This window comes from Barbus barbus, assembly GCF_936440315.1.
Source record: "Barbus barbus genome assembly, chromosome: 23".
Lineage (NCBI taxonomy): Eukaryota > Metazoa > Chordata > Actinopteri > Cypriniformes > Cyprinidae > Barbus > Barbus barbus.
The window spans coordinates 19,946,241-20,064,004 of NC_136751.1; the positions used below are offsets into that span (position 1 = coordinate 19,946,241).

Sequence of the window (117,764 nt, forward strand, 5' to 3'; positions counted from 1 at the left end):
ATGTTTTCATAGACCAAACTGCAACACTTTGTATTATGCAATATGCAAGAATAGATCCTGGCTCACTCTATGTTTCCACATAGGGTGTCCTCCTTGGCTTGAAAAAGGTAAATGTGACCTATACCAGCACCATGGACAGCACAAACGGCAATTTAAAAAAAGGAGAAACAACAGACCGAGTCAGAGGGAGGGATAAACACAGTAAGGTACAGAGGTCATTCTAGGGACAAAATAGCTCTCTCTTAGCTCAATACCAACAGTTAAACAGTTCAATTACAAAATGTGCCTTTTGTGCTCACCTAACAATTAGAGAAGGACAATTACAATCCCTCCACTGAACACAGTCATTCATCACCCACCTTCTGCCGGATCTCTCTTCCCCAGTGGACCACAAGTCACTGGGGCACAATGACCATCGCTGGCCATTGCAACCCCACAGAGCTGACGCTGCTCCTAGAAGCTGCTCTCATGCCATCCAACTGATGCTTTCTGCAAATGTGTGCAACTGCAGTACTTGTCTGTGGTGGTGAAAATGTATTCAAATTAATACAGCACATCCAAGAATATATTGCTGTTAACAGTTAAGTCTAGTCTGTCTTTACCGGTAATGGATACAATATATACATATACCAGTATCATATGGGTTAAAGCATGGACACACGTGACTTGAATTTTTTTTTTTTTTTTTTTTAACATTTTGAACCAAACACTTCTGATTCAATGCTTGAAATTAGTAGATAAAATAAAATATGCACACAAATTCTTCACAAATGTAAAATGGCTAAATCTTAATCATTTTTATGAACTGTAACGAAAGAGAAGCAAGTACACAGCGTACCTTGAAATACTGTTATTAAGTATTCAAAATAGTGTTGTTGTTGTAAATGTTAACTAAAACTATTAAAAATAATTTTCAGTAATTCAAATGAAACTGAAAAAAAGTTCAGAGATGTAAAATAATACTGATTAACATTTGTGGTGACCACATAATGCACAGACTTTTGTGTTATTTTGTAATTTGATCACTTCACTATCATTCTAATATTTGGTGGGGGAAAAAAAATCATCAAAAATGTAGACGTGTCCAAAATTTTGACTGGTAATGTAATATATTATAATGTCACACACATGTGGCCAGACACATGCAACTTAAGAGAATGAATGTGAGTGAGAAGCAGTAAATAAAGGTGCTCCAGCAGTAAGCAAGCATCACGGTTCAGAGATGTTCAGATAAGCACTGGTCGGGTGTTAGGTGGGCCAGCTTGGGTCTATGGGCAAGCCTCACTGCTCTATTCAGAGGGCAACATGGGCCCATCAGTTTGTCAGCAGACGGGCCTCACTCAGTGTACTCTTACAAGGGCCCAGAGTGCATCGGGTTACCTGCCGATTAAAAGAGAGGAGCTAATGATTAAATTATAAAGCTGGCTCATTCGGACTCTCAGATCAAATGTCTGATAGAGTACAAAGAGTGATATACAGAGGGGAGAAACACTACACAGACACTTACAGAATCCATGATGATCATTTAACATTTAACAAGCACTGGAGAGTGGAACACACCAGACAGGACATCATGTCTCACTGAAACTATATTCCTCTTTAAAAAAAACTTAATACATCAGTAAAGTCCCAGCTTGTTACGGTTGGTGGTTGTAGTAAGGGCGCCCACAAACGACAAATAACGAAAGGTATATTTATTAGCTTCAACACACGAATAACCATTACAAACTTAAGATCCGACAAACACAGAGGGAGAACTGAGGACTTATAAAGGGAGTGGAACAAACGAGGAAACAAGGTAATTAATAGAACACAGGTGATGACGATAATTAATTAACAGAACTAGGACACAAACTAAAGCAGGAAGAACCAAATAAGGAAGAAACAGAACAAAACCAAAACTGACATATTACAGTATCTCCCCCCCCCCGGAAGGTGCGTCCCGCACCGTAACAGTAACATCGGGGAGGGGGGGCGGGCGTCCTGGAGGCTGGAGCAGGACCAGGACAGGATAGGGAAGCCTCCAGGACGGATCAGGAGCCTTGGGAGACCATGGCAGGACTGGAGACTCGGGAGTCCATGGTGGATCCGGAGCCTTGGGAGGCCATGGCAGGACTGGAGATTCGGGAGGCCACGGCGGATCCGGGGCCTTGGGAGGCCATGGCAGGACTGGAGATTCGGGAGGCCATGGCGGATCTGGAGTCTTGGGAGGCCATGGCAGGACTGGAGATTCGGGAGGCCATGGCGGATCTGGAGCCTTGGGAGGCCATGGCAGGACTGGAGATTCGGGAGACCATGGCGGATCAGGAGCCTTGGGAGACCATGGCGGATCAGGAGCCTTGGGAGGCCATGGCGGGACTGGAGACCCGGGAGGCCATGGCGGATCAGGAGACACGGGAGGCCATGGCGGATCAGGAGACACGGGAGGCCATGGCGGATCAGGAGACACGGGAGGCCATGGTGGATCAGGAGACACGAGAGGCCATGGCGGATCGGGGTCCTTGGGCGGCCTTGGCGGATCGGGGTCCTTGGGCGACCATGGCGGATGAGGGTCCTCGGGCGACCATGGTGGATCTGGATCCTCGGGCGGCCTTGGCGGGTCGGGGTCCTCGGGCGGCCTTGGCGGGTCGGGGTCCTCGGGCGGCCTTGGCGGGTCGGGGTCCTCGGGCGGCCTTGGCGGATCGGGGTGCTCCGTGGCCTTGGCCCTTGGCCTGGCCACACAGACTGAGACTATATGGCCCCCCCCCAAAATTTCTTTGGGAAAGCTCCCCTCTGGGGGCCACATTGGAGGAGAGGGTTCTTGAGGGCGCTCTGGAGGAACGGACTCTTGGGGGCGCTCTGGAGGAGCGGGCACTAGAGGGCGCTCTGGAGGAGCGGGCACTTGAGGGCGCTCTGGAGGAGCGGGCACTTGAGGGCGCTCTGGAGGAGCGGGCACTGGGGGGCGCACGGGAGGCGCGGAGCTGGATAGAACCAGCGGAGACGAAGGAGCGCTGGACGGGACCAGCGTAGATGCAGGAGGGCGCTCTTGCAGCGCGGACTCCTGAGGGCGCTCCTGCAGCGCAGACACTTGAGGGCGCTCTTGCAGCGCAGACACTTGAGGGCGCTCTTGCAGCGCAGACACTTGAGGGCGCACGGGAGGCGCGAAGCTGGATAGAACCAGCGGAGACGAAGGAGAGCTGGACGGGACCAGCGGAGACGCAGGAGGGCGCTCTTGCAGCGCGGACACTTGAGGGCGCTCTTGCAGCGCGGACACTTGAGGGCGCTCTTGTAGCGCGGACATTAGAGGGCGCACGGGAGGCGTGGGGCTGGACGGGACCAGCGGGAACTCAGGTGGGCTGGACGGGACCAGCGGGAACTCAGGTGGGCTGGACGGGACCAGCGGGAACTCAGGTGGGCTGGACGGGACCAGCGGGAACTCAGGTGGGCTGGACGGGACCAGCGGGAACTCAGGTGGGCTGGACGGGACCAGCGGGAACTCAGGACGGCTGGACGGGACCAGCGGGAACTCAGGACGGCTGGACGGGACCAGCGGGAACTCAGGACGGCTGGACGGGACCAGCGGGAACTCAGGACGGCTGGACGGGACCAGCGGGAACTCAGGTGGGCACTTGCGAGGTGCCGGAATTGGTGGGCTCAGACGAGGAGCAGGCACAGGATGGCACTGGCGAGGAGCAGGCACTGGATGGCACTGGCGAGGAGCAGGCACTGGATGGCACTGGCGAGGATCAGGCACTGGATGGCACTGGCGAGGATCAGGCACTGGAGGGAATGTCATGCCCTCAAACTCAATTAAAATCCCCACTGGTACCTGAACTTCTTCCCTCGGCGGCTCGGGGTGATCCGTCATAGGCGGCGGAATCCTTCTGGTCGTGGACGGCGCAACGTTCATCGCCCCTTGCGGCGGAATCCTCCTCGCCGCGGGCGGAACATTCCTCGCCGTCTCAGGCGGAGCGAATTTCACTTGGGCGGTGGGCAAGGGCGTGCGGCGAATGGCGACCCGTTCTCCCCAAAACGGGTGGCCTGGGTAAGCCGCGACAGGCAGCCCGACATCCCACGCAGCACGGGCAGGGGCGAGCCGCGAACGGCGGCGTGAACCCCCGCTAACGACGGGCACAAGCTCCAGCATCCTGAGCGTTGATCTCGTCTTTCAGTATGCGGTCGGATCTTCTGTTACGGTTGGTGGTTGTAGTAAGGGCGCCCACAAACGACAAATAACGAAAGGTATATTTATTAGCTTCAACACACGAATAACCATTACAAACTTAAGATCCGACAAACACAGAGGGAGAACTGAGGACTTATAAAGGGAGTGGAACAAACGAGGAAACAAGGTAATTAATAGAACACAGGTGATGACGATAATTAATTAACAGAACTAGGACACAAACTAAAGCAGGAAGAACCAAATAAGGAAGAAACAGAACAAAACCAAAACTGACATATTACACAGCTCTCTTGCTGTATTCAAAGATGGGATTTTTCCAGACAACTGTGCTTAAAAGAAACATTCGAACAAAAATGAAAATTCAGTCCTCATTTCTGTCTACTCTTTCCATAACATCAAAGTGAATCAAAACTGTAGCTGTCCAATTATGAATAAAAAAGCACTATAAAAGTGTCATGAAAGTGGCGCATATGGCTTGTGCATTAAATTACCAATCTTCTGAAGCCATATGATACATTTGCATGAGGAACAGACTGATACCTAAATGGTTATTCAGTTAAAATCGCCCCCTCCAGCGAACTGGTAACCACTCTGATTGCTTTGAGAGAGATGAACTCAAGAAGAAGATCAGGCAAATTTGTAAACAAATCATTCAGACTGGTTTTGTGAAAGGATTTATTGAAAAGATCAGATTTAAAACAAGGATTCATTCACAAATAAGACATCTCTAATTCTTTCACAGACTAAATCGCACCAAAAAGAGTTCAGGGATTAATTTAAAATTCAGTCTATTTCTCACACAAACCTAATAACTTAAATTCTTCACAAAAACATAGATGAATTAAACCTTAATAATATCTTAAATGGTGCATATAAGGACAAAGAAGCAAAAAAAGATTCAAAAATTATCCAGCATACTTTGGAATAAGGTTTATAAAGTTAATGCCAAAAGTGTTTTGATTAGAGAAGTTTTGAGAAGGTCCTACAGTAAAACAACAACAGAAGATTCATTTTTGGGTGAACTATGAGTTTAAAAGTGGTTATGCATAAGACCCCCGTCAGATCTTTTCACCTTAATCTATTGAGCAGATGGCAGGGTGACTATCAGTGGTGAAAGCTGTCAGTGTGAGGTTAGGTTTACCTCCACCTCCACTGGACTTGGATCTTCTTGGATCTTTTGAACTTCTAGTCAAGGGCCTTTTAGCACTGATGGGTTACACTTCCTATGAGCCACTATCAATACCTGTTAAGCAACACTTTCATTTCTTAATTAAATGAGGAGATATTAATTTTGAAGTGTAAGGAGCCTTATGGTGTCTGACAGTTTATAGTGATTACCCTCTTCCGCTAGCACAAAGGTAATTAGACTTCTGTCAGCACAAGATGTTTTTCCTGAGCAAAACCAATACAGCCTTTGAGCAACTGTCCCGTTAACGCTTCCGTATTTCCACAATGGCCTGCTGACACTTTCTCACAGTTATTTTGCTGGTATATATCTCTTTTGTGTATTTTCACCGTTTTTTCCACCATCATATGGCATGTGAGAGCACTTTACTTTCTGTATCGACTGAGTTATTCAAAGGAATGTATAATAACTAGGAGTCAAAGGACACGAATAAGATTTTTATAAATGTTTTTCATCCCACTTTCCTGGTTAAATAGAACCATCTTATGAAATCTGAAGAAAATGCCTCATACCGCCGTGTATACCTGGTAACCTTGGGGAATGAATGGACATGTGCAATGCAGATTTGACTGACAGCTCCTACCTACCCAGGCTCGCCTGACCTCTGCAACTGCGCTCCACTATCCTAGTCTTCCTGTATCTTATTTACAATCTAGTCTGGCCTGTAATGAAAGCTTGACCATGCACTATTCATGGTCCACTCTAAAAGACCCTTTACTGCACTCTGAACGGCTCAGAGAAAGAGAGAGAGAGGCAGATCAGCTCACCATCAGGGTATGATACCATTTGGCCTCGGGTATCAAATCGGCCACCGCGCTCGGTTCAGAGCACGGCCCTGAATATTCGGTTGGGCTTTGCTTATATAAAGTATTCAGCATGAGGTACTTTTACGGAGCTCTACAAAGACAATAAGCACAGAGGAACATCCACAGTTTCAATTACAGCAAGGCCATAATGCTGGCTAAGTCTAAACGCTTCTTTCCTTTTACCTTTTCACAGCTTCTCTTGGGCTTTAATTACAGAGTAAGAAAGTGATTAAACAGCCACATCACCAACAAAAGAAGTGTCAGGCTTCAAAATATCTTTGTCTCGAGCAGGTGATGCACAAATACTAAGTGTGCGAGTATGTCAAAATAAAAGAAAACATTCATGCTTGTTATGGTCTTGTAATGATATGGCCAGGAAAAATGCAGGTTTAAAGCCCCATAGACTGGTGGGTTGAATTATATTCCAAAAAGGCAATATAGGGCCATATCCCAGATGCCCTATTCTGATACAAATAACTGCATGCAAGCACTGCCCTCAGAGTGCTTTGTGTTTTACATCGCAGGCAGTGTTGAGCACAAGCACTGGGGTACAAAAACAAATTATAGCCCAGTCAAATGGCAACAGAGGTGAGCTCAGCTAGCGTCAGAGAAAATACAGTACAGCTGGCTCCATGTCAAGGTCTGACCTACTCCGGTATGCCACTCTCTGGAGGAATGTATGAATACAGAAACAAATTCACGCACAGGGACAAAAAACTGTTACAATCTCATAATATTAAAATACTGTTATTATACATGTGTTATTATACACATATACTAATATTATAGAGGTAGTCCACTCAGAAATTACAATTCAGTCATCGTTTACTCAACCGCATGACGTTCCAAACCTGCATGCATTTCTTTAATCTGCAGAACACTGAAGAAACATCAAAATGTTGGCAATCAAACAGTTTTGGATCCCATTGACTTCCGTTGTATTTTTCCCCCATACAGTGGAAGTCAAAGGGAACCAAAGGTGTCTGATTGCCAACAATCTTCAAAATATCTTCCTTTATGTTCAACAGAAGAAAGAAAGACAGTTTTGAAACAACATGAGGGTGAGTAAATCATGACAGAATTTTCATTTTTGGCAGACTATCCCTTTAAAATGAATATATATGTAATATATAATAATGGAAGGAATGTATATGTGTGTGTATATATGCGTGTATATATATATATAAAAATGTATAGCAAAAAAAGTATGAATCAAAATCCTTTTTTTTGGCAGCAATCAATATGCCACAAATGCTATCCATCGAGATGAATTTGTATTAAATCTGGAATATCCCTTTAATAAATTTTAGTACCAGTATATTCATATAAAATTGCATCATTATGCAAAAGACAAGATGGCGCCGCTGATTTGCTGGACATTGTAGTTGGCGGAGCCGTAGCTCTGGTCAAACGTTACAGGAGGCGCAGGCGGGGGAAGAGAGCCGGTGCGCTCGTGAAGCTTCATCAGTGCGTATTTCGAATGGCGTTGCCTAGCATCCATCTGGCGAATCTCCACTCTCTACCCAACAAAACAGACGAACTCCTTCTGCTCTCCCAGACAAATAAGGATTTTTCTAACTCTGCTGCTCTGTGTTTCACGGAAACCTGGCTAAATGGCGACATACCAGACAGTGTACTACATCTGCCTAATTACCAGCTGATCAGAGCAGATCACGACGCAGAATCAACGGGGAAATCGCGCGGCAGCAGGACGTGCTTTTACATTAATGAGAGGTGGTGTACAGATGTAACTGTGTTAAAGAAGATGTGCCGTTTAGTTCTAGAAACGCTCTTCATTAACTGCAAGCCGTTCTACTCGCCGCGGGAGTTCTGCTCGTTCCTTCTCGTGAGTGTCTACATTCCACCGCAAGCACACGTGAGCACAGCTTTACAGAAACTCGCTAATCTGATCACAGAGAGTGAGCAACAACACCCGGACTCTGCTTTAATCATTCTCTGGGACTTTCATAAAGCAAATCTCTCCCGTGAACTGCCAAAATACAGACATTACATCACATGTCCCACCAGAGACAGTAATATATTGGATCACTGTTACACAACAATAAAGGACGCATGTCACTCGGTTCCACAAGCAGCTTTACGACTCTCTGATCACTGTTTGGTTAATCTTATTCCAACCTCCAGGCAGAAACTTAAATCTGCAAAGCCTGTATTAAGATCTGTTAAAAGATGGACTAATGAAACAGAGCGGGATCTACAAGCCTGTTTCTCTCTTACTGATTGGACTGTTTTTGAAGCCGCTGCCATCAATCTGGACGAGCTCACAGATACTGTAACATCTTATATCAGTTTCTGTGAGGATATGTGCATTCCTAACAGGACTCATCTAATCTACAACAATGACAAACCATGGTTCACTGCAAAACTCAGACAGCTCCGTCAGGCCAAAGAAGATGCTTACAGAAAGGGGGATAAAGTCTTGTACAAACAGGCCAAATACACACTGGAAAAGGAGATCAGAGTGGCAAAGAGGAATTATTCTGACAAGCTAAGAAACAAATTCTCTTCCAGTGATTCTGCTTCAGTGTGGAAAGGAATGAAGGATATCACCAGTTACAAGTCACCATCCCCCAGCACTCTGGAGAATCAACAACTAGCAGACGACTTGAACGAGTTTTATTGTCGTTTTGAAAAATCACCCGACACCCGCCCTGAACACCTCTCCACACAACCATTAACACCTCCAGCAACCCTCCTCTCCCCCACACCTACAATTAAAATCAGCGAAGATGATGTGTGCCAGGTCTTCAGGAAGAACAAAAGAAGGAAAGCACCAGGCCCAGACTGAAGAGCTTAACACGCTCAAAACTGTGGAGATGATTGTGGACTTCAGGAGAGACTCCCCTGCTCTCCCCACACTCACCATTATGAATAGCACTGTGACTGCAGTGGAGTCATTCAGATTCCTGGGCACCACCATCTCCCAGGACCTGAAGTGGGATATTCACATAGACTCCATTGTCAGAAAGGGCCAGAAGAGGTTATACTTTCTTCGTTATACTTTCAACCTGCCACAGTAGCTGCTGAAACAGTTCTACTCCGCCATCATTGAATCCATTCTCTGCACTTCAATAACTGTCTGGTTCAGCTCAGCTACCAAATCTGACCTCAGAAGACTACGGAGAGTAGTCCGGACTGCTGAGCGAATCATTGGTACAACCCTCCCCACTCTCCAAGAGCTGTACTTATCCAGAGTGAGCAAAAGGGCTGGTAAAATCACTCTGGACCCCTCACATCCAGCACACTCCCTCTTTGAACTGTTACCGTCTGGTCGACGTTACAGAGCTCTGAGAACCAGAACGATCAGACACAGGAACAGTTTCTTCCCTCAGGCAATCCATCTCATGAACACTCAACAACAAACGTGGCACACACAACTATAATACATTATCCATTTACCACACTCACTTATTTTATTTTTATTTCTCATTTCTAATTTGCACATACTTGACCTGTACATACATAGTTGTCTATATTATATATTGTGTTTTTGCTGCTTTGTACATTGCCTATTTGGATATTTGTATATTATTCTTTTATTATCTGTGTCCTGTCTTGTTGCTGTCTTTCTGTTGCACTGTGGAGCTTCTTTCACTACAACAAACTCCTTGTATGTGTAAACATACTTGGCCAATAAAGCTCATTCTGAATCTGATTCTGATCATATGTTTTCATGAACAAAAACATAAAATTGCATGAATCACTGCTTGGAAAGCAAGTAGGCATTGCAGCTTTAAATGAGACACGGTTATTTCTCACTGCCATAAAGGGATAGAGCTGTGCTGTATGGATTTTCTGTAGAGTTCAATTGAGTGAGAAGTTGTTTGGCTTGCAGTATTGACTTTTCCTGAACGCAGGCTAGTCAGGTGCTTCTGCTCATCTCCAATTATACTGTCATAAAAAGACCACAGTGCAATAGTGAGCTATGGTTGCAGGTCTATGACATAAGCAGCAAGCAGAAATCCCTCAAGGTTAATTTTTCATTAATAGACAACCGGTCCGTCATGTCTTAAGATTGCTCTGATATTGTTCACGGTAAGGAGGGTAATCAATAATTTTAATCGGAATAAAGCGCTTGAGATTGTCGAGATTCAGATGACAGGGACAAACATGACACAAAGTTATTAGGCTGGCAACACTCTAGCATTTTGATAATAGAGAAGGATGATCTGACCAAACTAAATCTGTGCATGTCAGGAAATGTGCTCATCCCTCAAGCTAAAAATCAATATTAGAAATGCACTCATGCTTTGAAATCAAAAACAGAATATGATAAGCATTTCACTTTTAGTCTGCATGGATAAAGTTGCAAATCTACTGTACGTACTGAAAAAGATATCTAATGCATGCAGGCATAAATAAAACAATTATAAAATTTTGGATGTGCATGCATGACATTTGCCATTATGTATGCAATATACAGTCTATAAAAGAGAAAGACTGTAATTATACTGCATATTCAAAAACCATACAGCATTAAGAAATCAACTATAAAAATTGCCAATTCGTTATCTGTTCTAAATGCTGGATGCAGGCATGAAGGTCACTTTATAGAAACTGCTCAGGCACCAAGGGAAGGAAGGAAATATAATGTAATTATAAGTCTTTTTGCTACGATTAACTTTTAGACAGAACCAAAGCCTTTGTGGAGTTGGAAAAGCAATTTCATCTAGCTCTTGCAGACCACATACTGCAAAGAAAATCTCTCTTACACACAGCTAAGTGAAAAATAAGAGAGTGTGACATAGTACATGACCACCGACCACCAATAACAAACACAATACGCCACCATGCTCCCGTCCCTCCCCTACGTGTGTCACACATCAAATAAGAGTAACTATCAAATAACATATCGATAAATCTCTTCAAGGTGTGAGGTGGATGCTATTTACTTTCCCATCGATAGCCGATTTTACCAGAGGATAATCATTTTTTTCTCCCAGTGGCCTGCCCTGATATTAAGTCGATATCTGCTGTCAGAGTTCATTTTGGCAACAGAGGCAGGACAGATTGTGGATCGGGAGAATAGTGACGAGCCTTATGCCGTTTTACGTAATTTATCTGATGTGTGGGTTTGATAACACCATAATAAAATAGAAAACATGCTGTCGATCAGCCTTACTGTATTAATAAAAACAGTAATGATATATAAATGGACCTAAATGCAAAAACTCGGCCCTGTCCGGCTCATGTGTATGTGTGAGACAATTCACATCACCAATCAGTCAAGACAAAGATCTCCCTCTCAGCAGCATGAAAGGGGAAGTGAAAAGTGCTAGAGAGAAAAATCAATAAGGCACCACTCATTGAGGAGGCCACATGTGTGTCACTGTCAATAGGAGTTAATAGGCCTGGGCCCATCTCAGCAGACTGGACCGGCTCAGGCTTACTGCGTCCCCCCTCCATCACCTCATAGTGACAACTTAATACATACTGATAGACTGACTGCTTAATGCCACACCAGCCTTAGCATCTAATAAACAGGCTTGTTTAATAGGCCAGCATTAAGAGAGAAGGAACAAAAGATGTTGCATTTTAGATTAAGGGCAACCTTCTGAAAGTGCAAAAGGTGTAAACAAAAGGGTACTTTGATATAGGTGCTTCTGCGATAGGCGCATATATGGGAACAAAATTCTGATCGGAGCATATTTACCTTATAGCTAAGAGTAGGTTGACGTCCAAAGCAACACAGAGCAAGTAGATCTCTGAGCTGCCATTATGAAATCTAAATTTAATGACGTTTGTCCAAACAGAAGATAAATGGTAAAAAATTAGCTTGTTAATTGGGGTCTGCAGGTCACATTGTTTGGTCCAGTTACACATTCTCCCCCTCATTAACACCCATTAAGACCTCATTTAAGGGGATCTAATTTTTTAATTGATTCTGGTTTAATTAATTTGTAATTAAAGAGGACCTCAGGAGAAGTTCTGCAAATTTTATGGCCCTTTGAAAAATTACATGTAGGGAGAGTGAGAGTCCCTGAGTTATAATATGAATGCTAAATTATGCCCTGATGGAAAACACAAAATAGGAGGGGAGTGGAGCAGAAAATAACATCAAATATCTATAAGGATCATCATTTTAAAAATTATTATAAACCTAAAATACAGGGTAACATGTAATATGCATTAAACAATGAACAAAACATTTGCAGAATTTATTCATCTTGATTCATTTTGAACATTTGAATCATTTTAAGATGTATAAATTAACATTGTTATTATGAACATAAATTAACAATTCATTTACAAATTAACATTTAAGGAATAGCTCACCCAAAAATCTAAATTTGCTGAAAATGTACTCACCCTCAGGCCGTCCAGGATGTAGATAAATTTGAGAAAATGTAGCATTCCATCACTTGCTCACCAATGGATCCTCTACAGTGAATAGGTGCCGTCAAAGACAGTCCAAACAGCTGATAAAAACATCACAATAACTTTGTGAAGCGAAAAGCTGCATATAATTTGTAATAAACAAATTCATCATTCAGATATTTTAACTTCAAAACATTGCTTCTAGCTAAAATAAGTGTCCTCTACCCATAACATTACTTTCTATAGTGAAGAAAAAAAAGAAGTAATCTTGTCTGAATCAGGAGAGAAATATGCACAGATCAAGCACAGAAACAGTCCAAAACAGTTCTAAACAAATATGTTGGTGGTATATTTGATATGTTGGTGTTATTACAGATTATGGTATTTGGCCAAATTTGTTTCTTACAAACATGCAGCTTTTCACTTCAAAATATGTTAATTGATGGACTGGAGTCACATGGAATACTTGTGGATTATTGTGATGTTTTTAACAGCTGTTTGGACTCTCATTCTGACGGCACCCATTCTCTGCAGAGGATCCGCTAGTGAGTAAGCAATGTAATGCTAAATTTCTCCAAAATTGTTATGAAGAAACAAACTCATCTACATCTTGGATGGCCTAATGGTGAGTAAATATTTAGCAAATTATCATTTTCGGGAGAACTATTCCTTTAATCTAGATTAACAAATGCCGAGAAAGATTGCTGTTCATTATTACTTATCGATACTAATCGCATTAACTAAACGTGAACAAATGGAACTTTATTGTAAAGTATTACCAGTATATGCAGTTAATCAAGAATTACCTTGCGAGAGCCATCAAAGAGTCTAGTACTGTTTGCACACTTCACTTCAACTGAAGCACGACACAGCAATTCCTGCAGAAGACAAATCCAACAACAGAAACAGAAAAAGACAACATCATAACGTTAACTACGATCAATTATCCTGTGATACCATGCAAAAGAACATCCCTTACCCTTCAATTTGAGTACAGAGTGAAAAAAAAATCACCAACCAAAAAGCAAGTGTGAACAACACGAGCCAAACATCTGTTGCACTCTCCTTGCTTCAGGTCAGACACATAAAGAGGAAAGGAGATCTATACATTTTTAATGGAACATAGAAATGTATAAATAGAGAATGGTAAGTGTGAAGTCCTGGATCCAATTGACATTTCAATAAGTAGAACACAGCGTTACCGATCCATTCCCAACTTTCCTGAAACAATTATTGAGATGGTACCTTCAGGCCATGTGCGCTCGGCCTCCCTGGAGCCCCAGTGGCTGAAACAGTAATTGACTAAATTGTAGAACACATTGGGGCCATTTACTGTACAAATGTGCTGAAAATGAATCGTTTAAAAAGAAATGAGGGTGACTCTCAAATTAGCAGGGAAAATGATTGAGATGTGGCTCAGGGAATTAGGAAACATGATTTAGAGGTCTGCTAGAGCCTGTGTGTTTGTGTGTGTGTGTGTGTGAGAGAGAGAGAGAGCGAGTGTGTGTGAGTGAGAGAGAGAGAGAGAGAGAGAGAGAGAGAGAGAGAGAGAGAGAGAGAGTATGTGTGTGTGTGTGTGTGCACGAGAGAGTGTGTGTGTGTGTGTGTGTGTGTGTGTGTGTGTGAGTGAGTGGAGAGAGAAAGAGAGAGAGTGTGTGTGCACGAGAGAGAGAGTGTGTGTGTGTGTGTGTGTGTGTGTGTGTGTGTGTGTGTGAGAGAGAGTGTGAGAGAGTGGAGAGAGAAAGAGAGAGAGTGTTAGAGTGGGCCGTTTTATACACCACACGGGTCTGACTCGTATTTAAACACTGTAGCCATGCGCGCACGCACGCGCGCACACACACACACACACACACACACACACCTAACCTGTGCTTAAGCAATACACCATCATGATAATCATCTAGTGAGCGCACTGTCAGCTTAGACATGACTGATGCATTATTCAGAAATTTATTCCAAAAGCCTAATCAACTGCTGTCAATGTTGCATTTGACCCCCTCTCACAATACTGAATTTTCCTGCCTAAAACAATAATGCATTTGACCTCAGTCATAACTGCCAATCCCATGACACCTTGTCACTTCTTGCTAATTTGTGCATAATTTCCGCCTGCTATGGAGAGACTGCTACCTAAAAACGTTTTACCACCAGCCGAGATTTCACCTACTCATTTTAAAAAAGCTTAAAACCGGCAACGACAACAAAGGGCAGAGTCACAGATCAAAGGACACAGCCCAAGATTGGTTTCAATGTCAACTGCTGCGAGGTGTTACAAAGTGATCTTAGCTACACATTACACAGTGTACCCATTTCCTAAGAACAATTCCAATAAATTACACCGTGTGGTAAAGGCGCTGACAGATTTGATTGATTGTCCTGCAGCCACTGTTGATTTTTGCTTCTTGTGTCTTTTTTCAGCTCCCAGCGTTCTTTATTTCTTAATCATCCCTCACAGTTCTCTGCCAATTAACTGTAGATTTGTGCTCCTTGGTGGCCTGTAGATCTATGTGTAATGATGTGTTTATGATGAGCACTCTGGCATTTCGGACTGCTAGCCAGATGAAACTACACTGTCTCATTATGGTTATCCCTAGGTGGTAAACATAACTGCACATTAATACATGTCTAGATGCACAAATACATACATAGCTTTACATGTATATCTAATACATACATGCAGAGCAGGGCCTGATCTTAAAGAGACAGTGTTGGGGAAACTACTTAGAGTTAGAGTTATTTAAGGGGCTTTGTATACATGCTATACAAGGATAAAATGCACAATTTAGAGCCAAATTTTATAAATTAGAGATGTATTTTCCTTAATTATGGTGAAAGTCCAAACTTAAACAGGTAAATGTTTACTATAACAAAACATTCCAATTTACACAACATCACAAACATAGTAGAACAGGGACTCGAATCAGTGAATCATCAGTTCATTTACATGTACAGGCTAAACTAGTGATTCTCCTCTTGGGGGGTCTCATTAAATTATATTAAAATTAGATTTAATTATTTAATTAAAACCTCATTCAAATACTTACACCAAAAAAAAAAAAACTATTTAAACTGAAATCATCCCCCTCCCCCACCTTAAAACCTACTATTTTTATCAAATCTTATAGAATCACAAAACAATCCATGTTTAATTCAGTACAACATCATTCCCAGTTACTGTTAATAAAAACAAATTGAAACCATGCAGCATTGTCATAATTACAGCAGCAATACTAGAAGACTTTTTAGCCAATATGAGAGGCTTTTGAATATTGTGTTGTACAATGGGGGACACCTTCGGGTCAAAAAAGGTTGAGAACCACTGGTCTAAACAAATCAGAATTTTCATTGTTACAAACAAGAGAGGACCATCCAAACAAATCAATTTATATATAAGCAACAATCCAATGACATAATTCAAAATTCAGAGCCAAATTTGATCATTTAGAGATGCATTTTCTCAGTGTGCATATCAGTATCCATCTTGAACAGATACATTTATGCTAAACACAACAAAACATCCCAGTTTTCATAACTGAGTTGAAAACATAAGTACATGGACTTGACGCAGTAAATATTTTTTAAATAATTCATTTATTGAAGCATCTAAATTAACTGATTCAGTAAAATGAATTATATTTTCTATCAATACACAGAGAGAGGAAAAAGGACCATTTAGGGGCATTTGATTATTCCTTCAGCTCTGACATTAAAAACAGATATGTCCTACTTTGAAAATTATTGCTACTTTTATTGCTTACTGCCCAACACTAGTACCTAACGTGTCACTCCACAGCGTTCAAAATGTTGACCAATTTAAGTATCAGTGATGGAGCTGCTCCTGGCTATTTACAGCAATGTTCACGTAATCTTTCTTTAATGGAAAATTTGCTGCTTATCGATCTACACTTTGCAATGCCTGCCAGCCACACTCCAATTATGACAGCTGTCAAAAGCATTCACAGGCTCTCCATACACCTGATGTGAAGTCACGGCACTCTGTTGACTTACTACCAATAGTCTGATCAGTTTATTTTGATGCGATACTACCATACTAGTACATATTGGCTTTACCAGAAATCCATCTGGAGTAAAAATTTGTGAAGAAAAAAATGTGTGTTTGTATGTTTCTGCGTTAACTCCAGGCCAGAGCTGTGGTTCGCTGGCCGTGGCTATTAGGTTCTGTGATTTGCTATTCTGATCGCGCTCTCTTTACAGCCCATTTCCTCTCCACACAATAACATAAAAGACCATTTTTGTTCAATATCAAAGACTCCAACCGAATAATCACAAGGGTGAAACTGTAACTATTTTACAGGTACCTCTGGGATATCTCCACACAACAGGGGTGTCAAAATCAGCGCAGAGAAAAGTTTCTGCAGGGCAAAGCCTGTTTTGGCATTTGTTCCAACATCTGCCTATAATTACTTAATTATCCCAATCAGTTACTAGCTCTGACATTAACATTTCACCAAATGCTAAATAATAGCCGAAAGTTGCCCTGTTCTATGCTGCCACGGTGTTAAAACGGATCATGAAAAATGCATAGATGATAATGTACATGGATACTTAACTAATTGAGCCAATTAAGGTGGGAGAATTGGTTTGAATGAGAGCAGGGGAGACAGTGCCCTGAAGGAACCCGCTCTGACACCTCTGATATACTGCTGTGACTTTCACTATTCAGTCATTCAAGCCCCGGGTCATATTTCGGCAGACAAAAGAACTTGCCCTCAGTCTAATGGCTTGGTTAAAATCAACATAAAAGCAAGCAGCATGTCTTTAAATACAACAGAGAACCTCTTCAGGCCACACGCATGCTTTAAGGGCGGAAGATATATAAATGGTGTAAAAGCAGAGAGCCAATTTCACTGAAAAGCTTTCTACAGCACTAATGGGGTATATTGTGAAATGTATGTGATGAAATGATATAACGATGGATAGAATGATGGACAGATGGACAGACAGATGACGGACGGAAGGACAAACAGACGGACAGACAGACAGATAGATAGACCTATGGACAGATAGATGATAGACAGACAGACCTATGGACAGATAGATGATAGACAGACAGATAAACAGATGACAGAAAAATAGACAGATGTTAGAAAGACGGATGGACAGATAGATAGACAAATAGATGATGGACAGACAGACAGACAGACAGACAGATGATAGATAGAAAAAACGGACAGACAGATAGACAGACCAATGGGCAGACAGACAGACAGATGATAGATAGAAAGACGGACAGAAAGACAGACAGACCAATAGAGGGAGAGATAGACGAGAAACAGACAGACAGACGGACGGACAAACAGACCTATGAACAGATAGATAGACAAACAGATGATGCAAGACAGACAGACAGACAGATGACAAAAAAATAGACAGATGATAGAAAGATGGACAGATAGATAGACAAATAGATGACGGATAGAAAGACAGACAGACAGACAGATGATAGATAGAAAGATGGACAGACAGATAGACAGACAGACCAATGGACAGATAGATGCCGAATAGACAGACAGACAGACTAACCAGTGGGCAGATATAGATAGACAGACAGATGACAGAAAGAAAGACTGAGAGAAATACAGATAGACGGACAGACAGATAGACGACAAACAGAAAAATGGACAGATAGACAGACACACACACACACACACACACACACACACACACACACACACACACACACAGACAGACAGACAGACAGACAGACAGACACACACAGACAGACAGACAGACAGACAGACAGATAGATAGATAGATAGAGAACAATAAAAAAAGAACAATAAAGTGAGAATGATAGGTAGATATATAGATTATTAAAAAAGACAATCCATTAGATGTGAAATAAAGAATCTACATCACTATTCTAAGGTCATCCTGTAGAAACACAAAAAAGAACAGGCAATACTCATGCTGAATATGCCAGAACATGGATCTGCAAAGGGCCTTGATGCAGAAACACAAAGTCATTGGAGACCTGAGAAGAGATGAACGATTTGGTTGGGTTGAGAACAACACCCTCTAAAAATCCAAATCTGTGAAATCACCAGACCCCCCCTCAAAAAAAAGACATATTGGAGCCCTACGGTTGTGATTTCCTTCTTGCTATAGATGCATAAATAAACATAGAAATAAATACACAGAGGACACAGGCTGTGAGTGGCTGGCCAAGTGGGGCAGCTGTTATTAAAAGGGCTATTTATCACTGTCACCCTGCTCAGGTTTCATCCCTATCTGCCCGCCAGCATTGTCACTAGGCCGCACAGGAACAATGAGGCTCATCCAAGCAGACCCAGCCCCACTGTTTGCACCCACTCACATAAAAATATACATAGACTCTCTTTCCTGTACATTCACATGCCAACATCAGGCTTCAACTCAAAATGTAGGCTTGCATGAAAGGACACATAGCTTGTGCGTTGATATGAAATGAACATATGCAATCTATAGCATAAACTAAACTAAACTCACTGAAAAGCCCCTGCAAACCCATTTCAGACCCCCTCCCTCACACAACAGCACCTTTTATTTTACGCTCCGGTGACTTATCGATTATAGCAACAATTACCCACTAATCTCTGCAGGTTGTGTTAAGTGAATTCCCCCTTTGTTGGACAATAACTAAACAGGGCTGTTGTATAAACCTCGTTGCCTGAGGGTTCAGGTCTGCACGCTTCCAATCACATCATTAAATTTACATATAGGTAATAAATTAGCAGCCGCAAGACTTCACCCATCAATTACTTTATCCCTGAAGAGAGACCATGATGGACACACACTTGGCTTTCCAGGTCAAGCATTTACCCCGGTTTAAGTCCTCACAGACCCTAGTAAGCCACACCATTGATTTAAAATTACAGGGTGGTTGCAACTTTCCCTTTTTTTTTTTTTTTTTTTTTTTTGAGAAATGTGAAACCAGAGGCCTCGTATTCATCGAAACTGAGGGTGCCCATACTGCATTTGATTCATTCATTTCCGTGCAACATAAGGGCATCTGCATCTTAACTGAAAACTGTCAGAGTCATTTTTCAGATCTTTATGATGGGGATTATCAATAAATAGTTCCATTTTGCAAAAAACAAGCATCTTAAGGTCTCTGTCCAAGTTCTATTGTCCTGTATAGTCACAGACTGAATCGCCTTCATTCATGAAGCTGCTGGACTGTGCAAAGCTTAATCAAGTGCTTGCTTAACCAACTCAATCCTCCTTAATTCCTATTAATTTAGCATAATAGCAATCCTCTCATCTGGAATTAGCAACAGCCCAGCAGAAACCCTCCAGTCTCTGTGGAGCAGCAAACAGTCCAGCCAGCACATTCACATCCAATTCGATATGTATGTACATACAAGTGTGTAGATGAAAATGGTTAAAATTCATAACCCTTGCATAAGACCCCCATCAAGTCTGCTTTACACCTGTATTACATTTTCCTCTTCAATCAGCAGCTTTTGGGTCGAGCGTACGACTCGCACTTCCCATGAGAAGCAGAAAGCCATTACAGAGAGCCAGGGCTCATTTGCAGAAAAATTGGAGATCTAACATCACATTTGAGAAAAAAAAGAGAATGAGTATCAAAGTGGATAACAGGAATGATTTATTTCACTTTCTTTCCTCCATGTTTTTTTCCCTTTGTAAAGGATTGCTCTTTGCTGCTTGCTCTCTGAAAAAGTGTATTTAAAGTGGATGGCTATTTCATTGAATGCAACTATAAGATCTGCGATGGCTAGACACGATTTCTGCTGTAACTACAAGAATGCATGCATATGGATGTATAAAACACAGAGCCACATATACACATTTCTAAGAGGAATAAAAATCTTGACCTTTGGTAGATGCCGTTAACCTCCAGCTGGAAAGAACGTGCCCTTGGAACAGCAGATGTGTGAACTTTGGCGACCCTTAGAGACGGTCCATACACATTCAAGAGGTGAATCAGCGTTAACCCTCATGTTGTGTTCCAGCCATTTTGACCTGGAGAGGATTTGTTCTTTTCCGAACATGCCAGTTAATGACTTTGCTCACACAGGGTATAACAACTTAACAAAACTATTTTGGTCATTTCCCCCACCTTGTTACACTTGTGGTGTTCCTAGTCAAAAATGAGCAGCTTACAAAAATTGCATATAAATTTCTTTTTACACTATATTATTACCAAATACTGGATTCAATCTTTTTATCAACTTGCTTTCTTTCAATTAGCAAAGGTTTTGTTTTTGATTGTAGGCCTCACTGATCTGAGATTATGCACCTCAGTTTTTAAGTGAACACTGATTTTGAGTGAAAATTATCCACAAATAATTTTTTCCCACTCAAAAACTGAAGTGCAATAAGTTCAGATCAATGAGCCCTATGACCAATCAGTTAGAAAACCTGTTAAGCTGGCAAAAAGACTGAACCCCAAGATTTGTGGATAATATAGTGTAATCAGAGATTTACAAGCAATTATTTAAAAGGCCAGTTAAAACACACCAAGGAATTTCAGCACCACATAAGGGTGAAAAAAAATGAGAAAAGAAAGTGAAAGCTGGATTAAACCACAGAAACAAGCTTTACATCATTCATACTTGTTTTAAATATAAATATAAACAAGTCGTACCACCTCAGGTTCCTTAGACTAGCGTAAAATCCTTCAATTAAAAAACATAACAGAATATGAATGCAGAAGCAAAAACAAAGCATTAGTTCAGAATATTGTAATAATGCTTTTCTGAAGAACAGATATAATGTAGCCTGTGGCAACAAGGGCATCGCTGCACACTAGCAGGGGGTAAAAGACAAACTTGGGGCGGGGGGAAGGGGCTGTCTGGGTTTTAATGACCCAAAACTTTAAATACTGCATAATATATAATAAAATGGAGAGTTCATTTAACTCACAATAATTCATGGAGACACCATTAGTATCCATTATTCTTAATGTCAACACTGTAAACAGTAAATATGAGCGAGGCATTTTCCAAGCTCCAAGGGAGAAGCACAAGTGAAGTTGTAATCAGCTCGAAGGAGAACCAAAAACAATGCATTAAGCTAAATGTTCGAAAATATCAAAACAGAAAACATGAATTCAGACAACGCGTTAGAGATACATTTGCACGGATGTGTCAGTCAGATGATGAGCCATTAACATAAAGCACGTATTAACACGCATTCATAAATAACATCTGCGCTGTGCACTTCAAATGAACAACTTTTTTAATGAACTTCTGCATTAATTAATGTTGCATTTATTTAAACACCAACTAAAGAGCGCTTCAGAGACGGCCTTGAGGAATTGTTCTGCGTGAATCGTAAATCGCTTGCCTGAATCCAGACTTGAAAGGGTCAGTGCCTCGCATGACTGACAGTCACTGGAACCACCTGCAGCCTGTAGCTGTAGAAATACTGATTGGCACAGTGGGCATGCTGCCTTTCAGCTGGCCTTTTCAAAATAAAAAATGCAGAGAGGAAAAAAAAAAATGAGAAAGGAAAATAAAATAGAAATATAGAGCCACTTGTCATCCCTTCCAATCTGCTTAGTAATGAGAAGGCTTTCCCCTCTGGGTAAAAAGATCTGCTTTAATAGATTTTTAATGGCTTTTCCCTTCTCTATAAAAACCACTCTCAGCACCCAATAGCATGTGGAAAAAAACATCAAGTAATTCCAGCCTCAGTGGTGTGAGGTCAGCAATTATAATACACAGAAATCACTAAGGCTTTAACAATTGCACTAAATCCATTTTCATTTTTCTGTCTGATAATGCTATGCTAACATGATACAATAAGGGAAATCTCTATTAAAACATACTTACTATCACAGGGCATTACGGAAGACCAGGAATGGTTGTAGCATGGGGTCAGTTGTAACAACAACACTTGGAAAGTACAGCGATGAAATCACCATCATATATGACTTCCTTCCTCCTAAGCTGGCAGCTGAACAGAAAACATAAAGGATTAACAATTTAGAGGTATAACATTTCTGACTTGATCAGGTTAATGCAGGCAAAATAACAAGGGCATCATATGAATCAGATTCTCATTTAATATGTAACAGTTACTCAAAACTATCACCTAAACGTTAAAAACAAGCACACACACTTAACTAGAAATATTATGGCAGAGGAAACAGAGAGGTCTGTAACACTAACGGCAATTTACTTCAAATTATCTCACAAAAACTTGGACAGCGTCTAAGCCAAAATCTGACAATTGTGAAAGTGACTAAAGCTGTCTTTACACAACAGAGTTAAGGCTGCTATGTGCCTGCTCAAAGACTAAATTCTGCCTTCCCAGACCCACCTTGGCCTGTAGTATCAAAGTATACAGTCGTAGTTGCTGTGTAAATGCATTTACAAATGCAAAAGCCACCTCTTATTATATTTTCCCTTAATACTTTTTGAAATGGAATGCTTAAAATGGAATAGGGTGGGGGAGGGAAGACTTCATGCATGTAATAAAATAAGCACATGTAGCAATTTCAACTGCGCAAGTTACAACTCAGGTTGTGACAAAAGCACTCTTTATACTTGACATTAATTTACACAGTTTAGGGATAAGTTCAAGATTTCCAAACTTCAATTCATGGCAGATAAATGTGGACAACTCTTGAAGTTTGAAATTAAATGGTGTAACCAACTAGGCCTACAGTCATTAAAAAAAAAAAAAAAAAAATGTGTTATATAACAATTCTCAACTTCACCTACTACTACTTGTAGACTGGATCCAACAAGAATGGTATTTGTGAAACTGAAGATAATCCAAACCAAGCAACTGACAATAATGTATGTAAAGAAATTATATTTTGTATATTTACCTACAGGAAAGTCACATGATAGTTTCATTAGAAAGTAAATTACACTCTTAATAGTGATCCTATTCTTTAAAAGAAAATCTCTTTCCACACTAAAATGAATTTAATCAGAATTTAGGACTGCAGCCAATGCTGTAATATCACGAGACACAAATGCAATTAATATACTGGCAGATTTGTGACATTCTTGAAGATGTCCTCATGAACGTGATTCAGTGAGCTATAATTGCTTACCTTGGTTTGTCACCATCATTTAATGACTTCTGACAAAAAAAGTTCAATTCCAAACCTATTTGTCTCAGCACCTCTGTTGACATGAAGATCATGGCGTACCTGGAACAGATGACACAAACTGTAATGCAGCTGACATCCCCCTGCTGATAGAGCAGCCTGCGAGGAAGAGGAGCCCGTAGTTGGTCTGAGAACTCAATGATAACCTTCACAGAATTAGCTGCAGGGGTTATTCATACAATAATTGTTTCTGCCAAACCCATACATCTCCAAGTCAACCAAAAATAATGTGATTTTTCTTGCTAAATAATAGACAATGCACCATGTAGCTCTGAATCCCCCCCCCCCCCCCCCATATCACGATCAAATCCAGCTTTCACATTTTCATTAGTTACCGAAGATGTAAATAGTGTTTGTATTTAAAGATTTAAACTTGGTCTCCTTTATTTGAATGTAATTGAACTTGTTAATACAAGTGCTTAATCCTTTGTTGATTAGTACCTTATATTCAAGAGAGGGTAATTTAGACCTCCAATTACAAACACAAATCTTGATTGCACGGCCCTTAAAACAAGGCACTGATCTCTTAACGTGGCACCGTTAAATTTTCTGTTACTTTACAGTAGCCAATTTGCTGCTCCGTTATCCTAGACCGTTGACCGAGGTGAGGTGTAAGTGATAAGCACCCGCTCAGACTAATGTCATCTCCTGTGGCTTGGCACCACACTTGTGGGCCTGAACAAAAACAGGAACACCGCGACATGGGCTTGAGTTTCTCAGAGCTCACGTCAGCCTGTCAAAGCCACAAATGCCTGGCCTGTCACCACGCTGTGATACTCTACTCCTCCTCCAGGTCTGCTACAGTATCAGTGATGAGGAAAAGGTCAAAGAGTCAATGAGGGATTCAGACATGCTTCCTTGAGCATTCCCCACGCAGCATTTCAGCACTCATGCTAACTCACATGAAGAGGAAAAGCTGGCCGTTCAGGCTAATAGTGCTGATCAGATTTCGCTGGCTGTCTAAATGATTTCCATTAAGGCCAATTAGCCACCTCACTGATGATGTAATATAGGGACTGAATATATATTGGGAATAAGGAGGCAGGTATGTATTACACTCAGTGATAATGGTAGACAGTAATCAGACAGTATAATTTCGTCATGAAGATTATTGGTAATTCATTGTAGGCTATACAGGGTTCTGAAGGTTTTTGAAGGTTAACTTCAGACTTTTAAGACACTTTTAAGACCAAGTAAAAACGTAAGTAATAAATTAAGGGGAACACATCAAAATATTCTGTAAATATAAATGTAAATATAGTTGTATTAGCAAGACTTCAAACATTTAACAAATTTCCAATACTTTTTACTTTATTTAACTAGTATATGGAAATATTTTTACTGTACCTTCTGATCAACTTCCTCTGTATTTTTGTCTTGTTTTCCATTGCAAATGTTTAAAGATTTCTAAATCATGATACACCGAGAAGCAAAATGACATGACAAGTCTCATTTTCTAAGAAAATGGTCAAAATAATGTGTCTATGATTAAAACAAGAACAAAAATCCACCAAAGGGGTCAGAAAAATACACCTAAAACAAGAATATAGATTTCCTTGAATTAAGTATAAACTCATTAAGTATAAACTTCATTTTGCATCTCAAGTATGATTTAAGAATGTTTAGGTATTTGCACTGGAAAATGACAACAACAAAAAACACTGAGAAAGATATTCATTTTCATGCAGTGCATTCACCATTTAATGCCATGACTATGAATTTAAGACCCTCTGCTCCGATTTAAGATCTTTTCAAAGACTTTGTCACGACCCACTGAAACCCTGTTATAACACTGAAATTGCCATAATTCATACTAGATTTAGTCATTACACAATGGGTCAGTCAAATCAAAATCCCTTGGAATTATGGTTTGCAAGACAAAGGCCAAGAAAGAGGTCCATTGATTTGCATGTAATACATGAAATTATTACTTTGGTACAGCTACCTAAGAGAGAAGGCGGCAAGGCCAGAGAATTGAGGCCTCTGATAAATGTGCTCAGCAGAAAGCTTTGAGAAGTCTAGAGAATCAATATGGTAGTTTGTCAAAGCCGATCTCAGAGGTAATGTGACGAAGGATCCTGCAGAAGAGAGCCAGAGTCAGCAAAGTACATTATCAGAAATCAAAGCATCTGAGAATGACAGGGGGAGGGGGTTAGGGTGGGTCCTGAACGAAGGCCACACTTCCTCTATTGTAATTAAAAACCATTTTATCAGACCTGTCCTCCAAACAATCCCTCTTGCTTCCTATTGACAATATGCCAGGCAGGGCGTGAGCTCTAATTTGACTTTAAATAAATGAGCTGAAGGTATTTAAAATTCTGCATTAGCTTTAGGGAAGAAAACAAGTGGGAAAACAAGGAGTTTCAGAGCTTGTAAACTTCAAAGAACACATCAGAGGCATCACAATAATGCCTAATTATCACGATAATGGCATAATAATTTGCATACCATGTGTGACAAAACCATTTAATCAAAAAAAAAAAAAAAAAGTCTTGTCAAAAAAGTGGAACTGTCAAATTTCAATAAACTTGCCTATTTATACCAAATGGATGAGTGACACAATAGCCAATTTGATAAAAAAAATAAAAGACATAATAAAATCCATACCTTTACATTGAAAATATTACATTTTCTTGAACATTCTGATGAAAATTTTAATCAGCAGTTTTAATCTTTTAGCATTTATCAATGTATACAGCTTCACTAATTTCCCATTTTTTGTCAAATACTATTGTTAAATAAATATTATATTTAGGTTTTCTTATTATTTTTTTATTAACTTGTAGTTATCAATCTGATATTAATACTAATAATACTAATTAATAAATACAAATGTGTAATACTGAAAAGAAAACCCCAAAGTTTAAAATTAATAATTTAATTTTTTGTGCAAAAGTGCATTTGTGTATTTCAAGTCGCACTTGGCCATTCATACAAGTTTTCAGACAGTCTGTGACAAACATTTTCTTGTGAAACTCAAGTCCTTCTTTTCAAATACTCGTTGTATCTCTGATATTAAAACTGAGCACCCTCCACCTCCTTGTATGCAAAGTAAACAGTAACAGGTCCTGCAGAGGTCTGAACTATCTCTGTCACTCCAACCACCATCCATGAACCCAAGCCATATGCCAAGCATGGGATACCTTAAAGAAAGAGAGAGAGAAAAAAACACAAATGTATTAGTGTGCTGTCAGAAACATAAAATAAAACGTGTAACTAACACTTTAACTTACCTAGATTGATGACTTTCAATACACCAAAAAACGTATTTTCAAACTCCAGATTCTGTGGAGCTGCTTTGGTGCAGTGGTATTTGATAAAAGGGAAAGCGCCGGTCCTAAGGATGTGGTAGTTCGCTCCCTGCACCTGCCAGTTGAAGTTTGACAGACCGAACTGGTCGTTGACGACATCCCGGTAGCGCACGCAGAATGAAGTCCAGGGCGGCAGCGCGCGCTGAGTGAGGTGACACGTTAGTACTTCAGAGGCGGCAGGACGAGGCGCTTTATTCCCAAAGCTGCTGGGGAACAGCGCCACTTTCAGAAAGCCACCGTGGATTCTGCGTAGAATCGCTGTCATAGCTGAGTAAACCCTAAAGTGGTCTAATATCAAAAAGACGTTTAAGCGCAGCTGTTGTACAAGTCGGTTCGGTTGTCACTGAAGGTTATACAACTTACCGGTACGGCTTTCATACTAGTTTGACAAACATTTATATTACTACTCCACTGCTTTTAAGAAAATACGAGTAATGAGCTAGTTTTTTTGTTGTTGTTTTTTTTTCAGAAATATAAAAGGCGTTCAACCTTCACTGGTCCGGTTAATATCTTCTCCGGGAAGAAACAACCGAGTGCTTTTTTGTTCCTATTTGCCCTCCGTAGTATCTTCATATCTGCACACATAGACTTCCATTCATAAATGGAATCACATATAAAAGACAATACATTAATAGAACAAAAATTGGATATATTAAATATCCATTGTATTTAACACACACACACAAAATATTGGATTTATTAGGAAAAATGTAATAATTGTGATTATTTTATATGTTGGTCAATTACATATCTACGGAAGTGTATTGCATTCACTTGAGGAAAAAAAAATCTACTCTGTTTTTCTGAATTAACGAGTTAATTATCTCAGAATTACGAGATAATTTTTAAAGAAAAAAAAGTTTTTTCTCTGTTTTTCTGAATTAATGACTTAATTATCTCAGAATTACGAGATAATTTTTCATGAAAAAAGTTTTTTCTCTGTTTTTCTGAATTAATGACTTAATTATCTCAGAATTACGAGATAATTAAGTCATTAATTCAGAAAAACAGAGCAAAAACTTTTTTTAATGAAAAATTATCTTGTAATTCTGAGATAATTAAGTCATTAATTCAGAAAAACAGAGCAAAAACTTTTTTTTCATTAAAAATTCTCGTAATTCTGAGATAATTAACTCGTTAATTCAGAAAAACAGAGCAAAAACTTTTTTTTTCATTAAAAATTCTCGTAATTCTGAGATAATTAACTCGTTAATTCAGAAAAGCAGAGCAAAAACTTTTTTTAATGAAAAATTATCTCGTAATTCTGAGATAATTAACTCGTTAATTCAGAAAAACAGAGTAGATTTTTTTTCCTCAAGTGAATGCAATACGCTTCCGTACATATCAACTCTACTTAAGTTTGTTTATTGATCAGCTAATCACAGCCATATATAACTGGTTACAGTTAGATTTAATAACTCAATTTCAGATATTAGTCTTTTAATATTTAAAAGGCTTTTTGATTTAATAAAAAAACTCCTGAATCCACAAAAACTTTATAATTTATTGAAGGTTTTCTTGAAATAACTTACAACAGATCCAATTATTAACTAGATGTTGCTACTGTTTAGAATCGAGTGCATTGTAATGTACATTATAAATATCTAATAACAACTATCAAAATGTATTTTTTTGAGTGATTATAATGTATGCATTATATAGTTTACCGATTAAGCAACATTCCTCTCGTATCTCTAGCTATTAAGAGCTAAATGTCACAAATGGCACATGTAACTTAAATGTAATTATCCTGTTCGCATTGTTAATCTTTCTAGATATAAATATTGTACGATATTTTAGACCACTATAACAATGTGATCTAAAAAATCATGGAGAAATCCACTCCTGCAGATTTATAAATGTGTGTATCTCCTTTTAATGTTACTGTATGTTAGCCACTTTACAGCTATAACTAAGTTCTATAGAAATGTTTGGTAACAGCAATTATAACTGAATGTGTAAATGCTATTGTATGATACTCTATAAGCATGCCGATTAATTTAGGGTTGATCTGTGAGGTTTATGAGATGATAACTGTTCGCTTTCGGCTGCAGTAATCTCCTTTTCTTCTTGAGATGTGGTTTGGTTTTGTATGGTCATGCCCAGGACTTCCTCGATGTCCTTGATAAGGCCCTTATAAAAGCAAACAATAGCAGACATTCAGACTACAGATCCTAACCTCTTACCACTGAACAGTGAAATAGAATTCCTCTATAAAATTAAGTAACACTGTGTTGAATGCAGCTATTCAGGAAGTGTCCATGAATCTACAGTTCACTCACAGTATCCAACATTGTCTACAGAGTTCAACATTTGAATGACTTCAGCTGCAGATAATATAGACAGAGATAAAGCCTTTAGGAAGTTAAGTTAAAGCCTTGTGTATTGTATAAAATGTTATTATGACGCACAATTGACATTTTCTCAAAACATGTGCTCAAGTATGATGAGTTCTCATCTGATTTTGACCAAAAGCTCAAATTCATTACTCTTCACCCCAAGAGGTCCCAGAAAAACCTTGGTATAATGTCGATAATAATAAACTAACAATAATTAATTTAGAATAGCATATTTAGAAAAGATTGCGATAAACAGTTCTGTGCAAACTGGAAGTTAACGTTTCTTTTTCGCTGAACCTGTATGGCCCAGTCTATTCATCATTTGCCAAAGGTAATATGCTGCCAGTTGTTGTCCCAAGTTTCAGTTTGACTTAAAATATGAGATTATTAAATTAAATAACCTTGAACACTGTGAAGGATGAAGTTTATTATTACTAACATTACACTAAAGTTTTGCAGAGCCTTTTGGAGAAAGTGTTGGAGTAGTGGACTTGATACAACTTCTCTACCAAGTGATTGATTCTTACTGCTGCATTGTGGATATATTTTTGTTAATTATTTGATGGTCACAGTTCATTTTTTGTCTTTGTAATGTGACCCTGAGTGTTTGAAAAGAATATTATAATATGTAATCTGGTGAAACCATCAAGAATCATTATGATTAATGTCCTACACTCTCAGACAAAAACATTCACTGGGATATTAATATAAGCACTTTTAAGGTGCTTTTGTACCTTATGGTATCGGATCAGTGACAGCTTTGTACCTTTTTATAATTAAATTGTAATTTATACTGTAGATACATGATCTGAACGTGAAACATCTGAATGGTATTTTTTTCTGTGAAGAACATACTATTAGCACGTCTTTTAAGAGTAGGTTAAGAAAAATCGCCATCCGCATACCTTAAAATTGTTTGTTCCTTGCATATTTGGAGCTGATATTTCCTGATGAATGATTGACAGGTTGCGAGCAAAGGTCAGCAAAGCTCCCTGGAGATCCTCCGAGATTGTTCTGTTAACGACACACAGAAACAAACGAGCTTACTAATGATCCCCCAGAACCATCATCAGAGAAAAACAAAAAAACAATCACCTTGTTTGGCTGTGGGGCTGTAAGGAGCTTAATGAGAACTCTCAGCCTTAAAGAGTGTGCTATTCTTCAGGGAGAAATGAGGAAAGAAAGCAGGGCTTCAATGGGATAGGTATAGGATTTATGTGATGAATGCCTTTAATTCGCCTTGGCAGTATTTTGTGCGCTGCCACATTTCGGGTTGAGGTATTCACTACATAATGTTTAATCTGCTCTTGGGAGTGTGCTCAAGGTCTAGATATATCTCTAATGGTAATGGGGACAGAGGAAGGGAAAACAGAGCCAGAGAAATATAAGGGTAATGCGTCTGCCTGCTTCTTGTGGGAACTCACAGCATGCCAAGGCTTCTTCGATCTCTGCTGTCATGGAGGGCGAACACAGTGCCTTGCCTTGCCTGAAACACATATAAAATATATTGAAACACATGCTCTGTAATCAAAGAACTCCAGTTGTATTATTAGAAAACAAGCAAAGGTTTTACCTTGACATCATAACCTATGCCCTGTGCTTTGCACATCAGAAAAAATGTGCTATAATATACCAAAGAAAGATTGGTGTGAAGAAGTCGGGTGCACATCACTGCAAAGCGATTAGTCACTGGGGTTTTCTGAGGAGAGAACACACACACACAGAGAGTTAAGCAACAAACTGCATGTGATTCTGTTACTAAAAATTTGACCAGTACATCTAAATGATAAATTGACCTCTCGGGGACAGCAATAACAGCCACGCTAAAAACAAATAGAAGGGTTTCAAAAGCCTACACTGAGAAATATTAGGCATTAGTCTCATAGTAATATAGGGCACTGGGGAGAAAGAGTCCTGCGTTATTAGGTTATACCGCTGCAGAAAACAGAAAGGTTTCCTCTAAAACCCAATGACGCACACAGACACGGCAGATAAAAGATGTGTCTAAAAGAACGCCACAGGAGCGGATTAGTAAACAGTGGCAGGACTCGTAGAGGGCATGAGGCATATTCTCAGTGACAGATATGAAGCGGAAGGTAAAGCCCTTGCGCGGTGTGTGGGGCATGAGTAATTCTCTTCTATGGAACTGTTTTCAGCTGTCAGACACACTATCCTCAAACAACAATAAAAAGTTTTTCCTGCAGGGTTTTAATTGTGTTTGTAATATTCTGGGCCTGAATGATGGCCAAAGCTGGAGCCATTAAGACAGGCAGGCGGGAGCCGGGCGATACAAGCACATACAAACTAAATGAATGTTTGATAAAATAATACAAGTCGCAGATTAACAAGCGTAAACTCCGGTTTGCCGTTAATAAAGGAAGTCTATTGTTTAGGGGCTGGCATCAGGTTGATGAGGTGCTCAGGCATGCATACACATGCATAATGAATATGGTATGCATTATTTATGGGCTGATTATTTAGACTCATCTATCAAAATGATAATGAATTCAGCTTCTTCTAAACACCAATCAGGTCGGAAGCGTAATTACAGCGTTTAGTTGTATTTAACCAAAATAAAACAACAAAGCTTAGCTAGATCAATCTTTATGGATGCCGTGAATTATCGGGATAATATTCAGCAGTGGACTTTTATTGCTCTCTGGTCCGGTCTCAGGGAACACATTCGGGATAATGACATTCTTGTTCTTTAAAGAGCTAAAAGAACCCCAAACAGTTTAGAGCGTAACCTTTAAAGTGACGTTTTTCACCCAAAATGTAAAGTTCTGTCATCATTTACTCACCCTCAGGACCTGTATGACTTTATTCTACTGTGGAACACAAAGAAGATAAGCATACCCATGCTGCTCTTTTCCATGCATTGAAAGTGAATGGTGACCACGAATGACTTTCATGAATTTCATGGTACTTTTTGACATCCCATGGTCCCCACCCACTTTATTGCATTGGCTTTATTAATACTTGTATTAAGCAAGAATGCATTAAATTGATTAAAATTGTCAGTAAATACTTTTATATTGTTACAATAAAATTCTATTTTAAATAAATACAGGTCTTTTGACATTTCTATTGCTCAAAGAATCCGGAAAAAATGTCAGTTTCCACAAAAATGTTAAGCAGCACAACTGTTAATAAGACTGATAATCAGAATGATTTTTGAAGGACTATGTGACACTGATCCACTATTATAATAGAAAACAGTCATTTTAAATTGTAATATTTCAAAATATTATCGTTTTACTGTATTTTAGATCAAATAAATGCAGCCTTGGTGAACATAAGAATTTTCTTTCAAAAATATTTTTAAAATCTTACCTATCCCAAACCTAGGTAGGTTTAGAATGTCATGAGGGTGAGTCAATGACAGAATTTACATTTTTGATTTACTTATCTCTTTTAAGGCTGTTACTGAACTATTAAAAAAAAAAAAGTCTTGAATATGTTTTAATGTAAGAGAAAGTGGATATTTTAATTGAATTTACAGATTCTTACAGCTTTAGTCTTTACTCTAGCATTGCGTACGGATGTCTTCACGTCTCTGACTGGAGGAGGAACCTCCAATTTACTGGTGCGGCAGTCCAGCGTCCCCCTCGTCATCATGAGCATCAGCTGTGTCATGGCCAACTGGTTACTGTAGCCCAGGTCAAGATCAATAGCCCATACCTAAATACAAACCAGTGCACACAGACATAAGTCAACAAATACAACCCATAAATCAAAATAACTATTCACTTATTTTTAGCCAACAAGTAGACAATGGCAGAATTTTTTTAACAAACAGTCAGATGGACATTTCAAAACTGTATTTGCAGAAAAAAACAGAGCTCAACAGACATTGTGTGTGTATGAGAGAGAGAAAGAGAGAGAGAGAGAGAGAGAGAGAGAGAGAGAGAGTAGCATACTGTGTCTAAAGCCCAACTGGAGACTCTCTTCACATCTGTATGGTTAATGGCATCATTATAAGGATATTAAGGGGTCAGGCCCAGTCGTGGCCTCATGCTTAAACAGGGCTAATTTTCCCTGATAATAATCTAATAGCTATGCCCTCTCTTCAAAAAGTGGCAAATAAATCACCAGTGAAGGAGTTGTTAATAACTAAGTGGCAGTTGGCTGACTCTCCTGTCGTCCCTATTTGTCAACCTAAACGCTGCTGCCAGCGAATGCAAATGGTGGCCCCGCTGCTGAAAACACTTTATGATCACAGTATCATGCTCAATGTTCACATGCTGAAATACAGTGAACCGAATCATTTCTTTACACTGGCTTAATTTCAGCTCCAAACACCAATTAATTTCAGTATATAAAAACTATTAAAAAGAAAGAGAATAAAGGATTGTTTATGTAATTTGCTTGTTTTATTCCGTCCTTTTATCCAGAAAATATATTCCTCTGTTGTAACTAATATAAAAGATGATGTTGTGTCCTCCAGATTAATCTTTCCAAAATTACTTAGTTTAAGGAATAGTTCACCCAAAAATGAAAATTTGCAGAAAATGTACTCACCCTCAGACCATCCTAAATGTAGATGTGTTTGTTTCTTCATCGGAAAAGATTTGAATAAATTTAGCAGTGAATGGGTGGCGGAATGAGAGAATCAGAATGAGACTACAGTCCATTAATTAACATCTTGTGAAGTAAAAAGCTTCAGTCCATCAGTAAGGTGTCCATAATCCATGGCCATAATAATGCTTCCTCCAGTGAAAAGGTCCATCCTCTGTTGTCCTCTCACGTCAACATATTTGTTTAAAACTGTTTTGGACTGTTTTTGTATGTAAACATTGCTCGACCCATATTTCTCTCCTGATTCAGACAAACAACTTTTTTACTGAAGGAAGCAATATTATGGAATGAGAACTCATTTTTAGCTGGAAGCAACAGTTTAAGGTTAAACACAAATTTCATTTTACAATATGTTAATTGATGGACTGGAATTGTGTGGATCACTTGTGGATTATTGTTTTGTTTTTATCAGCTGTTTGGTCTCTCATTCTGATGGCAACCATTACCTGCGAAAGATCCATTGGTGAACAAACTCATCTAGATTTTGGATGGCCTGAAGGCAAGTACATTTTCAACAAATTTCCATTGTTGGGTGAACTATTCCTTTCATTCAAAATTTGACTTTCCAAAAAAACAATTTTAAAGTTCTTTGAAAAACTAAGCAATCAAAAAAGAAATTCCTTTTAGAAATAAGTAAAGCAATGACCTTTGAAAACAGGACTCCAGGCTTACAGGAAGACCTCAATATAGAGAGCCGAATTCACCCAGCAGTGCCTCCCAATCATAGTTAATACCTGTGTTTGTGGGATAGGTGGGACCATTTAGCCAGTCTGTAGAATCTGGCAAGCCTGCTTCATTGTCAACCTTAACAAAGGCGCTTGATATATACGCCCAGATTGTACCTGTCTTTTATAGCCCCTTCACTTTCATTAAAAACTGCAATCTTGCAGCTGAGCCTCCCTTCGCACACAATGTGAAGCAAGCCTGCAAGGGCAAACACATGCGACCCACCTCTCCCCCACACATACAACAAATACAGACTGCTTTTAGCAACAGGTTTGAATGTAAATTGATGTTTAAATAGAGACAGGTTAGCACTAGTCTGGCAGATCTGTCTGCCTCTGTGCCAGGAGAGATGGGACAGTAATGTTTGGATTTATCCGTCTGAATTCCTTTTGTCGCTTTTAATTGTGTGTGCAGTTTATTCTCTGTAAGACACGCTGAATAAAACTCATCCCGCGCCTCTGTGAATCTACAATATAGACAATCCTGGTGCTATTCAATAAGAATAATGTATGAATTACTTTCATTTGGAGTAAAAGCTATTCTATCAGGAGACTGTATGAGATTCAAGTGCGAAATGTTCTGTTTCTGTGGAAGAGTACATTCCACCTCAGTGCGTAATTTATCTAAAAAAGCTGCCGTTCTCTGACTTCCAAAGTCAATCATCTATTTTAAAATCACAGCATGCCAACTGAGTCAATGATTAAAACAGCAGCATGTGACATTCATTTGAAAATATATCTGTTCTATAGCATTTCACCATTTCAGAATGATAAATAGCATAATGTGCATATGGAGCTGTAAAAATCAACTGCTGACACAATGGGGGCTTAAGACTTTCTGTGTTAAGTAAATATCATAAGCTATTTTTCAGAGCCGTAACGTCTCATAAATTTCAAGAACATACACACATGATTACAACACAAACAAAAGCTTTAGCTTACACCAAAAGGTCAGTCCATCCCTGCAAAGGGCCCTGAAACATTAAGAACAACTGAGAGGAGGTCTTCTGTATGCAATAGTGACAGATGTAGTGAATACAATGCAAGTGTGATCTGCCACCCTCTAGTGGCAGTGGGAATCGCTAAAAGAACAGTGTGACCAGACACATTTCCATCTTAGGCCTGCCAGCAGGGACCATTGATAAAAATCACAGTACTCTAATTAATTATGCATCATGTTGCCTAGTTATATAATCACTTCTTTGCTCACTTATCATCTGCACTATGTACAACATTTCCACAGGGGATATTCACATTCCATGACTTAATAAACAGAAATAAATTTAGAAACACAAGTTTTGAAAAATCACTAAATCAATATCTAACACAGCGAGGTCAGTGAGGTCAAATCCGTACCATTTTTTCTACATTAGACTCAAATTTGTTTTAATGCATCCCCTCCTTTTTCCCCTGCAGAGATTTTTCAGTTGTCATGTCCTTTGGCAGAGATGTAAAGTGAATGGTCTGAAATGCAAGGAATGCTAGTTAACCTCCTACTGTTAGGGGTGGCTCTGCACTGTAAAAAATGTTCATATAGGTAACCTTAAAATGAGCTTCATGAGGTCTAAATTAACAACTAGATTAACTGTTACTACATTATCTTATGCTGTCAAAAAGATTAGAAATAAAACGGTCTTTAGATAACTGCACGAGCACATAGTCTCTAAAATTTACTCAGTGTAGTGTCTTAACGCAGTTTTTACAGAAATTGAAAAAATAATGAGAAAATCTCACAAATAACCGAGCTAAAAAGAACATCAATAGTAATGTGCGAGCAAAAGCATTACAGTGTTCAATCTGTCTTGACAGTGACCAAGAACCCCAACGTCTGAGGAAAAGACACTCCAGCCTGACCTCCTGTCTGACACCACTACATAGCAGGGGTGTTGTAAGGTCAGGGGGCAAGGCCTTAAAAGGGGAATTAGTTTATTGACACAATAAGACCTGACAGTTTATTAGATAGCCTTTTGGCACATTAGCTCCTGGTCATTCTCTCATCTGTACAGCTCTTAAGGGGAACCTATAGGAGTGTCCTATAATATCTCAATAAGAGCCCCGAACCAGTAGATTGAACTCTCACACTATCTATATTCTAAGGTGAGAACAGTGTTACGGGCTCTGACAGAACAGTGCCACATGTCAGATCCCATCTCACTCTCAACAGCTTCTTAATATGGCAGGTTCTGTTTCCATAGAGCTGTAAAACACACCACTGACATTTAAGGGTCAATTTGTTTCAGAGATAGCTTGTTTGATAAAAGATAGAAGAGCTGAGTGCTTCCATTGTTCCAATAGGTTGTGCATGGATTCGATTCCCAGAAAACACTGCTGATAAAACCGTATACCTTGCAGTATAAATTACTAAGGAAAAAAAAAAAAAAAAGTGTCTGACAAATGCGTAAATGTTACCATTATATTCTGTTCTTAAAAGCATTATCTATTCTAGCCCAATGTACTGCCTAATGTCATACCTATAAATGTACTGGAATGTATTGCATAATGTCATACCCAAAAATTTAGCTTATATGTTATCTATATTCATTTTCAAATGTACATTAATAAGTGACTACTATATGCTGCGTCATATCTTTAAAGCAAAACATTATTAAAAATAAATAAAGCATATGAAAATAAAATACATATAAAATGTATAATATATAATATTGCATTTGCCTTATCTGAAACACAGTAAGACAGTATTGTGAAATATTATTACAATTTAAAATAATTGTTTTTAATATATTTTAAAATGTTATTTGTTCCTCTGGTGACAATTCTGAATTTTCAGCAGCAATTACTCAGCGTCACAAGATCCTTAAACTGATTAAAATGTTTGTAGAAACCATGATACCTTTTTTCAGGATTCTTCGATGAATACAAATTCAAACAAACATTAGTTGAAATAACATTTTTTGTAACAATGTAATAGGCTTCACTGGTACTGATCAATTTAATGCATCTGACTACAAGTATTCTTACTCTAAATCTTACTGACCCCAAACATTTGAATGGTAGTGTAAAAATAAAGTGTTTTTATGTAAGTGTTTTAAAGACCAGGTACTGAACTGGCTATTATTTTTCCTAACCTGTTGCTCCAGGTTGCTGGGATCTAGAAAGGTGACTAGATCTAGGGCGATGTGGCCCATGATGGAGCGCTGCTGACAGGCCTGACCCACACGAGTGCAAATGGAGTGCAGGACGTCAGGGCAGATGGAGGTCTGAGGAATGGTGCAGCCCACCACTTCCAACCCACTGGGCCCACGCAGTTGATCTCCACAGGACAGCATGCAAACATCTCCTCCCGGCTCCACCAGAAGATCCACCGTCAGACACGTCACACTATCCGAAGGCGGGAAGGCTTCTATGACTCCACCTTTGGAAGGAGATTGATACAAAGAAAAAGAGTACCAAGGAAGATCTGAGAAGTAATTGGTTAGAGGTACTTTGCAAAATTGGTTAAAGCTACCTTCCCTGAGGAAGTGTTCTAGGAAACAGGTCCATGTTGCATAGCAGGATGTGTTGGCCAGATGTGCGTAGGAAGCCAGAAGATGAGGAACCTCCTCTAAGACCTTGATCATCACTGACTCCTGCATCAAAAATGACAGATAAAAGCAAAGTCAGGCATAATGAAAATCCTCTAAGATCCACAGAGCGACCTAAATAAAACTAATATCTTGACTTTTATGCTATAAAGCAATTTCTAAAGTGTCTGGGCCTGATTTAAAAAAAAACATATAGCACTACATAGTGTCGATACCCTTGATGAAGCAGTAACTACTGAAGTGTGTCTTAATTTGACATGGGGGTGGTGGTTGGTGTTGATTGACAGCCCATTGCCACGGCATCACAGTAGTCTAATAGCTTTAACTGAAGGCAATAGTAACTGCACCTGTCCCCAATAACAACTGACAAATGCTGGCAGATAAATACCCATGCTATCCAATCGATCAGCAGATCAATCAGGGTCTGTTTCTGATCAATACAGCCCTTGTTTCTGTAACTAGAAAACACCATAATGGCCTTGACACTTAATTATGTTGTTAATTGCAATGTTTGACTTTCTGTGAGTGCCTCTTAAAACCTGTTGGTTAGTAAGAGAAAAAATTTCAGCTTAAGGACCTCTCAAAGCAGAGAAGAATGGACAGAGCATTTACGGATTGCAAGTGCATAGTTTGTGTTTTACAACTGTAATGAGATGTATAGAAAACAGTTTCTAACTAAGCAGAACATAAAAGGGGAAAGAATCTTTTTGGTGGGAAACTATTTAATAAAAGGCCCTTTTTTATTTAAGCACATTTAACAAGTCAATAGGTTTTACAACCTTGAGAAGTACAGGTTACGCTCTAGAAGCTGTAAGGACGAATCAGTTTTTTACCTCCATAAAGTCTTTATCCTTTTCAAGTACATTTATAATGTTCAAACAAAACTGACATCACCGAGGAAGTTGTCTCAAAACGGGGAGATACAATGCTGTTGATATTCAAGTCATGAAACAGTCATCATCATATTCAAGTACCAGAAGAGCCAGGGTCAATCGCTGCGCAGTGATTTCACCCCCGACACAAACCATAAAGCACACAATGGTGCGGCAAAAAGTGTAAGGAAACGGCCTTCGTTCCCCGCGAAAGAACAGGCGCGCTCTGAGAATTTGCCAATGCACTTCACACGAACAGCGGGGAGGGAAGGAAAGCGAGAGGGAATAATTTTTGCCATTCTTTATTTGGACTTAAACTGCGAGCTGTACTGTGAGAGAGGATTCGGGCCTTGCTTGGCTTCCACATAAAGATGAGCTATTTGAAAATAGATAAATAAAATAGACGTCTCCTGTGTGCTTTGATTGCTGTTTGATCTCTACATTAGGAAGAGCGACACTGCAGTCACGAGCATAGTCAACAGCATACCTCCTAAGAGGGATATGGGGCTTTAAAGATTTCTTTAAAGGGATAGTTCACCCTAAAACAAATATCCTGCCATCTTCAAGCCTTTGGAACACAATAGTGTAGATATTTTGCAAAATGTTTTTTTCATGCAACAAAAGACCCCATTACATTTCTTTTTTATGGACAATAACAGGTATAAACCTTCTTTAAAATATATATTGTTATGTGTGGTGTTTGTAAGCCCTCTGATATACTGCTCCTATACATCAGATATTAGATATACCAAAAATCCTAAACAAATATGAAATGTTTTGAATAGATATTGTAATTTTGAATGAATATGGAGCTTTCCTTAAAGGTATAGTTCACCTGAAAGCAAACAGTCTGCCATCCTCATCTTTTTGTTCAAAAGTAAAAGCAAAAGTAGATATTTAGAAAAAGTCTCAGTGTTGTTGTTATTCTTTGTCCATACAATAAAAGTCAGGTCCAGAGTTGTTTTGGATACCATTAGCTTTTATTATATGGACAGAAACAGTCTTCAAAAGAAACAGTCTTTGTATTTACATTTTTGTGTGCGAGTGTAAGCCTTATATCTTTATAATATACCTTTCTTTCTGGGGACGTCGTGGCCTAATGGTTAGAGATTCGGACTCGTAATCCAAAGGTTGCGGGTTCGAGTCTCGGGCCGGCGGGGATTGTAGGTGGGGGGAGTGAATGTACAGCGCTCTCTCCACCCTCAATACCACGACTGAGGTGCCCTTGAGCAAGGCACCGAACCCCCAACTGCTCCCCGGGCGCCGCAGCATAAATGGCTGTCCACTGCTCCGGGTGTGTGTTCACGGTGTGTGTGTGTGTTCACTGCTGTGTGTGTGCGCACGTTGGATGGGTTAAATGCAGAGCACGAATTCCGAGTATGGGTCACCATATTTGGCAGTATGTCACTTCACTTCTTATACATCAGATATTAGGCATACCAACAAATCCTGCACAAATATAAAGTGGTGATATCAGGTAAATCGACATTTTGAATGGGTCTGAAAATAAAGCCTGGTTATAATATGGACATATTTGCGGATTACTTCCCAAATGCAACATTAACCAAAGAGGAATACAGAAAGTGTCGTTACATTCAAAATCTAATAAAATAAACGTGGTACAAAACGTAATCCCACATGCATTGAATAAAATAAGTAGCAGACAATCTGTCTATCTGTTGATGCTATTAGTATAATGCTCCCTCGTGTCTAATGACCCGTGTGCTGGCAGAACGTGCATGTTTGTAATGTGTAAAGTGTAGCGTGTACGAGTCCAACCAGCCGTTGAATAGAGTGAGATCCGCATGTCTTTAACCCATCTTCTCTGAATAACTGTGAGGCTTGCCCCAGGGTGAAACACCCCTCGGGGTGTGGGCCTCCCAAACACATTGAAAAAAAAAAATCACACCGTCTCTTTTTACACTGCCTCTAGGTCTGTTTTCACACTTATCTCTGTAGCTGTTCCTTTGTAGGACCACATGGGTTCTGGTATTCTTCTTACTGCATTAGAAGAGGCTCTTTATACAATCAATAATTAACAATGTGCACATAGTAAATAGGGTAAATAGAGAGGGAGCTCAACATAGGCCTGGGCATGACAGGGGGAAATTCAAGGATGCATTACAGTGAAAGACAGCTCCCTAGAGAGGCAAAACAGCATTTAAACTTCTATGACTTATAACTAAAGCCAAACGTAAAACTTAAGTGAAGCCTCTGAGCACTGATAATTGCAGTCTGATAATTACAAAATCATTATAATATTTTTTCTCAAAAGGATAGTGGCCTACAAATGCACGTTTTAAAAATTTAATTGCAAACAGACGTCATACATACTAATGTTTTGTACTTAGAGAACAAAAGGCAATATTTACCATTTATTACCCACTGCAATTAAAACATTAGACTGATATATGTGTTCTAGAATATTTCCGCATTTGTTGTTGAATTTATTAGCTTATAGTAATAAAGATAAAGCGCAATGAACATAACATCAAGCAGATAAATAAAATGAATGACATGCAAATATGCCACCACAAACAGAACCGCAATGAGGGGCGCTGCAGAATAACAAAATTACCACTAAAAGAGTGAATACAGATCTGTAGAAAATGAATGACACGCTGAAATAACCTCTTTGCTCTCCATTCTGTTAGCAGAGCTTTCCATTGATTAAAAAGAGGTAGAATAAAGGCCCGTACTGGCTTCCATATGGCCCAGAAGCCCTAAGGGTACAGGCGAGCTCATCAGGCCCCAGCTCCCTTTCCTCTCACTGGGACCCCAGCTGGTGAAGAGCCCCCCATTTAAAGCTCCTTCACCGCCATCAACCATAATGGAGCTTGGCTGGGCCTCAACCGCTTACCTCTGTAATTAACAGCACCAATGCCACCACAATTACAGCCCCAGATTCCACTCTCGGCCAGAATTAGGGACTGAGCTAATAGCTTGGAGGTAGGACACGCGGCCTCCTCTTGCCTCCGGGATATAAGGCTACAATAAGAGCCTGGAATAAAAAAAACGAGGTCTGATTTTGCAGACAGTCGTGTATGATGATAACCCTGTAATTAGCTTACACAAAGCTCACGGTGTAATGGCAAAACACGGTATTCAAATCAAGGGCCAAATTTTAAGCATATGATGCAGGAGAGGGTTATGAACACGATTACAGGCGGAGAAAACTGATGTGTTTTTAAAGCACACAACAGAGTGTTGAATACATCACATTTGAATTAGAATACATAAATATGCTACAATTCAAATGACTCATTATTAATTTCTCATGAATTTGAGTCATAAGCACTCTCTAGAGTCTAGACAAATCACAATGATGGCATCAAAGTTTGGCCTTGGTCAGTAATGACAGGCTTGTCATTGAGACAAGGGTGCATTTTGTACAGAATGTGAATATAAAAACCAGGCAAAGCGGAAATTCTAATGAACAGGGCTTGTGACTGAAGTGTAGCTGCATTTGCAAAATAAAAGAAATGGCACATTTCATTTCGCATTTAAAAACAAGCCACTTGATACTTCTGAATTGCTACTGTTGCACAACAGGCACTCACTAATGCAGACTGTGCATTTGGATGGTGTAAGTGTACCAAGAACAAATCAGAACAATTGTTTTTTATTTGTTTTAAAAGAAAAATCTTTGTCATGTCCCCTGCCTTACCAAAAGCTTTGGTTTTTACAAAATGTTTAGTAATATCACCATTGTAATGTTTTATTAAACATTATGGTATTTTAGAACTTAAATAGTTCCACTTAAATTCAATTTAATGTAAAAAAGATGTATGCATATAAATTATCCTGATTCTTATTAAAGTTAATATAACTAAATAGTTAAACAAAATTAAAATAAAAATATAATAATTTTTTTTTTTAAATATAATAAAAACTTTAAACTTCAATAAAATTAACAATATGAATAAAAATAATTCAAATGTGTCTTTTCTCCAATAAAATAATACATACATACATAAATGAAAATAACTGAAGGTTATTTAAAGATAATTAATTTAAATCTAAAACAGCCCTACCTTTACTTGAGACTGTGATGTTCTCCACTGTTCAGGCCCATAGCGGCTAAACTCTTGCTGTGCCCATGGGCGGCATTTTAGGTGGCATGCGTCACAAAAGGCTGTTCCCCGTCCATCCACTTCACTATCTATCTTGAAGAGCCATCGCTGGACTTCCATGTGTTCTGTCATCAGCCGGGCCAGACCTTCATGAAGCTGGAAGACAGACATATGAATCCCATCTTTTTCTACATCATCAAATGTAAGTTTCACATGATGTGTTTAAACAGATGTCTGGCACACAGACCTGCTGCAGGGTGTATATATCCCACTTTCCTGGAGGCATGTCGACCCCTGCGCTACTGAAGATCCTTCTTCCCCCAGATTTAGTGCTGTATAGCTGGGTTACCGCAGGCTCTGTGCACAAAAGTGGAACTTCGAGCTCATCTGCCACAGCCAGGTCATCAATATAGGTGACACCGCCAATCATGTAGGCCTGTTTCCCCTGGATCAAATTCTTGATGCGCTGTAGCGTTCGAGGACTGTACTTCAGGAGCGAAGCTAGACACATATTCCGGTTCTGAAAGAGGAATATAATACACTGCGAGTTAATGGTCAATTTGAAGAGCACAAAAGCTGCAGAATTGATCCTGTTGTTATGTTGCATAACATAATATGCTCTAATAAAGAAAATACATAACAGAAATACATTTTTATTATGTATATCCCCCCCCCCCCCAAAGGTGAAATCTCAGCGGTCTTTGTGTACATAAATAACTGTCCTTTCCACTCCAGCTCTAAGGTCTTACCCCTCCCTTTGTCTATGGGTGTAATTTATGAACGTGTGCAAACACATTGGGCCCATTATATGCAGCCGGAGGGGTCATGACCTCTCCTGTACTCCAACACGTTAAATTGATAAAGGAGAGTCAGGGGAGGGTCGTACACCTCTGCAGCCTCTTGTCTTTACTATGTGCTTAGTGATGGGCTCTGTGGGGAAAGCACTAATTACTCCACATCTGTATGTTTGATCCAAGCAGAATTGTCCCGTCTGTCATTGGCACGCCACGCTGGCAGCAACGGCTAACAGAGATTTATCCTGCTGACACGTCTGGCAGAGTTTACACACAGAGAGGAATCGACAGGGAAGAGGCAGCGCGTGCCGCTTGTACGCTATGCGGCAATAAATAACAGAGGCGCGTTGCTTGCATGTGCAGTCAATTAGGCCTACAATAATAGAAGAAACAAATCTGCATATAGTGTAAAAAAAAACTCTTCCTTCTTTGCAAAATATATATTTTCAAGAATAGTTTACATTTGTGTTAACAATTTTTCTATTAACCACTTGAATTGGGGTTTTAAGGTAACTGTTTATTTTAATGTATTAATTTAACATCTGTTTCAGGTTTATAAATCTAACAATGAGTAGAAAAAGATACTCTAGTAAATATTACAAATAAGCATCATAAATAATAAGTAAATATTACACATTTTTTAAAAAGTAAATATTTTTATAAATGATTTAGATTTTTATCAGTTATTTATATTAAAGCCAATTATTTAATTCTGCATACATTTTGCATTTATAATAGCATGAGTAATATTTGTCTGATCAATAATAAGGCTTTACACATAAAAATATATAGTATTAGTATAATAAATATATACTGTAGCAATATTAGAATCATTATAGTTTGGTCCCTGATATCAAAAAGTGTATATGTGACCCTGGACCACAAAACCAGTCATAAGGGTCAATTTTGTATTCATCGTCTGAAAGCTGAATAAATAAGCTGTATGGTTTGTTAGGATAGGACAATATTTGGTCGAGATACAACTATTTGAAAATCTGGAATCTGAGGCTGCAAAAAAATCGAAATATTGAGAAAATCACCTTTAAAGTTGTCCAAATGAAGTTCTTAGAAATGCATAGTACTAATCAAAGATTTATGATATATATATATATATATATATATATATATATATATATATATATATATATATATATATATACGATTGGAAATTTACAAAATATCTTCATGGAACATGATCTTTACTTAATGTCCTAATGATTTTTGGCATAAAAGAAAAATCAATAATTTTGACCCACGCAGTGTATTTTTAGCTATTGCTACAAATATACCCATGCTACTTATGACTGGTTTTGTGGTCCAGGGTCACATATACTGACAATGTTTATGTTTAGTTTTGAACACTATCAAAACAATATTTATCTTCTTTGCATTTCTCCTCTTCCCTAGCTTGCTTCCTAATCTAACTGTCTAATAAACTTAGCATTGTATATTACGAATATTGTTGCTCTGTGACATTTGCTTTTGTTCCTCTTTTGTAAGTGGTTATGGATTTCTGCTAAATGAGTAAATGTAAAAGTACAGATCCTTGCACTGAAACCGAATCAATTATGGCAGGTCTGCACAGAGTGGTAAATACATAGGTCACCTCTGTCGCCCTCTACAGGTGAGAAATAAATCAAATTCTTCTATGAAAATTGTTAACAAATTCATGTGCACCACTATATTTCAGAAATCACTTTGAGGGGAGACAAAAGGTATCGACATCTACTATAGGTGTGTGTGAATGTGGTGCACCATACAGAAAAATACTCCAGTGCTTCTGGCATGAGGATAGTGAAGCGTTTGGCACAGTGGGACTCAGGCGCAGAAGCGTCACCCAGCTCAATGGCTGTCTGCAGGCCCAGCAGGCGAGTGTAGTACTGGAGAACATCCTCACCCAGGCGCACCGGAGACACATAGATGACCTCGACGTTCTCATCTATATGTAACACAAATATTACTATGTTTGCTTTCATGTGTCTGCTGTCAATCCAATTTGATCATGTCATGGTTCACACCCTCACCTCTGATATCACACAGTCGGCCCATCTGGGTATTCTGGAGAACATCAAATCCCCTGAGACTGAGCCGCTGATGTTGGGAATATCCTATTGAACAAATCAAGATGATTTGAAATGAGATTGAAATATTTTAACAATCAATTCAAGACTTTATTCAAAGTCAGGAAACCTCAAAAAGACTGCTATAAACTAATCTCTATAATGAAATGATTAAATGCATGCAAACTAACAGAGCGAGGCAATAAAAACAATAGGGTTCAACTTCTTAATTGTCTGAGCTCACACAGGCCTCTCCTCAGCCACCCCCAGTGCAAAAATCACACTCCATCTGCTGGTGTTTACAATTCACACTCATCATCATCCCCAATAGCCAGCGCAGGTCTCAATGACAAGTTTTCGGGAAATCAATTTTCTGCAGGTGCACCCAAATACATGTTATTTTTTCCCTTTAAAATATTATGTGACCAGAAGCCATCATAACAGATGGAAAGGAATTACCTAATGATGGGACGTGGATGATCGTCCTTTTGGTGGAGGTGATGTGTTTCCAGTTGGCTGCCAGACTCTGTGAATCACAGACAGCAGAGAATAAAAGAGAGTAAAAGTGATCGGTGACAGACAGCACCCAGCAGCACATGGATTTATCATGTTGTCGGCCCACCGATGGCAGCAAAGGGAGGAAATTATGCTTGTCTTTCTCCCTGGGTCTCATGGAGACAAACCAAGCATAAATCACATTAATTAAATCAGCTAAGTGCATACTTAGAAACATCTTCCCTCTATTAATTCAATTAGCAGGCTACATGAAGCTTTCTGCCAGGGGAAGATTAAGGCTTAATTAAAAGGATGTGAGTGTTTAAAGGGTGGAAACATACACAAGCTTGTGTCTGCTCTCACAGTGAGTGACGGTGAGGATAAATGAACATGTGGGCACTAATTAAGAGACATGCTAGTTTCATAAAGATGTTACAGGAATGACAGCACAGATGAAACATCTGTTCTGACAAATAGAAACTTAATCTAAACGTGAGCCTGTGCTGTCACAATCACTCTTTGTATGAGCACCTCTGCATTGAAAGTTCAATTCTTTCCTGGGCTATATTGATAAATATATGCACTATATAGGTGTGGTTTCACAGTTTTTTGTTAAACAGACTGATTTTATACAACATCTCATGAGCGGAACAACTGTACTTTCTAATGCAACGGATTCATAATCTGCCATTCAAAAGATATGACCAAAGTTACTGTAGTAAAGACCTGGTCATTCCAAAAGAAATCATAATTATAAAGTTTTAAAAAAATCAATCTAAATAACAAGGAGGCAGCATGGTTGTGTGGTTTTATATAACATTTCAAATTAATATACAGTAACAATTTAGACACAATATTGGCAGTTACTTTGTCTGTTTTTGCCACACCAGTCATAATAGTTTCAAGACATCAGTTGAATGAATGATTCAAATACTTATTCATAAAGACAGTTTCAAATTAATCGGCATTTTTGAAAGAATCAATCTTTGACTCACAAATATTAGCAGTGTTTCATTCCTGAGTGAATATTTGTTTTAAAAATAATTTTAAAACAACATAGTGCCTTTGAATCCCAACTTGAGGACCTTTCCCAATCCCACCCACCTCTCGCTCTCTCCCACTTCGCTTCCTGTCTACTCTACACTATCCTATCTTAATAAAGGTAAAATGCCAAAAAAAAAACGAATCTGTTGAGTGAAGGATTCACTAATAAAGACAATTGTTTCTTTCCTGAATGAACACAAATTGGTTGAAAAAATAATTTAATGACTCACTAATGAAGACCGAATATGCCTACTTCCCTACTACATAGTAGATGAAAAGCAGTGTGTGAAAAGAGTAGTATATCCAAAATGACTATATAAATGTAGACAAATAGTACCAAAATAACCTATTTTTCCACCAAGGCTCTGAAGTGATCCAGTGAACACTTTACTATCCTCAAGGCCATGGGAGAGGAGTTGTGAATGGCAAAGAAATGACTCAACATAACAGATGTGGTATAAGTTATGCACACATTCTTACTATATAGAACGTATTTTTCACGTCACGAAGTTTGTTCCTCATCAGTTATAGTATCTAATGTATAGACTGACAGTCTGGAATGCACACAATGAAAGTTAAAATAATGAAAAGTTAAACTTTTAACAGTCAATGCTCTTGGAACGCTGCTCAACAAATAAGATTCAAGGACCAGAACTAACTGTTATATAAATGTGTATTTTATTCACCTCTGCCCTGATGCGGTAGTTTTCCAGTTGGCGGATACGTGAGGCCTGTAGACTCTTCTTCAAATGGCCCAGTTTGGCACGTTTCAGCAGAGACATGGCAATAACTTGTGCCGCCCATTTGGGCCTGAGTTGGAGCAGGTAGGCGGTACGGGCAGAGTAACGCCTCCAGCAGGTCTGGATGCACACAGCCGCTACCTGATGCCCCTCAATGCCTTTGTAGCACTGGCCAGGCTGACACATCAGGTCCCATACCTCATCTCTGTTCTCCAGCACCGAGAGCAGCTTCTCCACATGGGCGCGCCGGCCCCTACCGTCTCTCCAGTCGAGTTTACCGCTCTGCGCACACGTTGCCAGACGCTCCCCACACACCCGCGCCAGTGGCACCACAAAGTCCAATAGCATCCGCTGCAGCTGGTCCAAAGGCTCTACCATTGCACCCCAGTAGAGACAGTATTGCTTTTTAAACCTACAGTAGTCAGGATCTTCTGGGTCAATCTGACCCTCAGCTATGGTGAAAGGATATTTGCTGACAGCAGCTGGCACTGGAATGCTCTAAGAAGAGAGAAATACATATTATAATAAAGGCAAAAGGCTGTTGCAATCATTTATTTTTATGTTATTATGCTGTTTATTTTTCTATTGTGTGTTCCACAAAAGATAAGAGCTCATACAGGTTTGCAATGACATGAGTAGATGATGCCCGAATTTTCATTTTTCGGTAACTATCCCCTTAAAAAAAAAAGTGTCATACCCTCCATTTTTTCCTTGTAAACCGTTTTAGTAATATAAATAAACAAACAATAAAGTTTACTTAAAGCGAATAAGAAGTATAAAAGCTTTTATTTTTTTGCAATAAGTCATAAATACAAAAGACCACTATTTCAAATCATTACCTGTATCTGCCCTAAAGCTATTCCTGACACATTTTACATTACATCAGGGGTAAAAGTTCACTTTACACAGAAAAAGAAAATTGATTATCAGTCAATTCTAAAACTCTCGTGACCAGATTATTACTAACAGAAAACAGACTGTCCAAATCATCCAAAATGTTACCTCAGCAAGCAGAACACACTATATATCCTTATACATAACTTTATGTATGTCAGTATAAATAAATAATACCTGCAGGTTAAGTGGAGTGAGTCGGGCAATCCCATGATTCAGCACTCGATTGTCAGTGCTTGCAGAAGCAGCTGAAGGAGGGGGAGTGTGTATGGTCCTGGATGCTGGACTCTCGGTTCCAGATCTTCCAAGAGCCATTTCATCTCTGCTCACATCCATCTCCAGGTCTGAAGCCCTTTCTGACTCATCTATAATCATATAAGAAGTACGTACCACAGTCAAAGACTGTACAATATACCAATATAAGAAAACAATATATGTAATATTTGTCTAATTATTTGATTGACATTTTCTATCAGAAGTGCACCATTTTAGACTACATTAATGATTATTTATGATATATTTTAAAAAGTACTAAATACAGGTTATGCCTGACACTTAAAAAATCATAGACAGCATAAAATTATCTGCTGAAAATGAAGAGTTAATTGAACAAAAAAGCAATACTTGAGGCTTCTTTCCATATTAATTCAGTTTATTCCCTCTACATATGTAGATTGTTGGGATTCAATTCACAGCAAAAAGCTGAATTTTTGGATACATACAAATTGACTTTCTAACTTAAAATGTAGGCCGCAAGTGTGTAATGACATTGTGGAAATAGACTGACCTGTCTTACTTTGGCCCCTGTCCTCTCTCTGGAGCACATGGACAGCTTTGGGCTGTACTGGGGTTTGCACTGAAGAGAGGTTAGCTGCTGAGGGTAGCAGCCCTGAAATACAAAAAACAAAAAATGTCTTATTACAATCTGCAGAGAGGATCTGTCACAAAATTACAACATATTAGTCATGAACACAAAAAGAGGGCACAAACAAACAAATGAATCTATGCAAACATATGCATTTACAGTACACTACAGTTTAAAAAGTTCGGGTTCAGCAATTTTGGGGGGGGGGGGGGGGGTGAATGAATACTTTTTCAGCAAAATAACATTAAGTGAAAGTAAACACATTCATAAGGTTACAAAATATTTCTGTTGTGGTTCCTTTCAGTTCATCAAAGAATCATAAAGAAAACGTGTCACAATTTCCACAAAAATATTAAGCAGCATAACTGTTTTATCACTGAAAATATTAAGAAATATCTCGAGCACCAAATCAGAATATTCAAATGATTTCTGAAGGATCATGTGACACTGAAGACTGGATTAATGACTGCTGAAAATTGCCATTACAGGAATTAATAATTAAAATGTATTAAAATAGAAGACAGCTATTTTACATTTTAATAATATTTCACAATGCTACTGTTTTTACTGTATTTTTTATTTTAAAAAATTCAGCCTTGGTGTACACAAGAGTGTCAAAAACATTCAACAATCTTATAGACTCAAAACTCTTGAACAGTAATGTATATAACGCATAAAGAAATACTGTATCAGCTGTAAAAAAAAAAAAAAAAAAAAAAAAAAAAAAAAAAAAGAGGCTAATACCTGCATTCATGTCTCTACATTCGGGTGGTGGTTTGGGGTGTAGGTGTTTAGGCAGACCTTCACGTGCTGCAGCGAAACTCGAAGTGGGGCCAGTGACAAATCTTTGAGTCCCAACCTAGTAAAACCATGGCAAACAAATGTTGTTTTCATTACATAAATGCACACTATACTCTTTCTAACCACTATGGTTCAACTAGCCGGAATATAGTTGTTTTGAAGAGCTGCTTCACCCAGAATTAAAATGTTGTCATTTAATTCACAGTACTTCACTTCATACTTTTAATTCATAATTTTAGATTCACATTGACTGTAGTATTGAAATTTCATTTGAGTATTTTAAATATGTGCATATTCAAGTTTGACGTGAAAGAGCACGGTCACCATCTGCTTTCATCAACAAGGAAAATGTTATTTTCATTTTTGGGAGAACTATCCCTTTAAGCTTGACCTTAGTAATGGGCCATTCTTAAAAAGGCAATAAAACATTGTCCAAACATGGAGGAATTACTGAGCCCCGAATGATAGCTCTGTGGTCAAAGGTCAGAGGTATTGAAAGTGACAGAACAAAGGGTATTAACCTACTGCCCCGTCTCACTGGGCCAAAAAGACCTGCCTGCAGGCTCTAAAGCCACCATTTACCCTATACTAGAAGAAGAGAGAGAGGGAATATACTTCGCTCAATAACTTGCTCACGGAGAATGCTATTAGCTTCGGGTCACTGATCAGATTTTTCCCTCCAAACAAAACTTTGTTGTAAAAGGCTGGGAGACGTCTATCCATTAATCAGGCTGGTGGCAGCTTGTAGATGTCAAGAAATATGGTTTCTCTTTCTCTCGGTTCCGTTGGCTCTAGCGAATCACAAGTGCATGCACATTTGCAAGAGAGAGCGCAGTGATGTTGTGTGATTACAACCAACAGATTTTCCGCATTCATTAAAACAAAGCTGGAGCTAAAATACAGGCAGTTAATGACATTGTAAACTGGCCAATAAGCCCCCTTCCCTGAAGCAATCAATCACATGCTGGCAATGCTTTCTGGATACTTTGAGCATGGCTCGGTTTATTTGTCTCGCACCTTCTCTCAAGTGAACAGCTGCTTGAAATCTTCTAGAATTAAATTCCATCAGAGCAATGCCTAAAATGCTCATACCACCTCATTATCATATAATAGTTCATAAATTGAATCAAAGTCGTGCTCCACATTCCACAATAAAAAGGATGTATTGCAATAATTAGGACTTTTATGGTAGTCATATAGCAACTAATATAATTCATCATTAATTTTTACAATCATTTTGATAAAAACAAGCACCAAAAAGCCCAATAAAAACATGTTATCTACAGAAAATTTATAGCCGATTAAAAGCAAGATGGCTACATCACAAGCTAAACTTTTTTGGTGCAGATAAACGCAACGAGCAGGATGTGCATTAATCATAGCAAACAAAACAGCATCAAAGAACGAGGTCGGTCATTTCCTCAGTGCATATAAACATATAATGGAGAGCACACTGCAAATTTCTCAAGTTGTGGGCACATGCCAGACAGAGCCCTTCTGTACTCTCCTCATCCTGCTGTTCCGGATTCTCCCCCTGATGTTCTCTGGCCTGTCTGTTGTCACACCACTGAGCTCCCTGACAAACCAAGAGCATTGGCCAGGTGTTTGGAGAGGTCTGGAGGCTCGCAGCTGTTTAAGTGGTACGTTGGGACAAAGAAAAAAACAGTGGGAGCTCCTTCGGAGACTCAGCAGAGAACTAGCCGACAGCACAGAGGTATTGACGCAGCAGGCAGAGTGCCAGCGAGTGCCAGTTGGATAAGCCACGGCTGTCTTATTGGCATGCGGAAACAGGTACCAGTGCCTGTCCTGAGACAGCTGTAAAGCAGCAGCCCATGCAACTGCAATCAGGCGGTGGCCGTCCTCCGAAGAATGCTGATGTGCCGCAATCTGCGTCTGTCTGCTTTCGGCAGCCAAGTCTCATACCTTCTTCTCAACAACATGACAGCCTCCTCACGAGTGACAGGCAGAGGATGCAGGAGATAGAGGAAGAACCGCAGCGGAAAGCAGAAGGGGGAGAAACAGAGCACCCAAACCAATGGTGACCTTTAGAAAGATTAATTTGTTTACCAACAGACAGATTTAGCTGTCACTGCCAAACCAGGTGACCTTCAAATCCGCATCTCCTGTTTGAAAGCAAAGTGACTGGAGTCATCTATTATTACACGCCAGTCACGTCATTTCTTTTCATGAGGTTCATGTGACAGACGCTGGCTTTAAGGCAACAGTCAGAGCTGGCCACCATATAATCAACACTATCAATAGGCCTTAATCATAAATGCTGCTGGATTCTAATGCAGCCACACATGTAAAATAAAAAACAAGTACAATATAGTATTAGAGGGACAATTCACGCACACAAAAAATACAATTCTGTCATTATTTACTCACACTCATGTCGTTCCAAACCTGTGTGACTTTATTTCTTCTGTGGAACAGAAGAAGATATTTTGAAGATATTTTGAGAAATGTCTCATACTATCGTTTGGTAAACAACATTCTTCAAAATATTTTCTTTGTGTTCTGCAGAAGAAATAAAATCATACAAGTTTGGATGGAATAACATGAGGGTGAGTATATGATGACAAAATAATAATAGAAAGAAATAAAATAAGATCTTTCAGCAACTCACACTGACCCCAGTTCTCTTGTGCAGGTGAGGAAGCTGAATCCCATAATTTTGTTGCACAATCTCCTTGTTCTTTGGGTGGAAAGGGTTATTTAGCAGACGCATGATAAATGCTGACTTGTGCTGTTGGGGAGACAGAGCCATAGATTATAGAACAGGGCTGTCCAAACTCGGTCCTGGAGGGCCGGTGTCCTGCAGAGTTTAGCTCCAACCCTAATTAAACACACCTGAAGCAGCTAATCAAGCTCTTACTAGGCATACTAGAAACTTCCATACAGGTGTGTTGAGGCAAGTTGGAGCTAAACTCTGCAGGACACCGGCCCTCCAGGACTGAGTTTGGACAGCCCTGTTATAGAATAAAGACTTTTCTTGTCTTAACAAATGTTATAAGTGTAAATAAGGAAACCTTTTCCCCTGGTGATGGACCGGGAATCTGGCATCTCAGATGATGTGCATTTGGTATTGTCTCATATGGTGGCTGCCTACAAAAATATTATAAAAATATGTTAGTGGTAATGTGATGTTGTTTTTTGTTTTTCATTTCAATGTTAAGTTTTGAAATTTTCTTGTATGCATTTGTCATTTTTGTTTAATTTATTTATTTTTAAAATGTGTATATGTAGTATTTATTATGTTTTAGCCTTTAGTTTTGGATCTGTTTTTAATCAATTGATTGCTTCTGTTGTCCTCATTTGTAAGTCGCTTTGGATAAAAGCATCTGCTAAACTCCACTGCTGGTTATACTCTGTATAATTGTGTATGTGACAAATAAAAAAATCTTGAATCTAAATGACTAAATATAAATATATAATCCAGTTGAGTTTTTTTTTTTTTTTTTTGTAAATACCATTTAACAAGCTTGGCGGGGACAGGCTTCTTTTCAGGCTCTTCAATACAGGGCAGAGTCAAAAACTGATTATTAATGGTTTTCAGATGATCCTCTGCATGCCTCTGTAATTCAATAAACAAATATTTACAAGCATCATTCTTCCATGCCCCACATTTCATATATTTGCACTGCATGAATCTTACAAGTCAGGGACTGCAAGACGAGACGACTTATTTAGATGATTAAGATGTAGTAAGATAATTAGTTATATACATATATATATATATATGTGTGTGTGTGTGTGTGTGTGAGTATGTGTGTATATACTGTATATCTGTTTTTTAATATAAAAGTAAGATAATTATATATATATATATATATATATATATATATATATATATATATATATACAGGGCTTGACATTAAGCATTCTCATGTGGTTGTCCTTTGGACAAGTAAATTTGTCATTTACTTGTCCAAGCATAAAAGTTACTTGCCCGGAGAGAGAATTTGTTTTTTGTTTTTTTAATTGAATTATAATTATAATTATTTAACACATTTAGTTTATTTAGTTTATTTCGTTTTAAATAAAATAATAATAAAAAAAAGTGTGATAATACTGTTGTATTTTAAAATAAAAAGGGAGTATTAATTACAAATACAATTATTTTATTTTAAACTTAATAAAATGCTAATATTTATTTCTTTATATATGAATTTTCAAACTTAATTTTTAAATTTTTTAATTAGAGTTCAGTTTAATCGGACAATTATTATAATAAGACATTTGGGCTGTTACCAAACAAATGAAATCAGTATCAACAAAATTCATCTTTGCAATGTCGAGGAAACACAGAAACTGCATCTGAAGTGGAATATATATATTTACCTGAAGGACATGGAATACTTCAATCTGCAGTTACAAATGAATAAATAATGTTTTGATTCAAAAACTTTGAATACTGATATTTGAAATTATTTAAAAAAAAAATAATACTGTAAATGTGAAATTAAAACCACCAGTAGGTGGCATCAAGTCACTATTAATAAGTGATTCATTGCGACTGAACTGAATCATTTAAACGGTTGATTCATTAAGGAACGCAACACCGTCATGTTATTCAGAGATGCAGAACAGTGCTGTGGCTGTGTTTGGAATTATTTTTGTTGGTGAAACAGAGCAAAAACAGGAAATATGGTGTCTAAAACGTAAGTCTCTTAATGTTAACTTCTTGTTAGTTGAACTGTTATAAAATCACATTTGTAATCATGATGGTTTTTGGATCAAAAAAACAAACAAAAAACGGCGCTCGATCTTCGTGTGAAACTATATGAAATTATATAAATATATACATTTTCTTCTCAAATATCTTTAATTTTCTGATCATTCTTCATGCATGGTAATACTGAATCATGCAGTGAAAGAACGCACGTGAGCTAGTCTATGTATGCCTGCACTCTGTGTGTTTTCATTCTTGCAGTACACTCGATAAAACAACGAATTTATCGCAAACGATATATATAATAACACCCCTATACTATAACAAAGGCTATATCATAAATAAAGGCAGTTTATTTCAGTTTATAGTTCAATATTATTGTTTTTGGTATTGACTTTTTCAAGTTACTTGTCCGATTGTGCAAGTAAATTTCTCTTTCACTTGCCCGACCAAAACATTCACTTGTCCCGGACAAGCGTTAATGTCGCGCCCTGATATATAACGTTATATATATATATATATATATATATATATATATATATATATATATATATATATATGTATAAAATTATCTTACTTTTATATTAAAAAACAGATGTTAAAAAATACAGGCCTACAAAACTTCGAAAAAACGAAGGAAAATAGATTTTGCAATTTTTTTCAACTCTCCACCCCCACAGAAATTTGGTAGTGTATGTTGAGTATTTAATTAATGCAGACCTCAATTATCCAGAACTATTCAAGTCAAGTTGTCATAAAGTTGGCTTTATATACCCTTATTCCATGTTCTGTCCTGCTGATGGCTGCATCCAAAGCTTGAATGTCCAAAACTTCCCCATTCTCTTGCACAGACATTCGAACAAGATTCTTTTTTAGTTGTCTTAAATCATCCTGCACCTAAGACACAATAAAGATCACAAGAAAATAGTTTTACAAACGTAATTATATCATATTCAATTGCATCATGCAACTAGCATAGTTTCAAAATAATTACAGTTGCCGTCAAGGCTTCTTTCATATTATTCTGTACTTGAACACATTACCTGTACTAAAATATGCCCAACTTCGTCCTTATTTTTAAGGACGTCGGCCATTTTTCTACTAAATAATTCACATTTAAGCTTGTTTTTCTAATTGTGCCTTCACGCTTTCTTCCAAGTCTTACATTTTTCCAAACAAAGGTCTGGCTGTAACTATGGCAACACGACGCTTATGTCAGTACAGTCTCCATAGGCCAGTATTATTTGTTATTATTACAATTTTGTTATTAATTAGGGTGTACCACTGACTGACTTGCGCTATTTCTATAGCTATTCGCTGGAAAGCTGTTTTGCTTTAACTCTAATTAAACTTTAGATTTTCTAACACACGCGCGCGCAGACACGGAAGTAAGTTGAGGTTAGAGGTGAAAGGTTTCTTGGAGGTGGTAGACAGCTGTTGCTAACGTGCTAACTTTCATTGGGAGCTGTTTTTAAGTGTCCAAAAGCTTAAAATGGCACATGATCAAGGAGATGAAGTACCTACCCTTCCTTGTATCTTAGTCACAAGTTGCGATTCCAGCTTTAAAGAAGAGGAGCTCATTAGACGTGAGTAAAAGGGGGGAATCTATTCTACACTCGTTAGCCTTGATGCTATGCTAACGTTAGCTGTGAACAACAACAACAAAAAAACACAACGTCTCCTAATCATAGGTCAAAATGAGTCGATTGCGATAACGGTTTCATTGTTAATCGCATAAAATATACGGTGCGTTAGTGTATTGTGTAACGATAACAAGCAATATTTTTTTTCTAGAGATTGCCCAATTCTTCATCTGGCTTTTTGCTGATTTCATGTAACATGCAGTTTACACGTCTGTCTCTTATATAGGTTTTCTAATCACAACAATCTTAGCTTGTTTCTAAAACATGATCCAACTGGACAATAAATGTGAATCACACTACTGATGCTGTTATTGATGCAGGGCTACAGTACATAATAAGTGTGCAATATATATATATATATATATATATATATATATATATATATATATATATATATAGCCTGATACATTTGGTACATACATTTTTTATCCTTATGCCAAAGTTAGTGCTTTACTTTAGAACATTATATGAATTTTTTTGTTTGTTTGTAATTCTTTATGTCTAGTGATTCTTTGTGTCCAACAGGCGGCAGTGTTGAACTTCAGTTAATTTACACATTGTGTCTTACTGTAGAGACTATTTCCACTGCTAGTGTTTTTTTTTTTTTTTTAAACTATATTAAACACACCCTTGGCCACTATCAGTTTTTTTGAATGTTTTATTTCAGAGATCTTGGGCTCAGAATCACTACCTCAAGCTACCAAGACAGAGGAAAGAGTTTCTTGGTATCCATGGACAATCAACAACAAGTACTACACAGCAAACGTCAGCTTATGTGTTGTTTCAAGTCCATTCGACATGAATACAGAGGTTGCCCGAACTATGCAAGCATTCATTGTTTACTTTGACAGCAAAACTGTGAGTTATCGACATTATGATCATTTTACAAATTCACCATTCAGTGCATGTGCCTTGCTTCAACTCTTTTTGAATTTCAGAAAGATGGTCTTAACAGTGTCAACTCCTGGTTATCAGTAGTGGAGGATTTGGCTCCAGAAGTGCTGATCCTAGTGTGTGACCATGCGTGCGACAGTGGTGAGTGTGTGTTTGGTACTACATACTTATTCAGTGGTTTGGGTGCAACAGATGCAGTTTTCTGCTAAGTTTGGGGTAAATATGCCGTTGCAGGTGTTAGCAAACAGGAGGCCCAGCAGTGGTGTCTGGCTCACGCATTTGAATTAGTAGAGCTCAACCCTCAAGATCTACCTGATGAAGATGGTGAGAGACAAAACAAAGTTTAGTCACGATTATGCACGTGAATCATTTTGTTTACTGTCTTTGTGTACCCCATAGATGACTTCCCAGAGTCCACTGGAGTAAAAAGAATCGCTCAGGCCCTCAATGCCAACGTGTGGTCCAGCGTCGAGATGAAAGATGGTGAGATTGTACTGCTCTAATATGAAATGCGCAATGTTATCGACAATAAATCATGTTCATATTCAATTAGCTTTCCCTTTAATTATCATTTATTCTTCTCAGAACACAGTCAGGGATTTGGGCTAATGAGCAGCCTGGTGGCCTCTCATCACAACAACTCACGGCCCAGTCAAGAGACACTGGTTAGCCTTTTCTAATTGTGCTGCTCTTTAATGTATGTAGATGAACATTATTTACACTATTTTAGAGTCTTAAGGTCATCTTGTAACAGACTATTTTTTTTTCATTATTAGTCATCTCATTCCCCATCCAACAGTACAGATGAAGGCACTGAGAGCCAGAGAGCAGAGACTAACCAGAATAATGCAGTAGATACAGTAGTCGGTAAGTGCTTTTTTTTAAGGCCAATATATTTATACTCATTTTGGAGGTAAATTAATGATATGATAAAATAGGATATTAGCATTTAAAGTACAAATGGAGTAAGCCATTGTTTGAATACTTACTTGAAAGTACTTGTGTGCAGTGTTTAATGAAATATTTGCTAATCTGTCACAGATCCCATGATTGACATAGACATACAAGAGTTGGCTAATCTAACAGCTGGAGATGCAGATGTGGAGAATTTTGAGCGACTCTTTACAAAATTGAAAGAGATGAAAGGTACACACACATATATATATATATATATATATATATATATATATATATATATATATATGTATATATGTATGTATGTCTTGGTAAGAGGTTTCGCATGTTCACCAAGAATACAGTAAAAACAGGAATATTATGAAATGTTTTTACAGTATAATCTCATAACCTTTAACTGTTCTATATTTGAATATATTTTAGAATGTAATTAATTCCTGTGATGACAGCTGAATTTGGTGCTCAAGTAACAATTGCTATTATCACTGTTAAAAGTGATATTTTAATTTATTATTTTATTTATTGTGATAATTTAATGTTCCTGTTGAATAAAATAAATATATATTTTTTTAATTTACCGAAACTCAAAAGTTAAGACCTGTTTTTGCAAATAATATTCATTATATTCTTAAAACTCTTTTTATTTGTAGACAAGGCCTCTTCGTTGCCACATGAACAGAGGAAAGTACATGCAGAAAAGGTAATATACCTTTAATATTATCTCATTAATACGAATGCTAATATTTTTAAAATCTAAATGTTGCGTTAACAATTGAATTGCCCTCAATCAGGTTGCTAAAGCGTTCTGGATGGCTATTGGTGGAGACCAAGATGAGATTGACGGCTTGTCATCAGGAGAGGAGAGTTAAGGACCCAGCTTCCACTGTTGATACTCAGCCCACCCTTTGAACCCCCAGTTATCCCAAATCTGCCCAGCCCAGTCCTGTCCCGCCCAAGAAACATGGAAGAATGTAGGCAAAAAACAGCAATGGAGATTTTCATGGTACTGCTGTTACTATAACGTCAGTATCCAGCACCTCAATCAGGCAGTACTGAGTGATTATGGGCTTATGGCTTCAAACATTGTAATCGCAGAGCCATGGGACGGGTTGCAGGGGCCAAGATTGTTTCTTGCCTGTTCTTTGGTGGTGTCAGTGCAAGTCTGCAGCCACATACAAGGATGAAGCCTATGGTTCTGTCAAAAGAGTTGTAAATCAAATGACGGATGAGCTGACAGAAGTGGATTGTTTTTAAACTTTTATTTTTCCGATGCAAGTCACAATTACGGACTGTGCTTGTGCATGTCATTAGCTCTTCATCAATTAAAATAATGATCTGTCGAATCAGCTTTGGTGTTCTTTTGTTTTGTTTGGAAATACATTTGTCAAATACATTTGACGGCATGAAATCATTCTTTACATACTGTAAGAAAAAGTCTGAAGCGATGCTCTTAAAACATTTTATTATTAAAACTTACATAACAAAAGTCAATATGACAGTGAATGCAAGAGAAGTAAACGTGAGTGTACGTTACAGAAAAGCAAAAAGGAAATTCAGGGCAAACAAGAACTAAGCACCAGTTTCAGGTTATGAATGAAATTACTGACACTATAAGACAAAGAATGTTGTATTTGCTTCCAAATCAAGAGTGCAAGAAAATAAACAGCATAAGCAATATTCCAGCAAAAAGGACAAATCTAAATAATATCAACAGTCCACCATGTGCTTTGGCCCTGTTGAGTCACAGATGAAGAGCCGGCAAGATTAATAGCAAAAAACATAGCTTGGGGGAATCAAACACAAGCGTCAGTTGTTCAATGAAACATCAATTTGATTTTAAAAATCAAACAGAGATTGTCAGGATTTTCATGATCAGTGATTCAGAGCTTATTCCGTGAGACCAGACATTTTCCAATAAAATGAGAAAACATGCTTTTATGTATGCTGTTAAATACCAGACCATGCATTGGGTTAGTTGTTGAATGTCAGTACTAACAAATCAAGGGATTTGAAAAACCTGACAGGCAAAGGGTCCACATAAAAATCTAACCATTTACACTATTCTCTCGTGAAATCAATTTTTACATGAAAATACAAGCGTTTCAAGAGCTGCCAGCAGTACTTGCCTTCCATTTTTCTGTGAAAAATAAAAACTCAAAATAGTGGCAATTTTTGACCCACTTAGAAATCAGACAGTAAAATAGTGTAGTATGTAGAGATCTGAAGTGCTGTTAGTTGTTACATGAGTTTTGAGCTCAAAAATCAGTTGAATGGATTGAGTCCTGAGATTCAAACATCCCTTTGATGCGCCAATCATACATAGAACAGAATCAACGAAAGAACAATGAAATCAAGTGATTGCTGAAAATAAAAAGTGATGATTAATGGTGGTCACATTAGTGGTTCTGTGAATTTTCAAAGGCAAAATCCAGTCATTTCGAAAGGAGTCTGTGCAATCACGTGCAAGACTGATGCTAAATATATCACAACATTGTTGACAACAGACTAAAAATCTGTGAAATTTCGCTAATGTGACAATTTTTTTGTTTTATATCTGTAACATTACAAGGATCTTAATTACAATACCCTATGGCAGCAGTAAAAATATACTTCCACAATCTCCATTCAGTTTATAATGCAAAAATACTTCATACAAAATGTATTTGCTGAGCATAATTCAAACAGTAACCATCAAGTTCAATAAATAAAAAAGCACTATTAGCTACTAGCATTTGTCACTGACAAATTTCCAATGCTATTTTCTTGTTCATGCCATCACTGGGTGCTTTTCAAAACAAGTGCTTTTCATAATCATGGCTAAGTACCTCTGTTCTAACTCTACACACTCAGTTCCTGTATACAAACCTGGTCAACCGTGCATATGAGACCATCACATTGTATATTGACCTGTCCAGCGCAGTGCAATTTACTTACACACAAACAGCTTCCCGAAGCACTAGCTTCAGACTAACATACTGTAAAAGTTCACACAAGACCCCTTCACTGAAGGTGGTGGAAACAAAACACTCTTTGAGGCCCCCTATGAGGATGTTTATGATTTTAAGCAATCATATTCCGAGCCCATGATTCTAATACCTTCAGATCAAATTGAATGCGTCATACACTGCTTGATCAAAACAAAAACGAACAAAATCAAGATCATTTATCACATTTAAATTCACAATGAGGAAACATCATCCACGCTCCTTGAGTGTCATTGTTCAAAGTGCTTCAACTGTACGTGTCTATTTTTGCCCACAGCAAAATATTAGGATCTGTAAATGATAAAGTGACATTCTGAGGAGTCCAGCAGGTGTTTGTCTCCCCGTCCTTAGTTTCGCTCTGTTTGTTTGCTTGGCATTCAGCAGCAATAGAGGATGTCATTAGAAGGGTATGGTTACATGAAACGGGCTGAAGGTTTGTCCTATGACACGCTGGAGCAGCGGAGGTTCGGAGAGCCCATCTGAGTGAGCACCTTGTCCAGCCACTGCAGGGGGCCGTTGAGATGCAGCTCTATCCAGCAGGGGGTGCTGGTCACTGTCTGCCGCCTGCAGGAAGGAGAATCTGGGTCACTAATGTGCTTCCATGCCTGCCGAGCATTTTTAACAAACTACAGAGCAGCCAGGAATATCGTTTTACATAATCAAGGGCAACCAAGCTTTTTGTGTGCTAGTGTCACAAAAATAAAGTGATTAAATGCCATTTGTGCGTTTGTGTTTTGTAAGTGATGCAATTACAAATTTAGAAACAGATTTAGAAAGTAAGTTCTACCTTTGCATAAGTAAAAAGTTGAAATATTAATGATAAAATTAAGTCAAATATTATTACAATTTAAAATAACTGTTTTCTATTGTAATATATTTGAAAATGTAATTCATTCCTGTGATGGAAAAGCTGAATATTCTCGTTTTTAGGTGTCACATGATCCTTAAGAAATCATTCTAATATACTGATTTGACTTTTTTCAGGGTTCCCACTCTTTCATGAACACCAGATTCAAGGACTTTTTAAGCACCATTTATTTTATATCAAGCACCTATCAAATTCACACCCCAGCATATGTAGTGTCATGAAAGACCTTACAGTACCAAACATTTTACTTCATTTACATTAAAAATTTCAGAGTAATAATGTTTTGAATGTGTAGGTTTCATAAATTTAGACCATTTTGAGTAGTCGTGTTCGAAGAATTTAATGAAATCCATTGAAGTTAATACTGGTAATATTCAAATACAATTTCTAAAATATTTTTAGAAAAACAGCAAACTACAAAAAACAAAACTGTTTTTTGCTGTAGTTCTTGTACAAGATTTAAATTTGAAAGAATTTCACAATTTTTAAATTAATAAAAAGTGGTTAAATGTTGTAATAACACTGTAAACCTGTTAACATTAGCATGTTCTCTCAATAGAGACGTTACTCATTAATAAACAACTCAAGTCAAAATTATTTTGTAAATCCCATTTTTTTCATCTTTGACCTAGAGGAATGCAGCTGCTCAAACATGAACATTTTAAACATTGTACATGTGCAAATCTGCAAATAAATATAAAGAAAAGAAATAAAAAAAATAGGACTTTCTATTTGCTTTTAAACTGTAAACGCGTTCCACTAAGCAGTTTTTCTTATTTTTCAAGTTCTACATTTTCTCCTTAGCTCCATGTCGCAGTAAGTTTTGGGAGTTCATTTTTAGTCCATCTCCTATCCTGAAAAGTCTGTCTTGCAGAGATTGACTAAAAATGAGCTCCTAAAACTTACTGCTATTCTGGAAGATAAATTCTTCAAACAGTGGTACAAGAGGATGTGGTGCTGGTCCATCAAGAGTCACTCTCAACCAGTGTTAATTTCGTTGACGAATACTTTATCATAATTTTCAATCAACGACATTTTTTTCACTGACGACAATGAGACGATAATGAACGAAAATTATTTTTGAATGACAAAAATTATGACATATCTATCTATCTAATCTAAAATGTTAGGGAGGGACAATTTGGGAAGAGATTCATTCAGAACGAATCTGCTGCATAGAAGGTTAGATGCAAACATATGAACCGGCGGGACATAAGCTAAAATACACTTGCTGCACGGCGCATAAAACATTAAAAAATTTCAATATGTGGGAGTAAGAGGAGAGCAGACATATGCATAAATCTGACGATGCAAGAGAGAACTCAATTCGGTCCTGTTCTCTGAGTGCAGACACTGAAGCATACACACACAGAAAGCGCGTCTCACAGCACGCGAGTACTCTTTCACGTCGCATGAACGGAGAAATACACACAAAATGATGTCGAAATGTCCGTTTTGACGAGTATTCACGTAAACACAGCTGTGAACGTAAACAGTAGGGAGAACGTGTATCAGTAGGCCTACATTGCATCCGTCACAGTGCATTCGGTTTTAAAGGGATAGCAGCCTAATTTAGTTGCTATTGTCCGAGTCATTGATGTTAATCAAGCAACAAAAGAAAGACATACAATCACTCACTGCTCTTGACTGAAAAACTTTAGTAGCCCTAAAGATTAATCTAAATTTATTTATAGAAATAAATATGTCTGCTTGAAAGAATGATAAACAAGTTGTTATAAAGAATGCCTATATAACCATTGGTATTTCATTAAAAAGAAGACCATATTCTTGTTCTTTATGAGAAGTGGTTTTAATTATTTTTATCAAAGGCATGTTGTGTGTCACCGCAGTTAAATTGCAGTCTATCATGATAAAAAAAACAATATCAAACCTATATAATGAGTTTGGAAATTTTAATAAATGCACTGTAACTAAACCCATTAGATTTTAGCCGACTAAATTTACTGTAGATTTAGTCGACTAAAACTAGACTAAAACTAAAAACAACTCAGGTGACTAAAATATGACAAACTATATGGCATTTTAGTCAAAAGACTATGACTAAAACTAAATCAAAATTTGCTGTCAAAATTAACACTGCTCTCAACTTATCCGTTTATAAAGCCTATAAAAATTTGTCTTCATGTATTTCACAACACTTCAGCATGTTATTCTCATTAAGTGAGGGTCATTTTTTAGGATTTTTTACGCAAGCAAAGTCTCTGAGAACCTGACATCTTATAATTCTGGAGACTCCAGGAAGGTTGCAGTTCTGGAAAATGGTGGCACTGGAGACTAAATGTTTGATGGTTTACACCTAATTCTTCACATTAATTCTTAATTATTTTGCAGTTACCATGTGTCTTATCTTCTCCACCTGTTTTTGTCTAACCCCGCTGACCCAGTGAGCATTTCGCTGACCAATGGTCAATTTCTGTATTGCATTAGTTTTGAATATTTCTCATTGGGGATTTAATCATTTTTGACTTTTCAGTTAAATCTCTTTTTTAGCTCATTTTATCTGTAAAAGAAAACGTGCCTAATAATTCTGCACACATGAATATAAGGAGTTTTTCACTTCCATCCTTCATGGACAATTATATATCACTTATAAATAGGGATGGGTACCGAAACTCGGTATTAAATCGGTCTCGGGGCTAAATTATGAAAGACCGGAGTATCGATAAGTTCTGACGTTATCGGTACTTCTGTCGGTATTGGAGAAATTAAGAAAACACGCATACATTTATTGTAAAACATATATATATATATATATCGTCAGCTGTTTTTATGTGCAATAATATTCAAATATTTGTCTATGATGCATTTTTGCTATGCGCAATTCAGAAGCCAGATCGCGCTCACGCGGAGGAGCTTCAGCACACGCAACATGAAAGTCCTGTTTAATTATGATAGAAGAGAGAACCAACTATTCAAACATCTGCTCACACTTTAGGCCTGTGGCTGTTATATTAAGCTAAGTATTTTTTTTTTTTTTTTCGATTTTGGCTTCCAAGGATTATAGCCGCATTTCTTCACAACTCCCTTCCCTTCATAGCGGCGCGGATTCATTCCTCCGAACCAAAACTTAACATCTGAATCAGCTCAATCAGTGATTGTTATAAAATGCCGTCTTTACTGTTGCTACATTGCAGGACATATTTGATAGTAAAACGTTGAAAGTACAATCTGCTGTTCAGGCTGAAATGTGTGTGCGCGCGTGTGCCTGCGCGGCGGCGTGCTCCAAAACGGACAAGCAAAGTACACTTTGAGCTTCGGGCGCGTCGAAATAACACACACAAATATGCCAAAAAATACACACACAATGTGTCAAAATGGCCGGTTATGAGAGTCTTCACTTTTATGTTTTAAGTGGACGAGAACAGTTGGGAGAAAATCCGATGCGTGTCAGTATATTGTCTTAAAGTGTCAGACTGGAGCTTGAGCCATCAATGTTAATCAAAGAACAAAATGCAAAGAGAAAATCACCCACAGCTCTTAATCTGAACAACGTTATAGCTTTAATAAACATAAATCTATCAGTACATACAGTGAAAACTATGCAGTGCTCATTTACACTTGATTACTTTTGTAACTATTACTTACCTGAACATTAATATTAGTAGACCTTCATGGAAAAATTAAAGCACTGTTTATTTCATTTCGTTTGTGTGTTTGTTTTTATTGTATTTGTCAGTTTGTTTTACTTTGTTTCTTTGTTCATGTTGTTACTGTATCTTATCTTATGTATATAAAACACTAAAAATACCTGCACACTGGTGCATTTACAAATTGATGAAGTGCAGGCATTTTTAGTGTTTTATATACATAAGATAAGATACTGTAAGAATATGAACAAAGAAACAAAGTAAAACAAAAAGTACCGATAAGAATACCGTTAAAGTACCGGATCGATAAGCAGTATCGGTAAGAGTAGTAATACCGTTAAAACCTTAACGATACCCATCCCTACTTATAAATGATTAATTACAAAATTAATAGTAGTTATTAAGATTGATGTGGTTTGGAATTGGTCAAATGTTTTTGGAAATAAATCAGAATATCAACGTGTCTAATAATTATTCACGCACTGTAAAGATGTGCTCACTTTACACAGAGTGTGCATGATCGTGTAATCGAAAGTGAACTGCGAGCGCTCATTCAAATGTGATTTTACTTATTAATAGCGCGAAAATGATATACAATATTAGAATGTTTGCGGGAGCGGGACACACACGTTGCGGGAGCGGGCGGTAATGGTCAGACACTCAGCGGGAGCGGCTCAAGAAAACTCTAGGCTGCACATCAACACAGGCTAAGTTTTTTTTCGCACTACCCCATCTCCACCCCAATTATTTGTGCCGTTTCGTTCTGTCTTTGACAGCACATATAGGACAATTTTGAAATAGCGCCATAAACTAAATTTATTTTAAATTTAATTCAAGCACTTTCAAGGACCTATGTTTGTTTTCAAGTACTTTCCAGGCCTTGAATCCATATGTCTGAAATTCAAGTACTTTCAAGTACTTTCAAGAAGCGTGGGAACCCTGTTTTTTATGGCTAATTGTTTCAGGCCAGTGGTAAACTGTTCATTCTTAGCTAAAAGAAAACACAATTACTTTTTATTAAATAATAATTTTCCAGGACAACAACACGCGTTTTCCATGACTGAAAAATTAGTCATCAATTTTCCAGGACGTGTGTAGAGTATATATAATTATTATAAAACAGAATATAAGCAGATTAAAACTATTAAGTATTAATCTTACTGAACCCAAACTTTTGAACAGTATTGTATATGCTGCCTGTGATGAGTGAATTATTATAGGATAGAATACAAACTACAATAATAGGAATATATATAATTTCTTTCAAAAAGAAAAAAACTGATCCTAAGCTTTTGAATGGTAATGTATGTGCTTTCTCTGACGAGTGTCTTGGCTTACCTGTATTCCGCCCCCCAGCCTTTGACAAAACTCATGCGAATAGTGCACATACGGGTCAGCTGGTAAACAGCCTCAAATCCCTGATTCACCGATTGGGCCAAAAGAGCTGCAAACTCCTGATTATTGAAGATCTTCAGATTACAGCCTGAGGCAAACACAAATATATATATATGCTTGAGTGCTTCTATGAAACAGAATGAGGAAGTCTGACACTAGAACATGCTTGAGTGACTCACAGAATGTATGTACACAGCTGCACATTCATTCAATCAGTACAGAGACGTGCTGACTCACCTGGAGGAATCTTACATACTGTGGCGGGGTGCCAACCATACCGCTGGTTACAGTTTGGACTCTGGACGAAAATAGCACTGTCGCTCAGACACTCAGCAAACACCTCACCGCCAATGTAATACAAACGCACACCTCGGCCTGAGGAAATGTTATGAGGTTAAACAGATAAAGTTTATTTCAGAAACTCTGATTCCAATATATTCCAGTACATTTTTTATAAATGTGAGCTGAATGTACCGATGTGTCTGCGTGTCAGCTCCACGGCTGCATTGCGGTTTACGTTGGACAGCAGGCCCAGGCAGAAGCGCTCTGCGTTTGAGGGGTCCGTGAAGCCATCTACGGTCAGAGATGGTTGCGAGGCATGAAAAGTCTCGCCCACACGCTGATTCAGCTCATAGTAGGAAATCGAGCACCAAAATGCGGATTCACAATATGTTACCGGCTGCAGATCTAACACAAATACACATAAATGAGCATGAGAAAGGATCAGAGTTACAAAACAAGTACAGAACAAAGATAACGTGTGAAAGAACAGGAAAAGCTCTGGACTTTGGATTCTGGTGTAAAATCAGTGTCACATTATGACAGAATGTGGCCCTTTGAAAACAGCAGGCTGTCCATGTGAAATTGGTTATTTGTTATTTTTACTGCAGGGCCTCCTGGTGTCTCTGCAGAGATAGAACAGCCCAGCGACAGGATATTATTATTATTACATTACCCTGGGCTGACTGAGAGGACAGAAACAAAGGACCCTTTTATATGAGGTTTCCTCTTATTCAGCTAAGAGGCAAAACCTGGGACTGGGGCTCACTAAGCACACACTTGGTTTATTGTGACACGAGAGAGAACAAACTCCAAACCCCATTCAGCAATGGGTTGACTAATAGCTTAGTAAATATATCTATATTATTTCTTAGATTGAATATTTATTGTTAAATAATAATTTTTCAAATGTAGTGTTATTTAGCCTATTTAAACATTTACAATATAGCAAAATATTTCTAAAATGATTATTTCACATAAATGCTGTTCTTTCTATTCATCAAATATTCCTGAAAAAACATGCATCACCGCTTCCACAAAATATTACGCAGCAACAACTGTTTTCAACACTGATAATAATAAGAATTGTTTCTTGAGCACCAAATCATCGTATTAGAATGATTTCTGAAGAATCATGTGACACTGAAGCGTGGAGTGATGAAAATTCAGCATGATCATCGCACAGCGTGTTTGCTGCTACGAACCACGTTTACGGACTAGCCAATAAAAATATGACATGAAATTAATGCAACATGGTGCTAAAACATAAAACTGCTTACCTCAAGCTCTTATCCCTTCCACTTTTTTCAGCACACATAAAAACTACAACTGCCAAAGTGTGATTCATCATGCTACTTTTGTTTACCACTAGCGCATGCTGATAACGTCTTATTCTTCTATAGAAAAGTGCATCGTAGTATACGAGTCAATAGGTGTCATCATCATACAGTCTGCTTAATTGTCGTACCCAATTTTATTAGATCCATGTCGCACAGTGTGTTCTACAATGATCTTATAGGATTGCTAAAATCGTGCACTGTGTAGAAGGCTTAATGGCTAGTAATAATAATAATGTAAAAAAAAACAGAAAACAACAAAAAAAAACATGCTCCCATTTAATGAGGGTAGTACAGGACGCTGGTGGCATTACTCATGTGTTTTACTGGCAGTGAATTGTCCTAGTGTTTTCTCGTGGGCTCACTGAAGCAGACATCCGTTCTCGCTAAATCACCTCACACATGACCAGGCAGGTAGACTGACGTTATGGAGATAATATGTCAGAGATAATCCAGCCAGATTAAAATCAAAGTGGGGTGGAGTACTCACAGAAACCAGACTGACTCTGCATGGTTTCCATCACAACAAACACTTTTAGTGATGACCATTTTCATGAAAGAAGCTACAGCGACACGTGAAACCCGAGAGGTGCCGACAGGAAAGCTTAAGTTTTCGTAAAAGGTGGCAACTTCGAAAAATGTAAATATCGGATAACTTCTACAAGATTTTGTTTAACTTTAAATTTTATTTTTTTTTTACTTTTTTGTTAAACTATTTTCCACATGTTAGAATAATAGTGAAGAACGAGTAGATGCGTAAAAATATTTGGTAATCTATATCCTTAGACCAGGGGTCACCAAACTTGTTCCTGGAGGGCCGGTGTCCTGCAGAGTTTAGCTCCAACTCTAATCAAACACACCTGAAGCAGCTAATCAAGGTCTTGCTTGGTATACTTGAAACATCAAGGCAGGTGTGTTGATGCAAGTTGGAGCTGAACTCTGCAGGACACCAGCTCTCCAGGACTGAGTGTGGTGACCCCTGCCTTAGACAATCTGGGATCTTTATGAATACATAATATTTGGGTGTGAAACGTAATGAATAAGTGTCTGTTCTTACCTAGGTTGCTGTTGGCAGGAGAGACAGGGTTGGGTGAAAGGTTTGGGGAGCCTAAAAAATAGAATTAGATAAGTAAGTACAAACAAATATAATTAGGTATCTAATAGCAACAGCTTGTTTGTGATCTGAGGACTCTTACCTGTGTCCATGCTGTGGTTCATTTGGTGGTCACTGGTTTCCCCATCCTCACTCAGGTAGCCTGGAGGAGGGGTCTCTGAAACATAAACCAGACATTTATTATTATGAACCACACAAGACAGAATTGTGTCTCCCTGCAGAACACATATCTAAAGATTTTTTGAGTTATTTGGTGTGTTGGACATTTATTTATATAGTAGCCTGAAGAATAAGCTGATACAGATGTACCAGAGACTGAGATAACGGGCACAAGTAGAACAAACTAGGGGTGGTCGATATGACCAAAATCTTATTTTGAGGTATGAAAATAAGATAAGAAAGCAAAGAAAATAAGAAAGAAGCAAATTACAAACAATAAGACAAATACACTATATTGCCAAAAGTATTGGGTCACCCCCTTCTAATGAACATGTTTAACTACTTTAGTAATTTCTATGAGTACAAATCTTAATGTTGAAGCATATAATGATATTCTAGGGAACTGTGTGCTTCTAATTTTATAGCAACAGTTTGGACAGGACCCTTTTCTATTCTAACATGACAGTGCCTCTGTGTTTAAGGCACGGTTCAAAAAGACATGATTGATTCAGTCAGTGCGGAAGAACTTGACTGGTCTGCAGAAAGCCAAGTCATGATCCCAGCTGAACACCTCTGGTGTGACTTTATATGCAGACCTTGAGCCAAAAACTCATCACCAAACACCAATGACACTATAAGGACAAAAGTGTTGGGACACCCTTCATGTATTTAAAAATTGTATTTCCATCTCTGTTGCAACAGTTTTGGACGTGTCTAAAATGACAGTACCCTTATGTACAAGTTATTGGTGTTTAGTGATGAGTTTTTGGCTCAAGGTCTGCACCAATGTGTCAATAACTTTAACTAGTACAATATAGCAAGATCTCTAAGGATTGACACTTTATATCGTTGTCACAATATACATTTTCATAACCTAGATCCAACCCTACTAGTCACAGAATTTAGACAACTTTCTTTATATTATGTTCTTGGATTTCTGAAGCAATTTACTCAAATGCCACACTGTAAATGTGTTGTATAGTGAGAAGGTCAACCTGAAAAGAGGAATTCTTTTACTCAAGTCATGTGAAACACTTTTAACACCAACAGTCTTAAGCCTCAATATGATGTTACCGGTCATGAGATCAGCACTTTGATCTCTCCTTGTCTTATACGCTTTACCAACTTTGTTAAGATGCCAGACTAAACACTCTGATTTTGACAAAACAGCTTAAACGAACTGAGAGACGACAAAATAAACTCAAGCAGATGTGTCTGTGAACTAGCATGTGAGTGTGTGTTAGAATGAGTAATGCCTGTTGTGTAGTCCTGAGGGCATGTCTGGGTGAAAGTTAATGTGTGATTTTCAGAGAGAAAACAGAAAACATGTTTTCACCCGATATATAGTTGCTAGGAGGCTCAATGCCCGCTGGGAATATGGTGTTCTCAGGGATGAAATCATCCAGTGGAGGGAAGTCTGTGGAGATGTCAGCATGCCGAGGAACCAGGACTGGAGGCAAAACTGAACACACACACAGGAAAAAAACTTATTTTATCCCCCCAAAAAAATCAATCAAATTAGTTTCATACACAAAACTGATTATGGAAGCAAATAGTTTTTGAATAACTAGAGGTAAAACACCTGACGGGCTTACCTGGTGTCTCTACACGCTGGTAGTGGTAAGGGTTCACACACACCTCGTCCTTCTTCATATGGAAGGCAAACTCGCACAAGTCTACAGCACGCAGCTCATGGTGGGACTGCAGGTCAGGCCAGCGCCACAGCCGGCAGTAGATCACATGGGGAAGGCCTTTTCTGTGAGATACTTGCAGACGGCCATCCAGAGACCTGCACAAACCGTTCAAGGAGACAATGAAACAACTGGTTTCATAAAAGGTACCAATTAACACAAGAACCATTCTACCTTCTTGAGTACCGTCTTATTATTATTAGTCAAAAAGACGCATATCATTGGTTTGAATCAGTTTAATGAGTATTTGCTCATTGAATCAGTAAACTGAAGCATTTCTTCAGTGAACCCAAAGTCATAATTTAGAAATGTCCAATTCAAAACAAAAGTAAGCATTACTTTTTACTTAGGGCTCATGAGATCTAAATCAGTGTAATTACTGATTTGACATAACTTGTATTTAAAAGAACATATTCTAGAGATATTTATGTTGAATATGTGTGTCCTAAGTGTTACTAAAGTTGTAAATTAATCGTTAATAGCATTTTTAGTGAAACAAAATCTGAAACATTAATTGGTTTTCTATTAACAATTGTTATAATAGTATATTAAACTGTTGCAGAATAATTTTAACTGCTGTTTCTAAAACATAATGTATGTTATTGCACTAATGTACAATGTTATTAACATGAAAGCCCAATAAATCTTGCCCAGTGAGTCTTTTAATAGGCTTGCACTGGGTCAACCATTAATTTTCTGCAGAAGTCGGGATATTCAAATGATGCAAGAGCCTCATTTAGTGGAAAGTGAATCAGGCTTTATTTTCATACGGGGGGAAAGGTCACCGGCTGTGAGCAGAGAAAGCCACGGAAAAAAACATGAATCATTCTCATGGTATTGTGGTCTATGCATCGTGACAGCCATAGCTAATGAATTTCAATGCATTAATCATTTTCACCCTACATTGGGATTATCCTAATTCTTTAAAAATGCTCAGACTCAGGGGACTGACACAAGATGAACAGAGAAAGTGAGTGAGTGAATTTAGAGGAAATACCAAGCTTGAGTTCAGGAGGGGAAAGACGGCGAGGCAGAGCAGACAGCAGACTGAGACGAGCATTTGCACACTTTTCCAGTCTAATGTTTACATATTCATTCAGCTATGCACCAGCAGTATGAATGCCAGGATTCTGCACTAGAAATATCCCCTAGGAACAGATGACATCTGTATTCACCAGACAGAACAAACACATTAACCCAGAAATGAATGTGCTGCCTATATAATCTTTTATGTAATATGTTTGGAAATTCAGCTTTAAATAATAACACTTAAAAGTAGTGGTTGACTGAAATGGGTTTTATAATAGGCTAGTGGATGCCTATTTCTAGAGAACAAGGTGAGTGAATTTATGTAATGTCAATTTATCATATGACATATACAGAAGAAATCATATAAGACTAATATTCAAACATCATAAAATTAATTCTGAACATTTATTTAGCCGAAAATCTCTAAATTGCAGAAATATTGTGTGATCAATTGGTCTGTCACTCAAAATATTTACAATTTTAATGCTAAAAGAAATTTAAAGGGATATTTAGCTCAAAATTGAAAATTCTGTCTTTATTTACTCTTATATCGTTCCAAAAAGAAATGATGTATTTTTCCCATGGAACACAAAAGAAGAATTTGTAGAATCTTCATGCAGCACTTTTCCATACAATAATAGTTCATAGTGAACACAACAGTCAAACTTTAGGAATTACAACAAACACTAACAAAAAAAAAAAGCATCACAAAAGCACTCCATATGACTTATGCACTACATTTCAAGCCTTCCAAAGCCATACATTAGTTTCATGTGAAATTTAAATCACTGCAAATGTTGCTCTCCGCTGCAGCCTAAAATACAGTCTCTTTCATTGCACTGAATCAAGCTGGATGTCAATGACATCATCAAATTACTAGATTTAAATAATTAAAGTAGAATCTCAGGACATTTGGACCCTGGCAGTCACTATGAAGTCTATAAGCTGTTTGATGATTCTATAAAAACTGTCTTCTTGTGTGCCACGAAAAAAATAAAATAAATAAATAACAGCCTTAAAATAAAAAAGTTTTGGGTGAACATCTACACCATAATCACATTTTCATAATTAAGTTTGCCAACTGCACATGTGTTCAATCCACCACCAGACAAGACACAAAAAGCTGTTGACCAGAGCTTCTGTGAGTTTGCAACCTGACAAAGAGAAGACAGACTATCCCATTGTCTGACTCAGTCCACGGAGAAAAAGCTAAATCCTGGAGTCTCCCACAGTCACAGCTCAGCTGAAAACAGGCACAAGATTTCAATTCCTTCTGTTCAAGTCAAACTGACCTCCAGACTGACCTGAAAGTCACACACAGCAGAACTCATTCACCCTTCTGTCAAAGCCAAGAGCAGCCGTGTTTCTATCCCACCCCTCCTATACACACACAGCCTTTTTTGGAGTAACAACATGACCGAAACCAGAAATCAACAAAACAAATAGGATAAAAAAATCTAATAAAAAGGGTGCTGGAGAATGCTGAGGAGGGAAGACACACGCGTGTGGCTCACCAATAACCTCCGCTTTCCTCTTTAAGTAGCAGTGTTTGTTGTCTACTCTCCCACATATCTTACACAATCTGCATCTGTGGAGTCACACTAAATCCATTAGTCATCATCATGGCCCCTAAAAGGCCCCTGACCTCAATTCTAACCAGTTTTGCCACTGAATTGTTTTTGCCGTTGACTAATCCATTTTATTCAATTGTTCCATAATTGTCACTGTGCTAAATTATTATTATAAGAGAGATCAGAAATTACACTATTAATTTCACACATTTCACACTCAGATGATAGCCTTTTATTAAAAGATTTTCAGCAGTTAGCATGTCTCACTTTGGTTAGAGGCTTTCAGAATAGCTGTGTTCTGTTTGAATAAGCGAGAGGAGCAGGAAGTAGCATAACCTCAGAAACTCAGAGCAGGTGATGATTTCCTGCTCTTGTTCTGTTGCACACATGTGCAGTCTTCCCCTTGCCACCCAGATAGCCACTAATGCAGAGAAGATTTCATCCAGAAGAACAGAGAACAAATCAGTGTAGGTTGCAACAGGACCTCACAGACTGTATGACACAGTTGAGTAGTATATTCAAACCCGCCTAACGCCAACCTTTTACACTCAACCACAATCCAGGGAACAACCCACACCCTCCTCCAGACCTTGCACTGCATTATTGATCTTTGAATAACCATGCCACATAGTGTGTTGTATAACCACACTCTCAGCTGTGTTTAAAGTACTGAGAACGTCTGTCTGAGTGCAAGTGTGTGAACAACGTTTTGTGGGGACTGGCTTGCTATATACAGATTTAGTTATAGAAAGGGTTGCTTGACAGAGCAGTGAAGACAAGAGATGCAGCAAAGAAGCATAAACATTAATTTCCTGTGTGAAAGCTTCTTTAAAAGGGGCAGGATGTATGTGGTTAAACTGTAGAACGCCACAGTTCAACACAATATATCAGGAACAGTCTGATCCTGTCACACTTTTTATTAAAGGGGTTATATGATGTGATTTAAAGTTTTCTTTTCTCTTTGGAGTGTTACAAAGCTGTTCGTGCATAGATGAGCTCCCTGAAGTTGCAAAGACTAAAGTCTCAAACCCAAAGAGATATTCTTTATAAAAGTTAAGACTTGTCCACACCCCCGTAAAACGGCTCATTCAAACACGCCCCCACACGTCTACGTCACGATGTGGAAATATTTGTGTAATGCTGCCCAAATGTTCACGCAAAGAAAGAAGGTGTGGTTTCAGTAACCGCAGTTAGTGTTGATGCAGCCATGTCAGGGAGACACTGTGTGTTTCTATGCGAAAGCAAAAACGCTTTATTAAGGCTTCCGAAAGTAGATGCAACTAGGAATCATTGGTTAAGATTTGTTTACAACACAACAGCACAACCCAAATGTTCCCACAACACAAATTTGTGCAACACATTTTATGGACGACCTAACCTAGTAGAGTACAAGGCTGCCTATCCACGAAGGCTATTTCTAAAAAAAAAAGGGGTCAATTTCGACTTTGCTATGACAATCTGGTGCTTCTGAATCAGCGACTCTAAGTATGTTTTGTTATTAGCTCAAGTATTTGATATTGACTGTTCAAATGCGGAGTTTTGTGTGTAACGCGTCATGTGTGAGTAAGGCTTAGACATTAGTGCCATTGTCTAATTTCAAATATTTTGGCTAATATTTTTTAAAGAAATGATTCAACAAAGAAAATTTGCTGAAAATGTACTCATGCTCAGGCCATCAAAGATGTAGATGGGTTAAGTTACAGAATTGGAGAAATTTAGCACTACAATCACTTGCAATAGATCCTCTGCAGTGAATGGGTGCCATCAGAATGGGAGCCTAACCAGCTGATAAAAATACGAAAGTCAATCAACTGATGCTTGTGAAGCGAAAAGCTGCATGTTTGCATTAAATAAATCCATCATTAAGACTTCAAACTGTTGCTTCCAGCTAAATTAGAGATTCATAATATTGCTTTATCCAGTGACGAAGTCATCTCATCTGAATCAGGAGAGAAATATGCACAAGTTTACAAGTGAAACAGCCCAAAACAGTGAGGAAACATCATTATGGATTGTGGACTAGCATTTTAGCCAGTAGCGGCGATGGTTTAAAGTTAAAACGCAAAAAATTATGCAAATGTTTTTCTTACAAACAGAGCTGGTCACTTCACAAGATGTTAACTGATGGACTGGAATCATGTGGATTACTTGAGGATTCTTGTGATGTTTTTATCAGCTGTTTGAACTCTATTCTAACAGCACCCATTCACTGCAGAGGATCCATTGATAAGCAAGTGATGTAATGCCGAAATGTCTCCAAATCTGATGAAGAAATTTTCCCTTTTTATTATATATATATATATATATATATATATATATACACGCATGCGCTGATTTGTGACTGCGTGTTTTGAGTTTGAGCTCCAAGTTGATTCTTTATCGTCTATTTTCTATCTTAAAAACAATTTTATACACTATCATTTTCGTTTCTATAACGTGTGAATATATCCCCTATAGCATTCTAAAACAAAACCAATCAGAGCACCACCTTATCACTAGTTTTATTTTGATTTCTCAAGTCTGCTATTAGCTTATAGCCCGTTAGCATCGGCAGCGTGGCTGCCGCTAATCTCACTTAGATTGCTAATACTCTATTCACACACATTACCATTGTTTCACTGTTACTTGCTTAAATGGCGGATGTGTGTCTACCTTTGAGTGCAGGTGAGGACACATTCGAGCTGCATTTGGTGCAGCTGGAGCTGGAGGCCATGGAGAAGCAGATCCGCGACCTGGTGGAGAAGCAGGCCCAGCTGAGAGCGTGGAGAGCCGCGCTGGAAACATCCCGGGCTGACGCTCACAAGTCCGGGGTAAGTATACAGCACGCTGCTAACACTCCCACCACCTCTACTCCGTGTGTTTCTCTGCACAGACCTCTGCGATCTTCCCAGATGTCCTTCACTCCGGCGCCGGGACGCCACGGACCCTGGGTGCACCAGAAGCGGAAGACGCGAGCCAGGCCCCGGGCGATGACCTCTCCCCCTCCGCCGCCTCCGGTCTTCGAGATCTCCCGGAACCGCTTCGCTCCCCTCTGCGAGACGGAACGCGACGCTGTGATCATCGGAGACTTCATCGTCCGGCACGTCCGTGCTACGTTAGCTGAAGGTAAAGTGCACACTCACTGTTTAGCTGAAGGTAACGTGCACACTCACTCACCCGGTGCTCGTGTTCTCGATGTTTCTGCGCAGATACCCGCGATGCTGAAGGGCGACGAGAGCATCGGTGCTGTTGTGCTGCACGCGGGGGTTAACGACACCAAGCTGCGGCAGACGGAGACACTGAAGAGGGACTTCAGGAGCCTGATCGAGACGGTACGCAGCACATCGCCCGCAACGACGATCATCGTGTCAGGACCGCTTCCCACGTATCGACGAGGACACGAAAGGTTCAGTAGACTTTTTGCTTTAAACGAATGGTTATTGTCATGGTGTAAAGAACAGAAACTGCCCTTCGTTAATAATTGGAATATTTTCTTTTTAAATATTAACAGTTTAAATATAAAAAATACTTTTGCTTTTTCGTGCTGATGGCCTGCACCTCAGCAGAGTCGGAGCGGAACTCCTGTCGGTCAACATCTCCAGGACGCTACGCTCCATCTGACTAGTAAGCCAATTGTCAAATAACTGCTATGATGACTTTTGTTCTACCCACTTAAAAGATAGAAGTACTTGCGTTGTCCAATCTATACAGACTGTGTCTGTTCCCCGAATAGCGAGGTCAAAATATAAATTTCATGCAGGATCTAGAAAACAACTGATCGTGATTAAACCAGAAAAACGCAAAATAAATGAACAAAAATAATTTTTAAAGCTTGGGCTCCTAAACATTAGATCACTCGCACCCAAAGCAGTTATTGTAAATGAAATGATCACAGATAATAATTTTGATGTACTCTGCCTGACTGAAACCTGGCTTAAACCAAATGAATATTTTGGTCTAAATGAGTCTACTCCACCAAGCTACTGTTATAAACATGAGCCCCGTCAGACTGGTCGTGGTGGAGGTGTGACAACAATATATAGTGATATTCTCAATGTTACTCAGAAAACAGGATACAGGAGGTTTAACTCATTCGAAATACTTATGCTTAATGTTACACTGTTAGATATGCAAAATAAATCTCTCCTATCTCTTGCTACTGTGTATAGACCGCCAGGGCCATATACAGATTTCCTAAAAGAATTTGCAGATTTCCTCTCAGATCTATTGGTTAATGTTGATAAAGTGCTAATCGTCTGAGATTTTAACATTCACGTTGATAATATAAATGATGCGTTAGGACTTGCGTTTACTGACCTAATAAACTCTTTTGGTGTCAAGCAAAACGTCACCGGGCCCACTCATCGTTTTAATCATACACTAGATTTAATTATATCGCATGGAATTGTATCGTACCTCAAAGTGATGATGTTACTGATCATTTCCTTGTATCGTGCATGCTGCAGAACTCGCAAAATTTCTAAATCCCTGGTAGCCCTTCGGGCAGGTACTCTTCAGATTTTGGTAGCCCGAAAATTAATTTAACTAGCCCAAATAAAATAAAGACCATAAATGTCAATCAAAAACATTTTCAATACACAAATACCAATGAATATCAAGGAAAGAGTTTTATTTGACTATTTACAAGGTATCTGCAGAATTCTTAATTTAAGGCAATTTGAAAAATGATTTCTTATAACATTTAACGTATTTAAAACTGTCTAAGGCCTTAAAAACTCTTCAGTTTAGTTGTATCAGATTTAAGGACCCGTGGGAGCAATGTTCCCTCTAATTGTTTTTCTTGCTGGGCAAAACTTTTCTTTATTGGGTGGACATTTCGGGCACCTGAGCAAAAGCATTCTTTATACCAGACCTGTACAGCATGCACACAAAAAAGTGTGTAACTTTTAACTTTAATGTTCTATTTATATTTGATTTGACCCTTGATGTAACTAAATGTACATTTTAGGTTACCTGAGAAAATATTTTTACTGTACAATACACTGCAGTTCAAAAGTTTGGATCAATTATTTTTTTTAAAGGAGTTTCATCAAGTTTTCATTCAGTTATGCTCATCAAGGCTGTATCTATTTGATAAAAAATACTGAATATTATTTCACAAAATAATATTGTGAAATATTATTGCAATTTAAAATAAATGTTTTCTATTTTAATATACTTTAAAATTTAATTAATTCCTGTGAAGCAAAGCAGTATTTTCAGAGTCACATGATCCTTTAGAAATCATTCTAATATGCTGATTTTTAATCAATGTTGGAAACAGTTGTTCTGCTTTTTTATTTTATTTTATTTTTATACTGTATTTTTTGGGACCTGTGATATTTAAAAAAAATAAAAGTTAAAAAGAACATTGTTTAGTCAAAATAGAGATTTTGTGTTACAATATAAACTATTCAAAAGTTGTATCTTTCTAAAAGATACTTTAGAAAAGTTTAAAGAAAGTTCAATAAACTTTATTCAGCAAGGATGTGTTAAATGGATAAAATAGATAGTAAAGACTTCTATTGTTAGAAAATATTTCTATTTTGAATAAATGCTGTTCTTTTAAATGTTTTATTAATCAAAGAGTAACAGGTTCCATTAAGCAGCAGAACAGTTTCAACACTGATAATAAATCAGCATATTAGAATGATTTCTGAAGGATCATGGGACACTGAAGACTGGAGTAATGATGCTGAAAATTCAGCTTTGATCACAGGGATAAATGCTATTTTAAAGTATAGGTATTAAAATAAAAAAACAATATTAGAAATTGCCAATAATATTTCACTATATCAATGCTTTTTCTGTATTTTTTAAATGAATACAGCCTTGATGAGCAAGAGACTCAAAGTCAAAGACTCAAAAACAAGGTCAAGAATTTACAAACTCATTTTTGTGTGCGCGAGGCACATTATTTCTTCTGCGCGGCCGCGGTGGAAGAAGAGCTCGGTCGCGCGCGCGCTCAGCTTAGAGGGAACACTGCGTGGGAGCCCTGCATTTAAGGTAGCCCATGGGGCAGGGCAGGGCAGTGATACATTTTGGTAGCCCAACTGGAGAACACAATAGCCCCGGGACGTCGGGCTAGCAATTTTGCGAGCCCTGTGCTGCGTATTACTGATATTAGTTATATGGCTCCACTTTATCGTCCGGGCAGAACTATTGTTCCAGCCACCAAAGACAGATTCACAAATAACCTGCCTGATTTATCTCAACTGCTCTGTGTACCCATAAATACACATGAACTAGACTAAATGACTAGCAACATGGGTACTATCTTCTCTAATACATTAGAAGCTGTTGCCCCCCTCAAATTGAAAAAGGTTAGAGAAAAACGTACTGCGCCATGGTACAACAGTTATACCCATCAAATGCAGAAAAACTAACTTAGAAGTTTTTAGAATTGCGTGGAAAAACAGTATGTCCATTGTCCAGCTATAGACAGGCTCTAAAAGCTGCCAGAGCAGAGCATATCCGCAAACTCATAGATAATAACCAAAACAATCCAAGGTTCTTATTTAGCACAGTGGCTAGATTAAGAAATAAACACACGCCACCCGATCTAAATATTCCCTCACAGTTTAATAGTAATGACTTTATGAATTTCTTTACTGATAAAATAGATAACATCAGAAATACAATATCAAATGTATATTCTACTGCGTCTAGTATTTCAGCTTCATTCATCGCACCCAAAGAAAAACTGCAGTGCTTTACAACTATAGGACAGGAAGAGCTAAATAAACTTATCAGTGCATCTAAACCAACAACGTGTTTATTAGATCCTGTACCCACTAAACTACTGAAAGAGTTGTTACCTGTAGCAGAAGAACCGCTTCTCAATATTATTAACTCATCGTTATCTTTAGGTCACGTCCCAAAACCATTCAAGCTGGCGGTTATTAAAGGATTAGTTCACTTTTAAAAAAACTTTTGCTGATAATTTACTCACCCCCATGTCATCCAAGATGTCCATGTCTTTCTTTCTTCAGTCGAAAAGAAATTAAGGTTTTTGATGAAAACATTTCTCCATATAATGGACTTCATTGGGACCCAAACGGTTCAAGATCCAAATTACAGTTTCAGTGCAGCTTCAAAGGGCTTTAAACGATACCAGACGATGAATAAGGGTCTTATCTAGTGAAACGATCGGTCATTTCAAAAATAAATAAAAAAGTTTAAGTTTTATAAGCACAAATGCTCGCCTTGCTCTGTTCTGTGATGCGCGTTCGTGACATCACGTAATACGCAATTACGTTGAAAAGGTCACGGTTGACGTAAAATCCAAAATTTTCTTTTAGGCTTTTTAATATTAAAACACCCAGGATACGCACACGAAATGGGCATTTTAAACGATAAACTGACAATAAGACATTTGAATATGTGTATATGGTCCTCCTTCCGCACATTTGTAAACACCGACTCGGTACTTCCGCCTACATCAAGCGTGACCTTTTCAACGTCATTGCGTATTACGTGACGTCACGAACGTACATCACAGAAAAGAGCAAGGCGAGCATTTGTGCTTATAAAACAAACTTTTTTATTTATTTTTGAAATGACCGATCGTTTCACTAGATAACACCCTTATTCGTCATCTGGTATCGTTTAAAGCCCTTTGAAGCTGCACAGAAACTGTCATTTGGACCTTGGACCATTTGGGTCCCAATGAAGTCCATTATATGGAGAAATGTTTTCATCAAAAACCTTAATTTCTTTTCGACTGAAGAAAGAAAGACATGGACATCTTGGATGACATGGGGGTGAGTAAATTATCAGCAAAAGTTTTTTTAAAAGGTAACTAATCCTTTAAGCCTCTTATTAAGAAACCACAACTAGATTCTAATGAACTGGCAAATTACAGACCCATTTCAAATCTTCCGTTTATGTCTAAAATTTTAGAAAAAGTTGTCTGCTCAATTGTGCTCCTTCTTGCAAAAAAAATCTCTATGAAGAATTTCTGTCAGGTTTCAGGCCTCACCATAGCACAGAAACTGCACTTGTTAAAATTACAAATGCCTTGCTTCTTGCTTCAGACCAAGGCTGCATCTCATTGCTAGTATTACATGATCTTAGTGCTGCGTTCGACACTATAGACCATGACATACTCATAGATCGATTACAAAACTATACTGGTATTCAAGGGCAGGCTTTAAGATGGTTTAGATCCTACCTGTCCGATCGCTACCACTTTGTTCATTTAAATGAGGAGTCATCTCAATTATCACCAGTAAAGTATGGAGTACCACAAGGATCTGTCCTAGGTCCTCTGCTATTTTCAATATACATGTTACCCCTTGGTAATATTATTAGAAAATACGGGATTAGTTTTCATTGTTATGCTGATGATACTCAACTATATATCTCAACAAGACCAGATGAAACTTCTAGACTATCTTACATTTCACTGCTGGTTATACTCTGTATAATTGTGTATGTGACGAATAAAAAAAATCTTGAATCTTGAATCTAATAGATTGTGTAAAAAATTTAAAAGATTGGATGACCAATAATTTCTTCCTATTAAATTCAGATAAGACAGAGATATTACTTATTGGACCAAAAAAACAGTAGACAGAATCTCTTGGATTACAATTTGCAACTAGGCGGATGTACTGTTACGTCCTCTAAAGTAAAAAATCTGGGTGTTATATTAGACAGCAACTTGTCCTTTGAAAATCATATTTCCCATGTTACAAAAACAGCATTCTTCCATATTAGAAAAATTGCCAAGCTTCGAAACATGCTGCTTGTTTCTGATGCAGAAAAGCTAGTTTACAGTCTCTGCACTGGCTACCTATTAAATTCAGTATCATTTACAAAATATTATTACTTGCCTATAAGGCCCTAAATGGTTTAGCTCCTTCGTACCTAGCTCCTCTTCTACCACGCTACAATCCAACCCGCTCCCTAAGGTCGCAAAACTCTGGACTTCTGGTAGTACCTAGGATAGCAAAGTCCACTAAAGGAGGTAGAGCTTTTTCACATTTGGCTCCCAAACTCTGGAATAGCCTTCCTGATAACGTTCGGGGTTCAGACACACTCTCTCTGTTTAAATCTAGATTAAAAGACACATCTCTTTAGCCAAGCATTCACATAATGTTATAATCTTGTACTGCAGTTATATCTGATCAAATGTACATTATTATTATTCTTTAGCTTGGGTTGAACAAATAATTTTTGCTTATATGGAACAGCAGCTACGCTAATTATGTCTCTATTTGTTTCTCTGTTTCTGTCACAGGATTAACATCCCGTGGTAACTAGGAATTACAGAAGCTTCAGTCTGGATCCAACCCTTAAATGATCTGAGATGACCGAACACCTGAGAAAAGATAATGCCAACCCCTCAGAGGACCTCAGAGGATGCCAAAGCTCAGACAACATACAGAATTACCAAATTTTGCCATAAGTTAAATATATTAAGGTTCTGTAATATATAAATATATTGTGGAAACTTAATTTCCTGTAGAACTGCTTTGCAACGATTTGTATCGTAAAAAGCGCTATACAAATAAACTTGAAGAAACAAACTCATCTACATCTTGGATGGCCTGAGGGTGAGTACATCTTTAGCAAATTTTAATTTTTGGGTGAACTATTCCTTTAACTTTAGGCTAAAAAAGCCTAATGGGGAACAAGAAGCCAAATGGAGTACAAGCAAAGGGATCCCAATGGGATACTAGTGGTAAGCAAGCACAGTGAAACGATTATGCAATTTCAGCTGACCTGCCATTATCTCTGATCTATATGTATGGAAAACAGCTGGAAGACGAGATAAGATACGAACTGATACAGATTTTTTGCAGACTAAATTCTCCACTCATAACTACACAGATGGTAAGGTATGCACTTACGTGCTCAAGTATGTAACCCTATGCTGATACCACAGCTATTTATTAACACTATGTTAGTCACCAGTGGATTCCCACTGAGAATGACCTTATTCTCACTCATTTATCTGTTTGAACAGACCTCCATGGACAGGAAGCATTCTTAACATGGCTTTTTGACATCATTAGTAATGCTGGGTGGCTTTCAACTATTATTGTGCTGCATTCCATGTTTAGGAAACTCAATATAATTCTTCAATTTTATTTTGCCATTCCTAAATCTAAATTATTAACTAAAAATTACATGTAATCTGCATATAATACTTGATGTTATCAAGTAAAAATATGCATCTCTCTATACACAAAGCTACAAAGGCTTTGCGTTTTCATCTGTAGGGCTACTAATTCTCCAAATCCTTTTACCCATGACAAAATGTCCTGAGTACAATTGGATATAACTACCACAGTGGTTATGATATAACAAGCTTTACCCTCCTCCATCACCACCATCTAGGGCACAGGGCACAAGTACTCCCATTCACAGATAAATTTAATAACACTACTAAAATAAACAAAACAACATGCAATTTACCCAATATCTGTCAAATTACATTTTACAAAGCCATCACATTCACTAGTTGCAATGATTTGTTTAGATAGGCTACTCTGACCATTCACTAAATGGTGTTACTCTAACATTCCCGATAATTCATGACATACTAATAAGGTTTGATCTGTAAACTGTAAATTAATGCGCAATCCAGCTATCAAAATTAATATGTCAAAACAGCCTGTCTGCCCCAGATATCACAGACTGTTATATAACAGCTTAGCTTGGCATTTTACTCACGTATACGAGCCTGAACATTTAACTTTATCGCAGCCGTTTAAACTGTCTGTCTGTTATGAATATAACGTTAACGTTAGATGAGTGAAGTTTATGATCATCTATATAAGCTTTCAAAACCAACTCAACAGTTTAAAGTAACGAGTATTTTACATCATACCAGCAGTAGAAGGTAACGTTAGTCCGGCTAATTTAGCTGACAACTGCTTGTATTGACGTTATAACAATACCAAAATAGATATATTTTTTAATTCTCTAGATACTAATTTAGACGTGACACTGAAAGCAACAATGCAAAGCAATGACAGCTTTAGCAAGCTAACGTTAGTCAATTTACGCGCGCACTTAAGTCAAAAACATTTAGATAGCTTAAGTTACTGACTAATGAAAAACCTTAAACAGCTGACAGAGTACTCGACAACACATTTAACCAGTGCTAGAAAAGCTTGTTAAAACGAGAATATCTGCTGGCTTTCGCTAGTTAGCAGCGTTAGCTTCACAGTTCCTGGTTGCATATGGATGTGTTTAAAAAAACTAGTAGCTGCTATGCTGTCTACCTAGACACCTTGTTTGTGAACCGAATTTAACGCTCATTTAATCCCCAAAATGCCATCTAGGTAGGCAGCTCGTTATGTTTCGAGACACAGCCCACAGTATATGTACCTCGGTATAGTGATGCATTTGGTGTTGATATTCTGGGTGGTGATGGCCTTCTCCAACTCCTCTAGCTGTCCTGTCTTCTTCAACTTCTTCACCAGACTCTTCACTGCCTTTTCACACCATTTCTCCTCCTGTCCGTTCTGCTCGCCCTTCTTCCAGCCCAACAGTCTCTTCACAATCGGAGGAGTGAAAGGTAATATAGACATCTTTAGTAAATCAGCAACAGCTCCAAATATATTCCTTATCAGTGAACTACAAAGTCCTATGCTTTTAAAGACGTAGCGTCGATGGACCTGTGAAATGGCCAGATCAAAACGAATAGAAAGTTTCTGCCCATAAAGTCAGATTGGCGGATGCTGATCAACCCCTCTGGTCTGTGGAAAGTGAACCGCAAACAGACGAACTCCAGCGAGACTCAGCGCTGTCTAGACCCGCCCCTCCTCCTACTCTTTAGTTTAGACTTTAGTGATTTTAGAAATAAAAACATTCATATCCAATGTGTTCCAAACATTCATTCATTCATTAGGCAAAATAAGATATAGGCCTAATACTTTTTAGTGTCAGTTTAAAAAATAATTATCAACACACATAGGCTATGTGCTTAACACGCTTATTTATTTAGAAAAATGAGATACATTTTCGTGTCAGTTTTCAAAATGTTTTATATTATACCCTGTATTGTATTACTACTGTCAGTTTTAACATAATTTTATATTTGCACATTGTATAATTTAATGTTTTAAAGATTTAGAGATTTTGGAAATAAAAACATTCACATCCAATGTGTTCCTAACTTTCATTCATTCATTCATTCATTCATTCTTTCATTCATTCATCCTTTCGGCAAAATAAGATATAATAGCCTCCTGTTTAGTGTCAGTTTAACAAAATAAATAAATATTACAACACATCCTATATGTGCTTAACACATTTATTTATTTAGACAAATAAGATACATTTTTGTGTCAGTTTTAACATAATATTATGATTATTTAGGCATTGTATAACTTAATATTTTAAAGATTTAGAGATTTTGGGAATTAAAACATTTGTACAGAAACCCGATATGCTATATGTGCTTAACTTATTTATTTTATTTATTTGTTTGTTTGTATATCTGTAAAATATGACACATTTAAGTGTAAGTTTCAGAGTTGATTTTTAATATATATTGTATCATATTAGTACTGTCAGCTTGACATATATTACAATACATATAATTATTGCATAGTATATAATTATCTTGCAAAGAAAAAAAGTTTAGTGTGTTATGAAAAATTATTCTTCAAACATGCCTAACACCAAATAATGATTTCTTTTCATAGTCTTCATTGCATGTTGATTTTATTTCATTATAGTTTGTTTATTTTGTTTTAACTAAGTGCTTTTGTTTATACATTTAGTTTTATTTAAGCAGCATGCCTCACATTTGATTTAATTTAATAAAGATTCCTGAAATTCATAAACATTCCTGATGCTGAAAAGCTAGCAGAGTGTTTTGAGATACACAGAATTATTTGGCCCTGAAGCCCTGGCTGAAATACTGTACAATGGTTCTAGACTCCAGACGGGGTGGGGGGGTGGGAGGGGGCAGAGGCTGAGACAGCACCAGTCCTGTGTGTACTTGCATACATATTCAGGCCTGTTGAGGCTTGCCCTCTGCAACCACATACTGGGAATGTCCCAAATCAGTTCATGTTCATTCAGGAGAAGGCCGTCATTTCAAGCCAGCTGGAGGGAGTACAAGCGCTCTGGGTCCATAGAAATCCATCTCTGTCAGACACTCTCCTCTATGATACTTTATTTGATACTTCCTGCATTTGGTTGACTCAGTTGCCCAAAATGGATAACAAATATATTACACATTTTTATCACAGTCACTACTTAAATAACACCTGTTCCAATAAACCAAGTCTCTGTAACAGAGTGTCCCATAATTACTTCAACATTAAACCAAATATTAAGCAAGACCGAATTCCCTGAAAACATTGCCTTATCACCCAGTGAAACAAAAACTGTTTTTACAACTCGCAATGTAAGGTCCTAAAATAGAGGACCCCTGTCAGGCTAACTCTTTGATCCCTCCCAATAAAAGCGATTTAATTTCACCTTCAGTGCGTACTGTGGAAATTGTTAAGGTGACTGGGGTGTGGGTATTTTGATCTGTTTGTGGGTTGTTATTCATATGTATGTACTGAATACCACCCCCCTCCCCCTGGACAGATTTGTGCTTATGATATAAATAACTCTAACCCAGAGGCCCATACTGATAGTCCCCTTTTCCTCTTATCTATTTTTATCTTACCATCAATGAACACCATGTAATAATTTCATGCTGGGCTCTGGCACTGTTTAATACCTCTTCAAGCAGGCCTAAAGAGAAACTCTGAAGTCAAATTATTCACAAGTAGCCACAAAACATAAGCAATGTAATTGCTAATAAGATATTAATGTGAATAAACCATTATTGACCTTTACTGTGTAATGTTATATACAATTTTACACCTTCATTGCAAAGACGACATAATGCCTAAAATTCTAAAATGACCATAGCCCAAATAACACACAAGTTTTAATTATTAATGTAAGTGGTTTTATAAAATTGTATACTTAACATTTCTGCTTATAATCCTCAAAAAACTGGCCTCATTTGCTTCCATTGTAAGTGCCTCACTGTAGCCTAAATTTTTGCCTTTTTTAAAGAAAACATAGGACAAGTCAAAATGAGTTTTTTTGTGGTATTTAACATTACGCCACAAATGCTGTCAACTGAGTATCAAACACAGAATATTTTTTGAACAGTTCACCCAAAACTAATGGTTTAAAGTTACCTTAATGGTAGATGAAAGATTATTACAATCTAAAATAACTGTTTTCTAATTTTATTTATTTTAAATGTCACATGATCCTCCAGAAATCATTCTAATATGCTGACTTGGTGCTGAAGAAATATTTCTTATTATTATCATTATTATTATTTTTACTGATCTTGGTAACATCAAATTCATGTGTTTTGGGGAAGGGTGAGGAGACAGCGCGTGCTACCATGTGCCGTCTGCTTCTGCCCGCACAAGCCCAGCACCTGTTTCCACCCCAGGGACTTCACCGAGACAGCTGGTATGGAGCGTGGACAGAGTGTCAGTGTGTGTGTGTGTGTGAGTTGGGGGCAGATGGGCCGAGGCCGAGCATGATGGGAAAGCAGCAGAGTCTCATGTCCACGGCCAGAGTGAAAGATAACTGTGGACAAAAGGCAGAGTGGATGGCCGAATGAGTAATGACTGCAGACAATCCGATGGATAACAATGGCATTGTGCTGGACTCCACACTGGGTACATGGGAAGCAGTCTGGATTTGAGGGGGAGTGGGAGGATCAGCTGGACTTTACACAATGGTGTGAATAGGAGGGGGCAAAGTATTATGGGGCTTTTGTGTAACCACAATAAAACTTAATAACACTGATGGAAACCTAAAAGTGATTGTATGCTTTACTGCGAACGTTTAGATTTGAGGTTTTCTTGTGATTGCCATCCATAGATGTATTTATCTCAGAAACAATTAGTAACCTATATCCTGTTTATGTGAAACATACTTTGTGTTTTTTTGTAGTATATACAGGTTTTAATTTCACAAATCCTGGATTGGTTAGCAGCGTTGCCATCTCAAACAAAATATGCATCAGTCGGACCAAACTAAATCTGGGGCAGCATCACAAACCCCTGTCCCATATCATTCTCCCCTGACCTCATAATAAACCCCTCAGACACACTCCTGCATTATACACACTCCCCTCCCATTGTCTCTAGTCCCAAATATATTCTTTCCTCAAAGATAATGACTAAACTCTCTGCTGCCTGACTTAGCGGTAACCTGATTTTAGTCAATTTACTACTTATTTTATTTGAAAAGTTTTTTTTTCACAACCTCACTCACTATTGTAGGCATAAGAAAAATTACAGACTTTTAAAATAAAACAAATGATCATTTAATAGTGATGTTTTTACTTAATTAAAAGCACTTTGCACGAAAAAAAAACACATATAAATAGCTGGAAACTGTAAGGACTGTAACTCCATTATGTAAAGCATTTGTACCTTGAGGAATAACATCCTGTTGCAAAGTGAAGCTGATGAAGAGCTATACCTTTAAAAATAACAATATATCTCCACCTTGTGGTCAATTAAAATATTGCAATATTTATTTTTTATTATATAATTCATATGATTATATAATTAGAATTTAGCTTGAATTGTTTATAAATTGCTATTGTTGTTTTTAATGTAATTATTTAATTTACAGACAATACTCTCGGTAAAGTACTGTCAAAAGAATGGAGTCAGGAAGTTCATTACTTATTTATTTTTGGAAAGAAATTAATATTTTTATTCAGCAAGGTTACATTAAATTGACAAAGACATTTATAATGTTACAAATTATTTCTATTTTAAATAAATGCTGTTCTTTTCAACTTTTCCACAAAAAAATATTAAACATATTAAACTGTTTTCAGCATAGCAAATAATGTTTCTTGAGCACCAAATCAACATATTAGAATGATTCTAAAACGATCATGTGACACTAAAGACTAAATTAATGGCTACTGAAAACAGCTTTCCATCACAGGAATAAATAAAAAATTTGATAAATATATTAAAATAGAAAAGTTCATTTTAATTTGCAATTATATTTCACTATATTACTGTTTTTACTGTAGCTTTGAAAAAATAACTGCAGCCTTGAACATTTTTAAAAATCCCAAATCTTCCTGACTACTTTTGAACAGTATAAAAGTCAATCTGAAACATAACAATAAACTGTCTAACTTTAAGGTTATAAACAAATGATAATTCTGAGTATGTATTTTCATATCACACTAGGCCTGCATAAGCAAAAACGCCATGACTATAAACCATGATTCTCTATGCATTTAACAGATTATTAACTGACTTAAATAAGCCTTCACAACCAACCAATCGATAGATTCCAGAACAGAGCTTTTTAACTCTGGAATGATTTTTTTCAGTCATTAGCTGAATATAATCATTAACTGAAGCCCTACTGACAGCTCAGCCTTCTATTTCCTTTGATTACGAGCCGAATGCTATTTTCAATCACGCTAGTAGGAGGAAAATATACCCTATAGCTAAGCAACCCGTGATCTACTTTCACACAGTGTTTCTAAAGCTCACGCACTGAACCTCATTTAATTCATGAGCCAGTGTGCCTGTCTCTGGGGACATTTTAAACCTAATACCACTATTCAGATGTTAATTGTCAATGATCATGCCTATCCATCTCCAGAACAGGCCCTTTCACACTGTAATATCCCAGGAGAAGCAGTCGGACGGGTAGGAATCATGTAAATGTGTGCATCGGCTTACGCTTTATGGTAAATGAGTGCATGACAGTGCATTTACCTTCAGGCAAGATGAGAGACTTATGGGCGTCAATGACATTTACCATCGCTAAGCGAAAATCCCAAACACCGTGATGCAATAAGACACTTATGCTGACACATATTCACAAAATTACCCAACTAACCTAATCATTGTGAAATTACTTTTAGTGCAATCAGCCCCCCACCCCCTTATCGCCCCATGCTAGGAGCCACTGTTTCCATATGCATGAAATTGCCAACGTTAAAGTGGGTTATGAAATGGGGGTAATGCTGTGGATAATTCCACTGCACACCCAGTAATGCTTTTTTCCATTAAATTAGGGCCTGTCGCCTTACTGAAGTGGCTGTGCCTTACAGCAAGACGCTTGTAAATTGCCATTTACGGATAATTAAGCATTCCTCATGAACATTAAAACATGCTTATTTTGGAGGGGCAGTGGCTAGGGATGTCTCCTCGTGTGGTGACTAATGTCTCTGGGGTACGCAGAGCTTCTTCATGGCTCATATTTGCCGGAGGGCTGTAATAACAATTTTTTCCCCATAACAACACGGATTGTGTAATTGCGTGGCCTGCTTTTGACTAACTATTCAATTATTGGCACATAGCCTGTCATCACAGGTTTAGATTTGACTCTAAATGACAATGCAAAGCTAAACCATTATTTCGCTTTAAGATAAATTTGACCTCAAGTTATGGAAAGAACAACTTTCTAAATGGTAATGTCGGCGCACATAAACATTATAGAAGAAACAACAATTGTTAAACAATCCCTTAAGCAATCACTACACTTTTACCCACTTGTTTTATGTCTTTCGTAAGCTTTTTTCTACATCGCTGGCTTGGAGAGATATTCTGATGCAGCAGTGCATCAATATTTTCTTAAAATGAATTTATATGTACATTTACATTTTTACATTTATGCATTTAGCAGACGCTTTTATCCAAAGCGACTTACATTGCATTCAAGTTACAGTTTTTACATTTTATCAGCTCTTGTAAGTTGGTCAGCAACATTATAGCACTTGTATTATTTTACAAAAGAGCCACAAATGCATTGTTCCCTAAAAACAACACGGACTGTGTAATTGCTAACTAACTATTTGATTATTTGCAAATATCCTATCATCACAGATTTAGACTCTAAATGGCTTTGCTTAGATAAATTCCACTTTCTAAATGGTAATGTCGGTGCATATAAAAACATTATAGAAGAAACAATTGTTAAACAATCCCTTAAGCAATCACTACACTTTTACCCACTTGTTTTATGTCTTTCGTAAGCTTTTTTCTACATCGCTGGCTTGGAGAGATATTCTGATGCAGCAGTGCATCAATAATCATTATTTTCTAAAAATGAATTGATATGTAAATTGGTCTGCCATATTATAGCACTTGATTACTTAACAAAAGAGCCACAATGCATTGTTCTCCAAATCTGATTGATTTCTACAGCTTCAGGCGGTATAATAAAATACTATAGCAATAAAAAACCCAATGCTATTTTATGGTTTAATAAGCACAATGGATGTAAATTGCTTTGCATTCATTCTATCGCATTTTCCAATGACTTTCGGTGTCTATAAAGTATACCAGACTAATTATATTTTGCTAGTAGTGATGGGTTTAATCTAGTTGCTGAATCAATAATATCTCCTCTTTGGTTAACTGAGAAGTTATTTACAAAGCAAGCAGCTTTGAAAATATAGATTTTCTAAGCTTATTTAATTTTTACATCCACTTTCTTCTTTTAATGCTGCCCAAGGAGCCGCTCTTGGAGTACATTAATTGACTTTTTATGACCGCATTTTTTCCTCTTCCCCGTTGAAAGGGAGGGCGATGACCTTTTGATGCTCGGCCCACCACCGTTATCGTCTTTACGCCGCTTTACGGGCGGTTTGCTGTTGCCTTCATCTCCCTCCTCTGGCAGAGCAATGGTATTTCCTGACATGATATGTGCCTGCGAGCGTGTAGTTACATGGGAGCCTGTGTGTGAGAGCATATGTGTTTGCATGTAGGGGTCAGAGGTCAAACTACGGTGCCTGGAGGAAAGCAGCTCGAGATTGAGAGCACTTTAACTGGTTATTGCAACTCTACTGTTTATTTTAGCAAGAGGCCTGTAAAACTCGGCTGGTTTGGACTATGATGTATGTGGATATATCGATATGGTGTTAGATCTTGCGACAGGGGGAGAAGCTGAGGAGGAGAAATGGGTTTTCTCTGCTTTATCTTTCATTCTTCATTTCTAACTCTTTTCCTGTTTGTTAGATTTTGCATACAAGTTAGAGAGAGCTTGTGTGTGAGCGTGCTACGTCTCATTACACACAGACTGCATAGCTGTGATGGCTGTATGCTCTCGCTTCCATATGTAAACCATTTCCCCCCTTCCCAAAAGCCTGGCCTCATTAGCGCAGCCTTTATGAAATGGCTCTACCTAAATGCCACAGATTTTTCCATTCCCATTCTCGGCCCATATACACACGGGCAAACCAAAAACTCACAATGCTTTGCAAGACAGTGGCAAGAAATTCAAATACACATTGTGCATGAACAACATAAACAGTCAATATCGTTTTTGAATATATAGGTAATGTTTTTCATATATTTGATTATTTAAAAACACAAAACATAAATATTTAATAAAAAAATGTAACACTTTACATTGAGATTATGCTCACAAAACATTTCATAGTACTGTTCAAAACGGTTGTGCTGCTTGAAACCATGACAGTTATTTTTAAGGATTCTTTGATGACTAAAATGTTTTAAAGAAAAGCATTTAATCAAAATAGATCATTTTCGTAACATTATAAATGTATTTTGATAAATTGAATGCATCCTTGCTGAATAAAAGTATTAATTTCTTTTGAAAACATTACTAGCAGAAAAAAAACTGTGGTGTGGAACATCACCTATTCAGTAGAAACTACACTGGCTTTAAATTATATGGAAACACAGAGAAAACATTGCTTTCATAAAAAGAGGACTGCATGAACTGTGCTAAACCACCAGAAGGTGGGGATGAAATCTCCTTTAAAAGTTCATTTCCGAGCAGGATCCATGAGCACAAATGTTCCTTCAAAAGAGGGAGCTCTGGTAATGCGTGTCAGTAATAAAACGTCCCCAATGTGATGTGTGTTAGCTACTAACTCACAATAAACACACAAAACAGAGAGAGTGCCACCTCAGCACTCTTCACTGTTCTGAAGTTCACTGTTCTAGACATCGCTTATATACAGTATAATAAAAAATCACTTGTCCTACATAAATGCATGCACTTAATGTTTATATGCATCCTTCTTCCAAACTTCAGTCCTTCAAAACCCACAAATGAGCGACTGAAACACAAGGGACTCGTAGATTGCGAGAGAACAGAGTGAAGAAAAGAATGAGAGAAAAATACAGCTCTTGTTGCAAAAGCTGTGAGGGCATGTTTTGTTTTATGGTTATAGCTGGTTTAAGCATTCCACTAGTTTCATTTGAACAAGGAGATGCCATTTCAGCGCTTGTTTTTCCTTTCTGAGAGTGAGACTTGAACTGAATGTAGACCATTTTGAGAGCTTATCCGCTTTCTTCCTCCAACCGCCCTTGAACTCCACACATATGTTTCTGATAGACCTTAGCACTCTGCAGCACTCCTACTCAGCCTCTCATTCAGAAAGAAATTGGGGGAGAGGGAAGGGGAGGTGGTGGGAGAGAAAAAAGTTTCCACTGAAACACTAAACAGTTTATTTTCTCTATGTCGCTCTCTGGGGCATGCTTTAAAGACTGCTCAATCACATGCTGATGTTCTCTCTCAGTCACACCGAGAAACAAACCAATGATTTAACTCTCCTCAAGGTCTCTCCATTCACATTTTGTTCCTCTCCACCGCCTTATTTTCACTTTTGCAGCAGGGAACAGTCTGATTGCAATATTTATTAATTTAACATAAACGCAAAATACATTTTTCATCAGCAGCACATTTCATACATGCATTTGTGTAAAAGTTTGAACCCGTTTGACTAAATTTATGTTTCTCAAGATACTAAAATATTAAGATCAACAGCTGAAATGGTTGAAATTAATTTTTAGGGTATAGAGTATGAATTTATAAGAATATCTTCTCTCTTTTTTGTTATTTAAAAAAAAAAAAGATTTATTTATATTTTCCTTTTTTTGCTATTTAAAAATGACAAATATCAAAATATTTGTAGAGTATAAGATATACACACATATAGACACACACTCAAAAGAAATCTGTAAAAATACAGCACTGCATTGCATTGTGTTTTAGAATTAATAGATATATTTGTAAAACAAAATTATGGATAATGTCCCATTTAATGAGCTGGCAGTAGTTTTTCTGCAATTTTAAGATTGGTTTTTTTTTGTTTTTTTTACACAGTGTAGCCTATATAAGAATAAATAGGTGTGTCTAAGCTTTTCACTGGCAAGGGCGTCTATAATAAAACTTGTGTACGAGATGTGTGGCATCACATATTTTTCCAATGTTTTATGTATTTATGAAACATGCAGTCAGAGAAGCTGAATGATTTCACACATCAATGTGCCAGGAGCTGCAGCACTGGCATGCTTACACCACACACGCCGCCAGTCCTGCAAATATCTCATACACAAAGCAATCCTTCATGCTTAATTTCCCTTTATCCTGTATAAATCACTATTAGACCTGTGCGGACAGATAGGGAAGTGTAAACACCTGTTGTGGTGCGTTTCAGAATTCAGACGGGCAGGAGAGCATATGTGTGGGAACCGGGAGAGGCAGGGCATTATGGGTTTAAGGGGCGTGGGGGTGGCAGATGGGTAAAATCAAAACCAGCCGAGACAACATTGCTATAGCAAGCTCAGCTGGAATAACTCTCTCCAAAAAGTTACTCTTTCTCTCCTGAGTGTGAGCAGATTTGCCTGTCCCAAAAACCAGGAGGCCAAATTCTGTCTACATAGTTCAACTCCTTAACAGTGTGGCTCAGGAGCCATGCTGATTTTACTGACATCTATTGAGAAAGAAATACACAGACTAAGTCTTGACTATCAGCACTTCAGTTGATTCAAACGGTATGTGCCTCCCTCCTGAATAACACATCAATTATGAGCTGTCACTGGAGTTCTGTTGGTTTCGATAGCTTGTCTCTTATGGCTCAGATTACAGTAAACATTATTTTGGTCTAAAAAGAAGTTTGAATAAGTGCTTTTGTGCAGTTACATGACAACTGGCTCTACCTTTCACTGATGTTCTGGTCCCATTTTGTGATCATTGTAAATCAAATACATTTTCTTAGAATTACTATTTGTATTTATTGAATAATTACATTTAACATATAATTAATTTAACCTTTTTTCCGTGTTATTTCATTAATTTAGGCTGTAAAGATAGATAGATAGATAGATAGATAGATAGATAGATAGATAGATAGATAGATCTGTCAGCTCTGGCAGTCTGTGTTCTACATTTGGACTCTATCAGCTCAACACTTTAGGGCATAAGGCTACACTCAGTACATGACCCTAGAAAAAAGAGAGTTGACCTTAAATATGTTTCAGAGAATCCAAATTGACCCTACATCAATGTGCACAAGAGAGCAAAATGTGAATGTGAAGAGAAGCGTGCCTAAATCTTCTCTGTTATAAAGGAATGAAAAGAACTTATGACATTTCAAAAACTGTAGGTGTATATGGAGGCAGTTTTAACTTTAATGCTCATGTGATCTAAGAGATGCATTTACCTGCCTGTCTGTTGAACACATACTATATCACCTCACCTAGGCCTACATGAGTGGAACGACCCAAAATGACAGATTTCAGAACAGTTACATTTGAAAGTATCATTATTTTTACATTTTTCTTAAAATTGAAAACTCCTTGCCACTTCCTCCTAAACTTCATTTAAAAGTATCGGTTTTCCCTTTTCATAAAAATACCAGTAACAGGCTACAACATTGGAAAATCAATCAAATTTCAGTAATGTCTTTATAAACGCAATTAGCTGAACTAGAAAATGCCTGAAAAGACTGGGCTTATTATCATTCAAAACAAAACAGAAATAAAAAAACAGCACTGTTTCATAAAAAATGTCTGTCTAGCATCAAAGTAACTGAGGGAGATAGTGGGGACATGTTGACGCTGTTCGGCCATTCACTAGTGCCACTGCTCAATGATCCAAAACATAATAAATCTAACATTTCAAATATGCTAAATACGAAGCTGTTTATGTCATTGTGTACTAGTATGTGTGTGTGTTTGCGGGTGTGTATGTCTGTGTTATGGCCCGCAGGCTGGTTTAGCTGACCTCAGTGAAAGCGAGCCTCATGACAGAAGGTCTGGCATTGTCTCTGTGCCCAGGCTGCTGTGGAGCCAGCCGGTCTGCCGGCCGCCAGCTTTGCTTGCTTATAACTGCTGAGAACATCCGATCCCCTTGGGGAGGCCAGGGAGGGAGAGAGAGAGAGCGAGAGAAAGAGAGGGAGGAGGACTCTACAGCACTCTATATTCTTTTTTCAGCCATTATCTCTTCTCTTTGGAAAAGCAACATGCATTATCCACAGCGACGACCATGCATGTATGCATGTGTGTATTTTGTTGGTCGACCAATAGAAAACCTGTTTGAAAACAAAGCCTTTAATTTTGCACATCTATTTGTTGTTATTAGTAGCATAGAAATTACACAGTTGACATGAATGTGCAGTCCCTTTTCTTTGCTATTAAAGTTTAAAAAGTTTAAAAGTGCTAGTTACTGACCCTAGTGAAAAATAAATAGGTATACTAAAATGTATCTGAAATACATTTATTTCATGTTAAGTATACTACAAATACATTTACATATTTGTGCACCTAATAAAAATACCCTGCAATTGTACTTTAAGTCTGCTAAACTGGAACAGCTAATTTTGTGCTTAATGCACTTTACTTGTGCGGAGGTAGTGTTAAAGTACAGCTAAAGGTATACTGAAGTATATTTGATTGTGCTAAAGTGGAACTATTGCAAGTATACTTTTGGTACACTTTAAATATCTTGCATTTAAAGACAGATATTATTCAAAGATCATATAGTCCTCATCAATAGTGACATTAAAACACATTTTAGGCTTAATATATAATAAATATGCACTGTGCACAAGTAGTACTTCAAATCAAATTTAATTATAATTTTTATGTCAGTAAGTCTAGAGTGATATGACAGTAAATATTTTAATATATTTGAATCAGTATGCCATTGAACTACTATCTTTGAGTCCTGGCTCATCATCAAATGCATGCATGGATGATCCAAAATACTTTTAGCGAAGCATTGGGAACTTTTAGTAACTCGTATAATAGCTCGTATAATATTATAGCCTATATTTCAAGTTTCTATAGACCTAGATTTATTTCTTATGTCCCGACGGGCTTGCGGACCTCTACACGTAATACGCATGCGAATGACATCACCGTAGTATAACAGTATTACTTTCAAAAACTTGCACTTTGAACCCCATTTGCATTTTCAGGCCCCCAAAATTACATTTTTAGTTGAAAACGGTGTTGTGTAATGCCCCCTCATTCAGTTAGTTCTTAGCTGTTTTATTCCGTTTGTGTTAGTTGCCATTTCTTTGTAGCTGTTTGTGAAATTTACTAACAATTTTTCTGAATGACTAACTAAATCCTACACCAAAATTTGCTGCAAGTAAGACTTAGGTTGCTGTTCAAATGAACATATTCAAATTTGTTGAAGAGAGCATCCCAGCCATCCTAGCAAATCAATATCAGCTCAACCAATAACATGTGTTTGTTTATCTGACCAGTGGAAGACATGCGTTTTGGCAATTTCCCTTTACAGAAATTACACACTTCAACACTGTAAATTGGATCCAACATTACATTATATTGTCAGGGTGAATCTCATCTTTAGTTGGAGGGCTCTCTGCAAGGGCCTCGTTCAGTTAAGCTAATTCATCTATCACAGGACAGGCGAGTAGCCCCACACTCTGACAGAAACCAATGAGCTTTAATCGTGACCAGACGCCCCTGTTAGAGCATGAAGCACTCCACACTCACTTTTGATACTCAGTGTTCAGTTGTCAGCAACTGAGGCACTTCCAGGACAGTAAAGAGCACATCTTTCATCCAGCCCCAGGCCTCATAAAAAAACATTCTTGAACAGACCTACATGAATGAAAGTATTAGCAAAAAAGTGAAAGAGCGTATTACAAAAAAACTCCAACTAAAATGGAAAAAATGTACGATTCTGTACTTGTAATTACATAACCTTTGGAAGGAGATACCTTTTTTCAGCTGTATTTTCTAGAAATAGTAAGTGCGCTCATTCTTGGAGTTTGGTATAAGGTTGCTATACCGGGGAGTGTAGTTAATGAGAGGAAAGTAAACATACGGAGAGATGAGAGACCTCTAGGTTCTTCTATGGGAAAGGACGTAGTAGTGCCACTTTTCTGAGCGCATGGAAAACACTTCGGCCAAGCATAGAAGAGAGACACATAGTGTCCTGAGGGGGGAGAGGTTGGAAAGAGAGATGAGAAGGAAGTGGGAAGTGCAAGGGGAAAAAGAGACAAAGTGACCTAACATGAGCCAAATGTGGATGATAAACAAGGCACCACAGCTTATTTCTGTTTCTATTTGTTTAACATTTCTACTATCTTTGTACGCACTGTGTATGGAAAAATAAATGCAGAGCCGCGGAAATGTTATGCTGTTGAGTAAATGAACAGTAGATGTTAATTTAGGAAGACGTATGGGATACAAGAGCCCCTTGTTAAGTATTTTAGCTTTTAAAGGTGAGGGTTTTTCCATATCTATTCGAGGTGTCCCATATTTGTAACCAGACAGATCAGGAGAGAATATTAAATTAAATTTGGCATGTGCTCGGCAGACCAGCAGGGTCTGTTCGGGGTAAGCCCTTATTGTAAGAACATGATTCCACTGCCAGACATGGCCCCAAACAGAGCCGCACATCTGGGGTATCAGCTGGCCAGCAGCCCCCTAAAACTCTCACCCGCTTCCCCTTCATGCTCAGTCAGTTATAATGCCTTTGGATCTATTGCTCACTCCAGAGGTCAGAGCAGGGCTCAGTGACTGATGGCTACTATCCATATCAAAGGGAGGTTAAAGCTCTGCCTGGCCAAAAACACACTGGCACTCAATCAAACAGAACTTACACTTGGGCTGGTTTATAGTGTAGCTTTATCTATAGAACTTATAATGTTACATACTGTAGACTTTAAGTCATGAAATCAAAATTGAGCCTATTTACTTTCTAAATGCATGTTTCCAGTCTTATTGCGAACGATACATCAGTGAACGTTATTCCAAATAAATAAAAATAGTTTGTCTCTGCAAACTTTAAGCAAAATGTAGCAAATTACTCCAACTATAAAGCAACTTTTGTTTTGCCATTGACATTGCTTAAAAGCTTTGGGTAAGCTATTCCTTGAACTAACATTAAGTTGTGTGACCTTAAGTGCTGCCAATATCCTGTTTCATCTAAAAAACATATTAAGGATTTAAAATGGGTCGTGAATGGCAAAGGCAACACACACGTGGTTTGAAGGCAACACAGATGATCTTTTGTAATCATCAGTTCTCCCTGGTCCCAGTATTTGGCCATTTGGAATGGCAGAATGGCTTCATTGAGCCTGTGCACTTTAGACGTTCAAGATTTCAATTGGGAAGCACTTCAAAGCAGACTTGCTGTTACCATCGTACATCATCACTGTCCTCCATCAACGTTTTTTGTCAGAGCTGATGAAAACAATTAATCTGTAACTTTTAAAGTGAGAAGCACCTTGAGCGATGGATTCAGCATACATTTTCTATTGTGGTGTTTATGAGGATATCTGTTGACACGTCAGCCATATTCCGTAGGCTACATTCAGGGTGATGAAATCTATCTTCTTTGTGTGCTACTCAACAGGTTTTTAGACTCTTAATAAACATTAGTGGTATGAATATACTAAATTGTCATTTCTTGTCTTTTACAGGTATAAAGTATACAATGCAAATAAATGAAACATAAGTGAATGACAAATGATCAACATGCCTTAAGCAGTGAAAAAAGCAGTGGCACAGCTAATGCCGGTAGGTCATATGATAATAACAAACTAACAATATTCATACTTATTAACAGTAAAAAGGACGTACTTATTCAAAAGAACCTACTCGATTTTGGATACTTCCATTTTTCGTTTATATCTGACAAAATATCAGATATTATATCTGGATGCACACAATATGTTCCCCATTATTTTATAGCATTTTAATCGCAGTCTGGGCTATGTAACAATTACATACTCTAATGTGAAACTTTTGAAAGGTGGAAATTAAAGTCCTGGCAAAGGAAGCTTTAACAACAAAACAAAAAAAGTGGTTTGAATTGAACTTTGAATGGAAATTTGACTTCAGAGAGCAAAAGGCAAACACAGCTCTTTGCTCTTTTTCTTAGAACCATAGTGAAATACAGCTGACGTGACATGAGATCGTACATTTTAATTACAGACAATAAATAATACAATGGAGACAGCTACTCCTAACATGTTTTTGGGAGGAAGGTAAACCTTTTATTCAGTTCCTCGCCACACAGATGCCGCACACCCCGAGGATCGTTGAAGAAGTGAGGACGTTGCTTTCACTCCCTTTTGTGTCTTTAGTACACAAAAAACTTCCCATGTCATACACCGAGTTTTGTTTAGCGGTTGTGCAATGTACATAACAATACAAACCACATCCTCAGGCAACGCCTGGCAGTTGAACAACCTTTTAGTGTTTTATCTACACAGGTCTCATTTAATCAGTCGTACTGAAGTATGCTTTTCATCTCTAATATGCCAGGGCACAGTTTAACTGCTGTAAAAACCCTCATCTCTTCATCCAAACGCCTTCGGGAGAGTAGGGCTATTTTCATGCTGTTAGAAGTCATGATCTTGTAAATAACAAAGTGCTGGGGTGGTTTAAGAAAAAGGAGACCTTTGTTACCCGTCTCTTGTCTGCCCCGACAAAGTGAAATTAAGTTATTCAGTTTCAAACCTGTGCCTGAACCAGACAGAGAGAGAAAAATCTCTTTTGTGCTCCACAGACGAACCTCTCTCCATCCTGGTCTCTTTTTTTTTCCTCGCATCTCCCTTTCACGCCGAACCAGGGTTGACAAGCTCTTGTCATCCCTGGCTGGTTCTAGAAAGATCCAACAAAAGCGCCCTTGTTCCTGACTTACTCCTGTCAGACAGTGCACTTTGATATTAAAAACTCTGGAGTGAGGGAGAGAGAGTGGGGAGTGACGGAGGGAGTGAAAAGATGAAAAGGATGAAAACAAACTCCTACTGTCTCCTAAGCTGGTGTCTATAGGTGTAACCCCATAATGGACTCACAAATATTTGTCCAGTCAAAACAAAATAAAAATGGCTCTTTGACATTTTAGAAAGTGGGCTTAGTCAGTTGTGACCTGCGTGTCCCTCTGCTCCATCTCCTCATAGCAAACACCTTCTGAAACCTGCAACACTGATGCCATTGACACTTACAGTACTCGCCAGGAACTTCATCGGGTATCGCTCCCTGACATCTAAACGGTCGGCACCAAAATTCTTCCGATGCTGTAGCTGTGTAAAAGAGGTGCCAGAAAATTCATTGGAATACAAAGATGCTAAGGATAAATATAATACCATCCAGTATGCCATCCATAGCGATGTAACTCAACCTAACCAGTACGTGTCATCCAAAATCACCCTCATGTCGTTCCAAAATTGTATCGCTCTCTTTATTCTGCGTACTCTCTTTATTCCATTGTACAACACAAATATTCAAAGGCCCCACATACTGGCTAAGATATGTCCTCTAGTATTTCTACTGACAACAATGCTTATTTTCAAACAAATACTGGGAGCATTGATATATTAAATTAACTACAACTCATTTTGTAATTACAGAAAATCCAAGATTCTTATTATGTATGTTCTTCAATAAAAACAATAGTAATTGGGGATAAAATAAAAATAAATAAATCAATAAATAAATCAAATTTCAGTTTACATCTCAGTTTTTTACATTCAGTTTTTTTTTTTTTTTTTTCATTTTTATTTCCAGTTTGAATGGCTCTCAAACGTTTTATTCTGCTGATCAGAATCTTACTTTTAGTACATTTTAAGTGAATTGTAGATATATGAATCACTTCAAAATTACATTAATAGGATTATTTTTTAGAAACCATTTTCATAAACGCAATAAATTTGCCTCTCAAAATCAACCATTGGTTTGCCATGATTTGGGCTTCATATCAGGAGAGTCACGATATAGATGTTGGACTAAACTACCTGTTGCACGGTTGGCTGGCTGTGTGAACAGCAGAGAAGCATGTTAGCAAGACAGGCTGCACACTTTTCAAACAGCAGCAGCAAGCCTGAGCATGCAGGTCTCTCAGGAAAAATGTAGAGGCCCGCTTGTCTCTCTCTCTTCTCAGGCGCCTGCTATTATACTGACTCTGGAGAAGCCTCTGGGCAGTTATTACTGCATTTATATTAGTAATCTTGCTTCATTTTGTTCATGCAAGCAGAAGAAAACACAGACATAAGGGGAATGCCGAAAGGGATGAAATATAAGCAAATAATAAGGGAAAAAGGAAATTCATAGGAAACAGCATAAGCTTTAAAAATGCATTGCTATTGTAATTTTTATTTTCAACATTTTATTTTTATTTGATCAAATTTTAAAAATGTAATTGTTTTTTCTTTTGCTAATGCCAAGTTAACCACCGTATAGCTACTGTGGTAAATCACAGGAACCACTACCTTTCAAAAGTTTGGGTTGGAATTATTTATTTTTAAGAAATTAATCATTTTATTCAGCCAGGACTCAAAGAGATCAAAATGACAGTAAAGACATTTAAAAAGTTACAAAAGATTTCTATTGCATATAATTCTGTTTTTTTATTTTTTTCTATTGATTAAAGGATCCTGAAAAAAGTATCACAGTTTCCACAAAAATATAAAGCAGCACAACTGTTTTCAACATTAATCATAATAAGAAATGTTTCAACACCAAATCAGCATATTAGAACGAATTCTGAAGGATTGTGTGACGTAAAGGCTGCTGAAAATTCAGATTTGCCAATCAAGATAAATTACAATACAAAGTAATAATAATAATTCACAATAATACAGTTACAATTTGACTATAATATTATCAGATAACTCCTGTTTACAATGTTATTTTTACCATCATACCGCACCGGCAAGCACAATGCTGTGTGGGTTTCAGAGCAATGCGTCTGTACACGCCGCGTATTGAGCCTGAGGTTAAACCTGCTCTCTCGTAGCTGCAGGGTCATTCCTAATAGGGATTCTTGGCCTTGTTAATGACTGTTTGAACATTGTCAGCATCGTCATTCCTGACAGACTGCCGCCACTCGTACCTGCCACCGCAGGCGAGGGGAAGGGCGCTTGCATAAATCTCCCCACAGGAATCCATGAGAACCAGGCCAGGAACATTTCGCGTTCCTGTGATATGACTCTTTTTTTGTCATTTGCAAGAAGGTTGTATGACTTGGTGCGACTGCCTGGTGTACCTGTGGGTTTAATGGTATACGTTCTACAGACATCAGTCTGTCTGTGAGAGTATATGTTAAGTTTGGAAACTAAACCGCCATGGAAAGGACCAGATGGAAACACTTCGCTGCTCCCTCTCACTTTAAGCAGGCCTGCAAAGCTCACCAATGACATGTAATATATTCCTCCAATAACTTGCCTTAACAACCTCAAGGTCTCCATCAGGCCAAGACCTGATTACAAACTCCAGACATTTGAAATTCATGTAATGCAACTATCATATGGCCGATTTTCAAAATGAAGCTAACAGAAAAGCATCTGTCAATGCAGCACACATGAAAAACCTTCACTTGTCAACTGTGCATTTCTATCTTCTTCCCTCCCCCCTTACCTTTTCCTCTTTTTCTCATTTTATCTCATTCACTTGTCCCCCTTTCCGCCCCCCAAACCTCAGGTCTTTACTCCCAGGCGCTGACAGAAGTTAGCATTCATAGTCAATCAGTTCGGGCCTTAACAGGGCAGAGCTGACAGACAGGTCCAGATTAAGGCCTTAAACAGCCTCCAGTAGGATGGCACAAGACAAGCGAAGCAGTCAGGAGCTCCGGCAGTCTCAAAAGCTCAAAACTAAGTCAAACAAAAGAGAGAGGAATGCGAGCAGGGGCTTGGGTTACACAGCGGCTCAGGAATACGACAGGTTATTAACACAGGGTGCTGCCAGGGCCTTTTAAAGCCTTTAGCAGAATTTTTTGTTCAAGTTTTGGGGCCCTGGGTTCCTCCACTGAAGATACGGATGGGTAGAGGTATACAAAAAGAAAGATAAGCACATGTCCTTACTTTCTGCTCTTTACTTTGTTAAATAAGGCACCTGAACAGGCAATAATCATGTTAGGGAGATTTTTTAAAAGGTGAGAGGGTAAAAAAGTGAAGGAAATTTGTTTTTTTGTACTGCAAAAAAACATATAACTTTATATTATATATATTATATGTCAATTATAATTTAAGCAAAAAACAACAACAACAAAAAGCAAGTATTGTTGCAAATATCAGACAACATATTATGTAACTTACATTTTAACCACAGTATTGTTGTTACTTCCTCTGTTCAGTTTCTCACAAAATCCCTTTGCATCTCACAGTGACTGGCTTACCCCCCAACATATTTGGCCTGACATTTGCATAAAGTTAAGATTTTTTGAACATCCTGATACTCTCAGTCACTCGCAACGCTGTCTCTGATCTGCTGTCATGAATTGAAAACGACATGGACTCAGCATCACTTGTTTCAGTCCTGAATGAATCAGTGTTTTTGAACAAATCAACTGAGTCAATGATTCAATGACTTGCTCCAGAAGAGTTGCATCCCAAATGACTCACTATGCAGTTATGCACTCAACTGTGTAGTGTATGAATTTTGTAAGGTTATTTTGTAATTCAGAAGTAAAATCTGAGTCTGATAGCCCCTCTCCTCCGCTGAAAGCTGCAACAGTTGATTGCATGAAGACTCCAACATTCCACACTGATTTTTTTTTTTTTTATTAATAAAGTGCACTTTTTCTTTTTGGAAACTTCAGTGTAATCACATTATTCACACTAAAAACAGCATAGAACTGTGCATAAGTATGCAAATTGGGACACACCTTTTTATTTCCAGAATGAATTTGTGGTTTTGAATGAATCTGTTCACTGAATGATTCACTGATGATGTTTCAATGGAACCTTCAAAAACTGGAAGAAAAAAACACAAAAAAATCCCCACCACTAATTCACAAACAGACAGTATGTCTGGAACACGCAAACAAACATAAGCGCAGTGTTATAAACAATGAAAAAGTGGCAGTGCTGTTGTACTAAATATTGGCCAACAATATGTGAGTTTTGGAACAAACCTTTAAATAATAAGCTAATGATTATATAACTTAAGCTCAGAAATAATGTAAGTCATTTCCTTTTTGGATTTGCTATTGTATTCTTTTTGTAAGAATGTAACATGTCAAGTATAGCAAGACAGTTTACTTCATCTAAAGAACAAAAAGGACATGTAAATATCTAAAACCCCCAGCGAATCAGCTGGTTTGGATGTTTAATAAACAAAAACGGCATTTGCTGTACATCTAGTTCCCTTTTCTTTGTTCTTCTGCGTGTAGAAGTCAGAAAATAGTAAAATAAACAGCATTGTTGCCTTAATCAAAGCCACAGTGTGGAAGGGCCTGGTCCTGCTCTCTCTCTCTCTCTCTCTCTCGCTCTCTCTCTCTTTCAATTACACACATACACACAGCAGTCCAGTAGGCACCAGCAGCACTTAAAGCCACTCCCGTGGTTTCTCTTACTGGATTCCTCAGAGTTTTAAGGGCACAAGCTTTTTCACAAATTAGACTAAAAGAGCAGCGCTTTTTCTTTCTCTTCTTTTCTATTCTCCCTTTACGTTTTCTTCCTTCATTTAGTCCCTCGAATGCAACTGTTTATGACTTTCATTCTACCAGATACATGTGGTAGTGAGCCTGTTACTTACAGTAATGAAATCAGTTTGAGACTGTACGTCTTCAGATGTTTACCACAGAATCTGGGAACACAATTGCATTATTATATATAAACGCTTCCCCGTGAAATTGAAAACCAAACTTTCAGTTTCCTGCACTGAAGTGTCTTTAGAAGATCGATCGTTTATCAAACAAAAAAGTAACTGAATATTTTTTTTATAAAAATGCAACAGATGGGTGGGGCCACTGTGACTCAGATATCAGAATGATTGAAGAGGGCGTCCAACATCTGGAAAGTCCATGTGTGGGGGTTGGTCCCTGGGGCTCTCTGGACATTTACAGCCCAATTACAGTGGCTGCCTCTGGGCCCTCTCTCTCATTACCCCTCTCCACAGCACTGCTCTGGAGCCTGGCTCTCATACCAGCTTCATTCTCATCCCACAGAAATGTCAAAGTCTTCTGCACAAAAAAGCCCTCCACAGACTAATGCCGGGTAATTCGCCTGTTACAATACTGTAATTATATGCTGGATATCATATCTGGAATGAGTGTGCGTCTGTGGATTTATGAAAAGGAATACAGTGTGTGCGTCAGAGTATTGAAATGCAGTTGTTTATGAAAAGTATGTGCACAAATGAACACACACACACACACACACACACACACACAGAGTCACAAATGCACACAGGTATTTTAGTGTGGAGACAGGCAGTAGTGTGTGCCCCTGGAATGTGTAACCTGACCTCTAAGCTGAAGCTGAATCTATTCACTCATCTTTTTTCTTCAGAGTAGGACTCAAAACCCCCTTTTCCCTTCTACGCACTCACATATGCACGATTCTTCTGGAGTGAAGCTGCAAACAGCCGAGCTGAAAACCACAATAAGAATATTATTTAGAGTCGGGAGGCATTTTCCTCACGGGTAAATCTGCATGAGATACAGCCCGAGATAAAGACATGAATGAGAACTACAACGCTGCTCTGTCTAATTCCCCTGCAAGAAGCACTTCAGATGTTTGGCAGCAACAAACGGAGCTCTGTGATTGATTAGCTGGAGAGGAGAAAGAAGGAGGTATTCACAGAACATCTCTGATCTCCTCTGCTCCGCTGAAGTGTTCTTGAAGTTCTCCAGATTCTCAGAGAATGAAGACAGGAATCTTTAGGATATGCAGTGTACGGCATGATCTCGTGCATGCACAAACACACTACTGCAGCATTCTCACACCTCGTGCAACAAAAATTATTTGCAGACTTTTATGAGTATAACACAACATCACTAAGCTACCATAACTGTTTCAATTACCCTGTGAAATGTTGAACAATTGCACCTAATTTGCAGAAGGATTGCATTGCAAAGCAGCAGCAGAGAACAAACCATTCTGCATATAACCAGCAAAAACAGGCGACGTGGACACCTATTCTCCCAAGAGGAGGAAACCCGACACAGGCTTGCCCAGGAGCCCGGGCCCGGGCCCGCAGAACCACCGCCACACTGGGCCAAACCTCAGCCTGGAATCTTGGAAAGGCAAGCCAGTGTGACTGCATTTCCTGAGTCCACCCTATTTAAACTCACAATATGGAACATATTAGGAGGGAGAAGAGAGGGAGAGAAAGAAAGAGTGAGGTGGTTAGCATTGTACATTTTCTGTTTAATAGGCCCCCTTGGAAAAAAAAAACTGTCTCTCTTACTGGTGATGGGGCAGGCTGGTAGAGCAGCATAAAAGTAAAGCCACTTCTTCACCCCAAATTAAAGTAGCATTACATTGGTTAAAATCACGGAATGCTATGCCTTGTAAAAACAAATGGGACATGAGGGAATGTTGTGGCAAATATACACAGCAGAAAAAGAATGACTTCACCAGCTTTTTACAAATTTTTTGTCACGAGTGATTTACATTAATTTTTGTTGCATTGTCTGTACCCACAATCCACATTGACAAATTTAGAACCAGTCATAAACTCCAAAACCTACTGAGCTCTCAAGCTCACTGGCAACATATAAAACCATGCAAATCATTTAGCTAAATATTAGCCTGAACTGGTGTGCTAGCTAGTTTTTTTTTTTTTCCAAAATGGGGCAAAGAGAGCCAAATGCTGTGAGGTAAATTGAGCCAGCATTTGAACTTACCCCACCATAAGACACTGAAGTTAAGTTAAAGTATAAACTGGTATTTTAATGTGATATTACACAACTGGTTTAATTTAGCATATATACACATATTATTTGTAGTTTATCTGATAGGGACAATGTACAAGTGCACCGAATCCTTCTCTGATAAGAAAAAGAAGATGCTTTTTTGTTTATTCTGTTTTTGAGAAGGTTACAACTTTGGTGTTCAACATCTTGTTTTAGAAATGCAAGCATTTAAATATTCAAATTTAAACTTCATTTGGTTGGTTTTATGTTGTTTACATTAGCTTTAAGAAAAGAAATGACTGTTTGTAAAAGGAAATTTGATTATTAAATTAGTTTTTAAAAGAGGTAAATTATCTTTAAAATTGCACATGGGTTTGAATCAAATTCAGTCAGATGGTCAGTTTATATCCAGATTAGTGTTGTCACGATACTGGAATTTCTAACTTCGATACGATACCTTGAAAAATATCGATATTCGATACCATTTTCGATACCACGGAGAAAAAAACTGCCACAATATTAAGGGGGTAATTTTTTTTTCATTTAAAGATAAATGTAACAAGTCGAGAACATGCGGTATATTTTACATGAACAAAAAAATGTCTTGAGGTACTGCATTTGTTGATTTATTTATTAATCTTTTATTAATCTTAGTTAAATGTTAATTGAAACTAACGTTTACTAATACATGTACTAATTAAAATCCAAAGTTCTATTTGTTGATATTCTCATTTGCTTCATAACCAAAATATTTCCAGATATAGGGCCCTATGAAATCCGTTTTATTTTTCCCCAAATTCCGTTAAATTTTTTTCTACATTAAATTTTTTCCATTTTAATTTTTCTGGATTCCGTTTTTTTCCGTTTGAATTTTTCTGGACTCTTTTTTTTTTTTAATGGTCAAATTAAATGCTAATAATCTAAAAGCATGTCTAATTCATTAAAATCATGAAAATTATACAATTTAACATTTAATTTATTAAAAGTGTAACAAAAATGACATGTTTAGGGCCGTATGAAATGTTTTATTTTTTTCTCACCTTATGTTTTATTGTTACCAAATTCTGTGTTTTAGCATGTCTGAATGCATACAAACAATTTTTATTTATTCTTACAGTAGCCTTATGAAATGTGTTTTCCCCCTCAGAAATTCTGTGTTGTGTATTTAAATTTGACTGGATATCAGATGAAGGCATAAAACAATTTGAATTCATTTATATTTGAATTAATGAAAATTAAACATTTACATTTTTGGCAAATGAAGGGGATTTACTATTAAAATTAAAATATTTTGTGATTATTTCTTTAAAAAAAATTAACAGTAGTACTAAGTAGTAGTATTATGTACATTCTACTAAATAATAGTAATATAGCCTATTTCTGGCACACGGTCTTTAATAGGTTAAACCGAACTTTTATTTTGACGGGTTGCCGTGAATACTTCTAAAGTTCTGTGTGTGTATGATATGATGCTAGTTTTACTCAAATTAAATGTTAAAATGCTCGTAAAGTGCCTTTCAGATCAGTTCTGGAGATATTGTTGATGTATTTATGTCCTCATTGAGACGGCAGACGCTGAAATCACCGCGAGCGCCACATTAGTAAACAAAACCGCTCGTGCAGCACATTCACACAGAGAAGCGCAGAACATGCAGGATTCATATTTAAATCGACTTTTGCAGCTTAATATTTACAGATACTTGTCCATATCGCGATTTGATTGAAGTGTAATGACCTACTTTTGATTAATTGATCCAAACTTTGACCAATTCCGTGACATTCCGCGTTAAACTGTAAATTCCGTTTTTATGACTGGATTCCGCGCGCGTTCTCTGCATCGCGGAGATCATAGATCCTACAGATAGCGCTCCTGCTGTGTTCTTTAACAACCAGAGCAGTCATCTTTCTATTCACTTCACTTTTGCTATTTAACCAGAGCGAAGGAGACGAGTGCGGTCACGTGAGGTGCTTGTCCACGCGCCTTTGGAGAGAAGTGAAAGTGACAGCTCGGCTAGTATCGGTGTATCGATACTTCGGGAAATTAATATTGGTACCGTTCAGATATTTCAGTATCGATATTTATCGAAATATCGATATTTTTGACAACACTAATCCAGATGGTGCATCTTTCCCACTGACTCGGGTCATTTTACTCATAAACTGAGGCAAATTGAGCCACGGGAACACTTTTTTATAAAAAGTTATATTTTTAGAACCCTTTGTCATAGATAAATTCTGATCATTTAAAATGACAGGAAACATCCTGAAATTACTGTAAATACTTTAATTGTACTGCTGCCTCACTTTCCCTTATCTTGAGGACCACATAAGTAGAAACTGAATGTAGTATGAATGAAATTGAGACATTCTACCTTTGTTGTCACTGTCATGTGACCTACAGTGTCAATTGCATCAACTTAACTGCCATTCACAAATCCTCTCCTGTGGCCACATGGGATAGTAAAGTGTCCATCAGATGTGCACTTAAGTATCTCACTGGAAGTAACAAGTCAACCGGGTACATTTTGCCTACTGTCTTATGAATACTATGAATTCAGACACATTACTCAGCTCACATACTGTTCTCTCACTCTGGATGTAGGCATGTGCAGGGCTAGTCAGAATCTGCAGTCATTTTTATTAATCTGCGCTTATTTTGAAGGAAAATCTAATTGTGCCAAACAGACATTTAAATGTGGCAAATTATATTAAATTAAAGGGATAACTCATCCAAAAATTAAACCTTTGTCATCATTTACTCATCTTCATGTTGTTCCAGAACTGGATGATGGAAGCCATTGACTTCATAGAATTTTGGAACAACAAGAGTGTGAGTAAATGATGACAAAATTGTGATTTTTGGGTAAACTATCCTTAAACTGAGTTTCCTGCTGTCTAAATTGAATGTTATGAATGATGGGTGCAGAAATCTGTGGGCAGATCATGTGTAGGCGTACATTTATCTGGAACACTCAACAATTGGAAGTGAGTCATACGAATTGCACCGGAGGAGACTCAACTCACAAATGAGTTTAATACAGGGCATTAGATGAAGGCAAAAGTCTTACTAAGTACACACAAATTTGGAGTGAAATTGTATGCTTCTAATTATTTTAAACTATTTTTATGGAGATTATTATGTTAGATTATATTATTTTATAAAAAAAATAGTTGTAACTACATTCTTCTCTTATTATTTTTGCTATATAACGATATGCTAAAACCATCGCAATGCATTCTGGGATTACTTTCAGGTTTAAATGAGGCATAAGACATGATAATTAAGTTGCCTGTCTATTGGATTAGCTTTTACAGAGGTATCGCTTTATGAAGCCTGAAATTCTGTCTTCTGCCTCTTATTCAATAGCACAACTAAATATGGTAGAAAAAATATTGCCAAGAGAACTAACAAAACACTGGGCCTCATTCATTCACTAATAATTTCTTAAGTATAAATACTTGCGCAGAAAACATTCACAGCGTATACATAAAGTTCTTACCTTCTATTATGTTGATGAATCTGGATTACTCAAAAAGAGTGAGCGCGTGAACACAGCTAGTTAGTTGTTTGTAATTTGCCAAACCATGCGCATATAAGGGCTTTCGGTACAATCTTCACTTCTCCTGCTCTTTAGCATTGTTTCCTGCTTTTGCTTGATAACATGCGCGGCAATGTTTTTAAGTAACTTAAAGCCGCGGTCACACTAGACTTTGAGGATGCAAAATTTATTTGGACACTGCAATGAAAGAGACATATCGTTATTCTGTTCTTCACAAGTTTTCACGTAATACGAATTCGCAGGTTCACCAAACTTGGAACTTTGGATCGCAGCAAAATGCGAAGAGTTTTAGTATAAGCTTGCGTTTCCGGTCTTCAGCATTCAAATAGCGGGCCTTTAGTCAAAAAGAATTAATGCTTTATTAATATTTAATAGTATTGTATGCACAAAATCTTCATACACACGTGAATGAGTGAACCCCTCTGGTCCGTAGTGGACTGTCCATATGAAAAACCACCTTTCCTTTCTTTAAAATAAAAGGACTGACAAAGTAATTTAAGTCTGATTCCATTTTAATGGAGCCTTGGTAGGGGTTAACTGAAAGGAATGCCTTTCTCATTCTTCAGAAAAAGGGGGGTCTTGGCCAGGTTTCAGGAGTAGGGACACGGCCCACTGTCATGGCTACATGCTGCTGAAAGGGAAGATTGTAGTGGAGTCAGGCGCAACGTCTCTGTGTTAAGAGAGAGAGAAAACATACTAATGTGCTCCATTTTCAAACAGAACCTGAAGACAATGAGTCAGTCTTTAAAATGCAAAAAAAACACCAAAAACAAACCCGAGTAGTTTACAAAGCCGGCCCATTCTATCAGTGCTCGCGCTAACAAGGAAGTCCTTTAAAGGAAATATTCTCAATGAAATTGTGCAGTGACTATAAATTATTAAGGTCTTTAACGTTGGTGAACAGCCAAACTGAAACCACAAAACTAAACAAGGTCTTTTGTGTGTTTTTTGCCTAAAGAGAGCTTTGAGTGAGGTGGATGGATGGCCTTCAGAAGGCTCTGATGATGTACAGGATGATTTATGTTATCAGAAATTTGCCCAAGGCTGTATGTGTGTGTGTGTGTGTGTATTTTTGAGTGAGTGCATGCAGGGGAATGAGAGTGCATTTGTATTTATTGCATGTTAGACCCAAAACTCTCTATGTGTGTTTGTGGAGGGTGTGCTATGGCATTCTTTTAAGCTCTGTGGAAACTCACTAAAATAAATCCTGTGTGTACGTCAGTGAGGCCCCTCTTAACCCTGCAATTATAGAGTGGAGGGAGGGAGCAATGCATGAACATTGCTGCTGCAATGCTCTCAAAAGCACCTCACGCTTTCAGCACATGCATTTCACTTCTTGGAGGAAACTCTGCAAGGTCAGTTTGATCTACAACTGAGCTGATACTGTCATAATATTGCCCAATATACTTCTAAACAACGCTTGTTGCCCAATCATTTTCTGGAAAGTCAGAGAACAGATAAGCAATACAACATGACAGGAAGATGGCATTTTTATCATGTTCCAATATCTGGGGTGTGAATGATGCACCTCAGCCACACCAAGGCATGTTAATCCAATCTTACGTTTCAGAAAGGGAGGGAACATCTCTTGCATTGTCTTCTCTTAATACCCCGAGTGTGGTCTCATCTCCTGCTCTGTACATCCCCGAACCATCAAGCTTGAAAGCGTGTGCGTGCATGTCTGTCTAACTGCTGTCAGGTGAAGTTCTGTAATTAGAGCGCCCTGAGCCAAGGTGAGAAGACTTCCGCAGGTCTCGCTCATGAGAAAGAGCGAGCAGGAAGGCTTCCAGGCGCTTCATGTAATCTTCCTCTCTCGCCCGCCTTCAAATGTGCTATTACTCCAATGTGTTTGTGCCAGCGCCAGATGTGCCGGGCTGGATCAGGTCATCAACTGCAGCAGCAGCTACTGTGCAGTACGGTAATCAGGCAGCTGCTGCTAACTGCTCCTCCACTCCCTGTCCGTCAGAGCTAAACATGGAGTCTGAGCAGCAACACAATTTGGTTGCTAGTTTGTGCAGTGCAATTCTGTTGAACAGTTGTCATGGAAGTAAAGGCAGGAGAAGTAAATAGCCTACATGAGGCTGTTCTGTTAAGCTTATTTTTTTTTCATCATGGCTGTGTAAAGAGTGAGTGATTCACAGGATGTGACAGCATGCAATAAAACAGCATCTGAACACATTCCAGTGCTGTATCATCAAACACTCTGATAACAGCCTAGGGAATTACCTGGGAGTGGTGTAATGGCGATTTTTACAAGAATAAACCTGACGTCTTGATATAATTTCTCATCTGGAATTCTTTCAACACATTATGAATTATGATCTAGTAAAAATCAAGGGAAAAGTGACATTCTGTCATCATCTATTCTCCCTCATGGTGTTCCAAACTTATGACTTTTTGCTTTCGCTGAACATAAAATATATTTTATTCTTTCAGAAAATAGTCAGTGGTCACCAAGACTGTTTGAAAGTAAGTCATACAGGTTTAGAGAGACTCCTCAGGAATCTACCAAGATAAATCTTACACGTGTCTTCTCTAGAGTTTTAGAAGAGATTTCATCAGCATCTCACAATGTGGTCATGTTTGCCAAGATAAAAGAGTCTGCAATCAAAGGTTAGTTATGTTTGAGACCAAACTATCAAAGCAATGCTATCTACATTCCTTGTTTTTACTGTATGTAAAAAATGTATGTCTTACTGTATGTTAGCAATGATCTAAATTGGGTCTATTTTTTAATTTTAGGAAAAAAGAGAACTTTTCATTAAAAAGTTAAAATAATAATAAATGTTTTTACTGGTTTACGAAGATGTAAAGCAAAATGCACTTCTGTGATACACTGTAAAAAGTGATAAGTGGACTTAACTTAAAAAAATTTAGGAAACCTGTTGCCTTAAAATGATCAAGTAAATAATAATTAAAAAAAATAAGTTAAGTGAACCTGACAATTCACTTAACTTAATTTAAAAAAAAAAATTATTATTCACATTTTAAGGCAAGGGGTTTCCTCAGCTTTTTTTAAGTTAAGTCAACTTATCACTTTTTACAGTGTAGATGGCACAGGACAAGGTGAGTCATGAAGTGAGTCTAAGCCATTGTTTAGTTTATAGAAAGACATACGTGGTTGGGTACTGTGGGAACCTTTTAAATATCACTTTAGAAGTATAAAATTATAAGTTATCATCAGTGCAACTGACTAATGCATGTATCTGTAAGATTAAAGGCAACCATCTGCACCTGGGGAAGAGATGCTAAAATTCCGGATCAGGAGAAAAACACGTACAAAAAGGTTCCAGAAATATAGCATTCCTGATTGCACACATAATAACAACAAAACAAATTGTGGTTGGTTTATTCAGATGATCTTTTTGTGGGGGCGATTCTGGAATAAGCTTCAACAAAAACCAGACATTGTGCTGCGAGTATGCAAGACCACTTTTGTCATCATTTCAGTTCTTTCTGGATGATTTGTGACAAAAACAAGTCCATTTTTAGTGTTTAGCAGTAATTACCCTATATGCAACAGGGGAGCAGCAGACTCGAGGAGGGAGAGCATCTTGAACTCTGCGGCCTATGTAATTCATCGAGGGTTTGGCAAGAAGCACGTCATAATCAAAAAGCCTCCTAACTATGCTTAAAAAAGTAGTCAGAGCAAACTCGGGACACTCGAGAGCAAGCACGAACACTCAAAGACACTGACTTTTTAAGACTGGAATTATTTAAACGTAGAATGATGCTGGAAATCTGGCTGTTAAAGACCCAATGGCATCAAAATCAAAGTTCATGTGGCTTTTAGCGCTGACAAAATCTGCTTTTAGCATGTCTACATAATTAAAACATTATTTTTCTTTTGGGAAAACTGTGTCTTTGTCAAGAGTGTAAAAAGTAAGATTCAAAAGTATATTTCATTGCTCAGATGTTGCTCATTCAAAGCTTTTTTTGAAGATTTCGAAAATGAAACGTGTCTCCATTAGAGAGACATGACAGTCTCAATTTAAGAAGAGGGAGAAAGGACATTCTAAAGAACTTTCATGAGGCACAAAGGCCATTGAACTGTACATTAGCAGGGCAAACAAAATGGCGTGCTTGGCCCTCACCAGCTCATAGCAGCTTAAGACATCTTTGGCAGCGAGAACACTCTGAAACCCTGTTAATCAATACCATCCCTGAGGTAGCGGCACACTCGCAAAGCTGCTTACATGGCTTTTCCGTTTCTCCTCCTCCTTTTTCTTTCTCCCCCCTATCCGTCCCTCTATTGCTCTCTCCACGCTGGAGCTGCTGCTGAGGAGTAGGGCGCGTTCCCAGGCCTGGTAGCTCTCGTTCTCGCTATTTCTCTGGACCTCACCCAGGCCTGGTCTAATTAGACCCCCTTTTGTACCCGCTGAGGTGCCTTGTGTAATCTGTGTACTATGTGTCTCAAGCTCTAGCCCTGCCCAGTATAATAGTCTGCCAGTTCCTCCCCGAGTGGTTATCCGGGCC

At 38.0% G+C, this 117,764-nt stretch overlaps 4 protein-coding genes across 6 annotated transcripts; 1 reads left to right on the forward strand and 3 right to left on the reverse strand.

Annotated features, from left to right (window-relative positions):
* Positions 1 to 26,043: 26,043 nt before the first annotated feature.
* Positions 26,044 to 27,429, reverse strand: LOC306842876 (uncharacterized protein C15orf61-like). Of its 2 annotated transcripts, XM_079374028.1 has the most exons (3): positions 27,266 to 27,429; positions 26,825 to 27,190; positions 26,044 to 26,734 (listed from the first exon to the last, which is right to left on the reverse strand). In XM_079374028.1, the coding sequence occupies exons 2-3, from the start codon at positions 27,165 to 27,167 to the stop codon at positions 26,607 to 26,609; spliced, it is 471 nt and encodes a 156-aa protein (XP_079230154.1). In that variant the 5' UTR covers positions 27,168 to 27,190; positions 27,266 to 27,429; the 3' UTR covers positions 26,044 to 26,606. The 2 variants fall into 2 exon arrangements, with proteins under 2 accessions (XP_079230154.1, XP_079230153.1); XM_079374027.1 differs by having other exon boundaries at positions 26,825 to 27,429.
* Positions 27,430 to 28,385: 956 nt separating this feature from the next.
* LOC306842756 (IQ motif-containing protein H-like) lies at positions 28,386 to 56,590 on the reverse strand. Its single transcript, XM_079373814.1, has 21 exons — positions 56,443 to 56,590; positions 56,174 to 56,296; positions 54,198 to 54,301; positions 53,757 to 53,832; positions 53,360 to 53,473; positions 50,668 to 50,782; positions 49,846 to 49,947; positions 49,236 to 49,423; positions 48,111 to 48,662; positions 46,345 to 46,411; positions 45,850 to 45,933; positions 45,586 to 45,764; positions 43,279 to 43,551; positions 42,993 to 43,187; positions 38,011 to 38,131; positions 37,631 to 37,917; positions 32,752 to 32,922; positions 30,815 to 30,940; positions 30,666 to 30,727; positions 30,147 to 30,255; positions 28,386 to 29,035 (listed from the first exon to the last, which is right to left on the reverse strand). Exons 1-21 carry the CDS (start codon positions 56,491 to 56,493, stop codon positions 28,898 to 28,900), a joined length of 3,237 nt encoding a protein of 1,078 aa, XP_079229940.1. The 5' UTR covers positions 56,494 to 56,590; the 3' UTR covers positions 28,386 to 28,897.
* A 14-nt stretch (positions 56,591 to 56,604) lies between these two features.
* Positions 56,605 to 60,238, forward strand: LOC306842757 (alpha- and gamma-adaptin-binding protein p34-like). Of its 2 annotated transcripts, XR_013781782.1 has the most exons (11): positions 56,782 to 56,985; positions 57,710 to 57,900; positions 57,981 to 58,077; positions 58,171 to 58,260; positions 58,336 to 58,419; positions 58,522 to 58,601; positions 58,713 to 58,803; positions 58,978 to 59,082; positions 59,502 to 59,551; positions 59,643 to 59,822; positions 59,947 to 60,198. XR_013781782.1 is itself a non-coding variant. In XM_079373815.1 (10 exons), the coding sequence occupies exons 1-10, from the start codon at positions 56,892 to 56,894 to the stop codon at positions 59,718 to 59,720; spliced, it is 960 nt and encodes a 319-aa protein (XP_079229941.1). In that variant the 5' UTR covers positions 56,605 to 56,891; the 3' UTR covers positions 59,721 to 60,238. The 2 variants fall into 2 exon arrangements, 1 of the variants encoding a protein (XP_079229941.1); XM_079373815.1 differs by having other exon boundaries at positions 56,605 to 56,985; positions 59,643 to 60,238.
* A 56-nt stretch (positions 60,239 to 60,294) lies between these two features.
* Positions 60,295 to 86,622, reverse strand: LOC306843308 (mothers against decapentaplegic homolog 3-like). The gene is made up of 9 exons (XM_079374701.1): positions 86,209 to 86,622; positions 72,191 to 72,384; positions 71,932 to 72,057; positions 70,519 to 70,593; positions 70,380 to 70,430; positions 68,181 to 68,393; positions 67,944 to 68,081; positions 67,650 to 67,794; positions 60,295 to 62,399 (listed from the first exon to the last, which is right to left on the reverse strand). Exons 1-9 carry the CDS (start codon positions 86,409 to 86,411, stop codon positions 62,276 to 62,278), a joined length of 1,269 nt encoding a protein of 422 aa, XP_079230827.1. The 5' UTR covers positions 86,412 to 86,622; the 3' UTR covers positions 60,295 to 62,275.
* Between the last annotated feature and the right edge of the window lie 31,142 nt (positions 86,623 to 117,764).

What these genes read in the sequence shown, in the direction of transcription:
- LOC306842876 (XM_079374028.1), bottom strand. Translation starts at nt 27,167, where the DNA reads ATGACAGCGATTCTACGCAGAATCCACGGTGGCTTTCTGAAAGTGGCG. An exon ending in ATTGAAAGTCATCAATCTAG is followed by an intron (nt 26,735 to 26,824) that starts GTAAGTTAAAGT and finishes TCTTTCTTTAAG; the next exon opens with GTATCCCATGCTTGGCATAT.
- LOC306842756 (XM_079373814.1), bottom strand. Translation starts at nt 56,493, where the DNA reads ATGGCCGACGTCCTTAAAAATAAGGACGAAGTTGGGCATATTTTAGTA. An exon ending in TTGGGCATATTTTAGTACAG is followed by an intron (nt 56,297 to 56,442) that starts GTAATGTGTTCA and finishes ATTGTGTCTTAG; the next exon opens with GTGCAGGATGATTTAAGACA. An exon ending in CCCGCCAAGCTTGTTAAATG is followed by an intron (nt 53,833 to 54,197) that starts GTATTTACAAAA and finishes ATATTTTTGTAG; the next exon opens with GCAGCCACCATATGAGACAA.
- LOC306842757 (XM_079373815.1), top strand. Translation starts at nt 56,892, where the DNA reads ATGGCACATGATCAAGGAGATGAAGTACCTACCCTTCCTTGTATCTTA. An exon ending in TTTACTTTGACAGCAAAACT is followed by an intron (nt 57,901 to 57,980) that starts GTGAGTTATCGA and finishes TTTGAATTTCAG; the next exon opens with AAAGATGGTCTTAACAGTGT. An exon ending in AGATCTACCTGATGAAGATG is followed by an intron (nt 58,261 to 58,335) that starts GTGAGAGACAAA and finishes TGTACCCCATAG; the next exon opens with ATGACTTCCCAGAGTCCACT.
- LOC306843308 (XM_079374701.1), bottom strand. Translation starts at nt 86,411, where the DNA reads ATGTCTATATTACCTTTCACTCCTCCGATTGTGAAGAGACTGTTGGGC. An exon ending in GAACCACAGCATGGACACAG is followed by an intron (nt 70,431 to 70,518) that starts GTAAGAGTCCTC and finishes TCTATTTTTTAG; the next exon opens with GCTCCCCAAACCTTTCACCC. An exon ending in GGCTGGGGGGCGGAATACAG is followed by an intron (nt 62,400 to 67,649) that starts GTAAGCCAAGAC and finishes TCCTTCCTGCAG; the next exon opens with GCGGCAGACAGTGACCAGCA.